Source organism: Lycorma delicatula, chromosome 1, assembly GCF_047948215.1.
Source record: "Lycorma delicatula isolate Av1 chromosome 1, ASM4794821v1, whole genome shotgun sequence".
NCBI classification, from domain to species: domain Eukaryota; kingdom Metazoa; phylum Arthropoda; class Insecta; order Hemiptera; family Fulgoridae; genus Lycorma; species Lycorma delicatula.
The window spans coordinates 31,128,053-31,237,438 of NC_134455.1; the positions used below are offsets into that span (position 1 = coordinate 31,128,053).

General features: G+C 35.0%; 1 protein-coding gene across 1 annotated transcript; it reads left to right on the forward strand.

The window, feature by feature from the left end:
- The first annotated feature begins 9,754 nt into the window (after window positions 1-9,754).
- On the forward strand, window positions 9,755-103,136 carry LOC142334475 (trypsin-1-like). Its single transcript, XM_075382541.1, has 7 exons — window positions 9,755-9,984; window positions 53,444-53,558; window positions 69,680-69,842; window positions 80,030-80,238; window positions 88,381-88,577; window positions 93,764-93,821; window positions 101,915-103,136. The coding sequence occupies exons 1-7, from the start codon at window positions 9,904-9,906 to the stop codon at window positions 102,034-102,036; spliced, it is 945 nt and encodes a 314-aa protein (XP_075238656.1). The 5' UTR covers window positions 9,755-9,903; the 3' UTR covers window positions 102,037-103,136.
- The last annotated feature ends 6,250 nt before the right edge of the window (window positions 103,137-109,386 follow it).

Consider the following 109,386-nt stretch of genomic DNA (forward strand, 5'->3'; position numbering starts at 1 on the left):
GAAAATGATTTTTCTTTTTTAAAATACATTCTGCATTTTACTGATACGTGTGATCTACAATTATAAAATCATTACTTGCATAAGACATTAATTTTGTAAATCAGGAATCCTTTTTTGTACATTAATATGGAAAAGTCTTAATGATTTTTGTATTGAATAAATTTATCTACCTTTTTCAGGTTCATCATAATTAAATCACATGTTGATGCGATTTAGATATATTCTATTTTCAAAACTCACTGTATTTTTGAAAATGGAATTTATCTGAAACATGTGATTTAGTTATGATAAAGCTAAGAAAGATAGATAAATAAACTCAATACAAAAATTATGACCCCATAGTAGAAAATGTATACATTTTAATAATTATGGAAAAGTCTGTAACCAGAATATTTGAAATATGTAAAGGTTATTAAAAAATTATTTTAACTAAAATACCATGATTTTAAATCACACTAAAGATAAAAACTCGGTGAATAAATATGAATTTTTGATCAATAAGGCAAGGGAAAGGTTCTTAAAAAGGTAAAATGAGAAAATATTAATAAACTAAGTATGTGTAGAGGGAAAGTATCTAAAAACATGCAAGTTTTCCTGTGCTTCTATCAAGAACTTTATGAAGATTCTTCTTTCCACATTGTTCTTTCTCTAGTTTATCTGGTCATCCTTAAATTTTTTTTGTAAGACATAAAAATTAAAGCTGTTTTGTAAGACAAATCTTTAGTGTACAGATCTGATTTCACAATGATATCATGATGTATTAGCTATAATACATCATGATATTACTTGGCTTTTCTTCTTGCACTACTGAAAATATAACAGTCCATTTGGCAGTCTTTTCCTGAAAAGTGATTACTAACAAATAACAATTTCATGAGTAAACTTAAATCAAGTTTCTGCTCAATATAACTATTTTTTTTCTTAAGTTGCAAGTACTCAACCTCTTTTCTGTCATGTAGACACAATAAAACCAAGCAAGTAATGAATTAAAGTCAAAGTAAATAAAAATGTAAAATGAAAATAAATGTCACAACTCCTATTAACCTTTATCAATTATTCAGCCTTTAACCTTTATTCATTTATTCATTAACCTTTATCATTTATTCAGTAAGTAGCACTGAATCAGAGCAATACTATTTCAAAAACTTCATTCAGAATGGTAATTTATTCCACTTAATATAGTAATTTATTTCATGAATTATCAATAATAAAAAGGTAACAAACAGATTAGATTATTTTTTAATAAAACACTTCTTTTTAGATCTATAAGAATTCATGATTCTAAAGCTAAAAAAAACTAAGTTTGTAAACATCATAAATGTTTAATTTTATACATTTTTATAAAATTATGTGTCATATCATATGGTTATCTGCTCTGAGACAGATCCCTTGCACCATTTTGTCGCCACTCTTTTCAATTTCCAGCTAAAATTTTTAGTTCTTAATAGCTCCCATTTCCATTAAAATCATCTATACATTTATACATTTATATCTTTTCCAGCCTCTGCACTTCTAGTGTGGTTTTAATCAGTAATCAATGCTTCTCTTTCATAGCATGTCTAAACAAATTAAATTTCCTTTTCTAAATTGTACTGATTAAGGGACTATTCTCAGTCACTCTCTTCATTACTACTTATTTCTCACTCTGTCTGCCCATATAATCTTCTCTAATTTCATCCATATCCACTCTTCTGTATCTTCAGCCTTTCTTTTTCCATTCTTCTGGGTTTCCATAGTTTACATCCAAACAGAAATACATTCCAAATGTAACACTTTAGAAGATGCTTTTATAAGCCTAATTCCATCAAACTTCATAACTGTTTCTAAATGTTTCCTTTGTAAAACTTCTGGTTTTAAGATTGGTACTAGTACTTGAATCTGGTGATTGTACTTCATTTCATTTCAAAGTGTATAACACTTTGTCATTTCTCTATGCAGTTTCTTTAGTACTTGACTGTAATTTCATTTATTTCATATTACTGCTTTTAATTTTTTTATACCTTATTCCTTTTCTTCTAAATCTACTACATCTGACTATTTGCATGAACTTCATTTCTCTTTTGCTTCTTGTATTATTCCCTTAATTCATAACTAAATTTTCTGTAGAACCTCTTACCTTCTTCATTCTTTCCCTCCTTCTGTCTTCGTTTTTTTCAGTCCTCACACCAGTAACCTATGGTTTTCTGTTTTTATTACATCTTATAATTTTGCTCAAAATTATTTATTTTGCCATATTTTATATTTCTTTCCCTTGATATTTAAGTTAAATTCTCTCCTTTTGCCTTTTTCCAATTGTAACTTTTTCCATTCTCCATTTCTTTGCTCTTTTGTCTTTCTGTACTAGTACTTTAACTTTCTCAACCAGAAGTATAATTAGCGCTGCTCTAGGTAGTCTCTATAGTTTTTAATCTTTCTTCTGGAATTATATAGTTAACCTGATATCTGTTTTTGTTTCCTGGAGATTAGCTTGCATTGAGCCTTCTTTAAAGTTCCTCCAAACATAAGCTATTTAAAAAATATATATATATTAACCCTAAAAATATTAAAAGTAAACTTATCTATTTTTTGTCTGATAAGCCTTTTTTTTAAGCATGACTGGGATTTAAACCAAACAAATAGTTTCTTAAAAATGATGTCATAAAATATTCTAGCAAATGATGAATGGATTGTGTTAGTGAATAAAGATTTAGACTTATTTAGAAGAATAGGAATTTATTACCAATGTAAAGTATTACAATCAAATACTTAGATTATACATTTATTAGTAAAATTGTTAACAGTTTGTTTACAAATACTGCTACACTACAAGTTTATTACATTTGTATTAGTCTACATTTTTATTTTTTATTTCAAAAAATCTGTGCATTTTTTGAAATACTGTTTTTTCTTTTATTCATAAGCAATTAAAAACCTTTTACATATCAATTAATTGTGTATGCTAGACTTCTTTTTTAAAGCCAATAAAAATTTCAAAGAATATTTTTATTTACTTCCTAAAATAATATGTTCATTAACATATCTATAGGATTTAATATTTTTAGTGAAATAATTTAGTAGACTGCTGGCTAACATTGTAATTCTTTTCCTGATAGTTAACCAGTAAAGTAAAAAAAGTATCAAAACTGTATTTGTGAGCTATTTACTTTTAAAATTATTTTTATAGATTTGTCTTCTTAATTTTGTTTCTGTTAAATTCACTCTCACTGTATAAAAATAAAATGCGAGTATAAAGATTAATGAATGGTTCTACAAAGAAGAATAATATTATATGATATTTTACTGTAATAATAATATATTACTATAATAATATATATATATATATATATATATATATATATATAGTACTTTTAATACATATATATATATATTTTAACTAAGAAAACTGCTACTCTACTATAACTATTCCAGTCTCTAAATTGTTTTCATTTTCTCTGATTAATCACATAACTCAAAGGTGAAAAATGCAGTGTACCTTTCTTTATCCATTTTTTAACTATAAGCAAATTATTTCTATTGCAGAAATCATGTAATTAATTTTTAACTAACAGGTCTATCATTTTCTTTTTATTAAATTAATAATATTTATTGGTTTAATTATGACTGATAAGACTGACGCAAAATTAAATAAATCAAAAAAACTTAGCATCAAAAAGTAAATATTTTCTTGAAATATATAGTAATACCAATTTCTGTATTACTATATTTTTCCTGGAAAAATTTTCCTGAACACATTAGCTAAACAATTTAAATCTATTGCAACAAAAGTACAAAGGGAGAAATGTTCTCCCTGGAGCTACATTCTTGCAAATAAATTAGAACCTTTCTCCAAGAAGGGGTTTGAAATTCTGACTGAATTTATAGCTTCGCCCAGTTATAAATATATGTAATATTAAATCTTTTTTTAATAAAAATTTAGTAGTTAAATAAATGAAATATTAAATTTTAAGTAAGTATAACGTAATTAGTTACAAAACAAACTGATAAACACTACTTTAAGTAAACAAATCAGAATTCTTTTTATTGTAACGCATAAATGTCAGATAGATTTGTACAATTTTAAGAGTGATATGTATTTAACTTACAGATTTAAAATCTGTAGAAATATTTGCTTTTATATTTTATGCTGATGGACATTAGAAATATTCTGTATACGTTTGTTACATAACGTTAATCACGTGAATAAAATTTATTCAAAAAGTATAAAACTCTACAGAGTACAAAATTCAACTTCGCTACCACTTTGAACCTTTTAAATCTAAAATTATTACAATACAGTAGCTTTAAAATAAACATGTAAGTATGCACTTTTTAAAGAGCAAAGCACTAAAACAAATAATCGATGGATAAAGTTGTTACTTGATGAAAACCCATTTTGATAAAAGAAAATAAATATATAATTTGATTTTCACAAAATATTTTTAAAATCTTAACAGCTATTTCGGTACGTAGTATCTTCCTCAGATGTTAAGAAAAGCTATAAGATTTTCTTTATTTATTTATTTGTTTTACTACTATGTCCTTTGAAAAAAGAAGTGATGTAAGAGATCTAGGCCTCTACATGGCCAAGAATAATCTTTTCATGATATATTTCCGCTTCCACTCAAAACTGAAACCGATTCGTTCACATTTCAATTTTGTCTGTAAGTAAGAATCGTAGAACTAACTGAAACAAAAACTGAAGGGTGAAAATAATCTAATCACGCATAAATATTTTTCACTGACCTATTTTGCAACAAAATTGTTATTCGAGATCTAACTTATAATAAAATGATAAAAGGCATTTTATCAGAATTTAATACTATTTTATTAAAATATTTTACTAACATATATTCACTGCATTCCAAGACGTACTTAAAAAAACTTAACAGGAGAAAAAATTGAAACTCGAAAAATTTGGAAAAAAAAATTATACGGGAAACAATTTTTTTAATTCTCAATGGAATTTCAAACTCCTTCTTGGAGATTCTGATTTACTTGAAAATAATTTAGCTCTAGTAAATGAAAAGAACATTATTCCCTTTGTATATTTGTTGCAATAGATTTAAATTGTTTAGCTAATGAACCGTAGAGAATTGCCGATTGCGTAAATAATGAAGTAAACAAGATGTTATAGGTTAGAGTGTAATTTATTTAAACTGATAAACATATTATTTTAATTTTTTTGGATTCTACGACCATATAAATTTTTACTTGTAAAGAGATACCTTGTTCAGAACTTTAAATATGTTAACTTTTAGGCTGATAATAAAAAAGAGATATATTTTTCGTTAGATGAATTTTTCAAGACTAAAGAGATAAAGAAAAATACGGTTGTTAATAATCAGATAAATAATAATAAGAGATTATCAGTTCACAGAACTCTTTACAAAATAAAAACTAAATCATTACTTGATTTCATTTCTGAACACCCTTGATAAAAATTTCTTTGATTGGTTTTAAAATTTGGATCACACATTGAAATAAAGGAAATCGTTCGATCCCAAAACATAAGCGATCAGCCTTTACCTTCAAAAGAGAACGCAAGAAGCTAAGAGGAAATAGACGTGTACGAAATAAAACTAAAGCTATACATCGTAAAATATATATTTGTAGAATAGAGAGAATGATGTGAACGGTAAACGAAAGTCGACATGTGAACAGAAACGAGAATGAAACAACCAAATTGAATGTTATACGGAGAGAAAAGTGAATAAAAGATTACAAAGAACTGTTGTTTGATTCATAAACATATGATCGGCTCTAGGAGAAGATGAGTAGTATTAAACTGGTTGAAATGAAGAAGTTTTGAAGAAGATGAAAAAATGGAAAAGCACCAGGATTTAAAGTGGAGCTCGAAGTTTTGCTTGAGTTTAGATGCTACATTTGTTAATGCTATGTGCTGGACAATATATAACTTTCCAGATAATGGCGAGCGACCAAGATTGTTCAAAAATAGTGATCGTGACTCGAATACTTAAAGATATATTATTCTGTTAAATGTCTTAAAAATTTAGAGTAAATAATTGACGAAAGGCTTCTTATAATTTCCGGTATAATTTTAAAGGTAAAATTATAAAGGAAGATCTTGGATTCACAATATTTTGGTATTAAATAGATTATTTAGAAACTGAGAGAATTTAATTTAGAGATTTACTTAGCCTTTATAAATTACAAAAAAGAGCTTCGGTAAAATTTATAAAAGTAAATTAAGATTAATTAGATTAAAAGAGGCTATTCTAAACATCTGATTAAATGTCCCAACGTTTCTATAGAAAAACAAGAGCAATGATCGTCACAGGAAACGAAACAACTGAACAGGTGTAATAACAAAGTAGTTAAACAGGCTTGCAGTACATTCTCGACTTTGTCTAATATCTACATAGTCAATCTTATAAAAACTTAGAAAGTAGATAACGTACCGTTAGGTATTAAAATTGGAGATGAGTATTTGAATACATTGCTGACGATCAAGTAATCACACAGGAAAGCGAGAATGACTTGAAATTATCAGTTCATAAATTACATTTACTTTCTGTATTTTATGACTTAGGAATTCATAAAAAAAGACAAAGGTTATGCCATTTTCAGGACGTTACTAATTAGAAAACCAATGATCATTGGGAATGCAGGGATCAAGCGAATTCAACGCTCCCAGTACCTCGGCTGCGATTATGAAGAGGATAGAAATATCTTTAATAAGACTGGTATTTATTGTGATTTTCTAAGACCGATGATCAGCGAATATGTAGCATGACAAGACAAACACTCAAAAATTAAACGACCACCGAGACACACCTGAAATTTTACAGTCATGGCAGAACCTGTATTATTATACGTCTCAGAAATTTAATCGCTTAGAAGGGAGGATTCAGGCATACGAGACGGCCAAAGTGAATTTTTTCATATCGGCCAGATGTGTTGCAAAGAAGGAGATTCGTTAGTGATACAAACAGATTTTGGAGTAACTTGATCAGGCATCGAATTATAAGGAAAGGTGGAGAAGTTATGTGCCACGCATGTCTCTGAAACAGATACTTCGAAGTACGAAGGATACCATCTGTAACGAGGAAGAAGTATTGGAGGATGGAGGATCGAGGATGATATGATGAAACTGAAACAGGTCATCGGCTTAATCTTGGATAGCCTCAGAAGGACAACTTTTTGAATTTAGCAAAACGAACGTTTTATAAGGTATTCGTTAACGATTGAAAACCTAACAAAACTTGAATAATCGAATTAATTTTACATGTAATTATTAAAAACTTTTGATAACAATTACATTTTTAAAGGAGTATTGACAATAAATTTATTATGGATAGGAGGCAAAAGTTAATTTTATGGATTTAGAGTTTACTGGAACCGGAAAAAGCAAGTGTTTCCACTATCGCATTTCGGTTTTCAAAAGTAACACTACGTCTTTAACTTCTCCCCCCAAGACCTGTTTTCATACAATATCATAACATCTTAGTGGCCCACTTTAAATTCTTGGACTAGACCACATAAATTTAGTCATCATTTCTCAGTTATTTATGATCAAAATCAATGTTATTATTAAATTTATTTCTTGTTATCAATAACAGTAGTTCAGATGTGTTCAGCTCTAACACAACTTAACGTTATAAATCAATTATTTTTTCATGATTCAGATATGAAATGAGAATAAATATTTCATCTTATTGTCAAATTACTTTATTTGTGTTCTGAGAATATCTTACAGGAAAAATGTATGATTATTACAGATTTAAGAGCATTCAAAAAATAAAGTCTCTAGTTTCATTTTCTGTGAGATGTTTTAGAATCGTGTCAATTACCAATAAAAGTAAAAGTTTTACTAGTGAATTTCACATATCTTGTGAAAATGATGAATCATAAGAAAAAGCGCCTATCTTCATAAGATAAAATGACTATATATATATATATATATAAATTAATGAAATAAATAACTGTAATTATAATTCCTATAATGCATAATTATAATTCCTGTAATTATAATTCGTATAATTATGTATATTCCCAAATTTATTTTATTCATGACCGCACTCACTTCTTTCGCCTGAACTCAACTAATATCACAGTTCTTCTATGTTAATTAGTGTTTTTTACAGTAACTCGATATGCTACGTAGGCTAACACGGAAGCTCAACACATTTTATGGTCTAGAAAAAACTAAAAACAACATTATACAATTCATTAATCTCAAAATTTCTTCTTTATATCTGTTACAAACTCATCAAATGAAAGTAACATTATTTACTTTTATTTCTTCTCAGAATATGATTTTAATTAACAAAAAATAAATTTAACAAGGAAAGTATCACAATATTGTATTATTTACTTTATTGGCTCTTCTTTATTTAAATGTTTATTTATTTTCTTGGCTCTTAATGCTCTGAAATATTATAACAAATATTCAGTAAAATGAACGAAAAAATTTTAAAGTACGATTTAACAGTACATGAAGACGTTAAGAAAACGGCAACTGTAATAATAAATGTTGATGTACCTTCTTCAGATTAAAGTATCAAATTCTGGCCGGTGTAGTTAACGCATATAATGTATATTTGACGCAGCACTAACATATGAAATTTATTACCGTAATTCTGAACTTATTTATCATAGATCATCGTAAAACTCTATTTAATTTAAACAATAAGATGAGATCGATATCATATCATCATGAATAACTGAAAGGAATTGTGACGGAAAAGAAAGAATACTGAAAACAAACTTAAATTAATGTAAGACGTAATCAGAGGTAATAAATTTAGTAAGTGTTGGAAAGATATTTTTGTAAAAAAAAAATCGAAGAATTTTCTTATTTATTTATTTTTGTTTCTTGCTTCATGAATTTATTCACCACAGAAGCTTGTATGTAGAAATGGGTGGTGTAGGTTAAGAAAATTACCATGCCTAACCGGGATTCGAACCCGGGAGCCCGGATGAAAGACTGAAATTCTACCTCTCCGCCCCGAATTTTGGAATTTACGAATAAATAATATATTTGTATTGTATTTGTATTGGTAAACACCAATATTGATTGGTTATCCTATAAATATTTATTAAAATATTTTTATAACTATGACTTAAAAACAGGATTTTTTACAATTTAAAAATTATTCATTAATTTCTTATTATTTTGTTAGAAAGTTTCAGTTCTAAAGCATCATCTTTTCATATAGCGTAATCACACAATTTATCAGACATTCTAATAGATTAAGGTAAATAGGTAAGTGACACTTTAGTTTTATACATATCACAGAGTGACAGAATAAAATGCATTTACAACCATCAAAAGAAAATTTCGGTACTTGGAAATGTAGAAAATTGTAATTTAATGATCTGAAAATTACAATTTCTGATATAACATTTTTCAAAAAATCTGTATCGGAAATTGTAATTTTCGGAAATGGAAAATTTTCAATTAAAATTACAATTGAAAATTGTCATTTTCGGAAATTGCAATTTCAATGTCCATCCCTGTTTTTCCTCAGAAATGAATTCTTTTAAATTATTAAAACTGTGGTCAGAATTTACTAAATATTAAAAAAATTCTGTTGTAACCGAGCTTTTGGTTTTAATAAAAAACGGTTATTCTTTAATTAAATAAATATGTACATATACGTGATTATTGCATTTAAAAATATAAATAAATGCTGCGGCCACTGATAAATGTAAATGATCCCATCAAATGTGAAATTTGATGCTAGCTGGGCTAAACGCCTGGCTGGGCAGTAAGTCAGTCATTATTCCAGCCGTATCAGAGGTGAGAGTAAAAGAGCCGCGTGCGCTCGTACACCGATACCGACGAACAACATCGCCTCACTTTCTTCCTAGCCAGTGGTGGTAACAGATGTCTGACAGCGGTACACAAACACGAGTCCTTGAGGACAAGCCAACAGCTGCTACCAGCGTCCTCCATCAAGCATGAGGTTCGTCCTCTTACCGACTTTATATTTGCTGTTAGACACGGCAAAATGTTTGCTGCACAACGAGGACAATGTTCAGGTAGATTAAGATTTTCTTTTAACGAATTGAAGATTAAATTATGTACTTCTTAGCCATGACTTTCATTTAGTACAGATGACCGATTTTGCTTGATTCACTTGGATTTAGTTAGGATTTTTTTTTGTCTCATTTTATTACTCACAAAGCTTTTAATAAAAAAATCTGAATATATCGTACGTAACACATCTTAATATTTCTAATAAAAAACAGCTAAATTAAATCAAACATTTTATAAAAAATTACATAAACTAATACAAAAAACATAATATATAACTTCTCATTTAAGGTAGAATAAACAATAAATTCTTGATAATATTTGTAAGGAAAATTATTTTGTTATTGAAATATTAAATTATCATGTATGGTCTCTGTTTGGATGTTCATTTTTAATAAATATAATAATGGTCTATGGGAAAAAATTAAAAAAATTAATGATAAAAATAGTAATTATTAAAAAAATATACAAGAGAACTTTCTTGCAACTAAAAATTGTTAATTTTTAATATTAATTTGGCTTTAGATCATCTAACGCCAAACTGCTGTTATTAAAAATAATCAGATCTTTCTAAAATTGATTGTTAAGGGTTTTAAAAGGATTCTTATACATTTCTTTGAAATTAACTAAACAGATTTAAAAAGTGCGAATATGCAAAACTACAGATGCACTGGCATAAAAATACTGTTTAAACTATAGATTTTAAATCCACGCGTAGTTAGTTATTTTTAAACATTTAAAAATAATTGTAGATGGTAAAGGTAAAGTTAATGTTGATTAAATTATAATTCCCACATTATTAGAGTACTATGGTGTTTGGATCAAATGTTGTTTCAAGAATAAAGAGAGACTAAATTGCAAACTTTCTGTCTTTTTGTAACTCGATTTGTTTTTAATAAGAAATATAAATAAACTAGTGTTCCCCTTCACGGCTTTGCACGCTATATCAATGCGGCTTCACCCATCATATTCTTTTTAATAGCAAACTCATTTATTTCACGTATGAGTGAAATAATAATCCCCCGTCTCTGCTTCGCCCGCGCTATATAGTTACTTGCGTTTCCCGTCTCGGTCTGAGAATATTTATCCCATCTTGCCAGAGGATCCTGCCCCTTGGATCACATTGTGTTCATTAAACTCATGCTGGTGAGAATAATAATGATAAATAGAAATTAAAGCATGTTCGATTTATAAAAACTAGTGAAATATTAGTTAAACTAATACTTTATAACTGGTATAACTGGTTACCAGTCCTTCGTACGGGTGAAAATGTATTTTGCTCGGATCTTAGCGTCACCCGACCTCCACTATTAGGAGGTGACCGTACTTCCTTTCTCATTTTTTCTTTAAATTTTTTATAACTTCTATGTTTTTAGTCAAATAACCGGGCGATGCAGTCAGTCGCGAGTTAGCTACTAATTTAACGAGTAGCGTTTACTCGTACACCTATATTTCTGAATAAAAGTTTCAAGGTTTTTATAAAATTATGAATTAAATATTTGTGCTAATCTTTTAGGTATTTTATTAACGAGAGTATTATTTTACGATCACAATTTATTTAATGACCTCATATTTTCAGTTTGTATTACTTTTTATGTAGGACAAAACTTTAGTTCAGGAATTTTATTTCATCAGTTTTATTGCTGTTGTTATCATTTAAAGACATCATTTCCTGCCTTATTTTCATCAGTTAGTCAATATTTTTACCTAGTATCTAGTACGCAGTAAAAGCTACTTATTGCAATTCTAGAATAAATAAAACCTAACCGAATTTAGCAAAATATTATTAAAATTTCTCCCATCCTAATATAAATGGTGATTTGGTTCAAAATAATCGTTAAGATGGATATCATCTAAGTTTTCCGATTTAAAATTATTAATCGTTGAAAAACCATCGCTTTTACTAAGTCTCTTTCTTAAGAAAATCCACTTCATTTCAATGATAATTAATCTATTTTGAATTACAACATTCAATTTCATTTCCTTTATTGAAAAACTCTGCAACAGCTATCCTAGGCTATTCGTTGCTCAGGAAAATTCTTGATTAGCTGTCGTGAGGTTATGTCTCCGTTCATTTTTCTTATACTTTAGAGGACGGTTGTAAGAATTCATAGTTATTTATAAGTTGAAAAACATAAGCACCTGATTGAATAAAAAATTGGAAACAAACAAATCAAAAATAAAATATACTACTTGTAATTTAGAATAACAGAACCTTTCGGTTTGTTCAGCAGGAATCATAATTGTGTCATTTTTAATCAATATAAAACTGTTGAGGAGTAAGTTAGAAGACTGCAATAAATAAATAAGAAATATTTATATCCTTCTACATTTTTTCTTTTATTTTTTTTTATGTTCGTTTTAATTAGTGTTATGGCTGATCAAATAAGGAGCTCCAATATTTAATTTATTGTTTACTCTATAAATTTTATTTCTTTCCAAGAAATAATATAATATCAGCTTTGACTTTTTAGTATGATTTTATATAATTAATTATAGGTTATATATTTTTAAATAATATATTTAACAAAACTTGATTTAAGTATGGTCTTATAGAAAAATAGATTTATAACAAAAAGTAATATCATTAATTATTATGCTGTATGGTTTTGTTAATTCAAAATATGGAGTGTTTATTTACATCGTAAAAATTAAAAATGTAAATTTTTAAATACGAGTGCACTACTAAATTCAGTTTACAAGTATTATTTAGGAAGTCTTTATAAACAGACTTCCACATACAGAATGCATCTATACGGGCAATATATAATTATTATATTATATGTTTATGTTTGCTCTCGTATTATTTTATTATATGAAACATAAGTAAAGCGACTCAGTCGAGAGAAAGTTTTACTTTACATAAAATAAACTCCCAACTTATTGTACTTCATCATGTGAATATAGTTACACTTTACTTACACATTGACTCGTATGTAAAAAATAACTGTACATATAAGAATAACAATGCTTTCACTTTCTTGTGAAGGTGAAAATATGACAGAATTCTAACAACTAAATAACTGGTTCTGATGAATTAGAACTTTGACTCGTTCCTCTTGGTTTTCCCTTTTTTTTGTTTAATTGTTGTATAACCGATTTTTTCTTGCTATTATAATAATAACCAGTCAATGATTCATTAATATATATGTTACCGAGCTCAAACTTTGTAATATTACTAATAATTTGTTTGAAAACAAATTTCAAATAACGATATAATACTTTTTTCATGGATAAATTGAGCTAAATTTGTTTCTATTAATTAAATTGTCAACCAAAATATAATTACAGTAAAGTTAAACAAATTAATTACCATATTTACTTGCTTAATTCACGCATATTTTTGACTACCATTATTTATCTAAAAGGTGGTGCGTAATTTATTGCTGGTCTCCGTGGCGCGAGTAGTAGAATCTCGGCCTATCATCCGGAGGTCCCGTGTTCGAATCCTAGTCAGGCATGGCAATTTCACACGCTACAAAATTGTCAATTTATCGTATCCTCTGAAGCAATATCTAATGGTGGTCCCGGAGGCTAAGGAAAAAAAGAAAAATGTGCTTGATTTATGTGATGAAACGATTTTACATAGGATTATAATGTGATAATCAGTGAGAAAATGATATTTATTTGACTGAATATTTTATTTTTTAATATTTAAAAAAAATTTGTTTAAAAATTCAGGTGCGTGATTTACGCGTATAAATATGGTAATTAAATGTTAGTTAAATTAAAAATTAAGACGTTTGACATTTTATATTGAAGTAATACATAGAACTCCCAAATCTATTTAAAAATAATATTCGTAAAGAAAGAAAAAATTTACAAACAGTTAACAATCACTCTAATTTCTTAAAATTAGACATAGAAATATTAATTAAAACTAAGTGGAAACTGTTTTTAGTTTATATAATTTATTGAACATCGTATGATTTATTTTGCTCTTAGCTTTAATAGTCTATAATAATTTACAAAAATTTAAACTGATTTTTAGTTAAAAACTAAACAAACACCAAAAAATAAAAATTGAAACGTTCATGAGTATTATTATTATTTTTTTTTTTTTGTTTAAAAACAAACCGGTTTCCGTTTGATACAAATTTAACATCCATTAAAACGTAAAAAAAGTAAAATTCCTTTGGCATGACTGAAACTCAAACGGTTTCACAACTTACTTTAAAATATCTGATTTTCATTGTATTTTGAGAATAATGCCCGATATCAAACTTCAAGAGGAATTACAATTCGGCCGTTGAACTCGTCCAGGCTCATCTTGCCTATAACTGAGGCAATATCGTTAATTGAACTCTAAAACCTAGTACATTAGACATTCAGGGATTAAAAATCTACGACTGCTATGTCCATATCTATAATTTTTCCTTTTTTACCAAGTTTGGTTGATTTAAGTTTGATTGTTCAGTTATTATTAAGTATGAAATATCGTAATTAATCTACGATTAATTTATGTAAATGAACTTAAAATTAACTTCCTATTATGTAAAAGACCGAAAAGTTCCCAAATCGAATTACATTAAATACCTTAGTCTCTGATCAAGAATATTATTTTCATATTCTTAAAAGAAAGAATTAGCAAGATAAATATGACTTTTTTTACATAAAATTCTTACGCAAAAGGAGAAAAGTAATAAGTAATAGCTAATAGTTTTTTAACTAACAGACGATCAGTAAAAATGATGAAATGATAAGATGATCTGAAATTGTGATGAAAAAGACAGTGATCAGTAATGTGATTCCTATGGGAAATAAAATTTATAATAAATTAAATTTTTGTCTGTGTATGAGTTAAACTCGTGTAACAAAATACCTTTATCTCATTTCCTTCACAAACGTCTCTGGGAGTTCCCGGAAGACAGCGTCATGTATCTAATTCGCAAAAAGAGCTTTCTCAACTCCTTTTTCTAGAGAAAACAACACTTACATAAATTTCATAATTTTATTATGGAATATCTTTCGCTTTTTTATTCTACCAAGTTGATTTTTCTTGATTTGAGCTTGGCCTGAAACGAAGTATACTCTTTTGAAAGGAACGATACACTAAAATTTAGTTAGAACCTACTTTAAGTATAAAGAGGCCTTAATTATTGAATCAGAGTTTATAATTAACTCTGAGTTCGATAAATTGCTGCTTACCAAAATATCAGGCAAATAGCACAGAATTCAGACACGGTATATAAAACAGAGAGGAATAACTCTGTCTTCAAACAGAGTAAAGATAGTTCATAAACAAATATTTGAAATTATAGTGTCTTATGTGACCATACGATAAGCTTATGTTGAATTATTACAATCATACTTGCAGAGTGCTCGGGACAAATATCTTGTATGTGCCAGCTATAACTAGACAAATAATCTGGTTGTGTGCTCCGGTGAATTTACAAGATACAAATTGTAAATCAACAGATACTGTTAATATCTTAGTTATTCTTAGGGAAATGAAGAAGCAGTTCGGGAAGGGATAAAAAGTATTAGCTTGTCACTTGTGATTGGATAGGAACTAGTGGCTGGTCGTATGCCATGCTGAAGCCAATCTATATTTCTCATCTACGTCCTATCCAATTCTGAAGAAGAAATCAAAAGTCATTACTTTGGAATAACGGAAGGAAGACTGAAACATTTCATTAAAAGAAGGTAAACACTTACCTTATTTAATCTTGATGTCCGTGGTTATGTACGATTATAAATACTGGGTTTGGGGAATAGTATACCTCTAAATTCTATGTATTGATTATAGTGCCCAGGTTCTGCATATCCATAGTGATTTTACCCATTATTATAAATGGTTTGACTCATCAGCTCTATATTCTGCAAGAGGTGAACTACACAAGCTGATGCTTGAAGATAGAATGACCTGCTCTAAGGAGAGAAGAAGAAACCGTACCGGCCTGAAACTCCTGAGAGACTGGAAAACTAGCTTTGCCCTTGGGTTGGATCACCAAGTTTTGTGAAGGTTGCAATGATCAGTTCCATAATAATCTTGGAATTTAACCCACCGGGCTGATCTAATGGTCAACTCGTCGTAAAAAACACTTGTTTAACAGCTGATTTTCGAAGTCGAGGTTTTGAGGTTCGAATCTTAGTAAAAGTTAGTTGCTTTTGTAAGGATTTGAATACTAGACCGTGGATAATGGTGAATTTGGGTGGTTGGGGTTCAATTAACCACACAACTCAGGAATAGACGGCCTGAGTCTGTACAAGATTAAACATCATACATATCGTCCTCATCTCATTGGGCCAGGGGGGATTGCTTATTGTTCACTAGTTGAACAGACTGCAATGTATACATTAGTGATATATAGGAACCTTGGAATTCGATGAGATTTCGTTATTCAAACGTCATCTTTAATTAAATTAAAGAATCCCTGGTTTCACAGAAAAAGTGTATGCAATCAGATATAAATTTCCAGTTAATGGTTTACAGACACTTGAACAGAAATAGATTAGGCGACAACAAATTTCAGTTAGAAAAGCTTCCCCAGATAAGCAGCCATTGAAAAGGAAATTCTATTCTTGATCTTGTACTTTATAACAATTAGGCTGATTTAAATTTAAGGTATGAATCATTAGGGGCTTGACGGTAGTTGAAGAATTACTTAAGGCCTTCAATAATTTAATATAACCTCAATCCTCTGGTATAATTTTTTTTTAAATTTATTTATAATTCTTAATACAGTTCTATAGCATATTCCGTGTCTACACAATTACGCGACCCGAAAGTGAACGAGAGGAAGAGAAATATTAGCGGGTATCTCAAATTAACAGTACCAGTTTTGTCTGTCAACTTATTTCTCTTTTATTAAGGCAAGTTTATTGTTTCTGAATTCTTTTGAATTTTGGGTTTTAATTGTGAAAGCCGTCCTGTATTTCTACATTTCACCTCATAAACTCCACTTTTTTGTGAAAATGTTAAAGATAGAATAAGCAGAAAAATTATTATCTTCCAAAAAAGTTAAAATAACAAAATATGTTATAAAGGGCTATACTTCAATCTTTAAGTCCAGTTTAAAAAACTTCAGCAGAAATTAAAAAAAAAATACAAGCAGCAATATATTCGACAGTTTGAGTATCGGAAAATTACATATTTACATATATTAGTTAAAAAACCACTGTGTTAAAAACTGACCACTGTTCATTTTTTGGACAAGGTCGCACACAAAACGTTGTTTGAGATGACGCCATTTTCACAAATTTACCACGAAACCAAACAAACAAGTATTCCAAGCAGCTGATTTTACGCAACCCCCTACATAAGTTAACAACTAACTTATTCATTTTAGCTTATAAAAGTATATTTTACAAGTATGAGTTTACAAAATATGAAATATTCACTTATATTAAACAAAAATTTCTGTTCACAAGGATGCTTTCTAACAGAACAAATTGCTACAACAACGATATTTAGTCATCGTTTGAAGACATTCTTTTTCGTCTATTTTCAAAAAAAATAGCAGATGTTGAAAGTGTAGTATCAGTTAAAGAGGACAAGAAAGTTCATGTAATTGAAGATAATCACGTAACATTGAAGGATAAATCTCCGTCTGTTACTCTGAGTTGTAAGCTTTATAGTAAACAAGTTTGAAATTCATTAATGGTTTTATGTATTGCTTCTTTATTTTCATTGTGATGTAGCAGAAGGCAAAGCCATGCACCCACTTTAGGTTTGCAATATTAACCTTTGTATCAAACGTTTTGTTTGTTCACTTGAATTGTGCGTTTAATGTTTGATGACTGTCATGTTCAGTTTTAATAGTATATCTACAGACTTATGAATTATTTTATGTTGTGTATTAGGTATTCTTTTATCTTTGACGGAATACGTTCTTAGAGCTGTCTCCATGGATTAAATTTACAAGTTAAATTAAATATAATATTGAAAAGATCATATATTTAATGTAAGTTACAATATAAACAAAATTTAATCTTTGTGAAGTTAATTCAATAAATCATTAGCGTGGACACTAGATTTTTTACATTGTAATTGCACTATTGTATTTTCTCATGATTCTTTTTCTCCTGTAATCACTACCCAATTCAAATTATCAGATCCTCTCAGAACAATCACATACAACATAAAACCATGTGTATCTATATGAAGTCAAATGAATGTGAACGAGAGTGTAGAGGTCTTCATTCTGAATCAAAGAGTGCAAAGTTAGGTTATAATTTAAATATGAATTTAATAAACTTGAAAATTTTAAGTATGTGATTCGATTTTATCTTCTAGAATACCACCATTTCTTTTTGCTAAATGGAACGAATGGATGTTGGTGCTCTATAATGCGATAGAGTGATCCATAGTAGAACCGAACGGGTTCCCTATCTGAACAATATTACAGCTTGATTTAAACGTAACTACAGGGTTTACCAAATCATGTGTCACTTTTAAAGGTTGGCTCAGATAATAGCACCGCAATCAACTGTGAATGCGGTTCATTCAATCCGATTCTGTTTTACTAACAATTACGTTAGTAAAACAGAATCGGAGTGTATAATCGGTAATTAAAAGTATTTAAATGAAATACAAAGTATACCTTGGATATTTAAATGTTTTTCTCTGATGTCAGAGCAAAGAAATTTTTACCCAAAAAATAGTTTACAGTTTTACGTTGACTTCAGAAATGCAAAATCTAAACACCCAAGAATGTTTACTTTTTATTTCGGTATTTTTGTTTAGTTTACTTACACAGGTTTTATTTTTCTAATTAATAATTGTGACAATTATCATAAAGTTTATTTCGACAATATAAATAAACTATTCTAACAATTTAACGTAAATACCTAAACTATGCAAAGGAATATATAAAAAAATATTTTATCTCTAAAACAAAATAGTTTAAGAAGTTTCCGGTCGAGTTTTAAGTCTGTTAGTAAGGCGACAGAGGTTTGTTTGCATTTTATCATAAAATAAGTTAACTAGGTCGGAATCCAAACATGCAAGTAAAATTTAATCAACGCATAATACAATGTATGCAGTTTTAACTAATTGTTCTATTGAGCAACCGTGGTGGTCAATTGTATTTTAATAATAACAAGTAACAAAAGATATTCACTTTCACATTCGCGGGAAGAATGTGAAAGTGAAGTCTCTTCACTAAAAATAATTCGTTGTGAAACTGACCACCGCACGACCAAAAGGCAGTCAGTTCTATAAGTTAGCGAAGTGAATTAAACTAGTTCATAAATACATTTGGAACTTTGATTCGAACTAATTACAGTTTTGTTTTAACAATTACGTTTGCTATGTATTGTTTGCTCTTGACACTGACTGTCCGTCATATCATAAATAAATTCATCTTCATTTACAGATAATTTTTTATTAATTGTGTAACAAATGCAAGATATATCACATCCTTGAAATTGAGGCCAATAAACTGGGTACTAAAGAATCAAACTTTAATATTTGATGACAATATGTAGACATCTGCGTAATACATCAAATCCTGATGAAATAGAACAATGAAAACTTTGCTTGATCGCACTGGTTAAATTAGGATTAACACTTCTCTTTACATTACCTGATGATCAATTTGAACTGTGCGAAGAAAAAATTTACTCCGAGGTCCTCAATTTGAGCCGAAGAAAAGAGCATTCTCCACTAAACGACATGAGTTGTATTTCGTTATTGTTACAGCCACTTTTTTGTTTTATTTAGTTTTTAACCAAGATTTAAACAAAGTTATCGTCTACAGATAGAATAAATGGTTTATTTCTACGTTTCTGTGCATTCTGAGTCTTATTTCTGTTAATTCTCAAGTTTTTCGCCTTTGAGTTTCTTTCAAACAGTTTTTTTCGTAGGAGCAATATTTTTCTAGAGTATTTATGTTTTAAATGAAAATAATATATTAAGAAGTGTAATTTTTTTTATGCTGTTTAAGATTAAGTCGTTCATTCGGAAATTAAATCCGTTTTAGATATATTTTAAGGTTTTAATCAAAGTTACTTCAACTATAGCTACACGTATGTGTTTTGTTGTTGCATTTTTAAAATAAATTTTCCGAAGTGAAAATGATAAAAAGTGGGTATATCGAAAGCCAGTTTAATATTAATTTAATGTCTAATCCGACTTACATTTTTGGTTTACATTAAATAGCCTATCGAGAAATACATATTGTTTTACAACGGGAAAATAGTTTTAGAGACAACAGTAAAGCTTAAATACGAATGACAAGACTTAAGAATCTATAGCCGAATCACCGAGAGGCAAACTGGAAATAATGGCGTCAGAAAGAAGAGCACCCATTTGGTTGATTGGCGAAGAATTTTCCTTTCCTTTGCGCCTCCCATCACCCCATCTAAGAAAATCAAATGCTGCCATTTGAAAACAGAAAATCTTATCAAAAGGTTGTTCACATAGTCGTTCCGCCTAACAACAAAGAACCTTATTGAAAAATTTTACAAAAAAATTGAAGACTCATTTTGCTGTTTAAAATAAGTATACAAACAGATGAAGTGCTAAAAAATCAAATTAAAAGAGTACCTCAATTAATTTGGTCAGTAAATGTATTAACAAAATTTCAACATCAATGCATATTAAATATACATTGGCATGTACTGTTTCAGTTAATTGAACATAATTGAAATTTTTAAAAACTGAACATAAGCAAATAATATATATTCAGAATGAAAGATAAGATTTCTTTGAATGTGTTTCCTATAAGCTTGAATCACTATTTTAAAATGTTTCTTTACTTTTTATGTATCACAATATTTCAAATCGTTAATTTGGATGATATCTAAACTTTTCTATTAAAATTAAATATTTTTCATTCGGTAATATTTGCTTGAAATTGATTAAATCATGAGATGAACGGTTTAATCATTTAGAAGAATCTTTTCATATTTTTGTTAACAGAAAATTAAAATTAAAAAAAAATTGTTTGAAATGAGATCTTTACATGCGAGAAAAGAAAGAAGATCCTTTTTTATTTCATTTGTTAAAATGTATACCAGAACCGGTCAGTCGTGGTAAAACAGGGTTCCTGCCGCACTGATACCTCCTGTCACCACTAAAAGTGCTAGTGTCGCAGTCGCCTACTTGGAATATCCCTTTTTCCCTTAGGATATTCCCTTTTACCTCGTCCTGTTGGACGGAAGATTTGAAATCGCACAGGGTTGCCAACCTAATTAATTTTTTGCATTTAATAGCAATTATTTATTTAATATTTCAAAGGTTGGTAGCACTGACGTACAGCTTTTTCAGTCATCTGATATGACGTGTGACGTCACATGTGGGCAGGAGAATTAAATAAATTAATAATATTTAAAGCGAAAAAAGTAACTAGCCTGGCTAGGTTTCGAAGTGAGTTCACTGCGAGACACGGCTGACTGACGTCTTAAATCGATCGGTTACAGTGACTCCCCGATATACTGAGTGAAATTTGTTCAACATAAGTCATATTCGTGCAAGAAAAATTAAATGTAGTACCGAACGTCACCTTTGAACATCACAATTCCCCCGTACATTTAATTATTTCTTCATATTAAAGTAAGACCTTCCAGCAGTCTGACATAATTTCTTTAAAATAAATTTTTACTCGTCTTTCTATCGGACAATTAATCACTTTTTCTAAAATTCAACATACTATACCAATTTATTTATTAAGTTACAACAAATCAGTTATTATGGAAAATATATCTACGTTCTTCCTTTACATATTCCCCACACACTACCTTTACTGTAATATATTTAAGTAAAACAATTGGTTACGTTAAGAAATAAATGCCCTAAGAATAATTCCGTAAGAAAGATATATCTGTGTTAAACACTTTCCTCGCCATTTCTAACAATCTGACAGTGGATAAATCCGATATAAGATCATTTCACGGGCTTTAGAACCACTAGTTCAATAATGTTAACAACTACTATTTTTAAATAAATTAAAACAAACCGTACATTATTGTTGGGGGCTTAAGGTATTTTTGTTTTGTGTATTTATTTGTGTGTAACTTTGTTTTGTATATTTTAATGTGTTGTAGTCCTGAAAGGACTATTTGCTTTTTTATATACTGTATTCTATTCAAACAATACATCGTAGGTTTTCCCAATATTACCTTTGATTACGAAGTATAATTGTATCTCCACTACTACCTTCATCTGGTCTTCAGTCATCACTTTAGCAAACCTCTCTGGTAAAAATGCTTTACATGTCCCACCTTCACATTGAAGGGTATACACAACAGACTTCCCATATTTTGTGTCCAATAGGTCCATCGACATAATCTTGTATTTTTTCCTATTTCAAGACAACTAACATTTTTGCTTGCATTATTAGACGGTGACGTTGTTTCATTTAATCTATTAATTGGACTTTGTGCTATTATAATGGTTTTTTGTTACAGTAGCAGAGAAACAGCGAAACCGTGTGAAAATCACGAGATCTAACAAGCGAATGATTTAAAACTTATACAGAATAACGGGTGGTGTATCCCCTTCTACAATGCCTACGCACCCAGTCGACCTCGAACATGTTTGAACAGAAACTACCTCCCCATTCATACATAAACGTTTATTGTTAAAAGCTTTTACTTAATTACAACCAATAGAAAAGTAGTATTAACGGTAGTCATCATTTATTTGTATGCGCGCATAAAATTACCACACCCAAACACTTAAACAACGTGCGTAGTAGCATCGCCTATGTGAACCTGGTCACGTACACAACAAAAGATGACTAACCGTCCATACACTAGCAAAATTACCACACATAAAAAATGTTAAGCCATGTCTATGTGAATCTGGTCAAGTACAAAACAACAGATGACTAATCGTCCACATCATATGTTATACCCCCCTAGAACACCTTTAAATCAATCTGTAATAGATAAAAACTTTACTCCATTTAATAATAATAATTAATTATATCATTGCTTTTCAATTAAAAACATTATTTCATCAGTTAAAATGCAGATAAGAATATTTATTTTCATGAATAAATTATTTTTAAAATATTATATTTTATTTTTTATAGTTACGTTTCCACACCATCCTAGAGGTAGCAACCTCAATGCGTTTAGTTTAAAAACACTCTCCTCACCATTCGCAATATAATATGACCATAGATTGATCGAATATCAAACTATATCACTGGCCTTGGAACCGTTTCATACAGCGATGTTAATGACTATTATTTTAAATAAAACAATAGTCATACATTACTGTATGTGGGTTTAAAGTGTTTTTGTTTTGTGTATCTATGAATTTGTGTTTTATGTGCTAATGTGTTGTAGTCCTGAAAAGGAATGTTTATTATTGTTATAGAAAATTAATGAAATATCCGTTTTGATGAAACTGAACATACTTCACGTTGTAAATAGTTGTACATTATGAAATCGATTGATGCAAACGAGCGTCCCCTTTCATATTGATCATTTTCACTATAATTTATTTCAGAATCCTCTTCTGAATCATACGCAACAAGCAGTGGTTCCTTATTTTGTTCGGTTTGAAAATGTCGCATCGGAAACATCCGATGCGACATTTCCGTACAAGTTTTGTTTTTTACTGCTACACCAAAAGCCAGTTTAGAAAAACAATTTATCATCGTCAATATGTACCGATAATAGTTGTTCGACTAGCTTATGGAATCATCTCTACTAGGTCAGCCTGGTATAAAACATTTAAACCTTTTAGATCCACCCGCCTGGTTGGGAAGTTTCGATCAGCCTGACGATGGAGCTCTTTAGCTATTGACGCTTTAACATTCATTGTTCTACTGACTTTATATTGTGGAAAGGAATATAAGGAGATTATTTATTTTTCTACCCACCCTACCATCACGGTTGCATGATAACATAAACCAATCATTAATGGATTTTTATGTTATTGTATGGCGTAGAGGTTTGCAAACTATACTATCTTTAAACTGTAATGCAGGTAATTTTATTCAAGTGTTACTTTGGGTTCATTCGGTGGTAAATAAAACCATTATAAAGGTGTTCTATACATTATGTTTACTATTTTTACAAGTATGGGTAAACTTTATTGGAATGATCAGGAAACGGAGAGTGGAGATGATGATTAAATGTGAGTACTGGTGTTATTACTTTAGAAAAATAGCTAATTTGTTTACAAATATTCACATAATTCACATAAAACAGTTGTTTTAACAAATGATAAACAAGATTTAAATACAATGTACACAATCATCACAGAAGAATAATTTACAGTTTTTAAACGGGAAGAAGAGGATGACAAAAACATGATACCGTCCAAGAAACCAAGACTTGAAAGTCTGTCACATCTAGTCGATCATGATTACTTTTAATTAAATGGTTTTTGTTGCTATTTACACTAATTGTTCTTCTAATCATGATCGACTAGAAGTGACAGACTCAAGTCTTTGTCTCTTGGACGGTATCAAGTTTTTGTCATCCTCCTCTGCACATTCCAATTGTAATGTCCGTACGGTATGGTGTTTGTCTGATTCTTTACAACGTAACGTGTATCGCCGTAAAGTGATAACGCTATTTTTGACTGATGAACGGTATAAATTCTGTGATAATCACTCCTTATTACAACACGCAATGGTAATGGTGATGATATTATTATAGAGACACTGCTTGAAAAGTTCGTGTCTAAGACCTTTTGTAATAGGTATCCTCCTAGGGATACCTTTTGCTACAGTCTTCTACTTTCTATTTAAATCGAGAATGCTGTACATCCTTGCACGTAACCCTACAAACTCACGAAACGGTTTCCTGGTCATCTCGTCCTTAAATTTACCAAGTGGTTTCTTGTTCACTGAACTAAAGCACTGATGGTCAGAGGGATAGACGGAAGTATCGAATCTATCTGTCTTCAAGCATATCGGTATAGACATCTTGTGTTTGGATCTCGTACTATCGGTACGATAGTACCGATAGTCTTTAGACTATCGATATCGATCATTAGAAGCTTAATGTCACGTAAGTACCTATTCAACATGTAGTCATAATAAAATCGGTACACGATCTTTTTGCTGATGCGTAATACCTGAAATCCAATGAAGATCGGTCGATTAAGAACAATTTTGGTTTTCTTCAAACTAACCCCAGTAGTGTTGTAAATGAACCAAGATTTTATCCTTGGTTTAGAAATCACCTTGTCAAGTTTTCGTTCGTCAGTCACTAGTTTCAAGTCAATTCTGTTAACGTACGTTCACAAGGGATTTACCGTAAACTGCGTTGTTCATCTGTTTGAAGTTGTCTTTTTCGAAATTGTTTCTAGCTTCCGACCTTTATTGGATATTGAAATCAATGTATGGTTATAACCATGGGGATTCTAAAATCTCAACAGCTGTATGGTTTTTTTGTTAAAAATAGTCCGAATCGTAAGTAGAGTTTGAGGTTCTGAAGTGTAGTACGTAACTTTCCTTTTGTAAAAGTTTTGTCAGAAATTTCGGTACTACACATCGCTTTTGTGGCCTACAGCAAAGTGAAATCATTTGATCGGTTGGGATTTTCCGTTCTGAGGTAAGTGGGTAATCTTTATGAAGGTCGTGCAGATGGGTATGATACAATAAATCGATCTCCAAAATGTAGCCCATGTCACCATTATCTTGGATAGAATTAATGTCGAGGTTTTCTATTTCCTCTTCACTAATCCACCAAAAAACCCCATAGAGCAATTGCGGTTCCATAAAGGTTATTACAAACAAGATATTGCATTCAGGTTTTAGGACAGGTGCTTCATAATCATCTGGAATCTTGGGGTTGTTGGCTTTAGAGTACCAGTTTGAAATCATAGCGACTCCTCCACGTGTACTTTTCTCGATGAATAGATGCATGTCGTTGTCGGTAAGAAGTTCTAGTGTTGGTTTGGTGTATTTTAACATTGCGTTCCAAGTAAGTGGGGAGTCGAGAAGAAATGGCACGGGTCTAAACCATAGAAATGGGTTAGGGATCCTATACGTATCACGACGACTCTCAAAGACATCGGATAGAAGAAGCACATCACACAGAAGGTAGAGATCATGATACTCGCCCAAGGTACGACAGCTGAAGGTATTCCATATTATTTAGGCGTTATCATAATCTTTTTACGATGCGGTGTCTTCGAACAATTTGCTGAAGAATGCATCTATGGAAGGTATAGTGGTTATGTCAAATTTACGTTCGTTCGTTATGTACTCGTACGGGTAAATATCTTTTCGTCTAAGCAAGTCTCGTTTGTTTCGGTCGTTGTAAACTGTAATCAAACGTTTGAATGTGTTGTCATTGTCGGTACAGTCTTTTGTAAGATTACCGACAAGTTTTTTCAAGCATGTTACCAAAAATTGAAACGAGTCCAAGAACTTTTTAGGACCGATTGTCACCGACTGGAATCCCTTGGATATATTTGCGATACAGTTGTTTTTTAGTTTTTTGGCGTCCTTATATTTCCCTAGAGCCTAGAAAATATGATGGGCGTCGTAACCACGAAGGTTGTGGAAAAACACAGTGATATGCTCTATCCGTTTGCAATTCAGGTTACATTCCTTTATCTTTCGTCGTATGAGAATGATGGCGTACGCGGTCGTCAAACAGCTGTCCATGACATAAGAAGTACTCTGTAGCCTCGTTGAAAACTAGTGTGTTTTCTAGTGTCACTTCCAACGGTTTTTCGGTGGTGATAATTTTGTGTAACCGATTGCCGTGCTTCAGAAGCTCATCTAGCACTCTTTTTACAACGTTTTCCCCAATATACGTCGCTCGGTACAATATAGGACCTACACAAATCTCCCCCTTTTCATCAACTATTACATAGGAGTAACCCAAAGGCATGTTGAGGTCCACTTTATTCATGAAATTGATTGAGGGGTGACGGTATCAATATTACTTTAAAAGGGGTAGGGTCCATTAACCTACCCCTACCTTTATTGCGTCTGGTATATGGGTGTGTATAGCTGTAAAAGATGGCTGCTGTTGAGTGTGTATAGGTTTGGAAATTATTTACACACAGATCTAAGGTTGAATATTTATGTTGCTCCGCTAATGTATGCATGCGAACACACCGTTTGGAAATTATTTTAGAGCATGGCAATTTTAGTGTGTACTAGTCTAACGATGGTTAAAAAATAAAGCAAACAGACTGGTGGGATTTTCAAGGTAGAGGCTAAGACCATTAATGGGGTTTTCAGTCACAAGATAGAGCTCGCACAGTGACTATCTATTTTGCTTCGCTAATTTATGCACGCGAACACACCCCCTCCTGGTGCTTGAGACACAACAGCGACCTATTCCACTGGAGTGTTGCCTCCTGGCGCAACAATAATAACGACCAGGATCGTCCTAAAGATAAGTTCCTACTTTGTATTTTACGAATATCTTATAACGTTACTAGTAGATAGGATTTAATCTTCAGAAAATAATTGAGTTGGCAGCTCTGTATTATGTTTTTCTTAAGAGAGTCCTTTATTTTAATGTGATAGTAATTGACTTGCTGCTGTGCGTGTATAGGTTTCTTTATTTTAACTTGGTTGTAACCGACTGGTTCTTGCGCGTGTGAAAGTTTTACACACGTGCATAAAAATGAAGAAAGAATTAATACTCTATTTCGAAAAGAAATAAAAAATTATTGTGTGTTGAGGGATATTATTATACGTTTAAAAGATATAAAAAATTATTTTCATATTTCTAAACGAAACATAATTGCTCGTTGGAGGTTAATTTAATATTTTTAAAAGAAATAAAAAATAATTGACTGTAAATGTTTATTGTTAGGAACGAAAAAAAAATACTAATACAAGTGCTTAGTGATATATGTATTTTATGACTGTTCAAATTTTAACTCTAATACGTGCTTAATGATCCGTATGTTTTACTAAATTGTCCCTTCTTCGTGTTTTTTTTAAATATTTCTAAAAGTAATAGAAATTGATTACTGCACATTAGTTTTATATTACATAAAAATTTTACGACTTTGTGTTAACATTTTAACTACTTCTTCGTGCTTAACCTTCTCCCATCACAATGATCCGCACTTGATTAGCGCTCCGCAAAAACATGTTGGTATCTGATTGCCTCTTTTCATAGTCTTATGCTACCCTCTTGTGAAAAAAATTTAAAAAAATTACAGTATATTAAAGAGATTTAACAGATTCTGACAAAAAACCATACGATTGGAGATTTTTTATGCCTGCAACAAGAAAACAATTGAAACAGTAAAAAAATTACGATAATTTAATTGCAGAAATTTTTTTGCGCATTTCTACCGCGTTTTTATCAGAAAATTTTTTTTTTGCTTTTTGTTTATGAAACATAGTTTGCTAATTTTAAAAATAATAATTTCAAGCAAATCGGTTGAAAATTGGGCAAAATATGATGAAAAACCCGTGTCATAAATCACAGATTAATCAGCATATCAATTTCGAGAAAATTTTTATAGTTTTTTAGTTTTTCTTAGAGTTACATATAATGTAAATTTTTTTTAAAAATTATAAGACTTTTTAAGAGCATTTATTACGGGAAAAATTTTTTTTACAACAGAGCATTGTTATTACACGCCAGGGAGGGGTAATAAAATTCATGAAACGCATAAATAATTACCCCAGTAATTACAAGCTATTCGGCACAAACAATAGATATTGTTTATGTTACTATGTATATAAAATCGTAATATATATATATATATATATATTATAAATAAAATAAGAAATTGCGAGCGCGCACTAGTTTTTATCCCAACACATAAAAAATCGCTTATTTTTTATGGGAGATTCCCAAAAAAACAAAAGAATGAAATAGATGACAAATAATAAACAAACTAAACAAATAAAATGAAGTAATAAATTTATAAATAAAAAGCACTTACCCCTAGTCGGTGATAATTTGGCGTGTGTGATACACGGGAAAGCATCCGTCTATGCAGAATGGTACCTCACACACACCTCTAGACTGATCATGCGCGAATACCGTTTGCCGAGCATACAACGCATTGTCTAAGACTATTTAGTCCCTCACGTTTAGAAAAATATCTTGCTTCACAAATTTCAAGACGTAACAATCCACGATTTCTTACATAAGACCCTCGTGCAGAAAATTCCGTAGGAGATGATGAAACAAGCCCTTTCAAACCCTCATTTCGAAACCATCTGAAGGATTGGTTCTTTTCCATCTTATTGACTGTCTTGTATGACGTATAAGCATTGACAAGGAGCATATCAAAAATGTGGGAAAAAAATTATTTCGTCCATTTTTTCATGCGCCATTGTAAGCAATAGCTTGAAGACAGACGATCAGGTAGATCAACAGCCCCCATGTAATTATTGTACTCTGCAATCATTATAAGTTTCACGACATTTTCTGTACCGCGAATTGTTACGCTGTATTTACCCTCTTCAACAGGCCCATGAATAGAAGACAGAAGTGTTACCATTCGCTTGTCATTGAATGGAATACAAGATATTCCATCCAGTGTCGTAAGACAGGCTAACCGGTGTCTGGTCAAACCTAATTGTTTACGTCTGTTTCGTGTGAATTCAGCTGGCATTCCAGTACGATAGGATCGAGCTGTTCCACAAGCTAGAATTCCAACATCTTTCAGTCGTCGATATAATTGTAGGGATGAGAAAAAATTGTCCATTTACAAATGATATCCACAATTTTCATAACCTGCAATTAGATTGATAACTGTACGTTCAGTAATCGTTTCGTTTACATTTAGTTCCTCTCGTTATCTCCCGGAATATACACTCATATCGAATGTGTACCCAGAATTATCGCAAAGTCTGTTAACCTTTATCCCAAAGCGATTTTGTTTACTAGATATATACTGCCGAAACAAGACTACTCTTTTAGGCGCATAAAACCTCATCAACTACGATTTGTTGTCGCGGATTACAGAGTTCACGAGATTTCTGACGTGCAATTTCAAATATTTCGCGTATTCTCCAGAGACGGTCATAGTTACCAGTTTGAATTTCTGATTTTATTGGTGGATCCTGGTTAGTGAAGTGTAAATATTTCAAAATATGAAGAAAGACAGTTCTCGGTAATGTATTCCCAAATCAAGCGGTATGGAAACCTCGTCAGTTGACCAGTATTCTTCTAAAGTGTCTTACAGTATGACCCATTTCCACGATGATTGCAAAGAAACGTTGAATCTGATCAAGATTAACGTCACCTTGAATTCTGTCCTTAGGTAATGGTCCATCAGGTCTACGGCTTTGAAAATACAAACCAGTTTTTAATATTACTTTTTCAAGGATAGCCCCAAAAAACAACATAAATACGGCAAACGGCGTCTGCCCATGAATACGGGGATCAAGAGTACATTCAGACACATTCTGTAAATTCCTACGACGCTTCTTAGGCCGACCTCTCTTACGAGGAGCGTATTTAGCCAAAAAGTCGGGATTCTTTACAAAGACACCTGGTTCCGTACCCGTAAAAAGGAAACTGTTCAGTGTGTCATATTTACACCTGTCAGTACACACTAACCAGGGATTTCCAAGAACCGGCAGACGACCTTCCAACTCGTAACCTTCGTCATCTGTAACTGTTTCGTCATTTTGGGCCCGGTCAGTTGGATTTTCTTGTAACCCCGCCGTGTCAAGTTCCTCATCTTGGAGAGAAATCTCAACAGCTGGTTGCATTTCAACATCTAAATGCACTGGAGAACGATAATGGATTTCATGAAATAAATTATCGTTTCCTTCATCAGGTGGATGTAGAACTGAACCAGCTACATTTATTTCCTGCTCCGTGTCAGTATCATTACTCGAATGACGTGGATCGTCATCGTAGCTACTAAAATTCAAGAGATGCGGTTCCGAAAAATCGACACCCATAATTTTAGTATTTTTGATGTCGTCCAAGTCCTCAAGGTCGTCGCTGTCATTTTCATCATAATCTGAAAGTCCTTCATAAAGTGCAAACCTCATCTGTTCGTCATTCATTGTGCCTGGATAAAAAAAAATTACGGCAAATAAAAAAAATCACAAATTTAAAAAAACGCCCAATATGTGAAAAATAAATCGCTCTGAATAAAAAAAACCGATGTAATTTTGAAAAAATAATGAAATAATATATAACCACTTGCAAGGGAACGACGGTATGCGATAATAGAAAACTAACTGCAGCTGTACGCATGAAAAAGCTGCCTACATTCGTCCTCACACAATAAAGTAACATATGTTAGTATAAGTGTAAGTAGATTCAGAAAACTTTGTTTTATAAAAAATCCTCACCACTGAAAAGGCTATTCATGACAAAAAACAATTTTTACTGTATACTGTTATTCATTACGAATCGTTATGTGTTACATGTTTACCGATACCATTTGTCAGAAAAGATATTTATTGACCTCAAGTAAAAGTGACGTATTTATGACCATAAATTTCTTTTTTGTTTGTTCCGTATATCATAATTTATTATTTGTTTCAATACATCGATATGTTGCTACTAAGATAAGCTATTTCTGTAAATAATAAATAAATCCATAATCGTTATAGCAATTATAATACACAAGTCACACACACACACAGACACACAACACACACAAGCAGATTTCTGAGAAAAATGGTCATAATCTTTCTAGTCTAAATAAAACAATTTACATCGTATAAACGTCATTCAAATTGTGTAATAAAACTGATTCCTTTGTGAATATAAAACAACATAACTGACTTGGATGCCATATAAAATGATTTTGTAACAGCGTTTTAAAAATGACGACGTAAATAACCAGTTCCAAGACGAAATTATCTGAAAAGGTTAATGATTTTGTATTTCTAAAAGAAATAAAAATTGTTTTTATGTTTAAAAAAGTAATAGAAATTGATTACTGGACATTAGTTTTATATTTCTTAAAAATGTTTACGACTTTGTATTAAAATTTCAACTACTTTTACGTGCTTAATGATATATCTGTTTATATGTCTAAAAGAAATAGAACGATTTCTTCATATTTCGAAAATTAATAAAAATTGATTACTGGAGATTTGTTTTATATTTACTATTTCAACTACTTCTAGATAGATTCTTCTGACCACGCACACACAAGCCTACAGTGTTACGAACTGCAGGCCATGTCGCTAGATATGCCCACAGTCGTGTTCAGGACTTGCCAACAAGAAATCTTGAACCTTCGGTCCGAATTTGCCACATAAATATGGAAAGTATAAAATATTCTAAGGGCCAGTGTTATTCTAAGTGCAGAAAATAGGCAAAATACCTGAATATGAATTATTTGGTGCTACATACCATGATGCGTACGGCGTCGCTACTTACGTTAGGCGCGATATAGAAAACGCCACTCTCATCTCCACCTCCACAGACAATGAAATTCATAATGTTGTAATTAAAATCGGAAGTATAAAAGAGTCCAATATCTATAAACCGACTGCTGTATCATGCCAACGTCAGTAATCCAAATACAATCTCATCCTGCGGTCTACTTGGGTGATTTTAATAGCCACCACAAGCAATGGAAATATAAGGATTGTGATCCGAACTGTGAGGCTCTGGTGAGATGGGCTAAGGATGAGAATCTAGATGGAACTTCAAAAAGGCTAATTGGAAACGTTTTTCTAGGGATCTGAATAAATGCCTAGGCTGGATTACACCAATCGGAAAAACTATAGAAGATTTATAGGAGCAGTAACAAGTACCGCTAAGAGGTGCATCCCTAGAGGGTTTCGAAGAGAATATATCCCAGGGCGGTCCCAAAATAGCGAAGTTCTCTACCGAAGCTTCTTCGAGACGGGCGATCAAGAGCTGGCAGACGAGCTTCTCCATAGCCTCAATACTGCAAGACAACAGAAATGGTCAGAAACGCTGGGAAGCCTGAATTTCAACCTCGAGTTGTCATGCATAGACTGTTGCATAGACTGAAAATTAGGAAGCGGATCTCCTGTTCAGAGACCAAAAGTAAATGTCTCCCCAAATACCGTAGCATCCCACATAGTGGCAACATCCAGACCACCAAGAGACAGGGCGCACACAATTGACATAAAACGCGAACTAAGAATCTTGAGGAGGAAGGCAGGAGAGACTGAGTACGCTCACCCTTTTACACTTGAAGAGATTGAGTCGTCAAAGAGTTTGAGTCGCTCAAAGATGTTGCTCCAGGGAAAGCACTTTCGATGGTATCAATCCGAAATTATTATTAAACTGCGGAATATACGCAAAGATTTGGCTAGCCAGATTCTTCACTGACATAATGCCGACCGGTAGCGTGCCTAGAGAGTTCAAGCGGTCGAAGGTAGTGGCCATTTTAAAACCAGCGAAATCAGCAAACTTACCTAAGAGCACAAGCCTATAGCATTGCCATCAGAGACATGTAAATTACTAGAAAGGCTTATCTACAACAGAATCTGTCAGAGGATATATAATGTTATATCAATTGAACAAGCATGCTTTAGGCCAAAATGAAGTTGCACCGACCAAGTTTTCTCGCTCATAACGTACACTGAAACGGGGTTCCAAAGAAATCTTAAAACCTCTGCTGCATTCGTTGATTTATTGGCCGCTTACGACACTGTCTGGAGAGAAGGCAGATTTGTAAGGACCTCCGTGTAATCCCATGCAAAGCAATAGCTTGCCTCCTTAATAACATGTTGAACGACAGAATGTTTCAAGTTATCATGGAATCCGATATAAGCTCACCGAAGGAACTCAAGAACGGCCTGCCACAAGGGTCGGTATTTGCGCCTCTACTTTTCAGCCTCTATGTTGCGAACATGCCAGAGACAAGATCTAAAAAGCATGGCTACGCCGACGACTGGGTGCTAACAATAAAATGTAGATCATTTGAAGAGTCGGAGGAGATCTTGATGGCTGACCTGGAGAAACTGGGAAGGTACTTCCGGAGATGGCGCCTCCAACCAAATGCTAGTAAAACAGAGGTGTCATGCTTCCATCTGAGTAACAAGTTTCTAATAGGGAGCTTAAAATTCTATTCGAGAATACATGGCTCTTTACCAATAAGACACCAAAATACCTAGGCGTGACACTTAATAGAACGCTTTCATTTAAGGAACACCTAATGAAAACTGCAGAAAAATTGAAAGCGAGAAATAACATTTAACATAAGCTCTGTGGAACAACGTGGGTAGCATCGGCTTCCACTTTACGCACATCGGCTCTGATCCTGGTCTTCTCGGCTGCTGAATATTGTGTACCAGTGTGACTTAACAGCCCTTATGTTCATAGAATTGATGCTTAACTTCATAACACTATGAGAATGATTGCCGGGGTTATCAGGTCTACTCCCGTGGAATAGTTCCCGGTACTGAGCCACATACCAGCCCAATCGTGGTCGCCTTCGGTCTAGAAAGCCGCCTATCAAAACAGCGATTGCCGCCACAGAGGACGGATTTAACGTAACGGAAGCCTGGCATCAAGAATGGACCACAAGGCAGAATAATTCAATCCCATGTATTACTCAAAGGCCACCGAACTCAGCATGGTAGATGTGCCTATTTCCTGTGTAAATGGGGTAAAAAACCGACGCCCCTTTGTGAGTGTTGTGAAAATCAAACTGTAAGACACATCACAGAAGTTTACCCTAGGACAGCTTATGAAGGGATTCCAGAAGATTTCCTGATGGCGACTCCAGAATCAGTAGCATATATTAGTTTGTTAAATCTTTGTTTGTAATTTTGACTGTAACTGGTGTTGTGTTTTGGTGCCATACGCTAAATAAATTCAACTTCTTCTACGTGCTTAATGATAATTCTGTTTTATCAAATTGTCTCCCTCTTTCGTACTACAATAAAAATACTATTATTCAGTTGGTGCTCTGATAAGGGTCCAGACGGACGTATAACCGTAATGTGGTAGTGATGGCAGTTCTAGAAGCCGTTCCTTCTTGTGTTAATGCTTTTAGTTCAGCAGCCCTATTTTAAAAAACGCAACGCAAAACGTTTCGTTACGAGAAGATAGGGCATTTTTATATCATTTATATGGGACATCTCAAGTTGGTCAGTTACTCAAACTCGGACTTTATGTAACCACTGAACGGGAGTACGGATTATACACTGTGTGGATGTCATTACGCGAGGCAGTCGATAAATTACTTCGTGGTGTTAGAGCAGTTCATGTGTCGGAGAATTGCCGGGTGGATGAGGATGTAAGTACAAAGCTAAATTTCTTATTAAAAGTTTTTATTTATTTAATAATGTTATACTGAATGTTCTATAAATTAATGTACTTTTCGAATAATTTTTTAAAATAGTAATTAATATTTTGTATTTTAAATTAACGTTTTGGGATTAAATAGAACCATTTTTTTTGTATTTAATAATATTTAAAAAAAATTACGACGTTCTACAAATTATGTTTACTGTTCAAGTGTATTTTTTATGGTATTATTCTTAGGGCATTTGTTTATTAACGTAACTAACTGTTTTACTTAAATTTATTACAATAAAGATGATGTGTGGGGGATGTGTAAAGGAAGAACGTAGATTTCTTAACAACTGTTTTGCTTTAACTTATTTCATTTTTATTTTATTTTATTTTTCTAAAAGATAAATTGGTATAGTATGTTGAATTTTAGAAAAAAGTAATTAATTGTTGGATAGAAAGACGGAAGAAAATTTATTTTAAGTAAATATCAGACTGCGGGAATGTCTTGCTTTAATATGAAGAATAATTAAATGTAGAAGAGAGAATTGTGACGTTAAGTACTAAATATAATTTTTCTTGCACACGTGCGACTTATGTTAAACAAATTTCACTCAATATGTCGGGGAGTTGCTGCCGATCGGTTTAAGGAGTCAGTCACCCGCGTCTCGCAGTGAACCCGGTTCGAAATCTAGCACAGTTAGTTACTTTATATATTATTTATTTATTTAATTCTCCCGCTCACATGTGACGTCAACGTCATAGCAGACGACTGAAACAGCTGTACATCAGTGCTACCAACCTTTGAAATATTAAATAAATAATTAATATAAAATGCAAAAAAAATAATTACGTTGGCAACCCTGTGCGATTTCAAATCTTCCGGTCCAACAGGACGAGGGAAAAGGGAATATCTCACAGGGAAAATGTGAAATTCAATGATGGCGACTGCGACACTAGCAATCCTGGCTGTTACAGGAGGTACCAGTGCGGCAGGAGCTCTGTTTTACCACTATTCCGGTCTAAAAAAAAAACTTGAAAAAATCTTATTGTCAAACATTACATTGGTATTAAAAAGAGCGTAAAGGATACTGATTATGAATAATTTTCTCGGCAAATTATCATTTAAATATATTCATTATCTCCGGCTATCTATCGTTAAAAACCTTAGATTCTAGGGAAAATAAATTTTAAAATAAATAGAATGAAAAAATTACTGTAACAAATTAAAATATTTATAGTATTATTATGGAAGTAAAATCATCTGTATTAAACAAATCTCAATTATACATTTATTTCTTTATTGCAAAAATTCGTCCGGCTGACGACACGGTGATAACTATTTCTATATATTTTTTTTAAATCTAGAGGTGATTTAATTTTTATCAGAACTCTACCGCTTAATCTTTTTTTTCAACAGCAACTAACTAATTATTTTGTTTTTATTCCTATAACATATTTTTAGCTCTAAAGACAATACGTCAAAGATTATGCTTGGAAGTAGTACAAGTCGTTAAGATAGATTTACTTTCAGTATAGATGCTCTGAGAGTACAATCTACTGTTTTGTTTTTTCCATAAGCATCTGTCGAACTCCCTTTTTCTTTTAGGGCTATTGGAACCATAATTATGATTCTATCAAGACAACAATTTGTAAATTATTGAATATTAAATTATAAATCTGAAAATTTAAAACTACATGTTAATTTAAATTTTACTAAGATGTGGGGATACTTCTGTTCTTTCCAGCTACTGCGTTAGAGATTTTTTGCATATAAATACAATAAATAATATAAATTCTTGATGTTGCTATTTGTTGAACAGACAGTTTAAGCTGATAATTACTATAATACTGATAAAATCGTTAATGTAACTACAGGGCAAAAAAATATGTACCAAAAGATCAGCTGTAAATGCTATGAACACAGTAGGCATAATAAATTGTATTAAATTAAATATTAACTAATACGATAAGGTTTAATTATGTTAAAATCTAAATTAAATTTAAAGGTCTATTCGACCTTTAAAATTGAAACTGAAAGTTAAGGTCTTCGATCTTTTATCCGTAATAGTAGTATAATACATCTCTTTTATTATTGTATTTACGAATATTGGATTGGAAACATGTAGAATGTTTTAGGTTACTAATTTTTAATATTTACCGTCAACAGACATAATATGTTTTTAAGAATTAATAAAGTAATTTATTTAGCTTTTGTGTCAAGATAAATAAGGAAACAAGAGTTTAAAATTCAATATTCTTAAATAAATATTAGTTATCATTTATTGAGTATAAGTAAGTATATATTGAATTAGTAAAATTACTGATTTAGATATCACCTTATTCAGTCAACAGCAACTAATTTACCGTAAATATTTATAATTCAAGAAATTTAATAATGATTTACCCAACCGACTGTTTATTTCATTTTTTTTAAAAAAGCTATGTTTTCTTAGCTTTAATTCGCGTAGTAAATTTATTGTTCACTTCAATTCGCGTAGTAAACTCCGAATATTATTTTTCAAACAGTGAATTAATACATAGTTTTTTCAGCATTTTATTTCTTCTGAAGTTATTTATTTTGTTTAGTTAATTTAGAGCTTATTCTCTCTATAATGTTAAACAAAAACAGATTTTAAATTCGTATATTTTATTTCAAAAAATGTATAACATCATGGTATTTCGTTAAAGAAAAGATATTTGGATAAAAATAACAATATGAGTGAATGCACAATAAGAAAAAGATTGATAAAATGGCTAATAATGCAAAGTCACAGACTTCTTCTGAAGTGGATAAAACTTTATAAGCCAACTTCAAAACTTTTACTCATAAAGTGTTGGAGTAACTACTGAGATATCATTAAGGAAATTTTTTGGAATCTCTACCTTACCGAAAATTCTGGAAAAAGCAGACATCACAATTATTTACATAAGTACACTTTTATCATTCCCAAATTAACGTCGTCATTGGCAGCATTTGACGGGATTTGTTTGGCCGAGTTCTTTTACAATGTGTTAAAGTAGTGTAGAACTTAAAAGCTTGTCTTAAGCTTAACGTTAAAGTTCTCTTGAACCAAGTGTACGAAAAATTTTAACTACCAATTCCTTCGTTTGCCTCGTTTAGTCACCATTTCTTGTTAGGTTCTAATTAATACTTTACAGTTATCATGTTAACTTAGTTTGTTATACAAGTAACTGTAGACCGTAATGCCTCAAAGAATTAGATATAAGGTAATTATGGGTTCGAATAGATAAAAATACAATAAATAACCTGGAGACTTATAAACTACTGTTAAAATACTCATTTAAAAACTAAAAATGTTTAACTATCTTATTAAACTTGCTTCTGCAGTTAAAATTTCATTTTCGTAATCATCATCGCTGCCATTTATTATTGATAATAAATAATCCTTGACTGAAGAGAAAAACTCGTTTAAATAATATGTTGATGTAAGATTTTAAAAGGTCTATTTGTTCATGAGTTAGTTGTTCTGAACTTTGACTAAAGCAATTCAAACTTTTAATTAATATTCTACTTAGTAGTACAATAACTTTTATTTCTTGTACTTTTTGTTTTATTTTAATACTAATCTTTATGACTTTTTGAGTGACTAAGTTTGTATTGATGGCAAACTGGCATTTGTCATGAAAATAAAAATTATAAAATAATATCATATTATACGTGTATTACCAATATCGATAAATCCAACAAACATGGAACGAAAAACTTTAATAAGAAAGACCTTGTTTAGATTTTGGAGTAACTGAAAAATAAATAGGAAATATTAAATTTTATATAGGACATACCTTAGATAAATCATGTAATCTTTTTATCTAACTTTATCAAAAAGAAAAGAACCTCTCGAATTTTTTTTTACTATAGCTTAAGGAGAAGCAGAAAGTTTAAAAATTGACCTCATTTTAAAGGCTGCAACTTCTAATTTATGATTTCAAACTACACTTAAAATGCTTATGAAACAAACTGACATGTATCATTTGGCTGCTATGAGCCATTCAGAATGGTTAAGATATTACTAAACCAGTGAGAAGTTATTTTCACAGATTTTTTACCGTTCTGTTTTTTTTTCAATAATGATTAAAGTGAATTGTACAAAATATATGTTGTCATTATTTAATAAAACAATTTTTATTTTTCAACTGTAAATATCTATTACTATTGTTAAAAAAGTTTTGTATTGTTTTTTCATAATTTTAATTACTGCACTGTACTAGAAAAGCAATACTCTTTATTTAGTTTAAAATTAGATTTTAACATTAATTTTTCTTTAAATGTTTCAAAACTTATTTAAAATCGGCTACATTTACATAAGCCTTTAGTAAATTGGATCACATTCCAAATAATATGATAAGGAGTCTTCAGTGAAACTCCTTAAAAATTACACACTAGTATAATAAAAACTTTTATACCAAACACATACAGTTAACAATTATGAATGACACTGAACACCATTAGAACAATAGCAAGCAAAATAAGATGTAATAAGTAGAAAAAAGATGAACCACTGTAAAAAAAAAAAAAAGAAAAGTATATGTAAAAATTTAAAATTACACTGTGAATATATAATGTATAATACTCACATCTAAGTTTACTATAAAAACATTAAGGCACTGTAGGAACACTTGGGTTTAGAACGTCGAGTCAATTCAAGCTTCTAATCTCATCCCTACAGTTTAGTAGGTTTACTTCCAAGTGATTTTTGTGGTAGTTAAGCAGAAGTTCATACTTTGAACTGAAATGTTGTATCTCCTCTTGCACGAACCATAATCCTAATCTTATTGCTCTTGTTAACCAAGGTGCCTGTGACATACACTTTGCTAACTTATTCTGAAACCACTGTAAGACGTCGACATTGCTTCTGTTTGTGGTGCTTCATAGTTTGATTCCATAGGTCCAGATAGGTTTTAGAATTGTTGAGTATACCAACTTGTTGAGTATAATTGATGAATATAACATCTGCCCAACAACGAAAAGATTTCCTTGCACTTTATCTGAAGTTGCCTTCTCTTCTCTCTTATATGAATCTTCCATGTTAGTTGATGATTGAGATGTAGACCTAGGTACCTTACACTCTCTGTTTGCAGAATTACAAGATCATCAATGTGGCCTCATGGGCAGTCACTCTCCTCATTGTGAATTCTCCATGTTCTCAACCATTAGTTGATTAAATCCAACTCAAATTGTAGGCCAATCAATGGTATAGTTGAGCTGGCATCAACAGTGAGACCAGCTGTGTCATCTGCAAGGTAAGCAACAGTAAGATCTTGGAGATGAGTAGAAGTGTTCATGTCTGGTCACCACTCATTATCCTACCTAATGATGGGAAAGTTTCATTAACCAAATAAAGGAGATAGCCTGCCTATCTTCATTTCCAATAGGTTCGATGTAAACCTTTGCCTCTATTTTCTGTCCTCTTTGTAAACCCTATATCTTTGGTAGTTTGCTGGTAGTTTTTCTGTCCTCTTTGTAAACCCTATATCTTTGGTAGTTTGCTTGGGGGGATGATTTCACTAATATAGTGTGTAAACAGCTGGAGAATTCCTATCTTTACTGCAATCAGCAATCAGTCCTGTGTCCTTCACTCATTTCACAGTTCAATATGGCTGTATACAATTATTTTCGTATGACTGTACTATTGACAGAACAAACCCGCCAAACACTGTACCAGGCCTGGACTGGAGACTATCTGAGCATCTCAATGACAACTTCACAATTCGTGATATATTTTAACACATACACCTCCTTATTGTTATCTCTGGCCTCAAAATTTTTTTAAGAAAGTTGATAATGGATCTTATGTGATCTGGGGCCTCACACTGACCATGCTACAGACTGCATGACTGTGACTCCCAAGTTCTTCTTTGATAAACTCAATTAGAACAGAGAAATGTAGGTTCCTCACTATAATATAAAGGCTCTTTCATTCTTCCTGGTGAAGGTGTGACTGATCAGCTGATGTTTTCTCACAAAGTTAATCATCTTTTAGTATTAACATTAATGCGTATGGACTTTGTACCTACTCAAATCATACAAATGAAACTAATCTTTAAGCATTATTTTTCTTTCTTAATAAATTCTAGATACTTCAGAAAAGGTAGAAGAAGTAAAACAAAGTTGCATGCTACCTACTAGCAGAATATAACATAACATACTAAATAAAATTTAATACAGTAAAACTAGTTTCATGATGAAAGGAATTCATTCATTTCATTGAGAACATAATTAATTACTAATGCCTTAATGATCTTTTGAATAATTTCATTCTGCTTGGAAGCTTTTGCATTAATCTAATCTCAATATATGATGTATCTTTTGAAGTAACATTAAATTATACTATTCAGTGGAAAGATTTCCCTTATATCTTGCATAATAATTATGGATACATTTGTACTTTTTCAAAGCTTACTTTTTTTAAGGTTGATGATTTTACTAAAAATAACCATTTTATATATGTGTAAATTTAGAACTGTTGGAATACTGATTGACTAAAAAACTTTGCTTAATGACTACATATTTTTCATGTATTACAGAATTCTAGTGATACTTATCTGAATTTAAAAATTATTCTAAGTTAAAACATGATGAAGCATCACACAAAATGATTCCATATATAGTTTTTTTTTTTTTTTTTTTTTTTTTTAAGGCGAAAAACGATTGATCGTTATCATCGCCCGGAAAATAAATAAATAAAAGTAAAAGTAAAAGTAATTAAAACTTATAACTACTATCACAGTAAGCAAAATCCGGAATGGGTGTAAAAGGCCCATTCTCGGATAACAAAAACACTAACATGTAACTTAAAACTACGTTAAAAACTATCATATTAAAACTAAATAAAACTTAAAACTAAAAAAAGAGATAAAACTTACAACTAATATCACAAAAATCTTACAACTAATATCACAGACGAATTTAAAAAACATAAAAAAAAAAATATAAAAAAAACAAAATATGAATATGTATATATATAAAACAAAATTCCGATAGGGAGTGTAAAAGGCTCGCTACTCGGATAACAAAAAGAATACATAGGACTAGAGTAATTAATTTTTTTGTATTAACCCTATACTACGCAAAAACAGAAACATCCGGTCTAAAACCTCTTTATCATTACACAAGATACCACGGATATTTCTGGGTAGTTTAAATTTACGACGCAATGCCGCATAACATATGCAGTCCACGAGTATGTGGCGCACAGTCACGCGGCAGTTGCATCGTGCGCATAGAGGTGGTTGTCCTCTTGTAAACAAGTACTCGTGTGTGACCCTCGTGTGTCCTATCCGCAATCGACAGAGAACTACTTCCTCACGCCGGGGTTTTCTGTATGAGGAGTCCCATGGTAACACAGAATCTTTAATCTGACGGAGTTTATTATCAATGGTAGCCGTCCAATCACCTTGCCACCTTGCTCTTAATAATTGTTTTACATAATTAATGAAATCAGAAGTAGCAACTCGGGTGGTGAAAGGAGGCTGGTTACATGCTTCTTTGGCAGCGGAATCTGCATGTTCATTACCTGGAATCTCTACGTGGCTAGGAACCCACAAAAACTTAATTCTGTGTTGCGATTATTCAACTCAGCGATTGCGTTGTAAATTTCAATGACGATAGGATATTTAGAATAAAAGTTTTTTAAGGTTTGGAGAGCACTACACGAGTCACTGCAAATAAGAATTTTTCTATATTTAGGGTTAATGATGTTTAGAGCCTTATTTATAGCGTATAGTCCAGCGGTAAACACACTTGTAATACCGGGTAGACCAAACATATAAGTTCTCTCATTGACAACAAATGCACACCCAACTGTATCGTTTTGTTTCGATCCATCAGTGTATACAACCGCGTCTGGTTTCATCTTGAAGAGAACACACTGAAACATTTGCTGAAAGATAATAGATGGCGTTGTTTGTTTATTGTATGTAGTCAGGTCAAAATTAAAATTTATGAAGTTTATTCTCCATGGAGGATATGAGCAAGGATACATAGGAAAAAATGACGGCGTGTCAACATTTATATACTGTAGCAGACGCCAGGTACGGACACCTACAAGTGCAGTACGACGTGGATGGTCCTCATACTTTCCTAGATTAGGATTTCTAAAGACCGAGTCAAGAACTGGGTGATTTGGCTGTCCTCTAAGACGAGCAAAATAAGATAATAAGAGCTGGTCTCGTCTATCTCAAAGTGATAGTTCACCACAGTCTACAAGTAAGCTTGCGACAGGACTTGATCTAAACGCGCCTGTGGCAAGCCGAAGGAAAGCATGATGTACACTATCCAGCATTTTAAGCACGGTTTGACGAGCTGAAGAGTAGGCGACACAACCATAATCTAAACGGGAGCGAACAAAGGAATAGTAAAAACGTATCATACATGATCTATCGGCTCCCCAGTTGGTGTTAGTAAGGACTCGCATCATATCTAGAAGTTTGGAACATTTTGTTTTCAATTCTTTTAAATGTTTGACCCAAGTAAGACGGCTATCAAAAAATAAACCTAAAAACTTGACGTAAGTAGAGATAGCAATAGTATCTCCGTTCAGAAATATTTGCGGAATAGAAGGATCTCGTAGCCGAGAAAAACTACACATTTTGTTTTTTTGGATGAAAATGTGAAACCAGTAATCCTGGACCAAGCTTCAAGGTGAGATATAGTGTTCTGCAGTAGTCTCTCTGCTGTAGGTGCTGAACGGCTTGCAAAGTAGATAGCAAAGTCGTCAGCAAATAGAGAGCATGAGACAGGAGCCTGAACACATTTGGTAATATCGTTTATGGCTACAGAAAATAAGGTGGCACTTAATACACTACCTTGGGGCACTCCATTCTCCAAGATGACACTATCTGAGAGCGAATCATCCACACGAACACGAGCCGTTCGGTGATTTAAGAATCCCCGGATAAAAGCAAGCATATTGCCCTTGATTCCCCATTCTTTGAGAGTGTTAAGAATGCCACATCGCCAGGCTGTGTGATACGCCTTTTTTATATCGAAGAAGATAGCGACGAGGTGCTGCCGATTTAGGAAAGCGTTTTGTATGGCTGTTTCTAGTGACACTAAATGGTCAATAGAAGATCGTCCTTGTCGAAAACCACACTGTTCTGGAGATAGAAAGCCATGTTTCTCCAAGTACCATGTAAGTCTGCGGTTTACCATTCTCTCCATTATTTTACACAAAATGCTTGTCAACGAAATAGGGCGGTAGCTTGAGGGGTTCGTTTGGTCTTTACCAGGTTTTAGTACAGGTATAATAAATGCTTCTGACCAGCAGGGTGGGAAGACTTGTTCGGAGAATAAACCGTTGAAAATATTCAAAAGTTGTTGTAGTGCCGAATTAGGAAGGTGTGAAAGCATGGAAAGGTGAATGTTGTCCGGTCCAGGGGAAGTGTCCCGTGAGTTTTTAAGTGCATGTAACAATTCTTTAAATACGAATGGAGTGTTTAATTCACCAACCGAGTCACCAATGTTTAACGATAATACTTCTATTTGTGTCTTGTAACGTTGAAAATCGTTATTATATGATGAGGTGAGAGACACCGAGCGGAAAGATTTTGCTAGACTATTTGCCACTTCCGAAGATGATGAAAGGAGTTCTCCTTCATCAATAAGACCAAGAATAGATTGTTTCGGTGATCCGAAAATTGCACGAATTTTCTTCCATACAGTAGACGTGGGAGTAGTGCGTGAGATAGTGCTCACGTATTTCGTCCATGAATTACTCTTAGCGTCCAAGAATACTCGACGGCACACCGCTCTAGCCCTGCGGTATAAATTTAGATGTTCTGTTGTAGGCCTACGATTAAATTTACGTAGTGCCTGCCGTCGATTCCTAATAGCATTTTTGCAATCATCGTTCCACCATGGAACGAAAGGACGTCTAGGATTACCCGATGTTTGTGGGATATATCTGTTGGTATTCTCAAGTATCATGGACGTAAAAGAAGAATACTGGTCGAGGATGTTCGCTCCATCGTCATACTGAGATTGGAATGCTTTATGGTATCCGTTCCAATCTGCCTTTTCAACAATCCATCTCCGTGGCCTTCTTTTAATCTCGCAGTCTACACCGAAACCAATAATAATTGGTCTATGATCACTGCCGTGAAAGTCATCACAAACCGACCAATTAAAATGAGGGAGCACATTCGGTGAGCATATGGAAAGATCAAGGTTAGATACAGTACCAGTTGATAAGGAGATGAATATGTGTGATCCATTATTCAGTAGGCAAAGGTCAAAATCTTGTCTCAATCTGTTTATCATATTTCCTCGAGTGGAGCAGAAGGTTGAGCCCCAGGAAATATGATGGGCATTGAAGTCTCCTACTATTAACGATGGAGATGGTATTTGTGTGAGGAGATTTGAGACATCTAAAGCACTGAACTCAGTGTTCGGTGAGAGATACAGATTGCAGATATGCAATTTGAAGGGAATAGAGACCTTTACTGCAGTAGCAGGAATGACAGTGGTTAGTTAAATTATTGTAGCTGACACCCCATTCTTCATGAAAATCGCTACTCCACCACTCTCCCTACTGTATACTAGGCAGTCGTATCTCTCACAGAAGTATCCTCTGAGTGTAATTCGGTCATGTTGTAGAAGGTGAGTTTCTTGGAAACAAATGATTAGTGGATCATGTGTGTGCGCTAGTACTCTAATATCTTCAATGCGGGACCGAATACCTCTAACATTCCACTGAATAATGTTCATAAGTGTAAAAAATAAATAAAAAAATAAATTTCGGAAATTATATAAAAATTAGTTGTACGTGATTCGGTTTTTCTTTTTTGTATTTTTTATTTTAAAGAACTCCGATGCCCTAGGGTCGGGTGGTTCTTCAACCATATCCTCCAGTAAATGAGGTAATGGTGGAGGAGATTTATTTGAATGGGATGCTGCAGTTAACATCCCAGAGGTGGTGGTTATGTGGGTTCCCTTTCCGGGGAGCTTATTAGGTGGCTTACTGCCAGCTGTGATAGTCGCTACTCGTGCCGGTACGACTTTGGGAGCAGGAACTTTCGTGTGTATCACATTGTTGGATTCAGTAACTGCGACGAAAGACGTTTTCTTCATCTTTGTCAGCTCTGAGATAGTGGCTGTAAGTGAAGCTACTTGATCAGAAAGCATCTGAACAAGTTTTTTAAGCTCATTGCAGGATCCGCACTGCTGATTATTAACATTTGTAGGAATTTGTTTAGATGTAGCGGTGGCAAAAGATACATCTGGTTTAACCAGGTTCCGTGAATTATTTAACTTTTTATTCTCTTTTCTTTTATTCTCTTCGTGCGGCCGGGAAAGATAACTTTTGCTCCGTACAGATTTTGAGAATTGCCTTTTCTTCTTTAAAGATTGGGCAATCTCGGGAGCGGGCTGTATGTGGACCACTGCAGTTTGCGCATTTTTCACTTTCTTCGCAGTTAGTGTCATTGTGACCTTCTTTAGCACATCGAGCACAGATCTCAGTTTTTGTACAAGATGTTGTAGTGTGACCAAAACCTTGGCATCTGAAACATCGCCGTGGGTTGGGTATGAATGGTCGTACCCGAACCGAGAGGTAACCCACTTTAATCTTTTCTGGTGGAACAGGGAGATTAAATGTTAATATAAGAGACGGAGTCGGTTCTTCTGTTCCGTTCTGCCGTTTCATAATAAGTTTCACTTCAACAACATCTTGGTGGCAAAGCTCGTCAACTATTTCATTGATATGTATATCTAAGAGGTCTCGACAAAAAATTACACCCCTGCTGGTATTTAAAGTTTTGTATAGCACTTATATTTATACCACCCATATTACGGAGACGTAAGATTGATCGACTCTGTTCGTCGTTGAATGTTTCAACCAGAATCGATCCGTCGCGTAATTTCCTGATGTTCTTCAGGGAGCCACTTGCACCTGTTACAGTTTTATTTATTAGGAAAGGTGAAACCTTTTGGAGGGAGCCACCTTCCTGACTATTTCGGAGAACAATGAATCAAATATTTTTAAGGTTCAAGTCTAAAGATTTGTAGTTCTCTTCCATAGGACTTTTATCCTCGTCAGACAAAGCTGATCGAGGTCTCTTCGCAAGACTTAATTTGGTGGTTTTTTCAGATGGACCACCAACCATCTTGGAATTAATTATAGGAACAGAAATTTTGGTCCCACGAGTACCGGCGAAAAATGGACCACTCCAGCAGAGCGCACGCGTACTGGAGCTAGAGCTAAGTACAACTGGGTTCGCCCTTGTGCCCAGCGGACATCGTTCAAGACTCACTACCTAGAGCCATTCACCCATCGGCACGATTTGTTCCCACCTTGGGTTACGGTTGCGTTTCGTAAGATGTCGCAACACCACCGAGTGTTAATGTAAGAAATATCAGTGTATGATGTTGTTGTGTAATTGTGTAAGTGTGTATGTTGTAATTTATGTAGTGTTTTTGGTGTAGTATATGTGTATAATGTAAAGTGTTCTGCAGCTCACTGTATAGTGGGAAGAATAGCTGCAGAGGCTAGGCCCGTGGGGACACCAACCCCCAAAGTCTTAAAGAATAAGACTCCCCGTCGGGGTCCATATATAGTGTATGGCATTTATGAGACCACAATAAACCACTAATTTAATTTTTATTTATCATTTAAAATATTAATTTATGTTTTTTATCAAATTTTTTTAAAGCCCAATACCAGTTAATTTACCTCATAAGTCATAAAGATATTTATCACATGATAAATGCTCAAAGGTAATGACTTAAGGTTTGCTGCTAATATTCTAATTTAGTGTATTTTTATTAATTCATATACTTAATTTCTGTTCATCTTTATTATATTTATACTGAAATTCAATAAAACTGGTTTCTTCTTTATTTAATATTAAAGAACCGATTTTATTTTATGGGCAGAGTGTAAATCTGCTTTACAGTCTGTGGTAAGTGAATGCAAATTTTATTTTTCTGAAAATATTATTGATATGTTCTCCACATATGATAACAGTATTACTTTTTATTAAATTACTTCCCAAGTTAATTTATGGAAATTGAAAATAATATGGAGATAGAACTTTTGGGGCACCTAGTTCCACTGTGAGAAACCTCAGAATCAGTGTTCTAATTTCACTTTTAATACCTATTTCTTTAACTTCAGCAAACTGTTTTCTGTTAATTAATATTTGAACAGATTAGGTGTAGTATTTGTTACTTACAAAGAACTTAATTTTTTTTCATAAGATGAAAGATTACACAGTCAAATATATTAGTAAGATCCAAAGATACCATAACTATAGCTCTACTATCTAAACTTAAACAATTTTTACTACAAAAGACATCAATGCCGTCATAGTAGATTTTCTTTTTCTAAAATCACACTGCTCATTAACTAGAATATTGTGTTTATTTAAATAACGTGGAATAAAATCTTTTAAAAAATCTATTAAAAATGATTGCTAAATATTTTGAACGATTTCAGAATTTTTACCCTGGTTTTGAATAGGTTTAAATTTATGACTTAAGTTTATTTGAAAATATACCCTCATTGAGGGAACGTTTAACAAATGAGTACATCATTTAAAACTCATTATCACTGATTACAGTGATAACGAGTTTAATATACGGAGAGAAGAAAGAAAAGATACACAGTTATTGATCGACAATTATTTTTGCCATAATATGCTTTAATGGATAATAAATTATAAAGAAGATAACTGTCCATCATGTTATCGTCAACCAAACATTTTTATATGATCGTTGAACGGAATGGGTTAAGATCTAGAGGAATTCAAATTTTGCGTGTAAAGAACTGTTGTAGGAAATACCTGCCTCTCTTCTCTTATTAAAAATCTTACTTTTATTAATTCTTAAAATAATCTCACTCAGTGAGAATACAGATTTTTCCTTTCTTCTTTTAGGTATATTAGAAAACCAGAAAATATCAGGGTACTGCCTATTATTGTGATACAGTAAATTCCTCTTCATATAAGACTGAAACAATTTAATTCATTATTATTATTATTTATTATTTATATCATGACAAACAAGCGCTTCCTTGAAGATAAGTGTAGAAGCAATAATTTCACCTATTTAAAATTTTATATGAATTCAAATCCATATTGAAGTAGTGATATAATAATTTCGTTAATAAGAGGAAGGACATCATGGTGCCCTCTTTCACACGCCCTTTTTTCCAGTAAGTGAGAGAATAAATATTATGTGTCGGTTCTATTTTTTATTTAAGTAGTGCGGGCACTATTTATTATTTATTATTTATATTATTATTTATTTCTAAAATAATAAATCTCTACATGTTGACTTTAGCGTAAAAATTAGTGATGAAATTTAAATCTGTGTGTCAACAACAAATTTTACGTGAAAAATCTACAAGACTGCTGATAAACGCTCGAGATTTTGAAAGGATTTATAGTGTGGATACGCTTAAAAACTTCGGTGTCTTTGAGAGGCGTAAGATATTCAAACATGAGAGATATGAACTGCTACCCAGGAATTGGGCAGAAAAACAATTATCGGCGCTTGTATAAGCAGAGTGCCAGATCTAATATGGTCTGATAGGCTATTACAGCTAATTAAAAGATTACAAGGTTTTGTTTGTTGAAAAAGAATTAAATTTTATTCTGAAAGTGGATCGTCTATCAAGATAATGCGGAAAGCAATGGTGTACTAATCAGGAGAGAGTTTCTGACCGAATAAAAAACTGATTACCGAATTACATCATATTGCTTTTTCACCTATTTAACCCTTTGTAATTTCTAGCTGTTTGAAAAATTGAAGTAAGTAGTCTTTTTTTGTAGCTTGCAGTCCGCTAAAGAAACTCTAGAGCACTCTGGAAAAACAGTCGCAGACTGTTTCCAAAAGTGTAATAAATATTCATTATCTTATAAGAACAACAGTTTGACAAGAAAACATCTTTTTCTTATTACGTAATTAGCGATAAATTAGTAATAGCAGAAAAAAAAGAAGATATTACTATGCATATTTTTTTGAAATTATTAGGCTATTATTCTACTAGAAATAGATTTAATAAAAACTCTAAACCGAATACACTGCGCGTTTTAAAGGCATTATAATTTTATTGACAAAAGTGAATCTTCACATTCGGAAGTATGTGACGCAACTATAGCACACGTGACATAAAATGTATTTCATGCTGAGACAAAAAAGAACATAACAGTAGCTGGAAAGAATTGTGAAATCGGTGAAAGTAGTCCTTGACATACGAACACTATCACTCTCTAGGTCAGGTAGTCGCTGTTTCAAGGCGAAATAAAACAAAATGTAGATACATAGCTCACCTTGCAGTGCCCGCACTACTTAAATAAAAAATAGGACCGACACATAATATTTATTCTCTCACTTACTGGAAAAAAGGGCGTGTGAAAGAGGGCACCATGATGTCCTTCCTCTTATTAACGAAATTATTATATCACTACTTCAATATGGATTTGAATTCATATAAAATTTTAAATAGGTGAAATTATTGCTTCTACACTTATCTTCAAGGAAGCGCTTGTTTGTCATGAAAACAGTTTATTTCATAGCCGACGGTTCGCAAGGGGGGGGGGGGATAGTTACGATAATATCATTCCTGGATACTGTTAACTCTATCGTTAAGTGCAAGTAAACTACTTCAGATAGTACGCTTCAAGAAAGTTGAAGCTTTTGTTTAAGAACTACTGTATCTTAAAAAAACGTTCGCAAAATGTAAAGCATGGTTGAAATGCACAAGTATATTTGCTTGAAATAGATGGTGTGAATGTTATTATTCATAGCAATATTTTACCGTTAATAGTGGCGCGGAAAGAGCCAGTTTCCTCTTTACCTTATCAGTTACTTTGCCTTAATCAAATTTTTTTTATGAATTGACAAATTTTGAAGTTGTTAGACAAACTTTTCATCGTTTTATTTATAGGTTAATTTTTTTATAACATTTTCATTATGTGTTGTAATAAATATTTGACAAAAGATTACACAGTTAAGTTTAATGTGGGATTTTAGATATAAATTAAAATTTTATAAGTTTGTAATAATCCTAGCGATTTTGCCTATCATCTGAAGGGTTCCGAATTCGAATCCCGATCTGATAAGGCATTTTTCCTCATCATCATATTCTCAAGCACGGACTCTAAGTTTGAGTAGTGAATTAAGCATTAATAAAAAAAAGATTATAATAAATAAAAAAAAAGGGAGTTACAAGTTTGTATTCACAGGTGAATACATGTGCTCTTATATAAAATAAGATGTTAAAGTAAATTTTTTCTATGATTGCTGCTTATTTTAGTCAGGATTTTAACAATAATATTAATGTTTGAGTGTGGCTCATGAGATTCTCCATAGGTAAGTCACTTTCACTTGCAAAAAAAATTAATCGTTTTCCTTGTTTAATGACACTTGGATTTTTTTTTCTTAGAACTATTCAAAATAGTTACTTACTTCAGTTAATCCTTCAAATCCAGTTATTTGATTTTATGATGTAAACATTCAATTACAAAAACTGCTGGTGTCTGTGTGTGTACTCAAATTTATATTTTTACACAGGTTACAGATTACAAAAAAGAAATTTAATCATCAGCCTGTTTAGAATTATTTATATTAAGACATGCTCAACATCATAAAATGATTATTCTCAATCACTATATTGAAATTAAAACACTTCCACCAAGATTAATTTATGTAATGACTAGTGCATGTTTTGAGATCGTACGGAGATTTATTTCAGTCAAACAATAATCCTATGAATTAGTTTTCTGATAATATTGTAACAACAAGGATTCACAAAGGAAAACTGAATAATAATTTTTTTTTGTTTACTATCTGTCCTAAACCTTTAAAAACCCCAGCCTTTATAAAGCACCTATAGCAAAGAGATACCAGTCAGAGTTATTCTCTACATAGAAAATTATGTTTGCTTAATAGCCAATTCATCTGATGAACAAAGAAAATGTATCACTTGTTAGGCTGTTATCAGCCCTATTTTGGTGGACTTGGCATGCTGATTTAGAGCAGAACACTAGCTTGATGAAAAATACAAGAATCCAGTCCTAAATATCTCTACTGTGTGCTATTCCTCAGGAACAGCTGCACCATTTTTAGATCTGTCAATTGTCATGTCAGATCACCTGAAATCATTTAGTGTGGTATGTAAATCAGATATTTTTATAATGTAAAAGAAACTAATGTAATATAATACTACTTATTTATAACCAAGTATACAAAGTGATGTCCTGCTCCACAATAATGCTTTAGCTCTTTGCAGTGGCATTTGCAGGTATTTTATATATAAATATTTGATAAAAATCTAATTAATTTAAAAAATGCCCTCAACCAACGTTAAACATAAAGTAACTTTAAATTGTGTAATCCTTCTTAATCATGCCTCCCTTCTCCTTCTCTTAGCCAATTTATACAGATCATTATCCTCAAATATTGGCTTGCAGTTAATAAGTTTTTATATTTAAATTTATTAAGATAGTTCTTCAAAAAATGTTTTCTTTTGTTTATTTGTTTTTATTTCTTTTATTCTCTGTTTTCCAAATTTGTATTTTTATTTTGAATAACATACATAAAAAATAAATAATTCCCACAGATGATCAAAGTTGTAAAACAATGCTTAGTGCAATTTTTTAATGAATGTGTAACTGCATGCTGCAACTTTTTCAATAATGATTTCTGCAGGTAAAGATAAAAAACCTTCATATAGCAATATGATAAAAAGATAGAACGACTAATATTATAATATTAAAACTACTGTTACTACTACTACTACTATTATTATTAAGACTGAAACACTAAAGTTCATTTTCATTATGATGGTAGCTGTAATCAATAAGTTGCATTTTAAGGAATTCCAAGAAACAAACTTTTTTCACACTTGCAGATTAAAATTAAATAGTCTATAATTCTAAAATTTTTTATTTGTGTATCAATAAATTTTCACTTTCTAACCATATTTGTAACTTTCTGACAGATGGCTATCAAACCAAAGGATGATTTGATCAAACTATGCTATCTGCTACTATAAAACTATTATCTGCTGCTGAATTACAAAGCAGTTCTTGGCTACAAGTTATAAGTTATTGCCACTTTATTATCCATCAGACTGACACTATGACTGATGATTGAAAAATAAAAAAGATAAAAATATATTCAACTTAATGTAATTTCATTATTTTCAGTCAATAAAATCACTAGTTATCGAGATTTACTCTAATAATTATCACAAAGGAATTTGTAGAGCAGGAGTGAGAGAGGGAAAAAGGGAAGAGCGAGAAGTGTGGGTGTGGGGTGAGGGGGAGCAAGTGCATGTGTGTTTGTGAAGGAAAAGCATTTTATGCTATTGTTTATGAATGAGCTTGTTTAAATACATGCTAATTAAAATAAAATGCTTAGAAGTAATTAACCACAGCAATTCGTCTTTTTTTTAGACATTGGATGAACCAAAGCAAAATCGCAGCTCTCGACTTCTTTTTGATGAATTGTTCTTTGGAGTATCTCCAGATGATGGAGATGAAAAAGATAATTTGGAAACCTGTTCTTGTGGTAAGTTGAGCTTTCACTTTTGTTATTATATCTTGTAATAGACATTCATTATTAAATCATTATTTAATCATTGCGTGTGATCAACTACACTATAAATAATTTCAACAAAAAAAAGGTTAATAATTTTTGTAATTATTTTATATTAAAATTAAATAGGATATTATTCTAAAACAACAAATTCGCTGAAGGCATATAAAAATATTAATTTATCTAACATGTTCAATATAGATAACAAATAAGAATTAGATTTGGTGTACATACTGAATTTGTCACAGTAACCAAATGTGCAGATATGCATAGTTTAAAAAGACCAATATTTGAGTAATTCAATTTTATGGGTGTTATTTAAAATAAAAAATTTTATGCTAAAAAATAATATTTTTTTTAGTTGGTAGCATAAGTAGTATGTTAATAAGGATTATGCAATGATAAATGTCTTCCAAATTAAAATAGTTTTCAGATTTTTCTGTAATGAAATGTTGAACATGCTTTTGTAGGTTATACATTCTACTGAATTTGTCATTGAAAAAATGCTGAATGTACATTTAAATTTATAAAATAAATATCTTATTCTGATCAGTATATAATAATACATTACACACAGATCACATCAGAAACGGGTAGAAATGTTACTCTGGTATTATGCATTTGTGCCTTGTCTGAGACCAGTTATATTACCATACTATAATCATCAAGTAATAGTAGTCAGCACAACTTGACATGAATAGTCTACCATGAACAAATAACTTTTCAAAATTGAGCAGAATAACATGAAACATCTTTGGACCATTTCCTCCTTATCTATTCTTCATTTGATACAACCAATCTTTGAAAAATTAAACAAATCATATTTTGGTGGCATCCAGTGTAACTAACCACAAGTGCGTCACATAAATATCATCCCAACCACGTAGGGGAAGACACCCTTACGCCTTGTGATGCGTCCAGTTGCCAAACCACCCTCCCAGTTCATAGCACTGATGGGCTTTAACAGGAGTACACATAAACATCAGATTAATTACGATTATTTCTTTCATTAATCAGCATAAAAATATGTTAAAAAATTTTTATTTTTTTAAATATAATAAAATGAGCCACTTTCAAAATACAAGTTTCCAAAATTCCTGCTTCCAGAACATGTTCAAGAACAATTATATAATTCCTTCCTTGTACCATGGCTGCTAGTCTTGCTACAAAAGGGATTAAATGATCATGCAAGTATAAGTGATAAGTTCAACGCGCAAGTAGCAGCGCAACCCCTGGCAGCTCGCAAAATCATGATACCGGCCAAAGCTATTGCATGTGCTGTTCAGTGTTCAATGCGGGTTTGATGGTTGTGATCACACTTTAACATCTGTGGCGAATTACCAGGCATTCTTCGACACCCTAATTGCAGATGCTCTGGAGGGTGAAGCAGAGGTCGACGTTAGGACGGGGGCTATGCCCTTCTATGACATACGGGAACGACGCCTGGCTTTAAGTCCTCGTAACAAGGAAAGGAATGCTCCCGAAGTCTTGCTTGCGCTCTTTTCAGAGCAAGGGCGTAATCCGTGGGCTATTGTGCCGATCCAGTATCAGCCAAGAGGTACAAAGAGTGACAGGGGAATATAGAAGGTCCTCAGTTGTCTGTGGCTCGCTATGGACAGCAGTATGGACAGACAATACGTGGGTTCTCCCAGAGTTTTTGTTAGGTAGGAAGACAGTGAGTATGTTTAGACCCCACTGTAGTGAGGTTAGGGTAACTCTGGCCATGCTAGAGGACCAGCTGTTAGTGAGGCCTGGGCGGAAGAGTAGAGCAGAAATTTGTCCGTTCCCCTCATGTTCAGAGAGTGAGGTCTCCGAAGTAGATGAAGGGATTCCCACCCGGGAAGTTAAACGCTACCCTTTGGTCGAGGATTTTGTGGCTGTTCGGGGTAAACATGACAGTTCTGTCGCGATGTTGACTGCGACGCAGCAAAGTTTAGACAACCTTCAGGACTTTGTCAAAGGTCCCCGCAGCGTTAACGCGGGAGCGAGGAGTAGAATATTGCCACGTTTACGGCATGTTAGAGGTGGTCTCTGCTTTGGGAGATGGTTTTGAGAAGTTGGCCTCCAGGCCCGCGGAGGTCAAAGTAGTGCAGATTCCAACGCCTGCTCCAAGACAACAGAAGCGTTACGCTGACGATGTCAAAGGCAAGTGTGAGGCTAGTCAAGCCTCGAAGCAGCTCGAGGTTATTTTCGTGAACAAGACTGAGGGGTCTACCAAAACTAGTAGGCAACTCAAGGATTTCCAGGTCGCTCATTGTAGAGACCGGAAAAAGCTCAAAATTAGGGAAATTAAAGAAACCAGCAAGGGTCTGATAGTGGTTGCAAATGACAAGGAAACAGTCCAAGACATCTCGGAGTCTCCTGAGGTAATGAAGCACGAGGTTAAGGTCGACTCGAAACGAAAGTGTAGGCCCCGGGTGATTGTCTACGACGTTGACCGACGGCTATCCGATGAGGAGGTTCTGCCTCTCATTAGGGAGCAGAATACCGAACTGGATGAGGCCGGTTTCAGGAAAGAGTGTAGGCTACTCATCAAGACTGGTAAGCGTGATGCCCAGCGGTATCACAGCGTTGGCGCTGGTCTCTTTAAGAAGTTTATGTCCGAGGGTAGACTGTGTGTCGATTTAACGTCCTGTAAGGTTAAGGAGTACGTGACTGTACAGAAGTGCTTCAAGTACTGTCGTTTTGGCCACAGAGCCAAAGTCTGTAAGTATGCGTCGGTCTGCGCTCATTGTGGCGAGGAAGGTCACAAGCGCGACAACTGTCCGCAGAAAGCCAAGGCTTTATCATGCGTCAACTGTAAAAGGTTCCGCAAAGAGTGCAAGCATTCGGTCAACAGTAAGAACTGTGGATGTTATTTACGTGCGGTAGAATTGTACTTCAATTCCTTGGTTAGTTAATATCCTTCTTTGAAGCTTGGTGTTTGTACGCAGAGTTGGATAAATTGGTTTTGTGAGTCTCGGGGTTGTTTTTCGCAACGCCCATCACAAGTTGGGTGATCTACCAGGTTATTTGTCGTTGTTCTGTGTTATCATGATCTATCTCCTCTCCGATCTGGAGGGCTGTAGGTTTTATCTTATGCGATGCCAAATCGCTTCTTTGACAGCAGTTAGGTGACGACTGTAGGCATTTCTACCTGGCTTAGACAATGTTAGCAGAGTTGCTTCCGTATCGAACTCGAGTGGATCTGTCCTTTATCTTCCTTAGTCTCACTCTTTGACTGAGTGTCGTACCTGATAGAGTTTTAGTCTTCCCTGCGGTTTTTACCGCTCAGTATTTCTACTTTGGCTAGCTTACTGCTCCCCTAACCTGCGCTGGCGTCTGTGGGTACTTTATCCTGTTACGATCTCGAGTGGCTAGGGCTCCGCTCAGGAGTTGAACTGGTCAGAGGTAGGCGTGCTTGGCACCGTGACTCGGTTAGATTTTCTAAGTTTCAATGGAGGTCGTGCTCAGGGGAGTTCGCTCTCCCGGGCGTGATTGTTTAACTTTAGCTTGGCGATTGGTCGAATTGGAGTGCACATTTATTATGAGGCTAATTGCAATCAACCTAGTGTAAATCTGAGCGGTCCTCAAAGTTGGAGCTGAAGTGGTAGATTAGAGGTTATACTCAGCCCCCGAACGGACCAGACCTGAGGTTCTCTGCGACTTTGTTCTTTCATGCTGGTTGCACTCCAATTTAACGGTATGCCGTCGTGGCAATTTAGGAAGAATTGGCTGTGTTTGAATGCTGTCGTGGCATAACTTGTTGCACTCGTTTGTACTGAGGGTACTTACGATTTTAGGGCTAGGTTGTAGTGATAGGCGCGGGGTCTTCAATTTTCCGCGTGTAGGCTTGTAGCTTAGTTCCTGAGGGCTACGTGGTAGTGTTATGTGTCTCATGTCTTCTTTGAAGGCAAAACTTGACTAGGGCGGAAATTACTGACGTTGATGTCTCTCGGGACATCTGCATCGGTGGCATCTCACGAGGCCGGACTGAGCACTGTGAATGTGATCAGTTTGGGGGCAAAAAGATGACCTCCGATTTAGCCACTCTTGGCAAGGAATGCAGGCGGTGGTTTAGCGACCAGACACGCTACTCAGACGGCAGTTAGAAGATCGAGCGCAGACGGCTTTGTCGACCACCGAAGGCTGGATGGACATGCAAAATTTAAGAATTTTTGCGCCTAAGACTAAATGCATGCTTCTCAAGGGTGCAGACAAGTTATCGTACAGTCGTAACCCCTACATTAAGTATAAAGACTGCGTATCAGCCGAGTTAGAGTACATAAGTGCCTAGGTATTTTGTTTGATGTTAAGTTGCTTTTTAGCAACCACATTAAGCAAGTAGCGGCGGATGCCGTCTCAGTAATGAACAAATTTATGAGGATTGCTCGGAAAGACTATGGGTTGTCGGGCCGTCAAATGTACATGGTGTACCGAGGTGTCTTTGAAAGCATGACTACTTAGGTGGCGCCTGTTTGGGCGTACAGTTTGGATATGAACGGATAGAGCTCTTCTTCAAAATTTAAGGAGTGCCCAGCACAGAGCCTTAATTGTGTGCACTGGTGTTTTTAAAACAACCTCCTACGAGGCTACCAACGTATTGGGAAAGGCCATGTCAATCGATTTAATGGTGGAAGTTCGGGCAGCCCTATGGAAATTGTGAAAATGTTGGGTAGCCCAGGTATTCGGGATGCGGTTTCGAGCCGGTCAGTACCTTTTGTGCTTAATAGCCGTTTGTGTCACAGACATTTGGACTTATGCTTTAGGGCGACCGAGTGGTGTGGTGGCGGGGAAATGCCAAGCAAACCAATAGTCTAGAAGGGTGGTAGGGAGGATAATGACCCCACCGGGTACAGGCCGTTGTGCCTGTTAAGTTGTATAGCAATGTTGTTTGAATACAGATGATGGCGGAACGGCTGAGCTTCAAGCTTCAACGTTGAGGGACTACGTGAATACCAATTCGGTTTCCGCAACTGCCATACTGCAATGCAGGCTGTTGAGAGAGTAATGCAGGTGGTTGATGAGGCAGCTAATTAATCCGGGCTATCCAGGTGGTAGTGTTGCTGTAAGTAACGAATTGCGTTTAAGTCGCTACCGCTTGGGTGGGCTATCCAGGAACTAAAAAGGAGGAAGATCAGCCCGTATTTGTACGGGCTTGTGCAGGATTACTTTAATGGTAAGGCAGTGGTAGGCAGTGCAGAAGGGGTTCTGATTGAGATCAGAATGGAAGCAGAAGTGCCGCAAGAGTCGGTCATTGGCCCGCTCTTGTGGTGTATCGCTTATGATGGGCTGCTGCGGTTAGGTTTTCCAGACTGGGTGTCGCCACCAACTAGTTTTGCGGATGATCTCTCCCTGGTCATTACGGCTAACTGAGGAGAAGGTTATGGCCTGGGGGAACGAGGCGGTGAAGATGGTTCACGATTGGTTATGGGAGCGACAGCTCTATCTAGCGTTGGAAAAAACGCAATTGGTATTAATGACTGGAAGACGATGGCTCCGGAGGATTCGTTTGTCAGTAGGAGACACGGAGATTGTACCTGCGCCCAGGACTAAATACCTGGGATTAACGCTCTTTTCTGCCGCATGTAGTAGACGTGGTGAAGAAGGGCGGTAAGACTGTGGGGGCGATTAACAGGTTTTTGGGTAGGATAGTCGGGCCTAGCGCAGCGAAGAGGAAATTATTAGCATCGGTGGCTAGGTCCGTCGTCTTGTACGCCGTTCCAGCCTAGAGGAGTGCGTTAGATAATTTTTGGTTAACTAGCATTTCTTCCACCACCACCCTATTCGGTCGCCCTAGAGCATAGACCAAATGTCAGTCCCAAGAAATGGCTACTGTGCCTCTAAAAACGGTTATGCGACCCAATTCCTAAAAGCTCCAAGTGAGCTACCTATCAGCGTGAGCGGATTAAGCAGGGTGCTATTCACCACCCGCTTACGTGTCCCAGCCGCTCACTTGTCAATACTAAAAATAGATCAGGGAGGCGTACCCCTTGTTACTAATAAAATAAGAACAGTTATACAAAACAAAAAAGACAGCAATTTTGGCTGTCACGCCTCGGTCGCTGAATGCCAGCTAGTACCTGTCCACCATTCAAAGCGCTTGGAGCTTATATCTGGCTGGTGGCCAGCCATTATCTCAGGAAAGAATTCCCACAGCGGCGGTATAGGAATCAGTATAACCAAAATTAAACGTAACTCTAGCGATGATGGTTGAACATTGCAACCTCATCGAGAAACTCCCACACGGTCCGACAATGCGGTTCTCATCACATTGACTCGCCGTTTGCGAGAAGCCAAGTTTCCCTCTGACCTCTAAGTTCCAGGGTGGCTCGGTCTCTGCCCTCCCCCCCCTAAGTGCAGGGCAGTGGAACATCATATTCTCATTCGACTGGACTTCCCCACAGACACACAACACATCAGCTACTAGGCGGAACCGAAACAGATATTGCTTCAAATCCACATGTTTTGTGAGCACCTGGGCACCTACTGCCCTTAAAAATGAACTCGAGGCATACCATCCCCCCAAATCCTGTAGAAACCTCTACAAGGATCTTCCCTTAGTCGTAGTGTGCCATTCAAGCTGCCATGCATCCATCGCGAGGCTCCATAGCGTCTTCCGCAGACAGGAGATGGGCAACTATACGAAATTTAGCTCCGGTGCATTGTGAACGCCGTTCCGCTCCGGTTCTGGCTCGAAACCACATCAATGCCTTGGCTACCCGACCTCTTCCTAATTTCCACATGGCTGCCCAAACTTTCACCACTAAATCGATTGGGAGAGCCTTTCTCAATACGGTAGTAGCCTAGTAGGAAGATGTTTTTAAAACGCCAGTGCATACTATTTCTGCGCTAGGCACTCCTTAAATTTTGAAGCAGTGCTCTATTTCTATCCAACCTATGCGCCCAAATTGGCGCCGCGTATGCGATCATACTCTCTAAGACGCCTTGGTACACCAAGTACATTTGATGGCCCGTTAGCCCGTAATCTTTTTGAGCAATCCTTCTAACTTTGTGAATCACTGAGACAGCATCCGCCGCAATTTGCTTAATGTGATTACTAAAAAGCAACTTCTAATCAAACAAAACACCTAGGTACTTATGAACCCTTACTCGGCTGATTATACAGCCTTTATACTTAATGTGAGGGTTACGACTGTATGATAATTTTTCTGCGTCCTTGAGAAGCATAAACTTCGTCTTGGGCACAGAAATTTTTAAATTTTGCATGTCCATCCAGCCTTCGGCGATTGACAAAGCCGCCTGCGCTCTACTTTCCAGTTGCGGTCGAGAACTAAAAGGAGACAGTCGTCGGCGAAAACATGGGCCATGACCTCTTCTGGGAATGTAAATCCCAGAAATCCGTCAAAAACCAGATTCCACAGCAGAGGACCGAGAACGGAACTCTGCGGGCTTCCCCTGGTGACGGGCTTTTCCGCAACTAGGTGCGTATCTTTAAACAGTGCCGAGCGATTAGACAAGTAGTCACGTACTACGGCCTGCAGGGCTTCGGGAACATTGCGGCGTTCCAATTCATAGAGGACAGAACTCCAACACAAGGAAGGAAATGCTGCCTCTATGTCAATAAAAATTGCCAAAATTTTGCAGTCGGCGCTTTCCACCTCGACAAGAGCATTTAAGATGCAATCCTCGGTTTCAACCCCTTTCATGAAGCCATATTGGCCTCTAATTAGAAAACAGTTCATATCGAAGTTTTTTCCAGAGCCATTCCACAACCAGCCTTTCTAGCAACTTGCCGCGAACCGGCAAGAGGCTGATGGGTCGATAATTACTGAGCTCACCAGGATCCTTTCCAGATTTTAAGAGCACCCTCACCAAAGCCACCTTCCAGCAAGCCGGAAAGCAACCTTAGGTACCCCGAGAACAATCTGCCAAGCGGCACTCTTATGACAGGCAGCAGATGGTAAAATACATCCGGGTCAAGTCGGTTAATCCCCTGTGCCTTCTTCAATGCCATTCGAGAAACCACTTGGTCTATATCTTCGGGCTCCACGGTCCGAAAGCCAGGGAATGTTGTTTAACTCGCCATAACGCCGATTTCCGCTTCACCCTCCGAAGCATCTGGAAACAGAGTATCCAGGAACGCCTGGTAAGTCGCCACAGATGTTAATGTGTGGTCTTGACCACCAAACCCGCACCGAACACTGGACAACACGTGTAATGGCTTCGGTTTGTAACAAGTGTTTGCGAGCTGCCAGGGATTGCATTTCAACTCGCTCATGCAGTCCTGTCAGAACTTGAGTGTGGGTTCCTTGATGGCGTGAACGTATTCATTACGGGCACGCCGGTAGATCCGAAGACGCTCAGCGCGCACGTTGTTATCGATAGTCCCCGTTAGGAGGCAGCGCTGGTACCTTATTCTCGTGGACCTAACTCTTGCGCGCAGCACGCTAAGGTCAGAGGACCACCATTTCTTACCGGGCCTCCATCTGCGTTCCACAGACGCCCCCTCGGAAGAAGGGTCATGACGGCTCCAGACACGCTAAGATCAGCGGACTGGATTCTTATGATGGGTCCATTTACCTAGGCCGCCGTAGAACCGCATCATAGCCAGTCTTGATGGCCCGGCCGATTTGCTCCGCTATCAATTCCACCTCCTCCCTACACTCCAATCCCTGTAAGGCAGCATCGCATACACGCATCAGTCTGTATCAATCCTTAGGTTATAACGACCCGAATTTGGTGCTCTTCGACCGCCGATACTCCTCGATACTCCATCCAATCTGGAAGTATCCCGATACTAGTACGACATCGAGCGTACCCCTCGTGATCCGCTCGACGGTGAATCGCTCATCAGACCACTGGGGCATCCAGAACACTCCCAAAGTGTCAGAGCCCACCACGGCCGCAGAGAGCGGCCGTTCCCCACGAGAAGAGCACCCTATCCGCGAACGTGTACGGCTCCTGGACCAAGAGGAGCTCAAGGTTGTACTCCTCAAGCAGCCTCACTCGTGGCCCCTGGGGAATGGTGCAGGTTTAATTGCCACAGGCGCAGGCGTTCGAATTGGTGGAAACCGTTCTCGAGGGCTCGTACGACTTGCACGGCCTAACCACGACCCGGTGTCCAGCACTGCTGCTTTTCACCAAGGCACAGGCTGCGCACTTGGCAGGCGACGATCTGGCAGGGCAATTGGTCGCCCTGTTTCCCGAAGCTGCACAGTAGCCACAGATCTCCGTCTGCGCTCGTCATTGGAGAGCGGTGTGCCCAAAGCCCTGACACTTGTAGCATCGGGCTACCTAGATATGGTCGACTACCCTACAGGCAGTCCACCCAAAAAAACAGCCTTCCACCGGCCACTAAGACCTGCCGGATCTTAGGCGAGGTCTCGAGAACCCAGTGACTCTTCGGGGATTCTTTCCTCCCCAGCTGCCGAACCACCTTGGCTTCCCTAAGGAAGTCCTCGACCGCCATATTCAACACTGGATTTTGGCTGTGAATCGCTTTGAGGATTTCGGGCTACTCCCCCTTGTTGCCCTTGGCATGTCGTAGATCAATATCTGCGGCCTCCGCTCGGCCAGCAGCTGAGCCTTCAGCCCGTTCTTGGCAAGAACTTCAGCCTCCAGCAGTTGTTTAGCCTGCCGCTCATTTAATACCTCCAGGACTACTCCATGATCCCTGGTTTTAGTGACCCGGGAGACTTGGACTTTTCCTTCCTGGGGTCCAGGATCTTCTTTAGGGTTAGCTCCGTCATAGCTGATGAAGCGCCCTGATCAGGCTTTATCGGAACCACCTTTACGGTGGCTCGCTTAATTTTAATTGCCGGCGCCGTGTCTGGCGGCGGGGCACCTAACCGCTTAGGCGGAGGCGCGGCCGACACGGTGGCGAAGGTGACAGGCTTTTTTACCTTACCAGGAACCGGGGCTTGAAGCCCCGGTTCCCTCCACAACCTGGTCGACCCTGCCGGGCAGTCGACTAACGACTGAGTCCAGCGCAAGGTTCGCTCCCTGGAGGCTTTCGCACTTAAGTACCAGTCTTGAGACCAGCAACGCACATTCGCTCAGGTACGAGTCCATCAATTGGCATAACTCTAGAGCGACCCTATATTCCTTTTAGAGAAGATCTTGGACCATTCGGCCCGCATCTCCTCAATCCGTCCCAAACTTCCAGCCCCAGAGGTCACCTGCTTCTCAACAGGCTTCCTCTCAGGAACCTTAAGCCCATGACCGGACTTAGCGCTACCGCTTTCCACCAGGTCCTTGGCCAATCCGACCAAGTCCTCCAAACAAATTCCTCCGGGTTTCTCCATCGCTGGACGAGCTATTTGTAATACACCAGCTGTGTCGCCAGGTACTACAACCACAGCTTGAATGAAACTAACATCTGACACAAGACCAGGCGAGCGTCCAACTAAATCTTCCTCGAACGGACCGTCTGTTGCGCAGCCCACTCGAGGAGTCAAAAGCTAAAAGCTGTTGGGACCACCGGCTAGGTCGGAGCGAAAATCGCTTCTCAAACTTGCCAGAGGATTGAACAAATTCAGGCCTCACCAGCTACAAAAAGGATACACCGACAGAACAAAGGAAACGTCCTTAATTAGCTGACAGCAGCACTGCAGCACTACTGCAACACACTACGTTACCGCTTTGTAAAAAATTCCGCAGCAGCACAGGTTGACTGACAGCCGCTGATCGTTGTCAGCCTCGACGACGTGAACGTAGGCACGCTGTACTTGCAGAATCAGATTATCGCTACCGGTAGCAAAACACAAGTTTTACCGCACGGGGCCAGAGGCCGAGAAGCGATAGATAAGAAGTGCATAGATCGTGCGTTAGATATGAAGATTGTGAAAAGGAGATTGCTCTCTTTGCAGAGGCCGTTGGCAATTGGGGTGGCGCGGTCATACCGAACAGTTTCGATGGAAGCAATTTTAGTAATAGCGGCCATGCCATTTTAGATCTGATATTGGAGAAGGTAGTGGAAAGATCGGGGAGTGTCCCAAAAGGTCAAGCTAAGCGAGATACGCTGATGAAGTGGCAGCACCGTTGGGAAAGGGCGCCGGTAGGGAGCTGGGCGAGAAGGCTGATCCCACAAATCAAACCATGCCTGGGCAGAAGGTATGCCGAGTTAACCTATGAGATGACGCAGTTCCTGTCCGGTCATAGCTGCTTCAACAAGTATCCGTGGGACAGAAAGAAGAGGAGGTCGGATGGTTGCCTCTACTGCGGAAAGAGTGATACAGTGGAGCATATGTTCCACTGTGTCAGATGGGTGACAGAGAGGAGAGAGGTGGATCATGTTATTGGTGTGATCAGCCCAGATAGTGTGGTGGAAAGGATGTTGTTCAATCGGCGTTTTTGGGACGCTATTAGTAATATGGTCATCCTTATAATGAGAGCTAATACTAGGGAGGAGGTGGAAGATGAGAAGGACGATAGGGGCGACGTCGAAGACCGAGATTTGGAGTTTCTAGATTAGGGGTTGGGTGGATAGCCCCTTTCAGGAGGCGTGAAATGCCGAGGTGTCTCAAGGCCGATTAGTAAAGGGGATTTGTTAGGGAGTTAAAATGAAAAGATAGAGTCCCGGGTGGAGGGTTCTCTAGGGTCTACTTAGAGGCAAGGCATAAAGGAAGACCAGAGTCCCTAGCGGATGGCCCTCTAGGGGGACTTCCGCTTATAGGCAAGGCGTTAGAAAAGAAATATACAGACATTTTTAAAAAAACTCTTTTTTGGACTCCGAGAACCCAAAACGGATATTTCCATATATGCAGATCATAATCATAAATTTTTCACAAGGTAGTTAAATGTTTTCTTTTCTTTACTGAATTCAAGCTAAACTAGAAACGATCCGATTTTACTGATATAAATCCGAGCAATTGCCAAAAGCAATATTGGTAATTAGGCCACGTTTCGAATTATTTTTAATAGTTCTTAAAAATTATTGGTTATTTAGAAGAACTTAACAAAAATTATAAACTTAAATTTAAAACTATTTTATTTTGAAAGATCCAAAAGAATCCCTAGTGGCATAACGCTTGCAAGCAAAGAAAGATCACAAAAATTTGAAGAATAACAAATTTTAAGTTATATGCTTTTAAAGCCAGATCCGCACTTATGTAAAGCCCAGCTATAATATATATATATTTTTACCACATATATGCATAATTTAATATCGACGGACGGACACGGATGACCACGCAGTTCTCCCACCATAGCGGCGCTGCAGCCCCACCACTCTCAGGCTCCAATAAAAGAGCGTGCCCGAGAGTGAATTTTCAAAGAACGAAGAGGTCTTCGGAAGAAGAAGAGGGAGAAGATGAAGATGAAGAAGAAGGAAGACCAGCCACTCGTCTCAACATCACGGACTGGAGTCCGGAACAGAGCCCAGCAGAGATGCGTCCTGAAGGGCAGCCATACCAGAAGTGGATGAAGAGCTTCTACACAACCTCTCCTTTTCAAAACTTACAGTAAGATAAAATAACCCAGCAATTGCGACTCCTCCGGAAAAGGGGACGCATTGCTCCCTCCTTACAGGTAGTGCCCCGTTGTGGCGTATTCCTGCTAGCCTATTAAAAAGTTAGCACCGAAAGGACTTCAGTGGACGGTCTGAAGGGGAATTACGTCGGGAGGACAGGCTTTATAAGCCTAGCCTTCCGCGGTCGGCCCATGAAATGGGTTCGATAACGCTGGTTGAACAACGGATTGGAATGCAATTAAATCCGTCTTAAATTCACTAAAATTACACAAAACTTGAAAAATTAGACCCGCTATTTAAAATTAACCCTTTTTAAAAAAAACAAAAAACAAGCCCGATTAGAATGATCCAGCAGCAAGGGACTCTGTCCAGGTTCTGCGATGGAGTAGGGAGTAATAAACTCTGCCAACTTTGCATTCCATTCCATTCCGAATTTTCAATTCATCGTCGACCATCACCTGAGGAAGAAAAAGAACGGCCCTTTTCAGGTCCACCACAAGGTTATGAATACTAGCTGTCGAAGCCACTTGACGACAACAGCCCTTCTCAAGGCTACCGTAAGGTTAGTAATTAGAATGAGCTGTCGAAGCCAATCGACGACGAAAACGGCCCTTTTCCGGGCTACCATAAGGTTAGTAAGTGCCACGTGTCGTCGAAGCCATTCGTCAACAATATATGTTAATAAAAATTAATAAGCATATCATATATTATACAATTTTTATGTTTTTATTGAAATTTTTCAAACTAAGGGTTCATTTTATTTTTTTTGCCCTTTTTTGCAATATTGCACATTATATTAATTAGTTAACTTAGAATAGTTCGTAAATTTATATATATTTTTAACATTCTTATTACTGGATAAATAATAATCTTTAGATCTCCATTTAAATAATCTCTCTTTTATCATATCAGAAAAGTCATCACTTCATTACAAATTAATTACTGGTAGATTAATAAGATTCTAAAAAAGCTTATTTTTTATTGTAAAAGTCCTCCAGTTTTATTAAAGTAGAATTGTATGGACTCAGATTACACTGATAAACATAATTTTTGTTACCTAACATGTGATACATGAATTTAATCTTTTTTTTTGTGCTGAAAACTAATATCAACTCAGAATCTTTCTATCTCCCACCAGTTTTGAAAAATTTTACATTTTAGTTAAAGGATTTTTTAATTTTTCAACGTATAGTCAGCATTTTAAACTCCTATATTGTATTTTGTTAGCTCATTTTATTTTTTGTTTAACTTTGTTAACTGAATTTGTAAGCTATAAATAAACAGTAGACAAAGAATTTAATCATATCGTAGTCACATATTATGACATCATATCTAATACTTAAGAGTGAGCCTTCACGGACAAGATTAATCATGTCTGTGCAGCTAGCTGAAAATACAGCTGTGTTGTCTGTATTATTCAGTGTAAAATTGGTGATCAGGAAAAGACGTGAGCTCCTCATACAGTACGCACTAATTGTTCTGTGTATTTTAGAGGATGGCTGATGGAAGCTTACACGGGAGGCTTTACCATTTGGTGTACCAGTGGTTTGGCGTGAACCAAAGGATCATGTAACTGATAGTTACTTTTGTTAAACAAGTGTGTCTGGAATTTCTAAAAAATCTAAACATACTGTAAAATATCCTTCATTGCAATCTGAAATCAGACCTGTACCTCACAGTGAAATGATTCCATTTCCTGAGACACCTGTGAATGTGTTTCGAAATCAGCGATGAAGAATCAGGCAGTATTGAAGAAGACAATGATGATTTTGATTTTAAGTTATCTTCCAATAAGCCACGTCTTATATCATAAGATGAATTAAATGAATTGGTTAGGGATTTAAATTTATCAAAAAATCAAGCTGAACTGTTAGGATCAAGACTGCAAGGTTGGAATATACTTCAAAAAAATGCAAAAATTTCGGGCTTTCGAAGCCGACAAAAAGAACTATCTCAGTACTTTATTGAAGAAAATAATTTGATTTATTGCATAAATATTGATGAGATTATGTTGCACTTAGGACAAGTTCATAAACCTGAGAACTGACGCCTTTTCGTAGATTCGTCCAAGTATAGTTTAAAAGGGATTTTACTACACAACAGTAACAAATATCCTTCGATACAAATCGCTTATGGTATTAATTTGAAAGAGACATACGATGTGCTGAAAGACGTTCTTGAAAAAATAGGTTACAAAAAAGCATAGTTGGAAGATATGTGGTTATTTGAAAGTTATACCTATTTTGTTAAGCACGCAGTTAGGCTATACTAAGTACATGTGTTTTCTTTGCGAATGGGGCAGCCGAGCTAGGGATAAAAATTATGTTATCAAAGAGTGGAAGAAACGAGACAACTTAACTTCAAACGGGAAAAATATTATTCATGAGCCCTTAGTTGAACCCAGAAAAATATTTTTACTCCCTCTTCATATCAAGCTAGGACTAATGAAAACGTTTGTAAAAGCAATGAAGAAGGATAGTCCCTAATTTTTGTACATCAGGCAGAAATTTCCGAATGTAAGTGAAGGAAAAATTAAAGAAGGAATATTTGTTGGTCCTCAAATAAAAGAGTTGGTCAAAGATGATGTATTTATTCAATGTTAAATTATGTAGAAAGTGCATCTTGGGTTTCATGTAAAAATGTTTGCAAGAACTTTCTCGGCAAATAAAAATCCGATAATTACCACGATATTGTTAATCAACTTCTTACTTCATAAAGAGCTATGGTATGTAATATGTCTTTCAAAATACATTTCCTCCTTTCACATCTGGATTTTTTCGTCTACGAGAACAACCTCGTAGACGTAAGTGACGAACACGGTGAACGTTTCCAGGAAGTTATCTCGGTGCTGGAAAGCCACTATAAAGCGAAATCGTATACTAAAATGCTAGCCGATTACTGTTGGACATTAATTCGGAATGTGCCTAAGGCTTTTTATAAAGGAAAAGCATCAGTAAAATCATTCATTCACAGGTATGGCATACAAAATTATAAATTTTGCAGATTTTAATTATATTTTCCCTTAATTTTTTTGAAGCGAAATTTTTAAACTAAGGGTGATAGATAAATTGTATTTACAGATCTGTAATGTACGCAAAAAAAGCAATTCAAGAAATGGTATCACACTTAGAGAAACATTAAAAAGCATTTTTTTGTCTATCAGTGTTATTAGGGAAGGTTTCTTATTTGTATATTGTAGTTGCTACTTTAATCTATATATTTTAGTTTTAAAGTTTAAAATGCATTACATATTTATAAGGTCAAACTTTACTAATTGATTGGTTTCTCTTCTTTTATGTATTTATTAAATATATAAAATAAAAGAATTCATATGTTTTGTTTCCATGGCTGGAACTTCTGCTTTGAAAAATAAATAAATGTCTAAGTTTTTAGAGTCTAAGTTATTTTTAGAGTTCATTAATCATTACTCTTTTTTCCATTCAAAGAATCAAAATTAAAAAAATAAAATTAATCTGAGAAATTAATTAAAAGAAAATGATAACTATTAAAGATACTAACTTTTGTAGAATTACTTCTCCAGAAGAAAAATTTAAATGTTATTACTTAATTATAGTTCTACAAAAATATAACTTTTTATTAGTTACTTTATGAAGACATAGATATTGTACATTGGTTGTCTAAAGACTATTAAACTAAAGGAATCTTTGCATTTTTTCCTCAGAGTGTGGAGTAGTTAATCAGGAGATCAGAATAGTTGGTGGACGTCCCACCGGTGTCAACAGATATCCTTGGGTAGCAAGACTTGTTTATGATGGACAATTCCATTGTGGTGCTTCACTAGTCAGTCCAGATTATGTGCTTACTGCAGCTCACTGTGTACGCAGGTATTCTATATTACAATTATCTATTAATATCATAGATATATCTGATGTAATAATTAGAAATTTAACCATGGATTAAATATATTAATCCAGGTGGATATAGGTGAATATGTACTCTCAGGCGGGGAAATAGGAGGGATTTTTACTGTTTGTTCCCAGATGATCAGTCTGTCACATCTGATGAGGACAAGTTACAAAGGACAGTTTGTTCCTTATATGAGACTAGGTATAATTATAATTTAAATATTTCTGTAGAGAAAACCAAAGTAATCGCCTTTAAAGGAGCAGAAACTATTATTAGATTTAAGATAGTGCTACAACACCGAATCCTGGAGCAGGTTTTGGCTTTACGTTTAGGTATTAATATTTCATACAATGGGAGGTGGATGTGCACCAAAAGATTGAGAATTTCAGTAGAATGAATGGCACCATCAGGCGGTTTCTAAGGAATAAAGTGAGGAGAGATACACTTTTGAAGTTAATTGTCTATTAGTTGATCTATTTGGGAGCGAAACATGGACTCTGATTAGCCCACTTAGGGAAAGACTTCAGAATGCAGAAATGAGATTTTTGAGATCATTGGCAGGGTACAGACAATGTAATATCGATATCCAGGAAAAAACTTAGACTAGAAATTAAAAAACAAAATTACGACCACCAAACCCGCACAGAACACTAGACAGCACATGCAATGATTTCGGCTTGTAACATGTCTTTGCGAGCTGCCAGGGATTGCGCTGCAACTCGCGCATGGAGTCTTGCTTCAAAACTTGAGTTTGGCTTCGTAATATTCATTACGGGCGCTCCGGTAGATCCACAGACGCTCAGCGCGCACGTCGTCGACTATAGTCCCCGTTAGTGGGTGACGCAAGTATCTATTCCTCGTGGACCAAACCCTTGCGCGCAGCACGCTAAGTTCAGAGGAACACCACTTATTTCCAGGCCTCCGCCTGCGTTTAACAGACGGCCCCCCGGAAGCAGCGGTCATGACGGCTCCAGGCACGTTCAGTTCAGCGGACTGGCTTCCTATTGAGGATCTGTCCATTGATCGAGGCCGCCGTAAAACCATATCACAGCCAGTCTTGATGGCCCGGCCGAATTATTCAGCCGTCAATTCCACCTCCTTCATGTGCTCCATGCGCCACTCTAATCCCTGCAAGGCAGCTTCGCATTCACGCCTCAACCTGTACTGATCCAGGCTCCTTAGGTTATAGTGACCCGAATCAGGATCTCTTAGACCGCACGCTAGGGATACGTTGGAAAAATAGGAGGTATGTCTACGTTTAAAAGCTGTAGTAACCGCCGGGTACGTACACCCATAGGTGCAGTATAACGTAGATAATCTTCGTATCTTTGTAAATTAGGATTCGCAAGAACTGCGGTAAAAGACGGGTCATTTGGATGCCCTTTAAGACGAGCGAAGTAAGATTCTAGAAGTTGTTCACGTCTATCCCAAAGTGATGGTTCACCACACTCAACAAGTATGGTAGTAACAGGGCTTGATCTAAAAGCATCTGCAGCAAAACAAAGAAAATCATGATGTACAATAGCTAACATCTTCAGTGCGGTATTACGCGCTGAAGAGTAGGCGATATAACCATCTAAGCGGTAACGAACAAAGGAATAATAAAATCGCAACATACACGACTTATCGGCTCCCCAGTTGGTGTTGCTAAGAACTCACAGCATGTCAACCAGTTTGCCACATTTGCTTTTAATTGTTTGATGTGACTGACCTACGTAAGACGGCTGTCAAAAAGCAAACCTAAAACTTGATATCAAGAGAGATAGCAATTTGCTCTTGATTCAGAAAGATTTGTGGTATAAAAGTATTCCGCAAGCGAAAAGACTACACATTTTGTTTTCTCAGGTGAAAAGCCGGTAACTTTGGACTAAGCTTCAAGACGAGATATTGTGTTCTGTAGTAGTCTTTCTGCTGTGGCTGTTGAACGAGACGTAATACATACGGCAAAATAATCAATAAATAACGAACATGAAACAGGTGGTTGCACACATTCAATAATACTGTTGATGACTACAGCAAAAAAGGTAGCACTTAATATACTTTCTTGTGGTACTTCATTCTCCAGTGACGCTTGATGCTACCCGATAAAGAATCTCAAACACGAACACGGAGAGTTAGGTCATTAGGGAAACACCTGATAAATGCAAGCGTACAGTCCTTGACAACCCATTCTTTAATAGTGTTAAGAATACCACGTCGACAGGCTGTATCGTAAGCTTTCTTGATATTAAAGTAGATAGCGACGAGGAGCGGACGGAATAGGAAAGCGTTTTGAATAGCTGCTTCCAGTGACACTAAGTGTCAATGGAAGAACGTCCTTGGAGGAAACCGCATTGTTCTAGACATAGATGACCATGTCTCTGCAAGTGCCATGTGAGTTCACCATTTTTTCCATGACTACATAAAATGCTGTCAAAGAGATAGAGCGGTAGCTTGAAGGTAGCTTGAACCCTTTACCGGGTTTAAGTACTGGTATTACAATGGCTCCTGAATAAATCAAAGGGAAAACTTGTAAGGAGAACAGACTATTATAAACACACAATAGGTGTTTGTAGTGCCGAATTAGAAATGTGTGAGAGCATACTAAGAGGAGTGTTGTCAGGTCCACGGGAGGTGACACGCGAGTTTTTAAGTGCGTATGACAACTTCTTGAATGAAAATGGGGCGTTTAATTCACCGACCGAATCACCGGCGTTTAACGATAGTACTTCCATCTGTAATTTATACCTCTGGAAATCGGTACTGTATGATGAGCTAACCAAACGAAAACAATCAGCCATCTACGTGGTCTTTTATACACTACACCGTCGACACCAAAAGCTATAGTAATTGACCTGTAGTCACTGCCGTGACGGTCGTCACAAGCAGACCAGTTAAGACGAGGGAGTAAATTTGGTGACCATAAGGATAGGTCGATATTTGACAGTGTACCAGAAGATGAAGACATAAATGTGTATGATCCATCATTCAGAAGACACAGTTCCAAGTTTTGTCTGACTCACATCATATTTCCTCGAGCGGAGCAGAAAGATGATTATTGAAGTCTCCTTCTGTTAAAGACGGCGATGGAATTTCCATGAGGAGATTTGATACTTCTAGAGCATTGAACATACAGTTCAATAGAGATACAAATTGCAGATATGCAATTTAAAGGGAGTTGAGACTTTTACAGCAACAGCAGGAATGATGGTAACTAGTTTTAGCCTTGTAGCCGACACCTCATTCCGCATGAAAATAGCAACACCACCATTCTCTCTACTGTCTAAAAGACAGTCGTATCTCTCACATGTATAGCCTCTGTGTGTTACCGCAACTTGCTGTAATAGATGGGTTTCTTGGAAGCACATTATTGATGGTTCATGTGCGCACATCAACACTCTAATATCTTCAATGCGAGACCGTAGACCTCTAACGGTCCATTGAATAATGCTCATAAAAACAGTTAGATACAAAAATACAGATATATGAAAAATTTATTTATAGGTGATTCGGCTTTACTTTTTCGAAATTTTGTTTTAAAAATCTTCGATACCCTGAGGTCGAGCGGTTCCTCTACCATATTATCCTCAGTAGACGAAGTGTTGGAGGGGGAAATTTAGAAAATCGGGATGTTTCAGACATCCCAGAGAAGGTGGTTGTGTAGGCTTCCTTAACAGGGAGCTTATTAGGTGGTTTACCACCAGCTGTATTTACTCTTGTCCGCAAAGATAGAACTTTAGGGACAGGAACTTTCTGGGGGATCTCACTAGTGTTAACTTCACTAGCTGCAACTACCGACTTCTTATTCATCATCGTTAATTCAGAGATAGTTGCAGTAAGTGAAGCAACGTCATTAGATAACATCTGAACTAGCTTTTTCAGTTCACTTCAAGATCCGTACTGTTGGTTGCCTCCATTTATAGGACCCCTTATTGATGTTGTAGTACCAAAAGAGACATCCGGTTTAAAGAGGTTACGAGAGTTAATTGTCTTTTTGTATTTGTTAGGGCGGCTGGAAAAGAAAGCTTTTACTCGGTACAGATTTTTAGGATTGCCTTCTCTTCTTCTGGGCAATCACAAGATCGAGCTGAATGCGTACCTTCTTTATCATTATTATCTCCTTTGGCACATCGAGCGCAGATTATAGTTTTTGTAAAAGAAGTTGTGGTATGGCCATACCTTTGGCATTGGAAACATCGTCGTGGGTTGGGGATGAAAGGTCGCACCCGAACCGACAGGTAACCCACTTTAATGTTCTATGGTGGTACCGGAAAATTAAAAGTTAATATAAGGGAAAGTGTTTCACTCCGTTCTGTCGTTTCTTTATTCGTTTCACCTCCATAACTTCCTGGTTACTAAGTTCGAGTTTTGAAGCTATTTCAGTTATATCCATGTCAAGAAGGTCGCGGCAAAAATTACTCCACGGCTTGTATTTAACGTCTTGTGGCATACCGCACTTTTGTTTATGCCGCTTGTATTACTGAGACGTAACAGAGAGCTACTCTGCTCATCATTTAACGTTTCTATTAAAATCGTTCCGTCTCCTAATTTTTTTTATGTTCTTCGGAGAACCATATGAACCGGTTTCACCTTTGTTAATAAGAAAAGGCGAGACCTTTTGAAGGGATCCACCTTCCTGATTATTCCAAAGAACAACAAAACGAATGTTTTTATATTTTATATTTGATATGTTGGAATTAGTCTTTTCTGCAGGATTATTATCCTCGTCAAACAAAACTCACCGAGGCCTTTTTACAAGTGGTGTTTTTTCGGATTGACCACCAACCATCATGGAGTTTACTTAGTACTCGCTAGTTTACTTGTCGGCTAGGTAAGGACGTTTTCTTTGTGTATCGGTGTCCCCAATCTGTAGTTGGAGAGGCCAATAAACTTTCTGGATCCTCTGGCTCTGTTTAGGAAGCGATTTCACTCCGACCTTGCCGGTGGTCTGACTTAGGAGCTTTTAGCTTTTTTGACGTTTCGAGCGGGGTTATGTGAGAACAGGAGGCCTTGCTCAGAAAAGAAACTGTTGAACTCACCATGCTCACCTTGCCTTGAGTTAGGTGTTAGTTTCTTTCAGGCTGTGGACGTAGTGCCTGGCATCCCAGTCAGTGCTACTTGCTTAAGCTGCGGTGGAGCAATCCGAGGGAGATTGCTTGGAGGACTTGGTTGGTTTTGCCAAGGACTTGGTGGTCGTTGACCCCTTCTAGCCGAGAAGGTCAATCGGCAGATCTCCGCAGAAGCCCCGGTCCACCGAAAAGGAGATCTTGGAGGTTTCCACAGGGAAGGTGATGTACTCTCATGAAGCGGATTGCACAAAAAATCCAAACATTCGTGACAGTGGCCAAAACCACTGTCACGAATTGTGCGGCGAAGGCTGCGACCGGAACCGCACAAGGAATGCGCGGCAAGGAGGGGCAAGCCAAGCGCAAAGGGCGGCTCCCCACGAAGTCAAGAAGTGGTGGATAGCGGTGTAGTGATCAGGTCTAGGCGAAAGGTCTTGGGAGGTAAGCCTGCTGAGAAGCAGGTGAACCCCGGGTCCGAAGGTTTAGGAGGGATGGAAGAGATGCGGTTGGAGTGGACCAAATTCTCCTCTAAAAAGGAGTCGAGAGTGTACTTGTAGATTCAGCAGCTTGTCGACTCCTATTTGAGTCAATGTGCGTTGTTGGTCTCGGATCTGGCATTAAAATGTGAGGAACTCCAAGGTGCCGACCTTGCCTTGGACTCAGTTGTTTCACGACTGTCCGGCAAGGTGGAAGAGGTTGAGGTTGTGAAGGGAGTCAGGGGCTTCAAGCCGGTGACGGGTGAGGCTGTGGGTGAACTGCACAAGTCTATAAAACAGGTGGAGGAGAAGGTTAAAAAGCCTGTCTCCTTCGCCGCAGCAACTGCCGCGCCTGTGCCTAATCGGATTAGTCCACCGCTGCTACTTCAGGTACCGGCAGCTAAACTCAAGCGGGATACCGTTAAGGTGGTTCTGCTAAAACCTGGTCCGGAGGCTTCTTCGTTAGCGACGGAGCTATTACTGAAGAAGGTCCTTGTCCCACGGAGAGGAAAGATCCGAGTCTCCCGGATCACTAAAACAAGTGACCAACGTGTCATCTTGGAAGTCATAGTGAGCGGCAGGTGAAACAGCTGCTGGAGGCCGACGTACTGACAAGAAACGGGCTGAAGGATCAGTTACTGCCTAAGTGGAGGTCGCAGATATTGGTATACTATATGCTAAGGGCAACAACGGAGGAGGAGCCCGAAATCCTCAGGGGCGCGCACGGAAAAAAAACCTACATTGGATATGTCCGTCGTGGATTTCCCGAAGGAAATCCACGACGGACATATCGACGGTGGTCAGGTAGCTGGGAAGGAAGGAAGCTTCAAAGAGTCACTGGGTGACCTCGCCAAAGTCCAGCAGGTCTTGGTGACCGGTGGACGCCTGTTTTTCGGGTGGAACTCATGTAGGTCGTCAACCATATAGAGGTCGTCCGATGCTACAAGGCATTGGTCACCCCTCTGTCCACTGCAGAGTGAGGTGATGTGTGGTCACTGTCACTACAGTCGGAGATGTCTGGCACTGTGCTCTTCCGTGACACAGGACAGCCAATTGCTCTGCCAAGTCTTCGCCTGCCAAGTGCGCCGCCTGTACCTTGATGAAAGGCAGCGATGCTGGACACCGGGTCGGGTAGGCAGTGCAGAGCGTATGATATTACACGGAAGAGAGTTATGTAAAACACAGCTTATGGCGACGTCTGAATTAGGGGAAACTTTCAGGACAGACTCCACCATGTTGAACGCTTGCGCCTTGGGCATTTGAATTTGCATCATGCGCGGGCAGCCACCAATGAAGCCATGAGGCTCCTTGAGGAGTACAACCCCGAAGTGCTCTTGTCCAGAAGCCGCACACGGCCGGGAGCAGGGTGGTTGGCTTCCACGGGGTGGATGTTATTCATTCTCGTGGAGAACGGCCGCTCTCCGCGATTGTGGTTGGCTCAGATTCGTTGGGTGTCTTCTGGATGTTCCATTGGTCCTATGAGCAATTCACTGTTCTGCGAATCATAAGGGGTACGCTCGATGTTGTGCCAGTGTTGGGATACTTCCAGCTTGGATGAGGTATCGGTGGCTTGCTGACGAATTTGGGTAAGATTCTGGACGGTCTCCCGGACACCAGAGTGCTGGTTGCTCTGGGCCATAATGCTAGTTCCCCCGCCTGGGTTTCACCACTCAATGATCCCAGAGACGCTGGTCTCGAACAGTTCGTGGAAGCCAAGAATCTCTACCTGATTTTAATGATCTCTACCTGACAGAAAACCGTCAACTTTCTCTTTTGAACTGGGAAAAATTTACATCAACGTCATTTTGTTGTCGGACGACTTGCATCGAAGAACAAATAGTTGGACTGTCTGGCCCGAGGCCAGTGTGAACGATCGTAGGTTTATAATCTATGAGATCGTTTATGGAGGCGGTATACGAGCTTCAGGTCTTGGTCGTTGTAACGGAAGGGGCTTGGATCAGCACAAGGTTTGGCGCGAGTGCGCAGCTGCCTAGCAGTGGTTGGAATGGCGCATGGATCACAGAGAGGAGATGGAATTGATGGGTAAACAATTCGGTCGGGCCATCAAGGGTAGCTGGGATAGGGTCCTTTGGCGGCCTTGACCAATGGACCCCTTGTTATAAACCGAATGGTTATCTGAATGGCACTAAAAAGAGACACCCGGAATTGAACTGGATATATTATTTCATCTGCTGCCAGTCAAAAGAGAGCCGCTTAGAAGGCTGTTCTAGGGTATTCTAAGCTGAGGCTGGTTTCCGATTAGTTGGAAAGTGGCTTTGGCAAGGATACTCTTAAAACCAGGAAAGAATTCTAGTGAGGTCGATAGTTATCGACCCATCAGAGTCTTGTCGGTTCCTTAAAAGGATAGTTGTCGGATCGGGGAAAGCAATGAGGTGAACTTTTTTCTAAATCGAGGCCATTATGGCTTCACAAAAGGGATTGGCACCGGGGATTGCATTGGAAATGCTCTTGCCAAGGTGTAAAGCGCCGACTGTAAATATGTTTTGGCAATATTTATTGACATAGAGGCAGCATTTCCTTGCTTGTCTTAGAGTTCTGTCCTCTATGAGGTAGAACGCCGCAATGTTTCCTTAGCCCTGCAGGCCGTGTGGTACGTGACTATTTGTCTAACCGTACAGCTCTGTTTAAAAATGCACACATAGTTGTGAAAAAATTTGTTACTAGGGGAAGCCCGCAGGGTCCGTTCTCGGTCCCCTGCTGTGGAACTTGGTATTCGACGGATTTCTAGGATTGACATTTCCAGAACGAGTCACGACCCAGGCTTTTGTCGACGATTATCTCCTTTTTGTTCGTGGTAATTCACTACCACAGCTAGAATACCGGGCGCAGGCGGCCTTGTTAACCGCAGAGGACTGGATTGACATTCAAAATTTAAAGACTTCTGTGCCTAAGACGAAGTTTATGCTTCTCAAGGGTGCAGAGAAATTATCATACAGTCGTAACCCCTATATTAAACATAAAGACTTTGTAATCAGCGGAGTTAGACTTTGTAAGTACCTAGATGTTGTTTGATGAAACGTTGCTGTTTAGCAACCACTGTAGGCTAGTAGCGGCGGACGCCGTCTCTGTGATGCACAAGCTTAGTAGGATTGCTCAGAAGGACTTGAGGTATCGGTCCGTTAACTGTACTTGGTGTATTGCGGTGTCTTCGAAAGTATGACCTCTTACGCCGCGCTCGTTTGGGCGCATAGGTTGGACCGAAATGGAGCACCTATTCAAACTTTAGGGAGTGCCCAGCACATAGCCTTAATTGTATGCAATGGTATTTTTAAAACAACCTCCTCCGAGGCTTCCACGTTATTGGGAAAGACTCTCCCAGTCAATTTAGTGGTGAAGTTTCGGGCGGTCATGTGGAGATTGCGAAATACCTCGGCAGGGAGGCCGAGGTATTTTGAATACGGTTTTGAGCCGGGCCTGTATCAGAGCGGAACGATGATCACAATGCGACGTAACTAAATCTTTAACAGTTGCTCATCTGCCGCCTGTGGAGGAGGCTAAAGAGCGTCTTACTGAAGCATGACAACAAGAGTTGTTCACCACAACTAAGGGAAAGTCCTTGTGTAGATTTATACAGAACTTGGGGGATGGTATACCTCTAGTTCATTTTTAAGGGCAACAGGAGTTTAGGTGTTCATCAACGATGTAAATTTGAATCAATATCTATGCAGGTTTCACCAGGCAACTTATAAGCTGTGCGTCTGTGGGGAGGTCCAGTCGAATGAACATATGATGTTTGATTGCCTTGCTCTTGGGGACCCAAGAATCTTGGTAGACAGTAATCTACCAAGATGATAGCTGATGCAGCACTCTTCAGATTTGGAAGTAATAAAGGTGCTTGCATTCAACTATAAGTGGTAATAGCGATCTGACAATCAGGGCTTAATGGCTGGCCTATTAACTAGTAATTCCTATGAAACAGGATAGATAACTGGTTGTACTCCAATATATGATTATACATTGATGGTTAGGCATTATAACTGCACTGGCTGCAATCAAACAAGTTACTCCTAAAATGGCATAGCCATTCTTATTTAAGTATTAGAAACAGTCCGACTGGCATACTGGGGAAAGTGAGGAGTGAAGTGTTTTCCCATTTTCTTCTTCATAAGTTTTTAACCAGTCTGTTACCATCAGCAGCATGCCAAGTCCACTGAATGGAGATGACCCAGCCCTATTTGGGGCACCTTAGTTTTGTTCTCCACAGGAACCCTCTTCATGGTTAATATTATTACTCAGAAAAAACAATTGTAACTAATGTGTGAAAAAATGTTTTTTAAACTCTGATTCTTATTTTTATATAATATCTCTTCTCACTGTAATTAGAATGTTAAATAACAGCCATTTTGTAACTTTTATAATCCCTTTTTACATGAATTAAATAATAAATATGCAAACTATTCCTACATATCTCTAGAGCATTATTAATTAATAATGCTTGAGCTCAATTAATTGCTTCAATTAACAAATCTTTCATCTTTTGATCTTTATTTCCTAATTTTCATTATAATTTTTCTGTTTTCATGACTTTTTTTAGTGCTTGTGTACTCATCATTTGTTGTTATTATTTATAAGAAATCAATTTAATTAAATAAATTATTAATTTTGTAATTAATCTAAATTCAGGCTTAAAAGATCAAAAATAAGAATAATCCTTGGTGACCATAACCAATTTGTGACGACTGATTCTCCTGCCGTTATGAGAATGGTGTCTTCAATCATCCGCCATCGAAATTTTGACCTTAATTCATATAATCATGATATTGCACTTCTCAAACTTCGAAAGCCTGTCACATTCTCCAAGAATATTCGTCCAGTTTGTCTTCCTCAAACAGGTAAAATGTATGAATGAATTACATTATTACATATTATTTTGGTTCACATTATGTATAATTATGAAATTCAAGAATTTATAAAGTATTTTAACAACTAAATCCTAAGATTATAGATATATTTAAAACCACTACTTCCAGCATCGACAGCAATGATATTTAAATTGGTCAAAACAAGACACTTGTATATCAGTTCTTTAGAGTGCATTTGGTGTCTAATAATTTGTTAATCATTGATTGGCACTGTTTGCTTCTGCAGGTGAAAAGGAACTGTCTGTTTAGCCCTTAACTAAAGGCCTGAGGTAGCTAGTTATTGATGATGTCTGTGTTTTGCACACCAGCTGATAACCAAATAGGTAAAACTGCTTTCAGTCTTAAGAGCTGTACACACGTGTAGTCCTTTTTACAAAAAAACTTCTTTAGTATGGGAAAGATAATTATATAATAAAGTTCAACAGAAATTCAATTATCCCAACTTCATGAAGTTGAAGTCTGTTTTGAAAAAGATTAATTTTCTGATTTATTTTTCTGATTGGAAAATTTCAGCATATTTAAAAAATTGAATAATCTTTGTTAATTGATTAAGCAAATACTTACATTATATCATATAATTAAGATAATAGAAAATTCAATCTTTTAGTCACTTAAAATGACAGAAAAATATCAAAGCCCTCTTACTATTTGTAATTGAGAACTCCACATTTTTATTTTTAGTTAAATGAGACCAACATTATTTTGATTGCTGAAAAAATTATGTTTATAGGATATGACAATTTATAGCATTTTAAATAATTTGTTTAAATGTATTAATACTGAGGAACATCTTAAACTTTGAAGTAATATTAGAGTAGCATACCTGAGTTCATCAGTCGCTGTTTGCATACTGTCCAGAAATTTGTGTAGTGTTTAGACTGTAATTTACTTAATTAGAACCGAAAAAGTGGTTTGATTATTGTAATATCAAAACTCAGATATCAGTAGATATCTGACTTATTATAATAAGCCAAATAAAAGTAATAAATAAAAAAATCAGCTTTTGCCTTCACTACTGGATCGATTATGTGCAATATATGAACATACTGCATGAATCCACAGATTACAGCCCTTGCTCTGAAAAGAGCACAAGCAGAACTAAGGAAAAATCCTTGCTTGTAATAGAGTCTTATGACCAGGAGTCATTGTCACCTTTCAGTCGCGATGAGATGGGTACAAATGCAACCCCTTTACCTCCACAGAAGTAAGAAATGATGACCCTAACATAGACAAATGCTAACTGTGCCAACCATCTGACAATCAGCAAAGTCTTGATACTGCTGGAAGATACACACACAACCAGCAGCCAAAAAATTACTGACAATAGACCAACACGCAGGAACTCTGGACGCACTTAAGGAGAACAGAGTTAAAATTTGCTACATACATCACAACCCCGTAGGGGAAGACACCCCCTTACTGATGTTCCCGTTTCCACACCACCCCCCCACATTCCTAGCACTGTTGGGCTATAACGGGAGTCATCTATCGCCCTCTCACTTCTCATTGTTTACATCTCATAGTAATAAGCCTGGCCTCATTGGGATGCAACCGATGCAAATGCCTCGGTAGACATTTGCATCGGTGATTTAATAACTCAGCTTATTGCCTTCACTGACATCCAGATATCTTGAATGTCCAACATCGTATCCCTCTGAACTAGTTAACCGAGCTCGCGGAAGCGCAATCCTCGCACCTAGTTCTACTTATTAAGATCCAATTTCGTGAATGTCTAGTAATTTGAGGCAAAATAAATACAACATACCATCAAACATGTTGATCACCACAACGAAATTTAGTCCTAGTTCCCTTAGTGAACTCAACTTGGTTCAAACCCCAGACTTAGGTTACATTTTTCTTAAGTTAAGGACTCCGGTCTGGTCCACTATGGAGAGGTGGGCAGACCTCCTACTCCCACTCGGCCCCATTGCAGAGTCCCGCATGACATTCACCTCATAAACCATCGTCGAGATGCCGCTACACCTCACAGCTGCATGGTGTCCCATGCCTATCGGCAGTCCAGTCGACGTTCCGCCGAGAACTTCCACAATCAAAGTAACCTCTTTCTAACTAACCATGGCTCGCTGCCAAAGCGCCTACCTTCGGTCAATCAGACTGTCCAGGCGGGCTCTAGCCGCCCGAGTTCCTACTCTACTAAATCCCTTTGGCCGCTCAACGTTGGGCGAAGAATCGAAGGAAGCCAGCCACAATTGTCCAGTCTCTGTGCGTTCTCCAGATGACTCGCAGATCAGAGAAGGAGTTTACTCTCTCAAGTTCCCTAATAACTCTGGTACGCTCAACTTCGTACCGTGGACAGACATACAGGACATGGTCCACCGTGTCATCGATCCTACAGCCTGGACACAAACCGGAGTTAACCAAACTAAACCTAGCCAAACTATCCATAAAAGCAACATGTCCCGAAAGAAATTGAGAAATATGTCGATTGGGGGAAACCAAGCTATATATAGTGAATATCCCTATATCATTGGAATTGTGAACGATGAGCCCATACGGGCGCAGCGTACAACATTATGGCCTCACAGACACCTATGGAAAGAATATGCATAGTACGATAGTTGAACCCCCAATCGGGATGAATGACTACGGACACTGAAGAAACCATCAATGGCTTTCTTCGCTACAAACTGGGGGTGCTCCTTGAAGAGACGCCTCTCGTAAAGGATAACTCACAGATACTTCTGAACGGTCACTTACCAAATCAGAAGGCCGTCCATCACAACCCGCGGATGACGGGTTGCAGCTAGACAACACTTTAAGAACATAATAGTGGTTTTCTCAGCACTGAAAACCATCTTATGTTGAAGATTCCACAACCTTAGTACCTTACGCTCCTGTGTCGTTGTGAGCTCTATCTCGGCACGCGAATTACCCTCGACCAGCAGCAATCCATCGTCGGCATAAGCCACGATGCGACAGCCACTGGGCCTCCACAATCGCATAAGAGAATCGAACTCAACGACCTAGACGAGTGGGCCGAGAACACTGTCCTGTGGACAACCTTTAAACAGGGTCTTTCTTACCTCCGAAGTGCCGTCACGAAGGAGAACGGTTCTGTGTAACTCGAGAGAGTTCTGATCTCATTTAGCGTGCAGCCACGCTGCTGGAGTTGAAACAAGGCAGAGGGCCACCACAAGTTATTGAATACCCTGGATAAATCCAAGAAGACACCGAGTACATATTTGCACTCGCTGGCTGAAGCCAAATCCATAACCCTAAGAAGCGCGTCCTCAGTGCCCTTGCCGGGGCGAAAATAATAATGGTCGTCCATCAGCATATGGTTAGAAATTAACCTACTATTGATGCGGAGGTACAAGACCTTTTCAAAAACCTTACTACTACAGGCAAGAAAGTCAGAGGACGGTAAGAGGAGCTTATAATGGGATCCTTGTCGCCACCTTTGAAGAGCAGTTTCAACACACGACGTTTCCAACACGCTGAAGAGTGCCCAGCAAAAAACAACCTACTGAAAACCCTAGTCAGAGGCCAAGAATTACGGGCAATGTGCGAACACCGTGATATTATCATATCCAAGGCATTATTCCTAGTCAGGCTACAGATTACTTGACGGACTTCCGCCTCAGTAATTTCTCAAGACATAATCTCAGAGCGAAAACCTACAACTTCCCTTCGGACACGTCGATGATATGAGGTCTCACCAACCTCAGTATCATCTGGAAGTACGTCGTCCATGAGATGATTGCGATCTTTATCTATAACAACACCATCTTGGTCCGAGAAAGCCGACAGGAGAATGTCTTTTTCCGCTTATGATCAAGAACTCAAAAACAACAACCCACGGGTCTTTATTCCCTTGCTCTTGCACAAAAGAGCACCAGGAATCACATTTAGAAGACCTAATCTTATGAAAATACTTGGTCCTGTTACGGCGATAATCCGCAATCAAGACTGCACGCCGATCAGGATCATCCGCACGCTGCGTGGCTCTATTGAGCCAGCCTACAGTCCGCTTCATCGCTGTCAATTCCCGAGTCCACCATTCGGCCACTCTCTCTCGACCCGTACTTCTAAAAATAGAAAGTTTAGCGGCTCTTTCTCTTTCAGGTCATCTAATGGGACTTCGTCCAGATTTCGAGCGAAAACTCGTAGCCTGGCCGCTAGGATGTTAGAAAACTTGGGCCAATCCGCCCGCCTGTGCAGGAAGCGCCCCTGCTGAACAGAAACGTCACTCCTAAAGACATCACGTAGCACACCTACCCAATCATAAACTATTAGATATTGATTGCTTTCTCAATCATCGACTATTGACCAATTCAGAATCTTACCGGGAATATCCTTAACAATGGTAACATCAATGTTGGTACCATGGAAGGCCCTCCGCAAACCAACTGCACCAGCAAAGGTAGTCAACTCGCCGGCTACATTGAAAACATCAGACTGATCTGCGCGATGAAACCTTCGATTAATTCGCCGCAATCGTCCGTGATCCCACTGTGCCAAAGAAGGAATTTGGCGTTCGCATCAACTCCTATTAGAACAGGACGACCCGCTACCAACCTAACAATTCTATCCCATATTTCCTCATACTGTTCAGTGTCATCCCTGTACTGAAAGTACGAACTAACATCGACCATTTCCAAACCATTCACGGCAAGCTTAACAACGACATGGTGCGTGTCAGAGGCCTACCGTATGATGAATCTATTTATCGACTTCTTGCACAGGACAGTGGATTTGCTGTCACCAACGAAAAACTTCTTCCAACATGGAAATCATGGTATCACTTACATACGGATGCTGTAGAAGAACGTCATCGAAGCTCTGTTTTTCGACTACTTCAGCTAGCTCTACTTGAACTAAATAGGCACTCTGGGCATTTCGTTGACCGAACCTAGCCATCAAGAGAGTTGAAGTAAATCTCAACCACTCTTAAGTAACAACCGCACTCCTTACTGCTAACTGAGTGCCTATGTGGTTTGTGTAACCGCTTACAGTTAACGCATGACGGAGCCTCCTTCTTTTCTGAACATCATCCGCGATGAAATTTCTTTACAGAAATTTCGGCCAATTTTACCCCTAACCGCCAACCTCTTCGCGCCGACCTACCTGTCAGCCCTTTCGAACTTAGGTTTGTACATTGTTAACTATCATTGTACAAATTTTGAGCACCCCATCGATGGATAGGTTTTCGGAGAAAAATGGCATCTTTTACCTGTTCCTGTACCAACAAAACTGTCAGCTCGCTCAGATCCAAACATACCTTAGTAATATATCGATTCAATAAATTTCGTGATATCAAAATAAAAATTAAAAGTAATAAATAAATACTGCCTCACGAAGGCGGTGTAAGAGCTCCAGATTCGAGTCGCTATAACCTATGGGGCCAGAATCAGGACAAGCTGCGGCGCGAGTTCGCAGTTGCCTTGCAGGGGGTTCGAATGGCGCATTGAGCACAGGGAGGAGGTGGAATTAATGGCTGAACAATTAGGCCAGACCAACAAGACTGGCTTCGATAGGGTCCTACGGCTGCCTTGGCCAATGGACGGACCCTTAGGTTGTGGTCAGTCCGCTGATCGGAAAGTGCCTGGAGCCGTCATAACTGCTGCTTTCGGGGAGCAGTCCATTAAACGTAGGCGGAAACCCGGGGAAAAGTAGTGGTCCACTGACCTTAGCGTGCTGCGCGCAAGAGTTAGTTTCGGTAGAGAAGATACCAGCTTGGCCCATTAACGGTAATTATCGTTGATGCTGTGTATGCTGAGGGTCTGCGGATCTACCCGTAATGAGTATGTTCATGAAATCAAGTAAGTGAGACTCAAGTTATGGTAAAACTCCATGCGTGAGTTGAAGCGCAGTCCCTAGCAGATCGCAAAATCTTGTTACCGGCCAATGCCATTGTACGTATTGTCCAGTGTTCGTTGCGGGTTTGGTCATCATGGCCACAATTTAACATCTGTGGTGACTTACCAAGCGTTCCTTGGTACTCTGTTTCCAGATGCTCTGGAGTGTGAAGCAGAGGTCGGTATTATTGTCTAGCCATCAAATGTACATGGTGTATCCAGGTGTCTTCGAAAGCATGACCTCTTACGCGGCGCCCGTTTGGGTGCATAGGTGTGATATGAATAGAGCACTTCTTTAAAATTTAAGGAGTGCCAGCACAGAGCCTTAATTGTAAGCACTGGTGTTTTTAAAACAACCTCCTACAAGGCTACCACCCTTTTGGTAAACACTCTCCCAATCGATTTAGTGGTAAAAGTTCGGGCAGCCATGTTGAGATTGCGAAGATGCCGGGAGGCCGAGGTAGTTGGAATGCGGTTTCTAGCTGGGCAGTACCGGAACAGAATGGTGGTCACAATGCACTGTACCGAAATTCTGTTCAGTTGTCAACCTCACTTCTACGAAAGAGGCTGCAGAGCCTGGCGATGGATGCATGGCAGACACCACGACTATGGGAAGATCCTTGTCTAAATTTGTACAGTTTTTCGTGGGATTGTATTCCTCAAGCTCGTTTTTAATGGCAACGAGTGCCCAGGTGCTTACCAACCATGTTAATTTAAACCAATATTTGTTTATTTGGATGTCATATATATTTTTAGTCGTTGACGGAGTGCAGTTACCCACTTTAGCATATATATATGACATGTGAGAGGTTGGAGCACGTAAGCCGGTGATGTAAGGCACCGCGCTTAGTCCGCTCACACTGTTGGGTAAGCTCTAGGAGCTACTTAGGATTCTGATCACTAAACTCTTTGAGGCTCAGTATTCGTTTGTGGCACAGATTTGGTTGTCTGCTTTAGGGGTGGTGGCAGGTTAAATGCCAAGCAAAGAAACCAATACTCTCGGAGATAAAAGATATGAGCAAGAGGAGGTGTTTGTTTAAAACAAAAATTTGTTTATTTTTGTTGAATTATTTATTTAAGTTCATTGATTGTTGCTAAATAGGTCATTATATACTATTTTCATTCATAAAAACTAAACCATACATAATATTTCCTTGCATGGTGAGTATTCAATAAAATAGTATGTAAATAGGGTTGTAAACTATTGTTTAAGATATAAATAATTTCGCAAAATTAAATTGTGTAACATTAATGAACATATAAAGCAAAAAAATGCATTTACATAAGTTATTTGCAACATACAGCATGTACCTGTGTGATCCGCCTATCCCAACCCCTTAGGGGGAAGACACCTACCTTGTGACATTACCTGTGTGCTCCATGTGCATACTGCATACATGGGCACGCAACAAAATACATATTACAGCATTACGTGCCAACCAACCTGTCAGCCATTTCTACATGTGCATTGTTAAATGTTAAGAAACATGTGGTTCAATTGGCCGACATATTCGCAATGAAATATTTTGCAGAAATTTTGGCTAACTTTACCCCTTCGCCACCAACCAACCTGTCAGCCCTTTCAAACTTAAGTTTAGCACATTGTTAACTTTCATTGTACAAATTTTCAAGCACCACATTGATGGATAAGGTTTTGCAGAAAATGGGACCTTTTACCAGTCTTACCTAGTCACTGTACCAACATAACTGTCAGCCCGCTTGGATCCGTAACATACCTTAGTAATACAACAATTTCCAATAAATTTCATCCACCACAAAAATGAAACCACTTTTTGGCTAGCTTTTGGACTATAAGATTTGCACTGTAGCAAGTAAATATTGAGAAGTGATGGTAAGTGGCATTCATTTCAATATTGGAATTAATCTTCCTTTTTTTTGTAATGGTTTAATATACAGTTTTAATATGAATATTGAAGACTCACAAGTGGAGGTTAAAATAAAGACAGATAATAAAAAATCACTTCTAATAAAAGGTAAAAAAATACTTCAACTCAACTATACAGTATTATTATGTTGTGATGTACAATACTGTTGAAATCCTTTTATATAATGTAGTTGGAAAGGATATCCTAATCAATCAAATTCCTTTTACTTTTCCCAGAAGAATGGTGAAAAAATTGCTTATTTTATGTTAATATTTTAATATTTACGTTAATTTAAAATGGTTAGCATTATTCACATTTAATTAGCAGTGACATTGAAATATAATTATTTATATGTATTACTAGTGTAATAAAATGAATAATACAGTCTAATTAAATATTTGTTACAGATCTTGATCCCTCAGGCAAAATAGGCACTGTAGTAGGGTGGGGTCGAACATCCGAGGGAGGTTCATTGTCACCAACAGTTCAGGAAGTACAAGTACCAATCCTGACACTACAGCAATGCAGGGCTACAAGATATAAACCATCTCGTATAACAAACAATATGATATGTGCTGGCCATGGGACACAGGATTCTTGTCAGGTATGCAGAAAATCTAATTAAATTTTAATGAGTGATTAATTAGATCACAAAATAGATTTTCTTAAAGAATAATTTTATCTGTTATTCTTTTATATATAACATAAATAGAATATTAAAATGTTTAATATTAATTTACTATATAAAATATATATTTTAATTAGTAAGAAGCAGGCATATCATAAATATGAATTTTTAAAGTAATATTCCTTTTTTTACAATTTTTTAAAATAATATTAATTGATAAATTAATGTAAAAGCTTTTAATATGTTACTTATGTTATGTATAAATGAGTAAGTGATGAAACTATTTTTCATGGTATTCCTCTTTTAACGTAATAACTCACCCACTAAAATTTAATTATTTAGAGAAGTTATACTTTGTGCAATTTTAAAGAGGCATTTGCAATTCAAAACCTCCAATAATCTCTCCAAAGAACTGCATTGCTTAACTTCAGTATTCAAGCAGTATTGGATAAAATCACATAAATTTATTAAAGTAACTATGAAGGTAACAAAGTTTATTTTTTACTTATAGGCATTTTATCCTTACTTAACAACCGATGTATTTTATGGCTACATGTGTTTCAAGTCCAACAGAATTGTAAGGGTTATAAGGAGTAGGAATTATCATTTTAATAAGGACCATTTAAATTGTCATATGATAATAAGAGGTACAAGATTTGTATGAGATAATATGGTATGGCAGATTCCAGTTTAGCATATAAAATCAAAAAATTATTTCAAGAAATTAAAAACTTTTCACTAAAAGGATAGTTCAAACAACAACAAGAATTTGTTCCTATACATTTTATTTATTTATCAAAACCTTTTTTTAACCTCCAGGATCACCATTGGGTATTACTTCAGAGGGTGAGATGAATGACAATTTTTGTAGCATGTGAAAATGCCATGCCTGACTGGTATTTGAACCCGGGACCTCCGGATGAAAGGCTGAGATGCTACCACTTGTGCCACACAGGCTGGCACTTATCAACATTGAAGATGTTTCTCATTTAATCTTAAACTCATTCTGTTACTTCTCAAACCAATTTCAGGCATCTTCATAGGGCTTATACTTATCACATTATGATCTTACTTTTTTTGGCCTAATAAAAATTTCTTAGTAGTCCACTTAAGTGATGGGGCCAAGACCGGACTGAGTGGTGGATGAGGAAGAACACCTAATTTTAATTTTTATTGACAAGTTTTCATTGTTTAAATAGGAGAATGAAAATGGGTATTGTTTTGAAGGAACAAAATTGAACTTTTTCTTTCTCTTTGTCTGAACATGGCTTCACTCTATTGACTGAAAATCAGAAAAGTTGAATAATCCTGTCAGACTATGATTTTCCTGCATAGTAAGGAAGTTCAGGCTACATTATTCTTTGAAGTCCAGAATAAAGTATCCATGATCTTGCCTACTGAAGATGTGTTCTTCATTTTCTTTGAGGTGCAAGGTGGATTCAAATCTTATCATAGGTCATAAAACAGTTAAAATTTGTCTTCTTTGCTTTTAAAATGTTGAAGAAGTAAGCCATACCAGCTAGAAGTTTTTATTTCATCAGAAGTATTATTATTAAAAAAACCATTTTGTATATATTTTTCACATGTGAATTCATGTGGTATATCTCCTCAACACCCCAAACACACTAATATTTGTGACATTTGTGCAATGATTATTTCAAAAAAACAATCCTATCAGATTTGATGCATTCTAAAGAATAATAGATGATCTTAAGTCTCTGAACATGAAACTCTTTCTTCATAAACTCTCTTCCTTCATAAAACTTTATAATGATAAACATTCATTCTCAAACTGGGTTTGAATTTTATGTAATAAATTAAATTTTTTTTAAGTTTAAATCACTCTACTACAGAAAAAGTGATATGTTCATTTTGCAATACTATTTGGTCACTTTTTGTTCAGACATAATAATGGGGAATGACTGACTGATGTATGAGAGAAATTCAAGGTCAGTAATTTAACAAGTTTAAAATGTATCTGAATACATTACAAATAATGCATTATAAATGTATTATAAGCATGGAAGGGAACAAAATTCTCATTTAAATTTGATTCACTCTCTTAACATCCAAAGTAAGAGATAAAGTTCTTTCTTTCTATTTTTCAAAAGAAATTTGACCTTTATTTTACCTGATGTCCAGATCATTATGTAAAGATTATGAATAATTCTGTTGCAAGAATTAATTTTTTTATATCATTCATGCTGAAAATCTATAATTGTTCTTCATTACTTAATTTAATCTCTCTAGAAGCTTTTTATTGAGAAAATGATGGGAAAGTGTGAAACCTTCACCATCTCTCGAATAAACAAAGAAATCTATTTATAGTTTTTGTTTACTAGTAAAACTATTTTATGCTGTATAATCAATTTTCTACAGATTATTCATTTAAAATCCATCAAATTTGAAGTAAATTAAAAAATGCACTTTTCTACTAAGAAAAGACTATTTTTTTTATCAAATTTGATAAATATTTTATTATAAATAGTTATTTAATAACTATTTTATTTTTTACAGTCATTGAGACATGTCTCAATGACTGATTAACATAACATGATTAAACATGATGATAACGGCATGATTTTTTTTTCATAAAATTGATGAAACCTTTCATGGAGGTTAGTATAATTATACTTATAAGTACTTTCATCTTCCTTTAAATTTAAATACTTTTTTACCTAATTGTTTAGAATGAACTCTTTGGTAGCTCCTGAAATTATTATTCACATATAATATTCATAAAAAGTTCCATTTCTAATTCTAAATCAGAGAGAATTACAAAACTTTTTTAACAGAAAGAAGAATTTTTGATAAAATTAAACTATTTAGACAGCTGGCTAGAATATTATGTTCTGAGTTTTATGTTTTATTTACTGAAGCTCCAAATCTAAATATTACAAAAGATACAAAGCCGCAGTCAAAGTAATACACCTATAAATAATGATTTCAAAATTGTGAAATATTTATCGGTTGACTACTATAAAACAAAAACCAAAGAACAAAATCAAGAATTATTACAATCATTTTGAATTGTAGTACTTTCTTTAACTTATACCTGATATTGATATCTATATTTTCACATTTACTTCACATACGAGGTGCTACCCAAAAGTTCGGGGAATTTTACCATAAAAACAAAATACCTTATCATAACTTATAATTTCCACTGTCTCCTTCAAAGTAATCCCCTTGGGCATTGATACATTGATCCCAGCGTTTTTCCCATGATTCCATGCATCCCTGGAATTCTGCAAGTGTAAATGAAATTGAAATTGAAATTTTATCTTCGGAAAGAGAAAAAAGTCGAACGGGGCAAGGTCAGGCGAATAGGGTGGTGGGGAATTTTTTGGCTGAATTTTTCAGTTCACTACAGACAGTTACGCGACTTTGTGTCTGGTCGTTTTTCAACAGTCTCGTACGAATTTTGCAGCAATGCGTCTCTTGTTCAAATTTTCCGACAAGATGCGTTGCACGGAACCATATGACATTTGTACGACTGGACAAACATCATGGATTGTTTGTCTACAATCTGCAAAAATAGCCTCTCCCACTTTCGCGATGTTTTCCGGTATTGCGCTTGTTAATGGTCTTCCTGAACGCTCATCGTCATCCTTGAATCGTTTGTATCGCAAAAACGTTTTACTTTTACTCATAGCATAGTCACCAAATGCTTCCACAAGCATGCGATGAATTTCTGCGCCGGTTTTTTTAAGCGCGAAGCAAAATTTGTTGCGGGTTCTTCGCTCTTTTAAAATCTGCCATTTAGAACTTCGCCGAAGCAGTTACACAACGAAGCAGAACACGTTACACAACCGCACGAAAGTCAACAATGCAGCCTCACACCGTCACAGCTGTTGGAACACTGATCCACAAAGAGTACTGTTAGCCACATCTAGCGGCAGCAGGTCGTACCAGCAATGGTTCACGCGCAAAATTGAAATTCTCCGAACTTTTGGGTAGTACCTCGTATATAAAAATTGATTTGGTTGATGGAGGTAGTAATGATTTTATGGGAATCCATATTGGATATTCATTTGTTATTTTGATAGAAAACACAAGTATGCAGACTATTATAATTGGAAAATTTCAAGGGCTGAATTATTCCCAGGTTCCCAATTGTTTTTTTTTTTTTAGTTTAATACTTCTAGTCTCTGGATACTTTCATTAATATTAATAGAAATGAAAGGATATTTTGGGTGTTAGACATGTTACTTCACTTTCTTCTATACAGTTACTAAGACAATGATTGAGGAGGTGCCATGGTAAAACATCTTCTTTCTTGTAGTCTTACTTTAATATTATTATTTTGTACTCACTTTTCTAAACCAGAGTTAATGTGCCTGATCACTCTAAATTGGTAAATTGGTTACATAATTGTTTATTACAAAAATAAGTGACTCTTCTATATAGGATTTTAATATCAGTCAATCCTAATCAGAAAAATTCCTGTTTTCATCGGAAACTTATAATTTTCTGAACTATTGCTCCAAAATGCCACTTTATTTTTTTCTCTTTACCATTAACAAACTCTTACCAAACTGGACTCATAAAATTTCACTCTTTCCACAAGTTTTGAGAAGTTAGCCACCACTCTTATTTTCTTCTTTCGTATTTTGATTTAAAAATTAGATATTTTGGTAAAGTTCACTCCCACACTACAAGTTTTAGGTTGTTTTATGATTCATTGCACCAATTAGGGGCATCAATTTTTTAAATGTAATCAAAATTCACGACTAGAAAATAGTCATGAAACTAAAGTGAATTAGTTTAAATCCTGAATACAGTACAAAGTTTGAACTAGAGGCCAAATATGTCTTGTTTGTATGTAAAAAACCAATATTGAGAGGGGCTTAGTGTGGGATAATTTTAGTTTTTGGGCAAGTTTAAAGGCAAAGATCATATATTGCTATTCTCATCATTTTCACTGTCACTATTTATTGTTTTATAATTGTATATTCAATCTTAAAAAGACTATGTACTTATCAAGTAAATCAATATATTCTTTTGAAAAATAATACATTGAGGTAAATTTTCCTAGTTGTTAAGTTACTTATGTAACATAAGTTGCATAAGTTAACAGCTTTGACTTTGGTTATGTACAAGTCAGATTTTGTGATCACTAGTTTGCTATTTATTTATTTTATAAATTTTTATCTTTTCAGGGTGATAGTGGTGGTCCACTTGTAATTAGCACAGGAGTTGATAAATACAATATTGTCGGTATGTATTTTTTTGTTAATAAATTGGATTATTGTACAATTCACCCTAGGCTTAATTCTACTGATATAATTGACTGTTTATTTACATTAAACTATCAAAAATCTAAACATTTTCACATTGAAACTGAAAAATTGCTTAAAAAAGTGAACCAACTCCAAAAATCATTTTGGGATTTTTTTTTAGGTGGTTAAATTCAGCTCAGAAGCCAAGATTTATGTGTAAAGTATGTCATGGATGTTGTAGGATGTGGAAAAGGTCAAGCCTGATAATAAATGAAAATATTTTCTATTGAAGGGTGGAAATTCAACAATTCTGCTAAGGTAATAAGCTTAATGGCAGTATTTAAAACTACTATGAGCAAATAAGATTCTACAATATTTCTTAGGAATTACAACTTTTAAAAATAAATTTCACTTGTAAGAAAATTCAAATTAAGGTTTTATGTGGAAAAAAAAATTGTCCAATTATTTGTTTTTCAGATTCAAAGTAAATTTAAGCCTGCTGGTTTTTAATTGTGTCACAATTTTTCCTGATTTTCTAATGTTGTTTCCAATATAAAATTGGTTACTATAAAAACAAGCCTGCAATGGATGTGTTTTTTAGTTTTTTATAATTGATTCTTATGTGTTGTTAGCGCTGACTCCGAAAATAACCTTAAATTTTTTTCATCCCGTCTGGATCTTTTGCAAATCGCAAATTTCAAAATTTGTAAAAAGTTGAAAAATTGCAAAAATGAGATGCAATAGAATAGATATAATTTTTTTTCCTTTTAATAATAAATTAATATAATATATTAAGTTTTCTGGTTCATACTATGCATTCTTATAGCTACACACTTGATTGGTCTGAAGAGGAGGGCGGGATGCCCTAATTTCTATTATAGTGCATTTTTAAATTAATTTATTTTTATTTATTTAATTAATATATAATGCCTTTGGAAACCACTCTCCCTCTTCACCCACCCATAATGAAGAATAAGTAAAATACTTACAATTTTATTCCACGTGTTGAAGTTTCTTTGGGTGGTTTATATTCTGCTTCGTGCTTTTCCTTCTGTTTTCTCTATAGGGTTCACTCGGTGTAACATTCAGTAATAGTCTGCCATCATCATAGTACTCCATTTTCCTTGATACCTCCTTTCCATTTCTTTTATGTTCTGATGAAATATCTCACCCATTTCTTCGCTAATGGCACCCAGATTTTCAGGGAAATAGTACACACAAGAATTTAGGAGGTGAGCCCAGAAACTTGGTTAGTATGTCTTAAAGGCTCCCCTGGTTTCTTTTTTTGGAACTTCTACTTGTTTGTCAAAATTACCACCTTTGAGAAGTTTTCTAATGTCAGAACCAGTAAAGACACCTTCTTTTGGTTTGGCGGTTGGTAAGACTGGAAATTTGTCACAAATATATTTCAAACATTTACCTTCCGTTGGTTAGGCTTTGACAGATTGCTTCATAGAGCCTACCTTGATATGCAGAAGTGGAAGGAGAACCTTACTCAGATCTGTAGAGCACATTTTCGGTTCCAGGTTTTTATGAAGTTCTTTTTGGCCAATCTATCCTTATGCAATGATTTTCTCTGCTATCCCATTCACACAAATAACAAGGAAATTTTGTGTATCCTCCTTGCTGTCAAAGGAGCATCGACATTATTTTGAGATCGACTAAATTAATTCACTTATGATTGTCGTATTATCGAGAACGCATTCCAAATTATTGTAACCCTCTTTTAAATGGACAGAATGTCCGATGGGTAATGAAGGATATGTATTCCCATTGTAAAGAAGGACAACTTAGAGGCTTCTTTTGGACAAATCTATGAACAGTCTTCAATCGATACTTTTGTAGAGAATGTTAAATTGAGTCAAAAGTCCATGTACATCAGTGATGAAGACTAATTCTCCTTCTTCCAAAAAATGTGGAAGAAGATCCTTTTCTCTGTACCTGAATTAGGAAAATGAGGTGCTAGCTGCTAGCAGGTTCTTCTCTTTAAGCGTCAAACCAAGCAATTCTGAATTTTCTTTGGTCAGATGTAAATCTCGAACCAAATAGTATAGTTCAGACTGTGAATAAAGTTCTGATGCACAGCTATCTCCAGGTTCGTACTCCTCGATGTTATCGTCATTTAAATCATTTGCGAAACAGTCTATTTCAGGTAAATTTTCTGGTTAAATTGGCACTGGACCATGGAGAACCGGGCGTAAAGCGGATGTCATATTTGGATAGACGGCTCTTTTTTTATTCTTCAAATTAAATCCGTGAACACCAGTCGAACAAAAGTAACAATCATTGGTGTGATTTCATGGCTCTCGCCATACCATTGGAACTCTAAAAATTCTAAATGCTTCTTGTTCACCCTTTGACCACCATCTAAGTCCTTCAACACATATGTAGCAAACATAGGAGGTGCTCAAGTTTTATCTTGATCTCCTATTTTCACTCCGAAATACGTGAGGTGCACTTGTCGAACGAAACTCGTTATATTTTTTTTTGCCTTTCCACTATTTACTCACCACAAATGTAACAAAAAGAATCTGCAGAATTTCTGCAGCCTCTTGAAAACTTAAAGTTTGCTTTACGGCAAAATATATTTTATGTCTTTTATAGTATCACATTTTCGCAATTTTTCTAGTTTTTACAAATTTGCAATTTGAGAAAAATTCTGATGTGATGAAAAAAATTAAAGTTATTTTTAGATTCAGTGTTAAAAAATATATAGAAATCAATTATGAAAAGTTAAAAATATTCCACCACCCAAATTTTTGCAGGCTTGTGAAATAGGTTGAAAATACTAAACGATATTTTTTTCTGGATTATGTCTGCCCCTAATTCACTTACAAGACCACACTTTAATTTCTTCTTCTTTTTTAATAATACAGTTTAAAAATCACATCTCAATCAAATCTTACTTTCTAAATAAATGAAATCGTGTCATCATAAGATATTTTAGGAGTTATTATATGAAAACCCTTATCTGGTGGATCATATGCAGTCTAGAGTTTTTTTTAATTTGTTAAAAAATAATTAAAATTTGCATTGATGATTCTATGACTTTATTTTATAATTAAATAAAATTTAATTAAATAAACAACAAACTCCTGTTATCATTTTGTCTATATTCTATGTTTATTTTTATCAATAAGATAATATTGAATGAAGTAATAGATATGATCTTTACTGTTCAAACAGTGCATATAAATTTTGATTAATTTAAAAAAGTAACTTCTTATAGTATATAAAATTATCTACTACTGACATATAAATCTTAAAATTTATAATTAATAGTCATTATCATCAGATAACATTTGAAAATTACAGTAAAACAGAGATTCAGATTTACAAAAGAGTTTACCAAACTCTGGACTTTAGAGTCCAAAACAGGGTTATGATTCCAAACCATATTCTGTTTACTTTTCCACTTGTTTCCAAAGCTGAAACAATAAATATCCTTTCCTTTCTGAATTTATTAAGAAGTATTGGCAATTCTTTTCACTTTTATTTTGAATATATAATTTCAAATTGATATAAATTATAAACACAAAAATTTTAGTTGAAAATGATATTATTAATTAAAATAAAAACAGTAAAAAAATGCTGGTTGACATTCTGTAACTTTTATTAATTGAATTTCTACTCCACAATAATTTCAAGTAGAATAATATACGTATATCGCAAGTCAGGTTAAGGCTTAACTAACAGAAATTTTAACAACGAAAGATACAGTGCTGCTACATTCAATTTTTACTAAATTATCTAAAAATATTAATAAAAAGAGTGAATAATTTTTTTTTTAATTTTTCATCATTAAAGAGAAAAAATATAAAAAACATATGATTTGATTTCTGATGACGGGATATTAACGATGTGGAAATTACAGAAGAGCTTCAAAAGTAATTAATTATATGTAACTTTATTTTTTACCTTAGGTTGGCACTTTGGTATAAGTCAATACATGTTACTCACATGACGTAGATGAAAGGTTTGTTATTAATTTTCATAAATGAAAATTAAAATTTTTTTTAAATCATACTTAAAGTATTAAACTTCTTTTTACTTTCTTGTACGAAGTATAGGAAGTATTGTGATCGCGAAAAATCTCGGTTTTCAGATTTCAACGGAAATATCCATTTTGACCATTCCTAAATCCATTTTTACCTGTTTCGGCGTGACGTCTGTACGTACGTATATTTCATAACTCAAAAACGATTAGCCGTAGGATGTTGAAATTTAGAATTTTGGACTGTTGTAACATCTAGTTGAGTACCTCCCCTTTTGATTGCAATTGACTGAACCAAAAGTGTCCAAAAAGCATAAAATCCCAAACTTTTGAATTTTTTACTTTTTCTTAACTGCAGTAATAAGCTCTCATTGATTGTTTTTTAACTATATCATAAATGGTACCTATTTTCATTGTTTCCAAAGTTATAGCGAAATAAAACTTTAATGTAATATTTGGATCCTACAAGGGAAGGAACATCTGTTCGAATAAGACTTCACCTCCTTTTTTTAAATTTTTTTAATTTAAATATATTGATTTATTAATAATTATTAACCCGAGATTGTAAAAAAATTACAGTTAATAATAATTCAATAATAACAATAAAAAACAATATGAAAATATCAGAAATTATTAGTAAAATAAAATTTTATACGCTTTTAAAAATGTGTATATGTAATTTAATAGGCATTATTACATGTGTCCATATGCAATTAGATTGGATGAAACATCTGACTAATTTTAATTGAAAATTATAATTTAGAATCGTACTATTTTTGAATTTTATAGTTTAATTTCTGTTTAATTTTATTTCATTATTCTGGAATTTCTGTTTAATTTCATCTACATTAAAGTTAACTACAGAGTAACCGAAAAATAGATCCTCACATGAACAACATATACACTGAAGCATACATGCCCAATCTTTAATAAATTGCAAAAAATTCTTATCTTTTAGTTCATTACTCCTCTGATATTTGTTTTTTGTTGCCAATCATTTAAAATCACTGTTTGGTATGGTATAATTCTTCTGATCTTAATTTGCGTACACGTTATCTAGTTTTTAAATTTTCTCTCTCTTCGTATTCAACATCCTCTCTTAATCTTTTTATTCTTTCCTTAGTCTTAACGTTTTCTTTCTCTGTATGTTTATCATATTTTCTTAATTTTTTTTATTCTTTCTTTTTTTCCAACATTTTCTTCTTGCTTATATTTGTTTGGTTTGTAACACTTTCTTGCTTTTTATTCTTTCGTAGGTTTTAACATTTCCTTCCTTTATATTTATCATCTTCTCTTAATATTTTTATTCTTTCTTTATTTTTAACACTTTCTTCCTCTTTATTTTTATAATTTTCTCTTAATTTTTTTATTCTTTCCTTGTTCTTAACATTTCTTCCTCATATTCATCTTCTTGTTGTTTTTTTGAGATATATTTCTTCATGTTATCTTTCTTTTTCCTGTATGATTGTTTCTTTTGCAATTTTGATTATTCACCAAATAATCTAATAATAAAAACTGAATATTTTACACCGTAAGTTCGAAATTAGCATTTGTAGCCAGTATATAGGAGTTCACTAAACGGAATTTTTAATTATTATTAACTTTTATTTATACGACACACAAGAAATCTGAAACTTTTGCTAAACAGCAACTCACGAAGATACGAATAATACTGATTTAATAATACGAGTAATAAAGAAACTTTTACTCTATCCTAATACTTTAGCAATTGTGTAACTGTAACTGTCTACTTTATTAAAAAATTGGAGGATGGTATCCCACTTTCAAATGAAATAAGTTAAAATGAAGTGCAGCAAAAGTTATGTATATGTAATTTAATAGGCGTACAAGGAAGTTATGCGGTCCCTACAACAGATTTTTTTTATTAGTATTAGTTGTGAAGAACATAGTTAAACAAAAATCAGTAATTCAACTTTAAATCTAATTAATATTGACTATTGATGCTAATATCATGTTTAATGAACTGTTAAATTATTTTCAAATTAAAAATTATTTTTTTAATATTTTCATTTATTTTGTAATAAATTAAGTATTTTTTACAAATTATTACATCAATTTTTCATATATAATATTGTTAAAAAACTAATGTAGATTTATATAATTAATTTTTTTTTTCAAATATTTATTTTTATATTTCACTATTCCAAGAATTGGAAACCATTTTAATTCTGTGAACTGGAGAGAATAAGGTTTACCGTACAGAATTTTATTTCATTCTAATCATCATATATACTTAATCAGTTGGGTGATTGAGGCAAATAGTTAAAACCTTTTGCATCAAATTCAATTTGATGAAAGTCAATCAAACTTAATGAAACTCCTGCTTTGGAGTTATAGAAGCACAAACAAACAAATGAACCAGAACATTGATAAAATAGTTTTGTACACAAACTGACACAACCAAACAAATTAATCTTTTCTTGACGCAGTATTTATAAATGATGTACAGTATTACGTTCGGTCGCATGGTGGAAGTAGCGTTTGAAATTAAATTTTCTTTACATTTTGAGGTATAAGGAGTACGAAAATACCAAACAATTAAATTGGGGTTTCCTTATAAATTTGATATATACTCGTATATAAGAACATGTACGACTGACTGACTGATAATCAATGCCCAGCAAAAACTACTGAAGGTAAGTTGATAAAAATTTGTAAACACGTTCTTGTTACGGAGTAAGTGCACACTAAGAAACAATTTTTTGAAATTCTGAGTTTAAAGGGTAGAAATGGAATAACAATGAAACTTGCTATTTTTGGAATTTCTTGGGGAAAAATTAAGATATCGTCTTTGATTTTTGGTGTGTGTTCTCTTCATGTTAATACCTAAAAACCTATTTGTAGATTTTTAGAAATTCCGAGTTAACATGGTTAAAATTAAGTAATATCAAATTTTACTATGTTTTTGTCATCAACAAATGAAAATATCAACTTGACCATTGGTGTGTGTAATCTTCATGTGAATATCTAAAAGCCATTTCTTGACTGGGAAACGTCGCCTTCCGAATAATCCTATACTTCAGTGAAGTGCCTTGGAGTATGGCTGGACGGAAGGGGTACCTTTAGAAGACATATGATCGAAAACATGGTTAAAGCAGAGAAGACGGTGGACGCGCTGAGCAGGCTTCTCAGCAACATGAACGGGCTAAGATCCACGGAACGGTGCGTATAACCCAGTGACGTGAACTAAATCCTACTATATGGGGCACCTATCTGGTTAACAGACCCTACACACACAGCGTAACAGACTGACTCTTGAGCAGGTCCAGAGAAGTAAGTCTCTGTGAGTCTGCTCGGGCGATAGAACTATATACTTTGAGACGGCGTTCGTTATCGCCAGTATGCCACCGATATCCTCATCCCTCCTCTGAAAAATTATCTAAACGTTATTTACCGGAGGCTAAACAGGAAAAAGAAAGAAAGAAAAGTATGCCACCGATAGACTTCCTGGCACAGTTCAGGAACGATTGTTACCGGGAGGTCATAAAAGTCGGTCATTCTTGCGCAGAACTGTATAAGATTTTTTTTATTTATAGATTTTCTTATTCATAAGTTTTTTACTTATGGTAAAAATATTTCGGCTTTTATACAGAGTGTTTACTCTTTGTTATCAATATTATGACGTATTTTTACTATACATGTGAACGGTAAAAAATTGGAAAATAAGAGAAATCAGTGATTCGTCGCGTCTTCATTAATTAATTCATTAACGTGAGATCTAATCATATGTCACAATTTATCCAGTCGATAACTAAATCTCTTTTTCTTAACCATTCCTTTTCCAAATGATTTCTCTGTTTCAAGATTTTAGGAAAACTTACAATATTCTATTACCATCTTATCTATTCAAAAGTTATTATTGTTTAGGAAAAACTTACAAAGTGTTTATCACAAAGACAACATTTAATTTTGCTTAATTTTTTAAGAATTACAATTATGAATTTAATATAAGTACCATTTCTAGAAAAGAAAGAAATAGCTGGAATAACGAGGGTATAAACAAACTACAATTTTTCATTAATGTATATAGTGGCATTAGTTTATATAATATATTAACAAAAGCAATAAATTTACAGGCATTGTTTCATGGGGAGTTGGCTGTGGCCGGCCGGGATATCCTGGTGTGTACACTCGAGTTAGTCGGTACATGGATTGGGTTCAACGCAATATGAGAGGTACTTGTGTTTGTGACAGCTGAACGATGATCTCAGAAATTTACTCAGGGTTAAACAAAAATAAATATATAAGATTTGAGTTTTCTGCGAGTAAAGAAAAGGATATTAGAGGATATGATCTCCAGAATTATTTAAAAAATTGAATTGAATGAAGACTAGATATTATAGTTTGTGGTTTAATCAGTATGATTTTGTGTATAACAACATATATGGATGTAATTTCTTATTGAAATGTAGTATTTTTAATTACGTATAAGATTTATTTATTGTCATGTGATTGAAGAAAGTGAGCTATTAAAATACTATGAAATTCAAAAAGTGTAATATTATATATATGTGAAAATATAATAAACTTTTGTTGCTGTACTCATAATAATTTTCATATTGTTTACACAATGTGTTAAGTAAAGGTACTAACCTAATACCTATACATTAAGTAAAGCTATTACTTCTCTCATACATATAAAATTACACAGAAAGTTCATTTTATCATGACTGGAGAATACACATTTAAGTTAAAAAAGTTTAAAGGTTTTCGTAAAATGTAGTAAATATTTGTTTACTTATGAGTGAAAATCTTATTAACTGGTCATAAATTTATTTTTTTATCTAAATCTTTTCATGTCATGAAATATATTTGTTTTTTGTGCGTTTGCTTCATGATATCACTACATAAGCTTGAAGTTGTGCAGAGATATGTTGTGAAATTTTGTAGCATATGAAAAATGCCTGACCGAGATTCGAACCCGGAACTTCCAGATGAAAGGCCAAAATGCTACCATTCCGCCATGGAGATTGGCATGGCGATTTCTTTAAACAATTTAGTTTTAGTAAAATTTTTCCCAGATTACCTTTTAAAATGTTCATTTATAAGGTTAAAATAAACATTTGATTATACCTACATATATATGTGTTTTAAAAATAAATTTATTTGTAAATGAATTAATATTTTCACTCCAATCAGTTATAAAAAATGTTGTAGCTATAAGTCAATCTATTGTAGTTTATCGTTATCTTAGTCTTATATTCTCTACCCTGTATGAGCAAAGACACTCAATATTTACTGCAAGAAGATAGTCTTGCAGTATTTATATATTTAATTAATTTAATAATAAGTATTACTCTAAAAATGGATGATTTATTGAGTCTACATATATGAAAGTGATGATTAATTAAAGGTTTATTTATTTTATAATTAATAAATTGAGATTGTTTTTTATCGATTTTATTATTACTTCGCATTTCCTTTTACTTCATTAGTTTAATCCTTTCAAAGTTAAAACATAAGACATATATGTAACACTAATTTTTGCACAGGTCTGTTTATAATAATCAAATGATGTCATTCTTTTTATTCTTATCTGACCACAAATTGGTTACGCATTACAGTTTTTGACATATTTTTTTTTTGTATTGGAATGAAATAAAATATTAATGTAAATTAAAAAAAAATAATAAAAATCTGGTTAAATATTGCTGTTTCATTGTGTTTTAAAGTTCTTATTTATTTTTGTAAATGTGCAACATTATATGAAATCTGAACTGTATATTAACTGCTAAGTAAAAAATAAATCTTGTTAATTCATAATGTTTCTGGTAAAATTAAATAAATAGGTAATTATTTCATGCATATACATTCATATTATCTGGTATGTTGCAGATATCAGTCACAAACATAATGATTTTCTACGAATCTATATTTGGTATCTTATCAGCAGCTAATCCAATCTTTATTTTCTATCTTTTTTTTTTTTTTTTTTTTTAATTCAACATCCAAATGAATACATGAATTTCATTTATGTATAATATAAAGGTAGATCTCCTTATATGTTTTAAAAGTACATTTATACTGTAATAGTTACATACTTCATTATTCATTTACAGCTACAAAGTACTGCCGGGAACAATTAGTCAGAATGTCTTCTTTGAACTCTCATTCTTGTCCAAATAGACCTTTGAGCCAGTACTTAAATGTCAATTCATGCTCTTTAATAAGTTCAACTTCACAACTCTAACTGAAGTCAAAAGGCCTCAAGTTTAAGAAAACTGAAATCAGTTTCCCCTGTTAAGAAAACATTTACTGTCACAAAAAAAAACTTTTTTCATTCACCAATTGCCACAATTTTCTGTAGAAGCCTCATTTTTGGAGGCTAAAATGCAAACATGGATTAAGTGAGCAACTATGGCATAAAATTAAAAAAAATTATAATGTTCAAATCTGTACCATTTGTATGGGTTTTCAGTTAAAAAGGAGAACTTCCTTTTCTCTTTATGTTGGTAGAAATCTTCAACAAACATTAAAGTCTGAAGTTTGGGTGTCAAAATTTAAAAGTTTGCTACAGTTTATCCAGAACCTTTAGCCTTACATGTTTTATATTTTCTTCTCTTATGGCATTTTAATTTTACTAATTTTCTAAATATTTCTTTAACTGAAAATAGATGAAGACACTATTAATGTTAGTAAGTTATATTTTATTATAATGAAATTTAAAGTTTTTTTTTAATAAGTATTTATTTCAATAAATACTATTTTTTTAATAAGTTTGTATTTAAGTATTTACAGACAGCTTTATGACTTATAAATTGTAATAATTATTTCATTTTGTAAAATAGTAGTATGCACTTAAAAATTTAAGGTTATTATTTTCAACCTATTGCTTTGAGAAATAAAGTGTTGTAATTCAGCACTTGCCAGTTATTCAGGGGGACATGTCTAATGTAATCACAGACTATAAAATTTGGCTTAGTGCCATTTACGCCCTAGTGAAATATGATACTCTGGCACAAGTTATATTATTACAGTTCCAAATGGCACTTGAAGAGATTGCTTTGCATACCAATAGATTACAGTCACGAGTATGTTGTTTGATATATTGAATTTCAAAACAGAGGATAGGTTGTCAATGTTAAATGACCTAGGTATTTAGTTGGTTTTATTTATTAATTTTTAGCCCATTTCTAAATACTGTGCCTTCTCGCTCTCAGTCTCATAATCTCTTCACTAATATAAATTATATACTAGGTGATATTTAAGTATGGAATATCTGCATATTGCAGTATTATATTGCATATCTGAGAGGTATTTGGAGGCAGAAAGAAATGGACTCAACACAGAAAAAAAATCTGGATTACGGAGAGTTTTTAATTTTTGTTCGCCATATTGGATTAAACTTAATTTTTTTAAATAGAAAGGTGAATATATGACACATGATTTCGATTTAAAATTTTAAAAGAAAAATATTGGTGAAACCCGTTTTTCTGTTAATGCCTTCGTTATTGAGTTAAAGCATTCAAATTTGCAATGACGGAAAAATCGTATTAACAATAAAACGAGGTAAAACGGGCTGCATGAACAATTTTATTGCATTTTACATTCATATGCTTACAATAACGAACCTTAAACAGGGATATAATGTTGATAATAATATTAAACGATAAGTAATAATTAACAACACAACAATAAATTAAACGATTATGTCAACTGATATTATTTTCTAAAAAAAATTAACTTCCAGTTTTAATATCAGCTGATATTTGTTACTTATCGTAAATAAAACAAATCAGCTAGAAATATTTACTTAAAAAAAGTATTACAAATTTAGTTGAGTAAATCCACTGTTAATTTAAAATCCAAACTCTTCTAACAATAAAATTGTTAAGGTTTCGTTGAGAGTTTGCCGTCAGTTGAAAACATTAAAAATCGAAAATCAAACTTCAACAGTTTATTTATAGTTCTTCAAAAAGACATTGCCCGAATCAAAACAGTATAAATATGTATGAAAGGCAAGGTAATAACTGTTATATATTTTTCCTACTTCATTTTCTCAAATACAACCTACACCGTTAAATATTTTATTCCTCTATATTGAATATTTAATATTCATAAATAATAATTAACGTATTTATTCGAGTACCCCCGCACTTTTTTTCTTGGAATTGGAGAGAAAAAATAGGGTGCGGGGATTACTTGAAACATAGCCTTTAGCCAGGATAATTTATGTAAAGTAAACGTTTTCTTAGAAGTACCTAAATTCAATCACATAAATATAGTTATAATATGATTTCGTTTTATCAATACCGGATGCGGCTTACACAGAATACATCCTTAATTATTAACAACCTGTTCATATTATTGATAGGAACGAAGTTACGGTATTTTTATCAAACTGATTCATTCTGTATGGGCTGCATCCGGTTCTAATGACACTATAGTTACAGTATCAGTTACCCATCGTCGTCTTATCTATTCGCCATAGTCATTGTACTGTTTGTATATGTGGACGGTTATAGGCATTTTATCTGTTTAGTGTCTACGATCTTTTACAGTAAATGAAAAACTGCGCGTTATAGACGAGGCTGAAGAGGCGGAAATCGGGTGGCAGGAACAAAATTTGACGTAGATGAAAGCTGTTTTCGAGGCTGGCGTAAGAAGAAACAACTTCTGGTAAAAGGCACTGGTAATAAAAGGCTTTTCGTGACTTAAAACCAAATTACACTCATAGAAAAAAAAATTGTATGACTTTGTTATGGAAAAAGGAAATGCGGCTATGCTGTCACGACAGAAATGTGTCAATAATTATATGCTCGTGAAATCAATGAATAAAGTTGATTTTAAAGCAAGCCGTGAATGGATAACACGATTTTTTGCACGAAATGATTTGTCAATAAGACGAAAGACGACCATTTCTCAACGACTTCCAGACGCTTATGAACAATAAATTACATTTTCACAAATACATAATAAATCTTAGAAAAGATAAAGGCTATTTGCCTTCTCAAATAGGAAACGCTGATCAAACTCCCGTATATTTTGAAATGCCATTTGACAAAACCGTAAACAAAAAAAGTGAAAAAAGTGTTACGATTCGCACTGGTGGTAATGAAAAACAAAGGTGTAGTGTTATGCTTTGCATTACTTCTGATGGATCAAAGTTACCTCTGTTCATTGTTTTTAAAAGAAAAACTCTTCCTACCGTACAGGTAAATGGAGTTATTATCAGAGCACAGGCATCAGATTGGATGGATGATTGGATTGGATCAGGTGTGTATGACAAAAGCGATCAGGAGATATACTTAACAAAAAAAATACCGGTGTGCTAGTAATGGATAGTTATCGGGGGCATACGACTGATAAAGTGAAAGATATTTTAAAAAAGGGTATGACAGACCAAGTGATAATTCCAGGCGGATTGACATCTCTATTGCAACCACTAGATGTCTGCATTAATAAACCATTCAAATTTGCATTTAAACAACTGTACAGTAAATGGATGGATGATGAAAATTTCTTTCTCACGCCTACAGGAAGAATCAAACGCCCAGATTTTAACCAGATTTGTGTTTTGATAAAAGATGCTTGGGAAGGTATTTCCACGGAATTAGTATGGAAAAGTTTAAAAAAATGTGGAATAGCTAATGAACTTGATGGTAGTGAAGACGATCACCTTTAGCAGAGCGACGTGGAGACTGCCGGTAACTCTTCTACAGACATTGACAGTGACAGTGATTAATTAAAAATAAAATCCCATATTAAAAAGTGTATTGAAATGATCCTTTTCAATATGATACTTACTTTTCGTTTTACTGGCCTACTGATTCTGAATTAAACTAGTACATACAGTAATTAATTATTAATGTAATATTAATATTGTAATTTAAATGAACGAATTAAATGCTTTACCTTCTGAATATTTTCGTATTAACGTATTTTTTTATCATCTCTGTTGCACTTTAAAATACCGGTATATATAGATTTTTTTAGATTTTGGGTCCGGAAAAACGAGGTGCGGGGCTTATTCGGTGGCGGGGGGTACTCGAATAAATACGGTATTTTATTCCTCTACTAATATTGTAACTAAATGATAAAACTTCTTTAATACAAAACAAATATGAAATCATCGAGAAATAATTGGAGATAAACAATTTTTTTATACACTTGTATATATACTAACGCAAATCATATAATAAAAAATTCGTCAAATTATCTGAAATATGTTAATTGAAAATGCAAAAACTCTTGCCGGCCCGATTTCATATTTTTAAGACCGAATTTAAAGGAAACTTCAGTATTTTCCTAATGGTTAAAAAGTCACACAACATTAATCATATGTAATTTTACCTTTAATAAAATGTTTCCTTGATATTTTTAAAATTCAATGTAACGAAATCATTTCTAATGTCACCTTCACTCTAAAGTATCATAACTACCAGTACTGCTCTAATTGTGTATTAATTACCTTGGAAAAAATTAACTTATTGAATAAAAAGATTATTAAAACATGTTTCAATTTTGTGAACAAAATTTACGTTCTGTTTTGCTACTTTGAAATTATACAACATTTTTTTCTAGAATTAATTCATCAGCTAATTAATTATTTTCAATGATTGAATCATTTGATACTGTCATGAATTAAAAATAACAGATCAAAATGTTTTTCATTAAATTTAAACATTGTCAAAAATTCAAAGATAAAAAATATATTTTCAAGAAAATTTTAAAATAATTATATAAATTAAGATGCACATTATTTTGCATGATACTCCCGAATTGCATCAAATTATTTTATACCATAGAAGTTCTTATAAATGACTAATTAGGATTTAGAACTAGAGAATGATCAATCATATGATTTGCATTGGGAATTATCGTCTTTCAAAAGCAACTAAAGAAGTAGAACACTCACTTATGGATCATGAATTATTAGGATTTATGAAGTTGAAGTATGAAATCTGGCCGGCAAGAGTTTTTACATTTTCAACATATTTGAGATAATTTGACTTGACGAATTTTTTATTATATGATTTGTGTTAAGTATAATATACTTAAACATTTTTTTTTAATCTCCAATTATTTCTCAATGATTTCATAATTGTTTTGTATTAAAAAAGTTCTATCATTTAGTTACAATATTAGTAGACGAATAAAATAATATTTAATAGTCAATATATAGGAATAAAATATTTAACGGCGTATGTTGTTGTATTGAGAAAATTAAGTAAGAAAAATATATAACAATTATTATCTCGCTTTTCATACCTACATGTAACTTTTTTGATTCGGACAATGTCTTTTTGAAGAAATATAAATAAATAAATTGTTAAATTTTGATTTTCAATTTTTGATGTTTTCAATTGACGGCAAACTCTTGCCGAAACCTTAAAAATTTTATTGTTTTGGGAGTTTGGTTATCATCTGTTTTCTGTTCTCTGTTTAATCTTTAAATTGAAACTTTTTTATTTTTATATTTATAAAAATTCTGGTATCTGTCGTGTGTTTGCTAATAATTTTTCGTCGATTGTATTCACGTATCTAATAACAAAATCAAATTTGTTCTAAAACTAAAACAAACGTTTTTGGAATTTCGTGGCCAACT

Coding starts and splice junctions, on each gene's coding strand:
- LOC142334475 (XM_075382541.1), top strand. CDS start 9,904: ATGAGGTTCGTCCTCTTACCGACTTTATATTTGCTGTTAGACACGGCA. Junction 69,843..80,029: donor GCAGCTCACTGTGTACGCAG/GTATTCTATATT, acceptor ATCTAAATTCAG/GCTTAAAAGATCAAAAATAA. Junction 93,822..101,914: donor TGATAAATACAATATTGTCG/GTATGTATTTTT, acceptor ATAAATTTACAG/GCATTGTTTCATGGGGAGTT.